The 121126-nt window shown below is 41.9% G+C and overlaps 3 protein-coding genes across 8 annotated transcripts; 1 reads left to right on the plus strand and 2 right to left on the minus strand.

The window, feature by feature from the left end:
- Nucleotides 1–666: 666 nt before the first annotated feature.
- Nucleotides 667–35970, minus strand: TSC2 (TSC complex subunit 2). 6 transcript variants are annotated; one of them, XM_075179324.1, is made up of 42 exons: nt 35863–35970; nt 32764–32923; nt 31086–31172; nt 30783–30893; nt 30066–30210; nt 27744–27861; nt 27158–27206; nt 26324–26449; nt 25830–25903; nt 24432–24558; nt 24012–24155; nt 23171–23308; nt 22928–23031; nt 22639–22720; nt 21429–21584; nt 21173–21277; nt 20961–21083; nt 20193–20299; nt 19932–20088; nt 19690–19812; nt 19401–19535; nt 18508–18697; nt 17935–18028; nt 17341–17443; nt 17161–17255; nt 14428–14550; nt 13186–13350; nt 12875–13033; nt 12503–12567; nt 11524–11706; nt 9599–9814; nt 8979–9047; nt 7708–7847; nt 7099–7598; nt 6700–6778; nt 5609–5695; nt 4208–4394; nt 3981–4120; nt 3806–3884; nt 3325–3416; nt 2424–2522; nt 667–1310 (listed from the first exon to the last, which is right to left on the minus strand). In XM_075179324.1, exons 2-42 carry the CDS (start codon nt 32899–32901, stop codon nt 1146–1148), a joined length of 5379 nt encoding a protein of 1792 aa, XP_075035425.1. In that variant the 5' UTR covers nt 32902–32923; nt 35863–35970; the 3' UTR covers nt 667–1145. The 6 variants fall into 6 exon arrangements, with proteins under 6 accessions (XP_075035425.1, XP_075035424.1, XP_075035427.1 ...); XM_075179323.1 differs by having other exon boundaries at nt 12464–12567; XM_075179326.1 differs by lacking the exon at nt 14428–14550 and adding an exon at nt 16133–16156 and having other exon boundaries at nt 12464–12567.
- A 22-nt stretch (nt 35971–35992) lies between these two features.
- Nucleotides 35993–41696, plus strand: NTHL1 (nth like DNA glycosylase 1). The gene is made up of 6 exons (XM_075179329.1): nt 35993–36165; nt 38359–38552; nt 39179–39349; nt 39711–39870; nt 40888–40993; nt 41369–41696. The coding sequence occupies exons 1-6, from the start codon at nt 36063–36065 to the stop codon at nt 41490–41492; spliced, it is 858 nt and encodes a 285-aa protein (XP_075035430.1). The 5' UTR covers nt 35993–36062; the 3' UTR covers nt 41493–41696.
- A 6517-nt stretch (nt 41697–48213) lies between these two features.
- Nucleotides 48214–117104, minus strand: NHERF2 (NHERF family PDZ scaffold protein 2). Its single transcript, XM_075179330.1, has 7 exons — nt 116645–117104; nt 102949–103185; nt 58264–58443; nt 53274–53430; nt 52858–52901; nt 51996–52061; nt 48214–51620 (listed from the first exon to the last, which is right to left on the minus strand). Exons 1-7 carry the CDS (start codon nt 116852–116854, stop codon nt 51462–51464), a joined length of 1053 nt encoding a protein of 350 aa, XP_075035431.1. The 5' UTR covers nt 116855–117104; the 3' UTR covers nt 48214–51461.
- Nucleotides 117105–121126: the final 4022 nt, after the last annotated feature.

The raw sequence follows: 121126 nt of genomic DNA on the forward strand, positions 1-121126 counted from the left end.
CCCCTTCCCGAAACATGTGCCCCCTCTCCCCTCCCCGCAATCACAGTAAATGTCCCCCTATCCCATCCCTGCATGCACAGTTTATGTCCCCCTCTTCCCCCCTTCACAGTTAAGGTCCCCCAGGCTCTCCCTAAAAAAACTAAAAACAAAAAACATTTTGTATGTACCCATTGATAGTTACAACAGTCTCTTGGTAATTAAATAAGAGGATTATATTGAGATCATTAGGTTTCAGGAAAGGAAGGTCTGATTCAACCAGTAAGTTGGAAGGCTTCTAAATTGAAACATTAATATAGTCACAATTTTGGCCAGACTGTAGGTGTGGTTTCTTGATTTGGGGCAGAGGATCACATTTTAGGTGTATGATCTAAAATGTCAAAATTTTCAAATCAGGAATGTTAGATGTGAAAGGAAAAATGGGAGAGAAGAATGCCATAATTATAAGCCCATCCTTGAGTCAACTGTTGAAGGCTAAACTACTGGAGAACTAGTGACTGAGGAGGCAGCCATTTTGTTATCATACATTAAAATAACTAATTAACTAGTAACTAGTGAACGGATAGGCTGCATTTCTCAGGGTGTGTAGATGGGTATAACCAATGTACCAGGTGGTTATTAGTGCTGAGGTAAATTGTTTAAGAATGTTTACATTTTCCAGCAGCTGTGTAGAATAGCAATGAATATTTTATTTAGCTTCAAGTGCAGACATTGTGGATAGCTTTGGATATGTCCAAAACAACAAATACTAAAAACAGCTTCATCCACTTTGCAGATTAATATACAGAAGTGAAGGTTTTTTTTATTAAGTTTAATTTATAATTGTGCTGAAAACAAGAATTCAAAACCAATAATGGCACCTTCCGTGTCCGACTGAAAGATCCACGTGGTGTGATCAATAGCCACTGACTGTACCAATCACACATCACAGGTGAGGAAGTCTTCAATAAATTAGGATTTAATTCCAGTACTGAAAATAATTTAATTTAGAGTCTCTTAAAAAGATGCTACATATGTCCCGACCACAGAAAGGTATTAGTGTTCAGTATTTTGTAGTCTACTTTCAGCAGACACGATCCGCTCTCTGGTGGGTTCGCATGGCGTACCTATCAGTCCAGCATATCCCAGCCGCTCACTACTTATAAGAGTTACGCAAATTCTGTGAAGTCGTCCACAGACGAGATGAGCCGCGTCCGCTGCCCAGTTTCAAAAGCGCCGCTGGCAGAGGGCGGGTTCTGCTGGGCAGCTCTGTTTGAGAGGTTGTGCATGGGATAAGGCATGTTTGCACTTATTTCCAACAGCTCTTCATGGATCTAGAAGACAAATAATACAATAAACAACTGATTACATGTATAATAACCAAAGTCTGTTACAAGTATTACAGGTCCCAGTATTTCAGCAGAGTGTGCTGGAACCGGTCATTTAACAGTAGGAGCCACAGGGTGCGTACTTCTGATTTTCAAGCATAACCAATCACGTTTTAGGCCATATTTACTATACTTTTGATATTTTACACCCTTTACAAAAATATCCTTTTATTGCACCTTTGCCAATTTTTTTTTTTTTTACTTATTAAATCCTCTTCTCCAAGGCTGGAACAAGACAGATTGTTATTGATTCAAACATAGGCGTTTTAATAAGAAAATACAAAAAGATTGAGGACTTCTACCCTCCTACTACTTGTGGGGTCTCCTTGCAGGGCTAGTCGTGAGCTAAAAAGCAGGGTATAACAGAGTAAGACCTTCAGGGTGAGTTGGTCTGGGACTCCCTACAGATTCAGATTTTGCCCCGATCCAACAGGAGATGGACTGACAGGAGGCTCCACATTCCTTCCTTTGCCCAAACTACTGAACTCTGAGTCCTGGACAGATATCTGCAGACAAAGCACCACACCCAAGTATACGCTAACTCCATGGAGCTCTGAGGGAGAGGACAACAGGATGGAACTAAACTGCTGGTTGATGTGAAAATGGGAGACCAACTTAGGTTGAACGCATGGGACTGTACAGAGGTCGGTTTGTTGTCATTAAAGACGAGGAATGGAAAGCAACGGAGGAGAACTGTCTAGGTGAAACAATAGCCAGGAGAAAGAAGAACTTGTTGGCAAGAAAACAAAAAGGCACCAAATGCAAGGGCTTAAAATGGGTCACCCTGTAGGACATTTAGAGCCAGGTTCATGTCTGCAAAGAAAGTGGATAACAGAAGGAATCCTGAACAATGCATGTCCCTTGTCATCATACTCCTGATGGTGTCATGGTGACCCCTCGTTACTAGGGGACCCCTCAAGCTCCTGAACCGAGACTTATCAGATGACGACTCTGGGAGGAGAAGAGGTGATGGCCGTCTAATGAAAGGTTGTACATGAGGAGAATAATATCTTAAGAAAGTTATAATAGAAATGCAAAAAGCACATCTCCACTTCTTACCTTCGGTCTTATCTTCTTAATGTGCCGCAGTCTGGCAATCCACTTAGAAGGATAAATATCTGTGGGATTTGATCTACTGTGATGAACTTGAGAGGCCATCTAAAAATCGCAAAGAATATACATCTCAGTTTATAAATGGAGACCTCTAAAAATACATAAGCATATTTTTGGGAGACAAAGAAAAAGTGAATTTAATTTAAAGGCCAATGCTACAAAAACCTGAAAAATGTTTGGGTGGAATTAGGTGATCTAAAATACAAAAGTTGTACGTACAGGAGTGGTGTGGAACCAGCAGGTCCCAATATGCTCTTAATGGTCCAAGCGGAAGATCCTACCTCATAATCTGGTGGTTAACAGTTGTGGAAGCCTCTCCCCCGAAAGGTAAGTTCATGGGGCAGGGGCTTCAATATCCCAAACATGGTCAACCTGCGTAGGGAAAATAATCTTCTGCCTGAACCAAGTTCTGGTAGATATAGCTTTTATTTTAGGTCACCCAATTCCCTCCAAAACTTTTCCTAATTTCAGTTATGGATGGAGTTTGTGTTGCATTATTTGCAGTTTGAACAACATGGGGTACAATTTTGAGGCAGCCAGTTCATTCTGAAGATTTTCAGCAACATTCACACAGGGGTAGGGAGGTCACCAGTATATCTTATTGGGCCTCATCATTTAGGAGAAAGGATGGCACAGTGCAGTCCAAAGGGGGAAAAGTTTGGATGCAACAGGGCCAGAGGCCAAGGTGGCTTCTCTTCCAGAAAAGAGAATCAAATCCATATTTAGTGGACATATGCAAACAAATGAAAACAAGACATGGGTGTTTTTATAGTGCAGGAATGTTGAACGCTTGCAGCATAATATGCCAATCACTACCGCATATATCAAACATAACAAGGATCCTCACATTTGAGTGCAGAGCCATCTGACGGGCCAGAAACGGCAGATTTTTATCGGACACAATTTTGGCCAAAGAGATATCAACCAGACCTTCCATATCTACAGGAGAGAGAAATCACATTATGAATCCTTTATCATTTTATATTGTTAGAGCATAAGGAGAACATTAATTATAACTGAGGAATCAGATCTACACCATCCACCTATGGTGGTGGATGTACTTGCTAGAAACATTGGACCTGTGTTATCCAGGCAACAAAGCCTGGAAGAATACAACAGAAACATTGGACCTGTGTTCTCCAGGTAATGAAGCCTGGAAGAATACAACAGAAACATTGGACCTGTGTTATCCAGGCAACAAAGCCTGGAAGAATACAACAGAAACATTGGACCTGTGTTCTCCAGGTAATGAAGCCTGGGGTTATAATGCATATGGCATAAAGAACTGACAGCGCTAGAGGCCATTGAACAGGAAAATCTGATGTTACCTTTTCGGCACTGCAGTGTCACCAAGTTGCTGTCACAGTCCAGGGGCTGAATGTTCACATCCACAAAGTTAAACTGACCCTGGCGAAAAGTACATCAGACATTACATTACATTTATTCCAGCAATTGAACGCAGAGGAGATGGCAGTCTGACAGCGACAAGGGTTAGGGACTGACCTTGAGAGTGCCCAACTTATAGTGCTCTCCTGAATCGTTGTACACCATATTTACAAAGTTGTTGCCAACATGCCTTTTCTTGTTGCAGCGGTACGGGTCAATCTCATTGTTCGGCATTAGAGTAGTGATCTGGAATATGACTTTAAAACAAAATACACAGAAAGTCATTGCACTAAGAAGCAAGGAGTAATTGGGCTAGGATCGATCTCCTACGTATTAAGACCTACCTTGCATGATGTCATCGTGCCAGCAGTAGGTGAACTGGCCATCATCTCCACAGCCACCCAGACCTCCCAAAAATATCTTGTCGGGCTGAGTGTCCTTCAACTCGATCAACTTCCCCAAACCGGTCAGGAACTGTGTGTATCTGTACGAACCATGTTCATTGGACAGGATTGCCCGCTCATCGCCAATCTGTCAAACACATATTTGTGGTGAGAAAGTACATATGGCATGTAAAGAGGTCTATGAAGCCAGCAGACACTGAGGCAGACAGAAGATCTGCAAGTTGGCCAAGGTAAGGCGGATTGTCTGGGAAGCCATTATGAATAAAAAGTGAGGTTTTATAAACATGTTAGTGGGATGCTATGGTATTTGTATTTTTCTTGTTAAACAAAACTATGGAATTTCCATTTGCAAAAGATAATTTTTTTCTTTTTTAAATAACTAATTTATAGCTGGGGACTGAATCACACATTCAAAATTACCCAACCTAACAAAATTCCATGGGTCTCACGTCTAGGATCTCTGCGGGCGAGGAGAAAAACTCACCCACGCCAGCTCTTGCCATCCAGTAACTGTTCAGGACTCACAACCTGAGGTGTGAATTACTAGGGATGGATGTTGTCAGCAGCCTCCATCTGCAGCAGACGGCATTCAAACCCCAGGTTGAGAGCCCTGTAATTTCATGGGACTGCAGGTGCAAGCGACTGCTAGACATTAGACCAGTTTGCATCAACTAAGAATGTAGATTGAGCTATAAGTTTGGAATAAGGTCTGGTGTACAAGTTTGTTGTGTTGCTACTGGGTGCACAGTGATCCTCCAGGACTCCCAAAATATACCATGGAGCTAAAGCCTCGAGTGCCCATACTATCATTTAGAAATGTGATCTCTTGCTTCCAGAAGACTTTGTTTGTAGAATGACCAAGATAAAGGTAGCAGGAGTAACAGCGATGTCTAATATACACTAGCGATATGCGTTCAAGGCACTCAAGTGGTTCTAATTAAGGACCCTCCAAAGTACTCCAGACAGGAACGCCCAATCCCCTTTGCCTTCTCTCCCAGATATCCCTACATACATGCTGTCAATCCATCAAAGGTGGTCCATTTGTTAAGCGCAAAACATCCGCTGCACAGTGCAAATGCTTTGGAACCGCTGCGTGGCTAAATAGCTCCGAGGAGCATGGTACCGAGCGAGAGACAGCTCTTTTGCACAAGCTGAGATTTTTTCCACTTCTACAGACTAGAAATGCACCAATGTGTGTTGGAGGAGTCTTGAGACGAGAGCAGCTATGCATCTTGAAGTAACTATGAGACAGTTAAACAGCGGTTCAAACTCCTCCCTCACGTCAGTGTTTAGGCAACAGATACCCTCTAATGAGCTCAATGTAAAAAGATGAACACTTACCTGCCCTTCTCCAACATACAAAACTCCTATCTTGTGTGTGTCGTAGGACGGGATCTGATCAAGTAGCTTCATCGTTCTTTCAAATGTCTAAAGTTAATAAAATAAGATCCAAAAATACACAAAGATAAGTTTCTCACCATAAATACGCTAAAGGGCACTTCGTAAAAGTTGTTCTCATTGTAAAACCTCACCTTAAATTGCATGTGCAATAATCTGCAAGTAATTTTGACATCCTTAAACCATTCCCTAAGATTTGGAGGCAGCAAATTTGTGACGTAGTCACGTTAACATCAGCATGTGTAGCTCTGCAGAATACTGCATTATGTATTAATATAGTGCACATGGCCAAAATCATATTTCAACCTACAGATGTATTCGTTTGCACACTGTGGCTGAGCACATAATCTATGTGCCCTACATATATTATACCAGTGTGAGTCCCATACATACTAGTCTTGTATACAGACACACAATATACAAGTCTGTCCCTCCATATTCAGGAACTCAAAGTGTGCATGAAAATAATGCTCATCCCAAATCATTGCAGAAACTAGGAACTACTTAGAATAGGTTCTTCTAAGAAATAAAACATTTTCAGAACAGTCTTCTGCAATTAGCTGCAAACTCTCCCACTTCACTTGCAGAATTTGACCTTGGGTGTCCAGCACAGACTTTTTTTCTTTCATCGTCGTGAAATTCCAAGTTGTACCCCAACCACACCTAGTTACATCTACATTCCCCTACTGAATAATAAATCAGATCTATACAATGTAAACAAAAAAACAAATATGCTTCACAACATCATCTGGGTCACTTTTCCTACTTTTGAACATTTGATTTCTTCTATTTGTGTTACAATCTGCACTTGCATTGTATATTTTACTGATATCTACAGACAATTCTAAAGTTTTGTTCTGTACATTTGCAATGTGTGATCTAATAAAATAATCTACCATAAAAGTTGACATACATTACAATTTTACTCTCCTCCCCCCCCACCCCCACTTTTTGTTTTATTTAATATTAATAGATTCAAAGACCCCTTCACCAGCACCTGGCAGTTGTCACAATGGTTCAGTGCCACCACTTACCTGAGTATTCGGGACCAGTATGGGCTTGTTGGACTCATCACCAAAGAACGGAGAGTGATACAACTGTAAGAACACAAAGCTGCAAGACACATAGAATGTTCGTAAAACAACCTGCACTCTAACCACTGACACACACACACACACACACACACTATCAGTCCTAGACACTCGTAAAAAATGGAAATGGCTACGTGGTTAGAACATGTTAGGAGCCACTTATGCTCATTTCTATATAGCATGCGCTACTTTCCTCATCCCTGCTCTATGCGCTAGAAGGACATCTCCATAGAGCAATTTCGCCCGTCCTAGACTGGAATGGAGGCGAGGTGGATACAACAGTGGCTGTGTGTGCGCGCATGAGCTTGGTCTATTTTCAGAGAGATTGAGGGAAACCTGTACCTTGGGTCTATTCCAGGCACTTTATCTGCTTTATTGGCCTTGGTGCTGTTCTTAAATGCATCAACATTAATCCTCCTCCCCCGTCTGGAAGGTTCGGAATCAGAGATGGTATGGCCCCTTGGTCGATGTCCACTTGGGGACTGGAGAGGTGGAGGCGATACCTCTGGCTCCAGCCCGGAAGCTACTTCTGGTTTAGATGCGGTTGTAGCAGAGGCGTCCTCTTCCGGGCCGTCAGTCTGGCTAGCCGGAGGTTCTATGATTATGGCCTGTGGTAGAGGTTTTGGTTCGAGAGGTGGAGCATCGATGTGGTCTTTGGTGTCTGGTTCTCTGGGAAGCTCCTGCAAGGTCTGAAGTTCAGGGGACGAACTGGACTTGCTCAGCGTCTGCGAGGGCTGGAAAGGTATTTCACGTACAGATCCTTCAATAGGTATCCCACCAAGTTCCAGGTCTTCTGAGCGATGTTGGGTTGCAGACTCTTCTTGACTGGAGGTGGAGGAGGACTTCACAAACGAAATAAAAATTAGACGGATTTAGAAAGAAAAAAAAAATAAGTTTTAGGCAAACAAGATGTTCTTTACAGCTTTGAAACAATTCGTAAGAGCAGCTCACCCTGCTGATCCCATCAGTCTTCTTGTGTTCCTGGGTGGTGTCATTAGTCACAGCTTCAAAATCATCCAACTCTTGAGATCCACCTGGAGACGCTACTTCGGCCTCACCCTCTGTGCCCTCCTCCGGCACAACCGATGATTCTGTAAAGTGGAGGCGATAATATGACAAACAGCAGAGTATTATATACTAACCGTGTACTGCCAAAATATAGGCTTCTTGATTGTTCATTGGTTAATGGGGAAGTATCACTTTTTAATACATACCTATATTAGGAGTCCTGGCTAGGTCTAATGAACTGAACCATGATTCTTTTTTTCAAATATATCTAGTTACTGACAATGGAAGGAATGTGTATGCTTTTCCTTAATTGATACAATCCATATTGTATAGACACTTACATCTTAAGTTCACCTACAAAAAGCTGTAAACTAAGCCAGATATCTTCAAAAGGAAGCCATGCAAATTAAAAGATAAATATATACAAGAAAAGACAAACCGTTTGTGGATCTGTAAATGCTCTCATAATATACAGATAGGAAAAAAAAAAAAGCTATGATTCTTGAACATTAAACAACTCGTTAGATAGCGAACTGGTCTCACAAATGGAACAATTAACAATATGAAAGCTGAAGCAAGGCCAAAAAACACAAAGCTCATTACTAACAAGAATACTGGATTTCAAATCTAATCTGGTTTTCTACACCGTTTAAAGCCTGGATATATTTTTATTCTGAAAATCAGTGCTCCAATCTGTAGATGTTCCTTGACTGGCAAAAAAAATAAAGAAATAAAAATAAAATGTAGATTTGAAATCAAACAGCTTCAACAAACCATCAACAGCGGCAAGGCAGGCAGCCGAAACAGGGGTCTTTAAAAAGGACAGGAGCGACAGCATGTTAGTGAGAAGGTCACACAATCTACAATGGTGCACAGTATCCTTATATTGTGAGCAGGGAGATCAGTCTGACTGTTAGACAAGCCGACATGCGCTCTTAGTGGGTTGGGGGGGAATCTACAGAACATAGTGTTCCGTTCCACAGAGAGCCCGATAAGTTAGGACAAACCAGCCAGTCGTGTGCAGAACAAAGATCATGCCACAAATAGGTTTTATTGTTGGTTTTTCAAATTAGCAATGAAGAACACAGTAAACGGATGAGTTTGGTAAAGAGATTGGAAAAAAACAAAACACTACAGGCTAGTTAAGATACAGGCATATGTCAATGGGTCAAACATGATTCTGCAGGGTTCCTTGGAGCTATATATATATATACCTGCCCAGGAAATGCTCCTAAGCAGCTTCCCTTGACCACTGGACTGGGAGGCGATAGAGATAGAAGCCACTGCAATGGGAGAGGAAGAGCAGATTGCAAGATGTTCCGACCACTGGATCATATGGTCAGAGCAGCCATTCAAGACTTCAGTCCCCAAAGCCGCCCACAGAGACCAGTTACATTAACCCTCTAGTTCTGGGATACTCTGACAATGTTGGCCGACAAGAAGTATTGGCCAGCAACTCTTAAAGGAGTGCCGGTCAGTGTGAAGGCAGCCATCTTGTGAGCTGAACCAATATTCATGAGACTTAGGATTACGCTAAGAGCCAGCGACATCTTAGACACATCGTGACCAATAGTCAAGGGACACGGGCAATACTCATGAGGCGTCTGTTCCAAACAGAGCTGATTTAACCCGCAAAATGACTTTTCAATCTGTTTAGGTACAAGGTACTCTTTACAAAACACTGCTTGAGCAATCCTCAATGATGGAGGATAGGAATCACTGGCCAGTTCTAGAACCAGAGGCAAGAAACAGCAGGAGATTCCAGTTTGGATCTTTCTGGTCAAATGGAGAAGAGAACTTCAGAAGTGACATGAAGTGGCGGAGCGGCACTTACCAGTGTTTGCTCTCTGCAGGCGGGTAGGCTTGCTGGTGGCTGAGCTCAGCGTGGAGGCCGGCATGGAGAGAGATTTGTACAGAGCGGTCTCTCGATGCTCTTTAAATCTCTCTGCCGCCATCAGAGCGTTGGACAGTTCCTGAAGAGGCATGTTGTTAATATCCGAAGAAAAGGGACTGAGCGGGTTCTCCAAGCTCATCAGCCAGCTGGTGTTACCTGGGGAACAGAAGGTTGTAGACCAAGATGGAACAGACCACTATTTACATTCTAATCTAAGCGGTCTGTTTAATACAGAGACAACAAGGTCTTAAATAAAAATACAACGGCCACCACATTTGTAGCCAGTGCACTCACCCAGCATACAAATCTCCAAATGACCGTTATAGGGTATGGAGACCACAGTGCATCATGTTGACAAATACTCCCCAAACACAGAAATACAGTGTATCTGAATACATTCGTGCCATTGTGGTGTAGGAAGAGAGGTCTCCATTCACAATATCTGCTTTTGAGATTGATATCTATACTGTCACGGAAAATTAAATTGTAACAAAATAGTCCTTTTTGTTTTTACTTTAATAGAACTGAGACAAAACATTATACATAGAATACTGTACATAAAGCTTAAACTTATTCTGATTACAGGATACAGGAGTTTAGAAAGCCCGTACTGTATAAGAATAGTGCAAATTATATTGTAAAAAATGTTCTGGTGATTCAATCCAATGTTAAAATACATAATGGGGTGGAAATAAAGGGGTCAGTGAGGTGGATTTCTGGAAGACAGTAGAGATGGGGGAAGTAGTAAGATTATGGGGGAGAATCGATTCCCCGCGTTGTTCTTTAGAACTGCCTGCAGTGCACATCATTACCGTTACTACCGTAATTTCAACGCTGTTTGCTCGCAGCTCACCGAGCAGAAATCAGTGTTACTGCTCTAACGGTAATGAGGCGCACCCCACATTTTTCTAAAGAACGCAAGGAATTGAATCTCCCCCTATATGTATCACAATTAAACAGTTTAAGAGAATTTACCATGGAATGAACACCAGGTCTCCTCTCTATCCAAAGCAGTCCCTGAATTGTGTGCTCAGATTCAATGTCATATATGTGCCAAATCAGACTAATCATGGAAGTGAGGGGCGGGATTTCTGTTTTCCCCCCCAGAGTGCTGCTATTTGGCAATTGTCGACATTTAAAATCGGAACAATTAAAAGTTTGTTTTTTTTCCTGGTAAAAAGAACAAATTTTGGGTCGTCAGGAAATTCTATCCAAGTAATACCTTGGAGGTCCGTGGTGGGGGCCAATATAAGTTCTCCTTTTGCTAGAACACCGTACCACCTGTAATACCAGTTAAGGACATTTTCATTCATCATAATACATGAAGCTGTCAGATCATTCATTGGTTAATTTTGTTACTCTCCAATTCCTCTGTCGCTTGGAATTTCCTTAGCCTACATCCCTCTTGAGCTCGTGTGGTCCTTTGGGTGGGGGATTGTGCTTAATCAGCAGATGTTATTGGGTAGAGAGGAGTTACTTAGATCTTTAGTACAAAAGCCTCAGGTATTCTACAACGGTGTGCGGCCTCTCAGAAGAACTTGGTTGGGACGATTGGCAAGTGTTAATTTAGAGGTATTGGAACTAAATAGGTCATCAAAACAGGTTGAGGACCATTGATCTAGAGCAGTGTTGGCTAACCTGTGACACTCCCCTGCATACCCTTTCAGCAATAAGCTGCAATATATTGGCAAAGCATGCTGGGACTTGTAGTTTCACCTGGAGTGTCACAGGTTAGCCAACACTGCTCTAGAGTATAGCTCTAGTGCATAAAAGCAGGTTACATTACATAGTGAAAAAACTAGTAAAACCAATGTAAGGATTTAGCTGCTGATCATCAATATAATCCACCTCATGCGTTTATTTACCTGTAGGTCTCCGTACGAGGACCTCTGCCCAGCCTTGTGTCAGCACAGGCACAAAGTCAGCCAAGGTGGCCTTCTCCTTCTTCACCTGCACCCTACGGGAGGTCTTTTCTCCCCTGCTTCCTGCAGTCCCTCCGGGGGATGACAGGGAACTACCCTCCGAACCAGCTCGTAGCCCATGTCCACCTGGAGAAAGTCAGTATGAATATGCAACCAGTTCTTCATGTAAAGCAAACCTATCCAACCTGCGGCCCTCCAGATGTTGTAAAACTACAAGTCCCAGCATGCCCTTCCAGCTATCAACAGGTTGTCTACTGGCAAAGCATGCTGGGGCTTGTAGTTTCACAACACCTGGAGGGCCGCAGGTTGGACAGGCCTGATGTAAAGCATCAAGTAAGCTCTTGCAGCGCACCTACTTCTGACGCACAGAGGCGGCAGCCATTTTGTGGGCTGAACCAATCATAAGGCTGGAACCTATTAATTCAATGGTAGGCAGTGACCTCACTAAAGGAACGAGGCTTGTTGTGAACTTATAGTCCCCATTTTCATCAGTATTGGTTCGACCCACAAAATGGCTGCCTCCATATACATCTTCGGTCAACAGTGGGGGGGGGGGGGGGGGGGGGGGGCGCAAGTCAATCTGGGTAAAATACCTGGTAGCAGACACAAAAGCAAAAAGTTAAAGGAATCCAACAGCCAAAAAAAAAAAAAAAACCTCCCAGCTACGTGACAGGAAATGTTACTTTTAGTGCATTATTGGTTTGTATGAACCACACGAAAATACGACAGAACTAGCAGAGGCTTTAAGGCTGTTGGATTCGGAGGCACAGATGACAACACCGGTCACGGGAAGAGACTGGCGAGTCCTGGTGTACTATATTCTCAGAAGATGCCCTTTCCCAATACCCCAGAGGGAAGACTAATAAGGGAGAGGGGTCCTCACCAGACATGGAGCGGACTCTGTGACGTGACGATTGCATACCCTGCTTTCTCGCCTGCAGGTCAATCTTAGGAGCTTCTTTGACTTGCTCTGCTTGCATAGGTATCCTTCAAAGGCAAACAAAAAAAAGATGGACACCAAAATTATAAGCCGCAATTTCTAATGGCAACTACAGGGCTCTATATAATAGTGGCTTGGTCAAAGATGAACCTACTTGCTAAAATACACAATGTACAAAAGGACAAAATTTCTTAATGTCAACCAGCTCTTAAGCCAATTACCCTTCTAGATACATAGTCTATCTGGGATACGGTGAGGAATAGGGCGTTAGAACGCAGCAAACCAAAGTACTTTTGTACTACGGATGACCAGCTGCAATTCAAAACAACCCAACTCACTAAAACAGGACATTACCCGAATTCATTATCCCCCTCCTTTGGAGCATCCCCAGTATCCAAGCCAAGGAGGGAGCGTGTTCCCCTCCCCACACTAGTCGTCACAGTCACCAGCTTGTTACCAACGAGCCAGGTCTTCGTTCTTCCCCCATCCAGAAGAAACTCACCAACTGGTGATCTACAGAAGAGAAATTTTTAGCACACAAAACAAAAACAACTCTTCAAACTTTCATCGGAAAAGGCAATCAGCAATTCGAATCACTTTCATTACTTGACCATGAAAAAATAGGAAGTTACCTTCAATAAGATGCAGAGTCTTTGGGAACTCACCTCTTCGGAACCGCTGTGAAGTTGGAGAAGACGTATCTAGCCATCATGTCCAGGCATATCTCCGTCAACTCTAGGTGAAGATTCTTCAGACTGTCGTCAGCCTGGGCCATGGAGCTTTCATCGGCTGAGCTCAGGCTGGAACTGGTAACAGAGGTCTGCATCCGGCTGTACAAAGCAATGAGGTGTTGATGACTGAATCTATTCACGTCAGGTCTGTCGGAGCATGACTAACTAACCCCTTTAAGTCAAGGTATGCCGGTAACACTCCACCTTGATTGCCCTAGAGAGCGTTCTAACAGTGCAGGCCGAGGAATTATCAGTTTTAAAAAGTATAATATAGCTAATCCCCAGGGGGGCAAACTGTCCATATGGTCTAAGGTCACTTAAATATACAAAACGGACTGTCCAGGTGTGCAAGCAATAGATCTGCAGCACTTCGATTATACACTAGACTTTCTATACACCCTTCTGTGTCACTATAGTCTGTCTTTTCTAGGTTTTGGGCCCGTTCATAGACTATGCATTTTTACTTCTAAAATCCCGATATCTTCAGATGTACAGTAACAGTGTCCTTTAGGATGCAAAAACCAAGCGTGTATATCCATTGGGTCATTCTCAACACAGATTTGTTTTCAGAAAGGTTATACATCTCTTGTTAAACACTCCATAAGGGATGTTAGCGACAAGCATTGGTGACAGACGCAACCAGTGTGCCAAGCAAAGACAAGTGGATATTCCCATTAAAGCCTGGCATAATGCAGGAACCCAAAAGTCATGATCCGCAGACCTGTTGCAAGATTTAAAATGTATATCAATCATGCACAAACCAAAAGACATTTTTTATTCTTCTACAATCCCACACCATACAAGAAAAGAACGCAGTCTGAGCTCCATCACTTGAAAAATTAAACACCGGAACTTTTAACAGCTCAGTGGGTCATAAAAGGTTGCAAATAATTCAGTAACAGAGGAGAGGGGGACAGAATGTGAGGGGTCAGATTGCAGTCTTTTCTTTTTAGAATGTGTTAAGTTAAAATCAAAATAAAACTTGCTCCAAGAATTTCAGTAGAAAGAAAACGTGCATCTTGTGGGTTAGGGCCCCACATCTCAGGACCTGCTAGAAGGGTTATGGAATGGGCACTAGTGTTTAAGTTTGCCATGCAAAACTCCCTGGCATGCATCCCATACCACCCCCCCCCCCTTCCGGTGCAGACGACTCGGATTACATCCCCCAGCTTCTACCTGTACGCAGCACGCTCCGACACACTGATGCTGCGAGATCGAAAGGCATTGGAAAGCTCCCTCATCTCTTTCACTGGGGAGGAGTCACTCAAGGCCGGCTTGACGTGTTTAGATAGCTTCAAGCTACCCATTCAAGAAGTGCCCCAGCAGGCCGTGAGGGCAGGGAAGCCCAACGCCCAACCCATAATTCACACAAGTGGGGGAAAAAAAAAAAGAATCACCCCACCCACAGAACGGAGTTGGAAACCAGTGAAAGGTCACGTAGAACGGTTACACCAGAAGGCCCGCGGACATCAGAATTGGGGGGGTACACCATAGGAGAGGAGAAACAGAAAAAAACAAAAAATAAATGCCACAAATGAGAAGGCAAAAAAGCAAAAATAAAGTTTTAAGCAGAAAAAAATAAAAAAAGGAAGCAAACGGCAGCGACATCAGAAGTACCAGTCGTGTAACGGGGGGAGAGCGAGAAAGTGGCCACACATCACAAATTTCAGAATGTAACACCAGGCAACGCCTGTTAAATTTGTGACACGTCTACGGCAGCTTGTACTACAGTTATTTATAACCCAGATTGCTCACAAATGGTTCTTTTGAAGTCGCTAAATATTTTAGACATTTTAGAGAGGAAAAAAAAAAACAAAACAAATCAGAAAAGCAAAAAAGAATAAAAAGATTGATCAGCACCACAATGGAACCAATCTCGCTCCATTGGTAATGTTGGTTCAAAAACAAGAAATCCACCTGTGATTATATTGGGAGACAACATCGAGGCTGTTCTGGGCAACCTTATAAAACCGAATCAAATCTTAAAACTATAGTGCTATAAACATTAACCATGCATAAGCAATAATACACCAACAGGGTGAGGAAACCAAACCAGCAGCAAATCTGCCAACAGATCCATATATACATTAAGCTATTAATTTAAATAACCCACAGACAGATGCTGGTTATTTCTTAGACACGTCTCCTGCCCCTCTTGCAGCTTCCCTAGGGGTAGGTGGACCACAATATTATGGGAATGATGGAGGTTGTAGGGGGAAGAACTATACTAGAAGTAGGCACTGCAGCGTCGTTTTACGCAGACTATGCAAACCAAGAAGGGGAGGAGTCCCCAAAATACTCTGCAATATCACTGCGCTTAGACGAATCACAAAATAAGCCAGCTCACTTTGGTTCTTGGGAAAAGGGGATAAGCGCCCTCTATGAAACCTATGAATTCTGGGAATTCAGAAACTGCAAAAAAAAAAAAAAAACCAGCAAGGATTTCTAGCAATACTAGTTCCATATTTATAAACTGCTGGTAACCCATGAAATATGAGCAGGTTTTAATGTTAAACTTTTTTGTTTGCAGTATTGTCTTTACCGTAATATTCTAGAACAGTGTTTAGGAAAATACCCCACCAAGTACAGGAAACCTGCACTTACATATTCTTAAGAGCGCACAGAGACTAATTCATCTCATCGCTACTTGCTAGTCAAGGAAACTGTGGCATAATTTTCTGAACAAATTGTGGGGCTGAAGATTCAACCAAATTAGTTTAACCATCGTTGATCATGGTCATTACCCAGATACTAAATGATATGCAATTATATCAATTGTGATGATTGGATTGCATCGCGTGGTTAGCTATCCAGTAAACGGTTTGCCACATAGCAGGACCTCGATGTTGTCTCATTGTAGACGGATGACAGCAGAACATACCTGTTTAGAACATAATAGATTTCCCTAAAAGCAGGGAATGCAGTCAGTATTGTTTGAATACAATGAATAGCCATCACAGGTGTAACATATACTAAAATGCTTAAAGATAAAAATAATAATACAATGGATTGCGTTTACAATGACAACATAGAAAGTTAAACCTAATAAAATGGTTCTGAAGAGCGCGGTTGGTCGTTCCTTTATAAATAAGCACATGAAAAAGGACGGACAAGACAGTCTCCTTAAGGGGTTAAATTTAGGCAACAGCCATCCTGTGATTAATGGTTTATACAAAAAAATAAAAATCTTATGGCAATTAACATTTAAATGTCACCAATAGGGAGATATGCAATACATTTCACATTTTTGAAGCTACAAATAAAGTATTAGAAATAAAGTTGAAACAAAATGTTTTTCTTTAATCCGTGAGACTTTCTTGCATTGTCCTAACAGCAATACTCTTACAAGCTATGCACCACGCGTTTCATGGCTGTCTGTAAGGCCAGTCTACGTGGTCAGGTCCAGTTGACCTCTAAGCAAAGTGACTAGTTCCACTTAACGTGAAACCTCAGAGATCAGATTTCTTGTCCTTCATAGACACTGCAGAGAATATTAGAGGCTAAATAGCCAATGACCATAGCTTTCAGTGAGATACTGTAGATAACCAGTTTACGCATAAAGGTCAACGTAAGAAAACTTTTACATATCTTTTTTTAGGGTTACAAGATGCCTTTCAATTTTGACCCAAAATGCCTTTTGGATCCAGCAGTGCTTTATATCAGAGGCCGGTCACAAATACACAATGGGCAACACTGCAGAAAATGCATAAATCTAATAATCCCCTACGACATACTGATAGTCAGCCTCTCCATCTCAATGCAGATGATTTTAAGGCTGAATATTAATTTTATTGCCGAATTTAAATTATGTGAAATTATGATGTCCTCATTCAGGGTTATCCTGAGCAGTTGCAAACCACAGCTCTATCCATGTGTGTTTTAGTAATTGTAGGCTACACTAAGGCATACCTTTTAGGCCTCTCATTTAGGCTGGTACTGCGGGCTCTGAAACTCCCTTTTTCGGGTGTGTCATCGAAGCTCTGCAGGACGTTAGAGCGCAGACCCTGGTAGATAGGAGAGGACAATGGGTAAAGTAGCATTTCATGATTACACCTTAGTGCGGACCAGATAAGTCGCAGCAGTTGTTACCTTCGTGATGTACGGAACAAAGTCTCTCCTCAAAGATAACCGACAGCGGATGAACCACATAGCAATGACATGGTGGGCCAGAAACACAATGTATTGGTTAAACCTGCCGGAAGAACATACATTGAACAAGACCATTTAGATTTGTATGGCATTTAAAAAAAACTCATGTAGTGTATTCAGCTCAGTTTAAAGTAAATACTGTGCACAGACATTAAAGGTGCATATTATTAAAGTGCCTGTGCCTAGGGTCAGAGAACCTATTGCACTCCTACTTCTGAACGATAAGATGAAGGGGTGGGGCTAGAGCAGCCTGCAGCCAATCACAGCACTAGATCAGCCTAGAGTATTTTAGATCACTTCTGCCCAATATACAGGCAACACTGAACTGGGCGGGATCAGGGTAACATTTAGCCTATTGAAGCAGGCAATGGGAGGCCCGTCAGCGATGCAGCGTCATCTTTATCACATGCTCATCTCTCAGGAACACCCCGGCCGCAAACTAAAGTCTTTTTGAACTTCTCAATGTTGTATTTAGCAATTGTTATAGCATTAGTGTTCACAAATTGCTACCCCCAACCCCACAGCGGGACTCACTTTGATGGATTGGTGTAAGGAAGGGAAATGGCAAACACACTGGCATACTGCTCTGCAGCGAAGTTTCCGTACAGATGGGGCAGCCGAACAAGGGCTGAAAGAGAAATATATAACATATAGGAGGTTTAAAGACACAGGCAAACTCAGAAAGTGTCAATTCCAAAAGCTTAAGGAACATATCTGTTTTCTTAGCCTAACAAGATGCTTTCATGTGTAAATGTAACTGCTAACAAAATTGTTGACTGTCATTTAACTACAATATTCATAGCTTTCTACAGAAGTTGCACTAAAGCAGACCTGGCCAACCTGTGGCTTTCAAGGTGTTGTGACACTACTAGTCTCAGCATGGGACTAGTAGCCATCAGCAGACCATCTACTGGCAAAGCATGCTGGGGCCTGTAGTTTCACAACACCTGGAGAGCCACAGATTGGCCAGCCCAGCACTAGAGACTACATGTGTCTATGGTATTCTACACAGTAGCTCCAGGTACAGGTTGTAGCTTCCCATCATGCACTGGGTGTAAAGAGACATTTAAAGCCCACATTAAAGCTTAAATAACCAAAACCACTCACTGGATAGGAACTCGAGCATGGGGATGGCCATGGTGACTGTGGCGGAAATGTGAGTCAGCTTGACGATGAGCACTGGGAGCGATTTGATCAGGATCCCCGGCATCTCTACCATGCACATGGACAAGGCAACCACACACTGCTTGGCACAGCGATAGATGAGGCCGGTTTCCAGACAATGCACCATCTCCCTCTACGAAGAGTCAACATGTTCATCAACCCATCATTACATCACCACTATTACAATCCTCGTCTCTGGCATGATCTACAAAATCAGACTACTGAGGTGCAAAATGTTTCTCGTGGGTGTAGGAAAACGTACAACGCTTCAGTAGTTAAAGATTCCGCCAGTTTTTCTTTGTATGTAACCAGTTGGGTTCTTTCTAAACAGGGCCGAGACAACTCAAGGCTAACAATTCTTTAAAGGTCTTTGATTTTCTATAGATGATCTGGGCTTTGCTGAGGAGAGATGTCCCCAGTACAGTAGTAATAACTAAATCCCAGCGAGTAGAAGTATGTGCATGCGCTGATTTATGTATATATAGAGAAACGACTGCAATGTGGAATAATATCCTGATTGGATAAAACACATTGGGAGCTCACTGTATCTCCGATCCTATGACAGTTCATCTCTAGATCAATTACACTTCTTCGCCTCTCTTAGCAGTTGCTATACAGGCAATTCCGATCTAGGAAGGCTAGTTTTATCTTCGGGATTGTTTCATCAAATTAGCCGTTTTAAGGCATCTCTTTCATACCCTTCCTACAGAATTACATTATATAGTTCTCTATATAACCTGCACTAAATTGTATGGCTGCTGGGATACACCCAAAGAAACGATCCAACTAAGTGGGGTCCGTTTTGGGACTTCAGGGAAAGAGATGTAAAATCAAACCTGTTTACTGATCTCCAAATGAGGGTGGTAGGACGTTAATGCAGTTAACACTGGAACCACCGCGAGCTGTAGGTCAGTACGAGAGAAACCATCGGGGGTATTGTGAAGACGCTCACTCGCACTTCGATCCGAGAGCTGAAAGACAGTACACAGTCAGAGTCTCGAGTTCCATGCTAACACAACGATACACGGGAGTCTAGAATCTCAGCAAATCTGGGTTAATAGCGGAATTCCAAAGTAGTTCAGTTTCCATACAGACTGAACACCGACGCAGTATGTCATTGCTCACCATAGTGCAGAGAGAGGAGGAGAGTTGGTCGATGTTGCAGGGAGACGACAGGATGAGCAGCTTGTAACGCAGACACTCCGGCAGTTTGTTGAGAACCAGTTTAAGAACTTTCCAGTCCGTCTCCTGCAGAGCAAAGGGAGATAGGAATGTAAGTAGGTACCTCAATCTCAGCAGTGGATAAAGCACATTAGATACAGAACCGCAACGAGCCAAAGGATGGCTTGGAGGAAAGAACACTATACCTGCTTTAGACATTGCAGGATGACCCCAAAGGCCAGGGCAAAAGGCATAGAACCCATGCGAGGAAACACAATCTGGGAGGAGAGGCTGGGGCTACCGGTCGGAGGCGATAGAGTACCAGCGGGTTTCCTGTCAGTCGGCCTCTTCTCTGGCTCATTCCTAGTGGAGAATAGTTAAAGGATAACACCACACAGACAAAACGCTACAAATATGTACGGCTCAGACAACAGAAAGAGAATAGAAGAGGCACCACTGGCACTTACACAAATTCACAGAGACAGTATGGACTGAACCTCACAGCTCCGTCTTTGTTGGGAAGACCGATCCGTTTCAGAGAGTCAGCTCGCAGGAGTAAGAAGAAATCAAACACCTTTCATTAAAAGAGGAAAATAGACATAAGACACTAGTTAACTGCTGAAGAAAAGATGGTATTTGAATTAGTGGTGAATGCCAAGTTCTAGTGTCCTTGATTGCTCATATATGGGACCCCATAACCTGCATTTACATATCCAATACACCCCAATAACCAGCATGGCTGAGAGCTACTCAACGGCATAGATCAGTGGTGGGCAACAGGTAGCCAATGAGCAGTCAGTAACCCGCTAAGACTTGAGCCACCACCCCCTCCCTCAAATCCAGCTGCTTCCAATTTTATTCTCTGCCTTGTTAAAGCAAAGAGCAAGGAAGACCAGTGGGGGGATGCACAGACTTCTGCATCACATGACCTCTACACAATGCAGGGATTTCACACAACCTGACGGGGAGTGTTTGGTGGTGATGCTTTATTATGTCCCCTTGTCGGCCCTTTTAAAGCTTTGAAGACCGCACGGGTCACCCTCGAAAAACAAAGTTGCCCGTCACTGGCATATTTCTGTTCTACAGTGCGTCTTCTCCCATATCAGCTTTATCACTACTTACGGGGGAAGACATTGCAGTATAAAGTCTTTCTCCTTAGAATTTTCTGCAGTAATGAAACAGGTGAACTCTGTAGCACAAAGAGAGCAGCTCTGCAGATTTTATATTTGATTCACCTGGAGGCGGATGCTGCTGGCGATGGGGGAATTGTACAGGTTCCTGTAGTGCAACTGGATGTGGTTGACCAGCATCTCGTACACACGCACGGCATGGCTAGCGGGAAGAATATACAGCTTGGTCTGCACACGGGAAGAACAGAGGAGAGGATTAGTTGTATAGAGAGCTGGTTTCCCCACCAGACAACTGGATAAGCAGCGCTGGTTCCCACCTGCAGTATAACCATTAGACCCAGCACGGACGTTTTCACATCTTCCAGAGATGAAGCATCCTGCCCTGCAGAGTCTGGTGCTATGGACAGCGAACGGGTCACAACCTAATACAAAGACAGAGTCAAGGCGATAGGGTATTAGGACCTGCGCCAATTCCTTCAAAACCAAAACCACTAGTACACTTTAGGCAACAAAGGATTTCTCTTCGATACACAACAGCAAGGGCAGCATAGAAACACACAAAACCAATCTCACCCTCTCAATGATGTCCATCAGGCTGTTAAAGTGACAAGAATGGCAACATTCAGCCAAGTCCACCAGGAGTTGGGTGGCAAGTTTTCGAACCTGGTGATCTTTATCCTCCGGGATCTGGGCCAGTTGACATGTAACCACTTTTTCAATCAGCTCCTCCTGAAAACAAAGAGTGATCAGGAACCAACGCCTGTCAGATAGGATTCTAGGCATCTCCCAGACTAAAGCTGCCGATTCACATGCAGATCCGACCACTTAAACCCACAGCCATTCAACGCATGTCAAACAGCCGGGTTCTACGGGGGTAAAGGGGGGATTAGTGCTGTATCAGAATGGATACACACATTGTGGTCAGATACAGACATAGCCACCGTGCTGACCCTTCCCTTGGGTTAAGTGGTTAGCACTTCTGCCTCACAGCACTGGGGTCATGAGTTCAATTCCCGACCATGGCCTTATCTGTGTGGAGTTTGTATGTTCTCCCTGTGTTTGCGTGGGTTTCCTCCGGGTGCTCCGGTTTCCTCCCACTCCAAAAAACATTACTAGTAGGTTAATTGGCTGCTATCAAAAATTGACCCTAATCTCTCTGTGTGTGTGTATGTTAGGAAATTTAGACTGTAAGCTCCAATGGGGCAGGGACTGATGTGAGTGAGTTCTCTGTACAGCGCTGCGGAATCAGTGGCGCTATATAAATAAATGGTGATGATGATGAAGGGTCAGGGCAACAGAGATGGAACCTAGTTAGGGAAAAGTGCATCTATATTGAAGCGGATGTCCACTTTCAGAAATTCCCCATTTCTTAAACAATCTATCCACTCATATCAGTAGGACAACCCAGCCACTTTGCAAAGTATTCGATACTAGTGTGGAACAATCTAGTCTATAATTGGGGAAGGGTATGACAGGACGAGCAGATCTTTAGAAGTGCAGACACCTGACATGATCTAGCACAGTCAGAGCATAATGCAACATATGGTATCAAAACATGGTATCTAGTAGCAAGAACCAAGGAACTGATACTACAAGGACCAAGAAGGTGTCACTATTTTGTTTTGGCAGTGTATGTGTGCCAGGAGGAGACTGTATATAAATATATAGTCCAAGACTGGTATGATTATGAATACATCTTGTTTTCCAAAGTAATGACACATGTTGGAGAAAGAACATTATAATTCACAGTGGTTTTACCCTGAAAGAACTGACAAACACAAACCTCATAGAACTGTCTGTTAATGCTCAGTGCAAAGGACAGGACATCCAAGACTTTCATACGCACGATGCAGCGAGACTGGTTTCTGAAATATAAAGTTGGACACCAGTGTTTGTTTTTTGACTTGTAGACATAATATCAGCTTGTATTTCAGCAAAAGAAATGAGGTTGCAGAGAGACTTCAACAAAATGCATGGAAGAAAGTCTGCTGGACATACAAGTGGTCAGACTGCTTCTACCAGTAACATAGGTCCCTGCTGGACTCAACAGCGTAGGACACAGAGGTTCTGACCTGAAATACTTCTCCATCAGTTTCTGCAGGTCCTGGACCCATCCGTCCTTTCCTGGGTGGATGGACTGAGCTCTGTAGGCTATGAGATTCACAACAGAGCTCACCTATGGAGACAAAATAATTAAGACAATCAGAACGATAACCAATAGTTACGTACAGGTCAGCATGATTACATATTGAGGTTTCAGTACCTTTATGTCCAACTATACAAGATCTATATTTGTTAACGTGGCAGCAACTTACCGGCCGCTCATCGGAGTTCTTCTCTACAAGTTCAAAGAACCTCTCCTCGTCCCCATGGAATTCGCTCTGGTCGTAAAGCTCCTCTGCGGCCGTCAACAGATTGTGCACGGCTGCCTTCAACTCCTGACTGCGCAGTACCTGGAACACACACACATAGCGGATATGGTCTAGGAAGCTAACTTTGGTTCTGTCCTATCATTCATCCTTTATAGGAACCTCCAGACACCCATCCAAAGTGGTTCTACTGGAACGCCTTAATCTGAAAGAAACATTACTAGATCCTCTTTTGCCACCAGCTTTTGTTTGAGGCACTGGAGAGAGACAGACCATATGGAGATGTCCCGTAGCCTCAATAACGCAACAGACAGAATGCCTGGTATAAATGTGTGAAATTGCCACCTAATAATGAATATCTTTTTCAAATATCTTTACTTCTGTTAAAATGAGAAAAACTTGTACTAATCAATTTGTGAATCTCATTAGTCCTTTTATACAAGGCAGCTGGCAACTTAGTCCATCCGTCTTTTAAAGGTATTACATAATACTACAGGTACTGGCCAATGAGGATTCCTCAGGCGGCTGCGTGAAAGTTGCTTCAATAGAGAACAAGAGCACCGCAGCGATACAAAGCTCTTAGCACATAGGCAAGAAAGTGGAAAAGAAAAAATGTAAACTTTTGCAATGCACTATAAATGAATCCTTAAACGTGTAAGACAAGGAACTAGTAGAATACTGCTAAAGTCAATGCAATATTGACAATCTGCAACGTTAGTTGCACATCTTAAATATTGCCCCCAAACAGTAACCAAAAGTTAATCTGGCTGCCTACGATAACCCGTACCTGTAGCTGCTGAAATAACCGTTCAATGACATCCAAGAGCACGTCCCAAGTTACGGCCTGCAGGTCTTTCCCGTACTTCTTAATAAGTCGTGACACGGACAGAACAATCTCATAAGAGACCACGGCGTTGGGGCAATTCATTGCCTGGTCAGATCATGAAACAAAACCCTATGAGCTAGACACTCCACCATTATGTAATATTACAAACACATTAAAGGGTAACTTCAGAAAGACAAAATGACATTTATTCAGGTTTATTTTTTTTGCACTGTCTAGATGTACTCACTAAACAGGCTCAGCCCACATACATAACTTTTAATTAGTTGTTATGATAGAAAGTATTATGCAAAGAACTATTGACCATCACTCCAAGGAGAAACAGGATCCCCCACAATGATAGCCCCTTGCTTGGCAGTTTACCTTTAGAAAGGAGGGAAGCACAGATATCGGGGAGTTCTTCAAACAGAACAGTCTATGTGCTCCCCACAACCCCATTCCAACGAAGAACACCGCTCCTCTTAGCAAGGGGGCGTCCTCCCAGTAGACTCTGAAAATAAAATTAAATGTATGCAGTGGGAAAAGGCTTTTCTTTAGTCTCTAGATCAGTTGAATTCCTCTGCTTCCCCCTCATGACAAACAGGATTACCCAAAAACAAACATCACCTTTTGACGTTTAACTTACGCCATTCACCAGAAATGCACCCTAAACTCATCTCCCAATTCCCTATACTAAAGCTGGTATGCATATGTATGGGCCAGACACCAGAATTACTATTGCATACACCGTACAATAAAGGACATGTATAACGTTGTGCTCTGAAATGTGACTCCGCAAGCTTCGTGCAGAGGATAAACAAAGCAATTTAGTTATACATTTATTCAACACGTGTAAGCCTTATTAAAAAGTAAAGACGTTTTTAAAAAAAAACATTGCAACATTTAAGGCTGGCGTTTAATAGGTTGCGGATATTGTGCACCTTCTACGCTAACCAGGAGGTGGCAGTAATTTTTTTTTCCATAATTCTTTATTTTGTTTGTCTGAAAGGTAATGTTACAAACAAGGCTGCAACAGAACAATGGGTCCAAAACTGTTGGCGTAGACCGATATACAAAGTCAGACATAAGATAAGAGAACAACTAAGAGCCAACAGAGAAGGTGACCAGTTTTATGAAGGGGTGGGGGTGCCAGGTACAGAGCAAAAACCTCTTATTCTACATTAGGGAGACGTTCCTGGCATTCTCAGGTCTAGCAGATGGCATGCTTCTTGGCGATTGCGATCATTTTTTAAACTCCTTGAGCTAGACAATTCTATATATGATTAATATTGCAAAACACATTAAAGTATCTTTAGAAGAAACGTAAGCTGACTTTTTTTTCAGGTCATTTTGTTTTGCACTGACTATATGTACTCACTAAACAGACCTAACCCACATACAAAAAGTTTCAATGGTTGCCCTGATAGAAAGTGATGTGTAAAATAATTTCTGTCCAATTTATAATACGACGTATCAATTGCATTGAAGTCATTGCCACATTTGGCATCACAAGCTCACGCTAGGGAAAAAAAACTAAAAAACTAAGAAAAGACAAATGTTCCAATACAGTTTTGTGGGTTTTTTTTGTCTAAATATAGCACCTGTTAAAAATTGTATATGTCTCAATGTATTTAGGACTTTATTGCTCATTTGCTACCACAAAAAAACAAAACCAAACAAAAAAAAAAAACGTAACTTGCAAAATTCTATTCTACTTTACACAGAACCAAAAAACAAGAGCAGCCTTGTTAGATTAGAGGTCATAGGTCGGCAGATTCTTACTTGTCCTCCATGATTCGGCTCATGGTATAAATAGCACTGTGGCCAAGATGAGTTCCCAGGAGGTTTCGCATAAGCTGAGGAGACAAAACACTTTCTGGTCGGCACACGGTACATAAACCGAATTCAATTAGTGTTCTATAAATACAGATGGAAGAGGACAAGCGTGACCTAATACACCACTATAAAGAGATCTATTGGGAAACCACAATACTCGTCACTAATAGGGGTGAATTAAGTTTATTGCAGCCCGGAAACGGTGCAACGTACCAGCGGTTGCTTGTGTATTCCACACTAATACATCATCATTTTGTGGCTTTATAGTTTATTACAGGAGACGGGACTGCACGGGAAGGGATTCAGTCTGATCTATTTGGGTTAGGACTGGGAACGATTGAGGTCAGACAGACTGACGTGTACAAATTGCACAGGGATAATTCATTGCTAGACATTTAGAACGGCGATACCCTCCACCACAGGAGGTGGACGGTTCTCACCTTCCAACAGGGCTCACACAACTCCTTGACGTTGATTGTTCGACACAGCGTAATAACAAACGTTGGGATGCTCTCTGAGGGCAGGCAGTTATAGCAAACCACCGCGTCCAGGACCTTCAGAGACACCTACAAAAGCCACAAGTCCTCTGTTATCCAGGCATTAGACCATATATTTTGCTCTTCTATTTTTAACAATGAACATAAAATCTTTTTAAAGTTTACAGGGAGAACCCAAACTGAACATCAGATTAGATCTTCTGTGTATTAAGTCTCTTAAATACATTTTCATGATAACCACAAGACGTTAGCCTTGCCATGCAGTGTTCTGCAGTACTAGGATCTGTTTATGTTTGGAGAGCTGATTTGCTTATGAATAAAGAAAAGTAAATCCTAAACAAGTTTACAATTAGGAGAGCGACAGCTTGTGGCTAATCAAATAGCTTTTCACACAATTCGTAATACAACAGAAAAGAACTTGGCTATACAGTTACTGAGCTACTACAAGTTCCAGTATCCTTGTAGATCAACCAGGGCCAATGGCTGAAAGTGGAAAAAATGAATTGTGTGACTACATATATGTATATAGTTTCAAATAATGTTAAAAATATTATACATATACACTATAGGTTCAGGGGGGATTCATGACTTTTTTTTGGTCCAGGACATTTTAATTACATTACGGTTGTCTACAAATCATGATAAACAGGGAACTATACAAGGATTTTTAAACAGTTTATTAAGTGGTAATAAACATGATGATCATGGGAACCCACAAACTGCATAATGGGACCAAACAGATTAAGAACCTCCAAGAAGAATAAAAGAGTGACTAACCTCAATGTCATAGAAAGACGTGGTTCGATTGCATAGCAGACAAATCATTCTGGAAGAGAAAGATTAAAAAATGAATGGAAAACAAAAAAACACAAGGAAGAAGAACCTCCAAATACCAATTAGGACATAAAAAAAACAAAACAAACAAAAAAAAAAAACAACAACCAAAAGCAGACACATGGAGAGAATAAACAGTCGTCCGTTAACCAGACACTCCATTGCAGCTCAGTTACAGACAGCCAAAGCCCATCCCACCGCTTTAAGACAGTGTCCAAATGGAATATGAACCAGGGCAAAAAGCTAAGGCTGCAGTCTGTTGAGCTGCTGTGACATCACTGCTCCTTTGTGCAAATACACCAATCTTTACAGTATTACTACAGAGTCTACAGGCCTGTCACTCAAACCTCTGATGGCTCCCTCCTAACATGGCGACCTAGTATTGAGAAGCGAAAGAATGCTGCACATTGTTAGTTAAATCTAAGTATTTGAAGTGTGTTATTCTATATTAATGCCACACAGCGCCTTTACTTTCTCTATAAATTTACTGCAACATTACGGGGACAAAGAAAACCGCAGAAGTACTCACTGCACCATAGGAGCAATATATCGTTCCAGGTAACAGCTGTGAAACTTCACCAAGTTTACCAGCACCAGTAGGAAATCCGGAGACATGCCGACCTCCATCCACTGCAGGACAAACGCAGCTAAAATGATAGGAAGACATACTGCATAGGTGACCACAGGCCTAACATGTAAGAATGACATTAATGCAGGTCCTCAGCTACCTGTCAGTTCACCAAGTCTGTCTCCTTAAATAATATTTTAACCTTTGAATCCAACATTTTAACTAGTTGGATAAATGAGCTTCAGTTTATAAAATGTCATTGCATCAATGCGAGAGGAGCCTCACATTCCCTTCTCTGTTTTATAAAGGACCCTGCTCCTTCTATTATATCTGTATCTACTACATACTGTATCTTCCCACTTGCCTTCATTCCCCTCCATTCCCCTCCTCACATCATGACACTGCCCACTGTCACATGCAGCCCTGTCCTCCCTAATACATCACTCATCTCTTGATGTACTCTGTGCTGCTGGGGGACCCTGCTCCTCCCACTATATAACTCAGTCTGTGGCTTCCTGCTGCCTCCATTCCCCTCCTCACATGTCACTGCCCCTGTCACATGCAGCCTGTCCTCACTAATATATACACAGGAGTTAACAGGTCACTGCCTCCCACATGATCTCCTGCTGCCATGAGCATTCACATCTGACTGGTTAACAAACAGCATACAGTCCTTTATCCTTAACTAAATTGTGATGGTCCCTACTTGGGAGCACCGTCCTCTGCACTGTTGTGGTCCTTAACAAAAAATGCATAAGAAAATATTTTTTTTTTTATCAAGGCCAGAAAGAGTGCAGTCAGATGATGCTAGATTAGGTCACATATTCGTGAATGGACATGCTTACGGTATAAAAATGCAGCAAGCAAGTCACAAATAAATTGGGTAACAATTTGCAGATGAGTGTGAATACTACTATGCCAAAAAAACACATGACAGAACATACGAGGGACAGTAGACAGACATGGGACAATAGGTAAAGAGGACCCTGCCCGTAAGAGCTTACATTCTAGAGGGAGGGGTGGAGAGGGACAGTAGAACCAACTGGGATAACAGAATGTGGGCGAAGGAAGAGGAGGTGATAGGATAGGTGAAAAGGTGAGTTTTGAGTGAGCATTTGAAGGACTGAAGATTGGGGCAGACTCGAATGAGACGGGGTGGGGAGTTCTAAGGATTAGGAGCAGCACGGTAGAAGTCTTGGAGGCCAGCATGGGAGGAGGTAATGAGAGGTGAAGACTGAGGTCAGAGGTGGAGCGGAGTGGCCGGGTAGGTATGTACCGTGAGACAAGGTCAGATGTAAGGGGGAGATGTGTTGGCAAGGAGCTTGAACTGAGTTGTGACACTGATAGGATACCTACGTGACTAAACCAGTAACGTGATAAAGGGACTCCATGACTATCATTTGAATATATTTTTAAGCAAAACGCCAAAAGGGTGCAGTCAGCCGCACGTCTAACCTGTTGCGCACATGTCGTTTTTATTGTTTGAGCTGCAGCGTTACTTTACCATAGTTTTTCTCCCTCAGTTTGAGCAGCCAATCATTTCACTATTCTGCAAACAAGGGTTCCGATAGGATGATCAATGAACGGACAGTTCAGCCTTGATGGCTGAAAGACGGCTTACAATGGGTTATTGGATACTTTCATTTTTGCATGAGGAGCAAGATACTGCATTGTTTCATTGGAGTCTAGATTAGGCATATATTTGCGCTTCAACAAGGGACAAAATATTTACACATCCACCTATATTTCCCGTAAGAGTCTTATAAGGAATGCGGTCATGAATCTATGAGAATGGTCAAGTGCTAATTGGAAACCAATTCTGACCAAAAATGTAAATAAATGGAGTGAAGAGATGGTTCTATACACCGAGGCTGCTGTGTAGCCAACACCATGTAAGGGCCCAGAAGCAATAAGCTTATTGTGACAGTAATTATTAGTCACGTCTATAGAATCAATTCAAGAACAGCAGGATACATAGACTGATCTGAATCTACTCCGGCAAAGGCGTTCAGAAATATTTACAAATTATACAGCATTGCAAGTGTGTGTACTTCCAGTGTTATATATGGTAGCGAGTGTTACATTTTTAATAGCCCATTCAGCATTTTAATCTTGAAACACACTTAAATCAGCTTTTGCTCGTTTGTGTCTAAAACAAAACAAAAAAATCAATGCAATACAAATATTTTTCAACTAGAACAAAGATTATTCTGGCCACATGAATTATCTGAATAACTGGAAGACAATCTGCAAAGCCAACCACACCGGAGCTCTTCTACCTACCCAACTCCTCTTCAAGATACGTGATGTCTCGGCCATTATCGGTAAGAGATTTGAAAACCTCCAGTCTCTCCACAAGGTCTTCGTTACTGGGGTAATCCTTTATAACGCGGAAAAAATGAGCACGGAGAAACCCAAGCCTTTCACCCTACAGAAAAGGGGGCACAATACTTTAAGAAGAGCTCTTACACATACAAGTTTTCCCCCTTGAGCTGCCCATACACACAGAGATCTGGCCATGCAGACCAAGTGACTGGTCAGATCAGCTGTTCGGGCCAGCCCTCTGATCTGTATAAAAGTTATGGCTTCAGTAACATCTTGCAATTTACAGTATATATCACAGATTAAACAGCAAGTCCACTGGAGAACCACACTGTAGTTTGGGATTGGGCAGCACGGTGGCTAAGTGGTTAGCACTTCTGCCTCACAGTGCTGGGGTCATGAGTTAAATTCCCGACCATGACCTTATCTGTGTGGAGTTTGTATGTTCTCCCCGTGTTTGCGTGGGTTTCCTCCAGTTTCCTCCCACACTCCAAAAACATACTGGTAGGTCTATTGGCTGCTATCAAAATTGACCCTAGTCTCTCTCTCTGTGTGTGCATGATAGGGAATTTAGACTAAGCGCCAATGGGGCAGGGACTGATGTGAATGAGTTCTCTGTACAGCGCTGCGGAATCAGTGGCGCTATATAAATAAATGGTGATGATGGTGATACATTACTTGTCCCATGATGAGATTCTTCAATAAATTCAGCACGTTAAGTCTGCCCTCTGGTGGCTGATCGAGGTCTAGCAGATCTGAGACAGCCGTCCATATTGCTTCCACAGCATGCTGCAATTACAAACATGACAGCAAAACATAACAAAGCGTATTCTACAATAATTAACACAATAAGCGGGGAAAAAAAAAGTTTACCTAGTAGCCACCACCTAACAGTCCACGTGATTTACAGAAACCAAGCCTTGCTATACATATTAAAAGATGAACATTTAATAACCCCATTAGGACCACATGCACACTTACGTCCTCAAATTTCTTGGTTTTTGCCAGCTCGCAGATCTGATTCATAGCTTTTATACGAATGCTCAGCGCGCTCTCTGGCCCCAGCTCCTGGTAGTGAAATAAGAAAGGATGCTGCATATTAAAAAAAGGGATTTCCACCTACTACTGGCTATTAGAACGTACTCTAGGCAATACAATAGAATGTGACAACTCCCGGACAATGCAAACGAAATGCAGGAGCTAAGGAGAGTTGTTGAGCACCAGCAGTATTCAAGTCATTACGACTTTCTGGTCTGCAGGAGCATCCACTAGCCTATTGTATGAATGCTGGGCAATCAGGTATTCTGGGTAGGTTTGTTGTTTTTTTTTGAGGGGGTGTCTATTTTAACTAAGGCTCCTTAATGTATTTTTCCAGTTCAAAGGGGACGTGAATCAAAATTAAACAGCAGTGGGAAACATTTAGCAGCAAAAAAAGAACTAAAAAAAAAAAGGCAAAAAAAGTGTCACTTTATTTTGTTTAGATAAAGATAGTGGACCAAAAAAAACTGAAGACCCCTAAACGAGGTTCACCAAGTATATTGAAAGCAGTCTTCCACATAGGTGTGGCTTATGCGCTATTGAAGAACACATCAGAGTGTGATCATGTTTATGTATAAAAATGGACTGCCCCTATTGCTTGTAATTCTGGCTAGCATGTCCTCCAAGAGCGACTTTGAAAGAGGGGTGAACAGCTGCAGATATAAAACTGTGGCGCAAATGGGCAGTTTCGGCAAGACCGATGCAGTCAGAACGCCACAGAGCAGGACATCAGTCTGGTTACTGTGAATAAACAGCACAGGCAACAGAGTACTGAACGGATGACTGCGATCTGGCCAGAGGAATCATCCTTCACCATTCTCTCACGTCTGGCACATAGCTACAGAATACAGCAATGAGTGCTCATCTCAAACAGTAGGATGTTCTGGAATAACGCTTGAGACAGCGTTTTCCACCACTATAAACTGTAAGTTGGGCGACTTCCTCGCCTATGACTTGTGCTGCATTTGTCCAACACAGGTTCAGACACGGCTAACCCCAACGTTACAGTGCATGCAGGCCATACTAGCCCCATGAGGTAGCCCAAAGTCCTACTAAGAGACTTTATATTGGAGTTTCCATATTGTGTCCACTACCTGTACCCTACCAGAAAGTGTAATCTAAATGACTTTCATGGCCAACGTTTATCTTGCTTTCTAAGGGGAAGTCATATGAACTTCAGAGAACTGTGCATACGACTCATTTGGAGCTTCAAACACCCAGCAAGGAACGTTACAGCTTTATAGGTAATATATAGCGGCAGAGAATTTGTTTACACAGAAAACATGTTCAGCAGGAAAGTCAGGATAAAATACACCAGTATGATTGTACATATGCATGCAAAATTCAATTAGCAAAATGCAACCTATAGTTCATTTTGGTGGCTGAACAAACAAACAGCCATTTCAATCTATACCATGTATCCTGGTCTTTTGGGTGTATCAGCAGATTGAATTATGGGAAAATAAGCATTGTGAGTTAACTATTTCTAGTAGAAAGGGAAAATCAGAACACAGGAGAACTGAAAATAAAGTTTCAGAAGTGCTTTTATTTTGATTGGTTATTCCATTGGAACGGACCACGAGACCAGGTTTATTCTTGTAAAACAGAGTGTGCTACAGACCTTTAATAACTCTGCTGTGATGATGTATTCCGGCTGCCTCCACTCTGAGTGTTTGGATTTTCCGCGCGCAGGTCCAAACCCAAGCAGCATTTTTACCTTTTCTTTCAGACCGGAGTCTCGGCCCATTGGCCTGGCCATGGCTGCAGCGATGTGGAGGTGTCTGTGGGAGCACAAAGCACCCCGACTGTTACATGGTTATAACGTTATTTTTCTGTACACGATAACACATGAAAATGAAAGACGCATAAGAAATTAACATATATCCAATGTTCACCCTCAAATGTATTCTTGGAAGAGCAGTTTCCAAGCAAACATTTATATAGCGCCAACATATAGTGTGGCACTGCTCAAATGGGAAAAGACACAGTGATAAAACCAGACTGTTACCAAACAGAGGAAAGCAGGCTCTGCTCCCAATTTATAGGGAAGTAGGAGTTTGATACAGAAGACTATATGATGACTTGTCAGACTGCAATGGGAAAAAGTGCTTAGGGAGGCTGTATGATCCACGCACAGCAGGGCTAGTTTGGGAGCCAGTAGCGAGAGTTAAAAATAGAAGAAATGTAAGTTTTACATCATCTCTCCTTTTAGTCCACATCCAAATGCATCTATAATACAGCAGACAATAATATACATATAAATCAGCAAGCTCTGACAAATATCGGAGCTTAAGATCCTGTGATAAGATGACTGTGCAAGCCGATCCTAGTTTCCGCCTATATAGGTCTATATCCATCACTGACAGTTGTATATTTAATTTAGAAGTATTCAGAGAGTGGAATCGAGCACAATATATATTAACACACAGTATATATCTCTATATATATCTTACAAGTAACATTTATTAAGGAATCAGTAAACATAGTTTTCCTTTCCTAAGGAAAACAGGAGTTTTGTCTACTTCTCCCTATACAAGAAAGTGTTACTATCAGCAATTTCTGGCATTAGATTTTCCACCATGCTTTTGTATGGGGAGCCTACTTAACATGCATCAATACCAATTCTGTTATCGCCACACCTCAGGATAGAGAGAACAGATTCATGTCAACCAAAAAGATGCTTTATTCTGTGAATAAAACAAAGAGTTAAGTTCCAGGCCAGAATCCAACAGAGTCGAAATCCTACTTAATGACAGAGTTTCTCAAGTCCGAATTAGGTTTAAAAGACCTGCACAATATAGGGATTATAAGGACATTTAAGAAGGGGGGGTGAAAATAAAATTATTTAAAAAGTTAAAGTTTACTGGTACTGTAATAGCAGCAAGTCCAGTGTTCATGCTCTACCAACAGTACACTCGGTACAGACAGTGACTAGGATCCATTACATAAAGCTGTAAAGACTTGACTAATACCACAGCACAAATTGCAGCATAGATCACATTTAGAGTCATGTGACAAGTTTTTCTCTTTATATTACAAAACAGACAAGCGCAGCAAAAAAAGTAAAAAGAAAATAGCATTTATTGAGGCAACAATTAAAACAAATACAGAACTGGTAGTTGCTCAAATCAATTTATAGGCTATAACAGGTGCATGAAAGGGTGGGGTTATCCTAAAAGGAAAAAAACAGTGCTGGAGGAATTGGTCTCTGTTTTTAACAATTAAAACAAATCAGTTTGTCTTCACTGTTGCCTCAATACATTTTATCCTTTTTTTATACTTGTGACACTATAAACCTAGCAGCATATTCTGCCAGCTAGTTAAATGACCAAACTATCTTCCTTTGCAGCTATTGTAGTACTATGACACAGATCACAAGTGGGTCTATTAAGCAATCAGTGATTCTAATAGCAGTGTGCTCTATCAGTCTGTACAGGAGTGTGTCACAATTTCTCACGTTAATGCAATTGTTCTTCAGTCTAACACTGGTCAGTGAATCCTCTTTCAAGCAAATATGCAGATCATCTTCAGTAAAAACTCTCACCCCATGTGTTTTTCCCTACAGTTGTATTCTATCATAGGAGAAAAAAAAAACATAGACCCAGCCAGGAAATAACATTTTTTGCCTACTGTATGCTTTTATAAACATTCAGGTGACTTCCCACTCAAGGAGAAAATGTGAGAGAAAATGTTTTCAGAGACTAATTGCATAACATTAATCTGCATTTAATCTTAACAAAAATATATATACAAAAAGCCTGTGGGTGCGCTGGGGAGATCTCTTCAGCCCAGGCTTGAAAGTGACACCATTTATCAGATTCGAACAAGATTGTGGGGCACAAATAAATGCCCCCACCAAAATGCTACATGAGAGGAGCTGTCCAAAAGTGAGCCATACCCTATAAGATATATAGCTTCCAGGTATACATCACTTCTATAGTCTTACTTATAGTGATAAAATACTGTACCAGGTTAGCTAATGAGAAAGGCATGTGATAGAGAGTTTGTGGCACAAACAAGACAATAAAGAATAATTAAATTTAGAGTGACAAATTATTTCAATATCAGACAGTATGGATTATTATTATATGTCTGTCTCCCACAGTGTTGGCATAAGGATAATGATTCTAAACTTCACATTTAGCAATAAAAAAAATATTCAATTGACAAGTGAAACAAGGTAAGATAACCCCACAGCACAATCTGTACAAAGTGCTGATTATACCCTGGGACAAACACTTCTGCCAGTCTGGTGCCAAGACCCCCAGTCACATGACAAGTGCTTCTCAATCCCTTTAAGCACCAGACCATGAGGCCTCAGCACCCAGAAATCCAGCTATATAATCTCATAGAAAAACCTTCACTTAATAATAATGTATTTTTCTATGAAGTCATTTACATGCATCACTATTGGAGGACCAAGAGCTTGCATTGCATTTTCAACCAATTAAATATTATTTTAGGCGTTTTATAGCATGCAGACATCACCCACCACCAGCTACATATGAGCAGAGTGCAGCCTAGATCCATATAACCCTATTCTGTGCAGCAGAACCCACTTCCTAATAACTGCACCCAACTATACTGCGCAGGAGGTAAACAACAAGCACTTGGACCAGTAACGTGCAATAGAAACTGATGGACACCCATGAAGGAGACAGAAAACCAATAATCACCACCACCGTTATGGCGCACACATAAGCAGGTGCGCAGTACAGACCTGGCGCTACACCGCCCTCCTGTCACCTGCACGCCAACACTCTCTACTTAAGCCCTCGGCTTCAGGGCCTTCAGGCACCGCCCATTCGTCCCAGGCCACGCCCCCTCGCCGTGCTCACAAGCTGCCACCCGGAAGCGCTGGGCGCGGGGGCTGCCGGGAGTTGTAGTTCTGTGGGGACTGGCTGTGCCCTATGGAGTACCATGAGCGGTGCCAGGGTAACCAGAAGCAGGAGGAGGGTGCTGGAGGGTGCAAAGAAGGAGCTGAGCACTAAGAAGAAACGTGAGCGCGATGAGACACATGCAGGTTAGGCTGCAAAATTACAGAGGGTACTAACAGACTAATCTATGGCCCATTTTGTAAGCAGCCCATTAACCAGGGAGGGAGCCCACTCAAACATAATGGGGGAGAATATGCAAAGTTTGCATAAAGGGAATCAAACCTGTGTGCCCAAATTCGTGTCAACCTCCTATGACAAGTTACATGCCAGCCTTGTGGCAGGAGGTTTATATGTAATTATTGCCCCCAGTCCTCATTAAGGATCATCACTATTTTTTTCTATAGCGCCACTAATTGTGCAGCACTGTACAGAGAACTCACTCATATCAGTCCCTGCCCCTTTGGGGCTTACAGTCTAAATTCCCTAACATACACACACACAGATACAGACTAGGGTCCATTTGTTAGCAGCCAATTAACCTACCAGTATGTTTTTGGAGTGTGGGAGGAAACCAGAGCACCCGGAGAAAACCCACACAAACATGGGGAGAACATACACACTCCTCATAGATAAGGCCATGTTTGGGAATTGAACTCATGACCCCAGCACTGTGAGGCAGAAGTGCTAACCACTGAGCCACCATGCTGCCCACTAAGCATGTCCTGCCCTTGTGTTGTGCCTTATGTGCAGTTGTCCAGGGTACCATCAAGATTTGAGCATTTCTGTGCATGGAAGGAAGGTATTTCCAAAGTTCCTAACACTGTATCAGTCCACCGATGTGTTTTGGTGGCTGACAATTTTAGTCCCTGCACCATGTACAATAATCATTTCTGAAATTATGTTTGAGCCAGAGGCAGCTGTTGTCCTGGAAACTGGTCACATATGAGGTTTTGCTCTGTGGTACTATTATAAACAAAGATTTAAAGTGCCATACTGATTTCCATAAGGATTAATTATTATTTATTATTATTATCTTTGACTTATAAGGTGCCACAAAGGGTCTGCAGCACCGTACATTACATATACAGAAAACAGAACCAAGACACAACATGATACAAAAATATATACAAACACAGGTGACAGGGTAAAGCAAATCAGATTATATCTGACAGATAGTGAAAGAGATGGTAGAAATCAGCAAGAAGAAGGCCGAAGCTTAAGAAAACAGGGCTAGGGATGCAGGCCAAGAGGTACAGAGGGTGAAGGAACAGTAGAAGAAGCACACAAGGAAAGAGGGCCCTGCTCATGAGAGCTTACAACCTAAAGGGAAGGGGGAGACACAAATAGGGTGGTACTAATTGGGGGAGAGAGCCGGGACATGGGAGTTAGGAGGAGGACTGATAGACTTGAATAAAGAAATGAGTCTTAAGAACACGCTTGAAGCCTTTGAGAGTAGATGCTAATCTGATGGAACGTGGAAGATCGTTCTACAGCTGGGGAGCAGCCCAGGCAAAGTCCTGAAGACGAGAGTCAGAGGAGGTGATCAGTGAAGTAGTGAGGCAGCGGTCACAGGCAGAGCGGAGGGGGTGGGTAGGAATGTAGGTAGAGATGAGATTGGAGATGTAGGGAATGGAAGATTGACTAAGAGCTTTAAAGGTGAGGGTGAGGAGTTCAAATTTAATTCTGTAGGTTATGGGGAGCCAATGTAGTGACTGTTGGAGGGAGACCGCAGAGATAGAGCGGCGGGAGAGAAAAATGAGGCGGGCAGCAGCATTGAGGATAGACTTAAGAGGATCAAGGCGAGAATCTGGTAGGCCAAAGAGAAGAAGGTTACAGTAGTCAAGGCGAGAGATAACAAGCGAGTGAACAAGGGTTTCCGTGGCTTCCGTGGTGAGAAAGGGGCGTATCTTAGATATATTCCGAAGGTGGAAGTAGCAGGACTTTGAGAGGGACATAATGTGAGGCTTAAAAGAGAGCGAGGAATCAAGGATTAATCATACTATGTTCTTATTTTTCATCTTGTTGCCTGCAGTTTGTCCAATTGGATATGATGGGAAATGAGAAAAGGAACACACTTAAGCCAGTGCCAATAAATAAGATTATGCAATATATAAATACAGCTATACAGGTGCTGATACTAAGGTTGCCAAGAATAATTGTCCTTACTAGGAACAGAGAACCTACAGCAGATTGGTCAACTAGTAACCAATCAGAACATCTATTAACCACAGCACAGAGTTATGATGTGAGGGTCCTGTAAATCCAATGCAGGAAGTGTGGTGTCAGATGCACCTCTATACGAAATAAAGTTCATACATCCAACATTTTTTCTTCTTCAGGTGAGCAGGACAGAACTCCTTCAGGAAGGACAGGGGTGCGGGTGGAATACGAGGACACAGAAAAGAAGCTCAAGTGGGAACCGAAAAACTGGAAGGAAGAGCTGGAGAACATCAGGCAGATGAGAAGGGGTCGGGACGCTCCGGTGGACGAGATGGGCGCTGAGAAATGTTACGATCAGAGTGCACCGCCGGAGGTAACGTTTAGCTCATGGCAAGTATGTTACCAACCACTCAAAAATCACTCAGCGACTGAGTGTGAGTCTGAGTGTATCTCATCTGTAAATGTGTATCTATTTATTATCATTATGGAATTTTTTTTCATTAATTTCTATGTATTGCCGTGGTAGAGTACTTGGTACTTTTGATTTAAAATAAATAAATAAAAAAAAAATAAAAAAAATAGGCTGTATAATTAGGTTTAAAAGAACATGATATATGAAGTGATAGACTGTTGCATTGTGTATGGGGTGCAGATCTACAAGCCATCTTGTGTTATGTCCTTGAGCCTCCATTAAAACTTATGGCTGAAATACCAGTGTATGTGGTTCACCTTTAGAATGCCTAGCAGATTCCAAGGGGTATATTTACTAAACTGCGGGTTTGAAAAGTGTAGATGTTGCCTATAGCAACCAATCAGTTTCTAGCTGTCATTTATTTAGTACATTCTACAAAATGATAACTAGAATCTGATTGGTTGCTATAGGCAACACGAACCTGCAGTGTAGTAAATTTATCCCAAGAGTCTGCAAGACAGTAGGGAAATAACACAGTAACACTGTATAGAGTAAGCCCTAAATATGTGAATTGTTTTGCTCTGTAGGTGATGCGCTACCAGGTCTTGCTGTCCTTGATGCTGTCCAGCCAGACAAAGGACCAGGTGACCTCAGCAGCCATGACTAGACTACGAGAACATGGCCTCACCGTGAGCCAGATTCTGAAGACGGATGAGCAGACTCTGGGGAAGCTTATTTATCCAGTGGGATTCTGGAAAGTGAGCTCTGCAACAATTGATATGTACTAATTTATATTTATTTTTTTAGTGGGTCTTTCCAAAGTCTGCCTGTGTCCTCTACAGAGAAAAGGCAGCCATTCTGTGGCCTGAACCAATATTGAGCCTATCAGTTCACTAGGAACTACTGGCTGGGTCATGTAATTAGTTCTTAGGGAACTCGTAGCTGCATTCTCAAGCGCGTGGGCTGAGCCGACAAAATGGCTGCCGCCACTGTGTCTAAGTGATGTTTTTACATTATGGGCCACATTCACAGAACTGGCAAAGGAAAATTTCTAAACTTGTAAGCTGCGCTAGCATACTATGACTAGAGAATAAGTATTATTTTGTTTTCTTACCGCAGAGCAAAGTTAAGTACATCAAACAGACCACAGAGATCCTACAAGAGAAGTACGCTGGTGACATACCTAATAATGTAGCAGAACTGGTGAAGCTTCCTGGGGTGGGACCCAAAATGGCTCATCTAGTTATGGACATTGCCTGGCACAAGGTGTCTGGGATTGGTAAGACTTACTAACGACGCTCACTGGTTGCTACGCTGCTCACTGGCTTTAGTAACGTGTAGGATATGGTGCAGTGTGCTGTAGCCCATAGCAACCAGTCAGATGCTTGCTTTCATTTTTCTAGCCTGTACTAGTAAAAATTGCACAATCTGATTGGTTGTTATGAGTTACAGCACTATTATCCACACTACACCATGTTATTAAATAAGCCATCTGCCTACACCTTTATGTTTGCATTAGGGGGTCACAAATTGTGGGTTATGCACAATAGAGAGGGCACTGAAATAAAACTGACTCCTCCTTTCCCTATAACCTCCCCTGTCTTGGGGGACCTACGTTCATCAAGCCTGCATTATCTCCCTTTAACAGTGTGGTTCTTGCAGTGATGATTTTGAAAGGGAATGGCTTGACCAAAGAGGGCATTAACTCAATGTTGTGGGCACATCAGCCTTCCTCTTGCTGCGTCTATGACATAGTTTGGAGGTCCGATCTTGGTTGGTGTGAAGGTTAAAGGTTCCTGCTGAAGCTTTTGTGTGTATCCAGTCAGCTATTGCCTTGGTTACAGGCATCTCTGATTTTGCACCTCTCTCCTATCAGCCCCCTTACATTGTGTATCACAAGGGTAAAGTGGTCCTTTGTACATGTCTCTGCCGGTCGGACTCCTCTTTGATGGCCACAGAAGGGATGTGAGGCTTCCTCACAGTCCATCTCCCTCTGACTTAAGCATCCAGCGGATTTATCAATTAATTATTTTCTACAAGTCTGATGGGGGGGGCACGGACCAGCCTACTCAGGAATGATTGGTTATTGCCTTGGCTACAGGTTATTGTTCTCCTCTCCTAGGTGGGCCTTCTAGGAGGAGTGGAATATAAGGCACCAGCTGTCTGAGGGTTTAATGGGAAGTACAAAATAATCCTCTTAATTTTCAGTTGACTTTTAGATGTATCTATAATATGACCTCAGGACAGTGTAAGTTGTATAACTAGGTCTTACCAAGATGACCTGTCTCCTCCTCAGGTGTGGACACTCATGTGCATCGTATTTCTAATAGACTGAAGTGGGTTAAAAAGGAAACCAAGACCCCAGAAGACACTCGAATAGCCCTGGAAGACTGGATGCCCAGGTAAGAGTCTGCAACATCATATGGGTCAACTCACACTAACCTCCCCTTTGAGACTACATAGTGCCTCCATTTTGTTTCACCACGGACAATTGAGTGGGATGGTGAATTACACCCTGCATGGTGGGAAGTAGTCTGTAAAATGCCCATCCTCGCCCATCTAGTTGGACACCGTTGACCATGCTCCCTCCTCGGTGTCATGCAGCAATGGCTGGAGAATGGAAACCTTGCAGGGAGATGGCTTGGTAACGGTTCCATGATTATGAGGCAGACAAAAGCAATACAGGACAAGATGGAAACCTCTATCTCCTAGGCTGCTGTTGGCATTTGTATAGAATGTGTGTCCGTTTTACATTTTACATCTGTTTCTATCTACAGGGATCTTTGGAGCGAGATTAACTGGCTTTTGGTTGGGTTTGGGCAGCAGGTCTGTCTCCCTGTGGCCCCTCGGTGCTCTGAATGTTTAAACAGGGACATCTGTCCTGGAGCAAAGAAGAAGTGATGTACCCCTGGACACTGAAAATGGGAGGGGGAGGGGGGGGTGGGGGTGGCAGAGACTTCTGGGAAGTTTCAAACTGAAATTGTTCCAATTAGTTTCTGAGTTAGATTATTGTAAAAAGGACACATTTCTACAAACAGTCTCATTTCTTTATCTTTAAAATGTATATATTTCTATGTATTCAATAAATATAAAACATATCTCTTTTATAGTCTTATGGCTGGTTTACTTTATATATTGTTTACTTTTGGTGGGAGTGCCTCCCCTGTCATAGTGTGTGGCGGCCATTTTCTTGTAGTACGATGACTGATTATCTGCCAATTAGATACAGTCATAGCCAAAAGTTTCGAGAATGACACAAGTATTATTTTTTACAAAGTTTGTTGCTTCAGTGTTTTTAGACCTTTTTGTTGGATGTTGCTATGGTATACTGAAGTAAAATTACAAGCATTTTATGTGTCAAAGGCTTTTATTGACAATTACATTAAGTTTATGCAAAGAGTCAATATTTGCAGTGTTGACCCTTCTTTTCAAGACCTCTGCATTTCGCCCTGGCATGCTGTCAATCAACTTCTGGGCCACATACTGACTGATGGCCGCCCATTCTTGTCTAATCAATGCTTGGAGTTTGTCCGAATTTGTGGGTTTTTGTTTGTCCATCCGCCTCTTGAGAATTGACCACAAGTTCTCAATGGGATTAAGGTCTGGGGAGTTTCCTGGCCATTGACCTAAAATTTCCATGTTTTGATCCCCAAGTCACTTCGTTATCACTTTTGCCTTATGGCAAGGTGCTCCATCATGCTGGATAAGGCATTGTTCATCACCAAACTGTTCTTGGATGGATGGGAGAAGTTGCTCTTGGAGGATGTTTTGGTACCATTCTTTATTCATGGCTGTGTTCTTAGGCAAAATTGTAAGTGAGTCTATTCCCTTTGCTGAGAAGCAACCCCACATATGAATGGTCTCAGGATGCTTTACTGTTGGCATGACACAGGACTGATTTTTCCAGATGCCCCAAACAATCTGAAAGGGGATTCATCAGATAAAATGACCTTACCCCAGTCCTCAGCAGTCCAATCCCTGTGCAGCATATCAGTCTGTCCCTGATGTTTTTCCTGGAGAGAAGAGGCTTCTTTGCTGGCCTTCTTGACACCAGTCCATCCTTCAAAAGTCTTTGCCTCACTGTGCGTGCAGATGCACTCACACCTGCTTGCTGCCATTCCTGAGCAAGCTCTGCACTGGTGGTGCCCGATCCTGCAGCTGAATCAACTTTAGGAGACGGTCCTGGCGCTCGCTGGACGTTCTTGGGCGCCCTGAGGCCTTCTTCACAGCTATTGAACCTCTCTCCTTGAAGTTTTTGGTGATCCGATAAATGGTTGATTTAGGTGCAATCTTACTAGCAGCAATATCCCTGCCTGTAAAGCCCTTTTTGTGCAAAGCAATAATGACTGCACGTGTTTCCTTGCAGATAACCATGGTAAACAGAGGAAGAAAAATGATTTCAACCACCTCCCTCCTTTTAAAGCTTCCAGTCTGTTATTCTTACTCAATCAGCATGACACAGTGATCTCCAGCCTTGTCCTCATCAACACTCTCACCTGTGTTAATGAGAGAATAACTGACCTGATGCCAGCTGCTCCTTTTGTGGCAGGGTTGAAATCCAGTGGACATGTTTTTGGGATAAAGTTCATTGTCATGGCAAAGAGGGACTTTGAAATTAATTGCAATTCATCTGATCACTCTTCATGACATTCTGGAGTATATGCAAATTGCCATCATAAAATCTGAGGCAGCCGACTTTGTGAAGAACAATACTTGTGTCATTCTCAAAACTTTTGGCCGTGACTGTACTGTACTTTAAGTCTGTAGGCAAATGCAAACTATATTTTGTAAATATCAGCACCTACATCTGACTGGTTAACAGTTTAAAACACCAGAATAAAATAGATATCTATTATTCTTATTACAATTGTCCCCAATGCAGGCCAGTGGCAGCCATTGTCTTGTAGTGCAAATCCCCCCATGCGCAATGTTGGTTTTAAAAATATATATCCAACAACTACATCCTTGTTATGGTGTAATACATGAGCAAGAGTGCAGTGGTAGCGACGACCCTCCATTGTGTACATTACAAACTTTAGTTATGGGGCCCACAAATGTCTAGTTATGACAAAACAATATATTTTGTAATATAACGCACTGTATGGCGGGGGGGGGGGATTAAATTGCCAGCCATTTGGAGTGTGGACATCTCGCCACTCATTGCTTGCAATTACGGTACAAATTTCTGTCAAAATTTCCATCACAGAGTGTCTCCGGAACGTGAGACACTTCGCGGCCAATCGAATTCCCCCTTATATGTTAGGTAAAAAATATGCTTCTTTTTTTTTTGTTTGTTTGTGTGTACAGATATTGCATGTAGAATTCATAATGCGTGTACCTATGATATAAAGAATGCTTTTAGCCATGAGGTTTTTTTTTTTTAAATGTTGTGAATAACTAAGTAGAATTTAATGTATGTCATTAGATCATAAATATTTCCCCTAAGTAAATTCTTGTTAAGGTACACACTACAGAAATTTTATCCTGATGGGATATCGTTAACAATATCACCAACAACTGAAAGTCCCGATCATCATGCCGATTCCTGTGTACACACTGTACACGTTTTACGCGATTTACCTTAAGATCATCTGTCATAACCATCGGCTGAAAAGATCATTACTCTGTACTCTATGGAGATCTCCTACACCGCTGGTCATGAGTGTATACGCACTGCAGGATTTGCCCAACATCTTTCATCGTTTAATATATAAATTTTTATTCCAGTTATAAAATCAAACCAAACAATACGATGTGCTTTGGTACGATAACACATGATCGTTGCAGTGTACACACTAATGCGATATGGGACCCAACAGTCGTTTATCGTGTGATTGGCCCAATGATTGGGTGAAAAGCTTGTAGTGTGTACCTAGCTTAACAGTGAGGGTCAACCACAGACACAAATAGACTAAACAACATCCTAAGGCCATATCTACTGGCAATTTACTTGCTTTCTTAAAGCTTTTAAAAACGCATAACAAGCCAATTTTTTTGCTATACAATTTAAGGATCTCTGTAGGCTTCCACAAAAAAAAACAGTGTTCCTAAACAATGCTATCGCAATGCCAAGGAGAGAAAAATGCTAATGGGTATGGTAACTCTATAAACAGTGGTGTCTAGTGTCGGCCCCGTTTACATGTGTTAAAAATGCACTTAAAAATTGCTGGTGGATATGAGCGCTTAGCGCACTCACGGGTGGTTTAACATCGGCCGCAGTGAATTAACTTGTGCCATATTAACCTTCCAGAAAGATATGTCCTTAGTGCATCCATCAAAAGGTATTTAACTTATTAATTCTGCTGTCAGTATACGGCACATATCAGAGCAAACAGTTGATTGGGTAGCACGGTGGCTCAGTGGTTAGCACTTCTGCCTCACAGCTATGGAGTCATGAGTTTGATTCCTGACCATGGCCTTATCTTTGTGGAGTTTGTATGTTCTCCCCGTGTTTGCGTGGGTTTCCTCCAGGTGCTCCGGTTTCCTCCCACACACTCTAAAAACATACTGATAGGTTAATTGGCTGCTATCTAAATTTACCGTAGTCTCTCTCTCTGTGTATATTAGGGAATTTAGACTGTAAGCTCCAATGGGGCAGGGATTGATGTGAACGAGTTCTCTGTACAGCGCTGCGGAATTAGTGGCGCTATATAAATAACTGATGATGATGATGATTGGATTGCCATTTTGCCTAGTGATCGAAATACGTGAACACAGCTCAGGAAAATGCACCATGGTTGAATGTTCTACTGATCATCATTATTAACTTATAGGAGTGAGACATACCACGGAGGCAGCCATTTTCTGTACTGAACTTATATTCACAAGGATGGAGCCTTGGGATTCGCTAGGAACGATTTCCTGCTCTGTTATAATAGTATATTTTGTATTAAGGAAAGGTGGCCCCTAAGAACTGCACTTTAATTGTATAACTCCTAAGGCAATGAGATCTGCATCATTGAGAACATTATTGGAAGAAATATTTATTTGTGTTGAAAATTATTACAATGTTCCAATATTAAGTTTTTGGGGGAAAACCATTATTTTCTGATAAAGAAAATAATATTTTACATTTTCTATTTCACACAAAATCTTTTACAGGAGAGTTGGTTTCTCTCCTTTGTACAGCAAGATAGACATTTGTCTAGAGAGAGCGAAGAGGATAAATACATTGACCTTTCAAAACAATTGGCTTCTAATCATTGTACATCAGCCCCTCCCACTGAAGTTTTTGTTATCAGCTCTATGAGCCCAAAGGTCTCGTTTTGGGAGAGGACCACATACAGACACCTCCAGGAACTTTTTCTCTCCATTTGGACACAGTGAAAGCGTAACGTATATTGGCCCCTTTCATGGGACTCTGGTAACATTTTGGATAGTAGTAAAATGTTTGCCAAAGTGCTGGAGAGCAGTACAATAATGAGTGTCTGCAGGTAACAGTGATGCATGGTGGTGGATCCTTGCAAGTTTGGGACTGCATTTTAGCAAATGGAGTTGGGGATTCGGTGAGCTGCCCTTAATGCGGAGAAATACAGGCAGGTACGTATCCATCATGCAATACCATCAGGGAGGCGTCCGATTTATTCTGCAGCAGGACAAGGACCCCAAACATACAACCAACGTCATTAAGAACTATCTTCATCGTAAAGAAGAACAAAGAGTCCTTCCTGGAAGTGACGATATGGCCCCCACAGAGCCCTGATCGCAACATCGTCATATCTGGGATTACATGAAGAGACAGAAGGATTTTGAGCAAGCCTACATCCACAGAAGATCTGTGGTTAGTTCTCCAAGATGTCTGAAACATCCTCTCTGCCGAGTTCCTTCAAAAACTGTGTGCAAGTGTACCTAGAAGAATTGATGCTGTTTTGAAGGCAAAGGGTTGTCACACCAAATATTGATTTGATTTAGATTTCTCTTTTCTGTACATTCACTTTGCATTTGGTTAATTAATAAAAAAACAAACATATTTACACTTCTATTTTTGAAAGTATTCTTACTTTGCAGCATTTTTTACACATCTGATTAACATTTTTGCACAGTACTGTATTTGAGGTAGACTTGCTACTACTGGTGGTAATAAATTAAGGGCCTGTTGCTGAAGGTTGCAGTGTTAGGAAAATGGCCACTTCCATGCTTTTAGTGTGTAGTTATAACAAAGCATGGCGTGAAGTCGGCCATTTTGGGTGGTGACTTGTATGAGACGAATATGGAAATTGTAATGAATTGTGACATACATACACACAGGCACATATACATAATTACCAAGAAATTAATAAGATAGTGTACCTACTCCTAGATTGTCATCTATTTTATGTACCATGTATACCATTGTTATTGAAATTAGATTATTACATTACTGTACAAGTAAAGATTCTATTTCGTACATATATCTGAGGTGTGTTTATGAATTTATAATGTCATGTAAATCAGGTTTAAAGGACTGAAGTGGACATGTCATCAGTGGGCAAGTGTAACCGTGTATGGTGATGTCACAAGCGTATCTAGGAGCAGAATAGGATAACGTGCAATTATGGCGTATATACGGGTTCTTTTACATTTTCTTTAATTAAGAACTTCAAATTGAGGGTAATATGAGCAGCAAATTATGAATACCTTTCTACCACCTTGTGGCAGAAGATAAGCCTACATTAATGATTCTAAACTATCTACTTGTGAGCTGCTGAATATAGCTGACAAAGTGAACTACTTTAAACTTAAAGTGTATTTACTGCAACATTTTTTTCTTTCAATATTCAAGAAGGGTCAAGAAATCTAGTGAGACAAAAACTGAAACCTGTTAAAAGTCACGTTAATTAACGAATCTGGACTCAAGCACTGGAGATTTCTTTCTCCCTCTGTAATAAAGGCCAATCTTTATTTCTCTCTGATTTCTGCAATAAAGCCCCCCCCATCCTATGTGATAAAGGCACTCCTCGCTCTTTGTAATAAAGGCCACGCTATCTCTCTACGTCTCTGTAATAAAGACCCCCCTCTCCCTCTCCGTAATAAAGGCCAATCTTTATTTCGCTCTGATTTCTGCAATAAAGGCCCCCCTCCCTATGTGATAAAGGCACTCCTCGCTCTCCCTTCACTGTAATAAAAGCCAATCTCTTGCTTTCTCTTCTCTGTAGTAAAGGTCTCTCTCTTTCTCCCCACTTTCTCATACTCCCATGTCTATAATAAAACTGCCACCCCCCCCTTTATGTCTCTTCCCCCTCTGCAATAAAGGTCCCTTTCACTCTCACCCCTCTCTGTAATAAAAGCTCCTCTCTCTCTCTCCCCTCTATGTAATAAAGGCCCTCCTCTCTGCCCCCTCTGTAATAAAGGCCCCTCTCTCTCTCCCCTCTCTGTAATAAAGACCCCCCTCCCTCTCTGTAATAAATCCCCCCTCTGTAAAATAGGCCCCTCTCTGTAATAGACCCCCCTCTCTCTACCCTCTCTGTAATAAAGACCCCCCTCTCTGTAATAAAGGTCACCCTCTCTCTTCCCTCTGTAATAAAGACCCCTCTCTCTCTCCCTCCCCATAATAAAGACCCCTCTCTGTAATAAAGACCCCTCTCTCTCTCTCCGTAATAAAGACCCTTCTCACCATGTAATTACAGACATTAATGAACACACATACTTGGGAAAGCCTTTATTATGCACATAGCAGTTTACAATGTATATTTTGTGTGTTATAGATTAATGTTGTCAGATATGTGCTTTATATACCTACAGGTTTAAAAGTACAAAAATATGATTCCAAACAGAGCTACATATAGGCAGCTTAATGGCCATGTGCAGTCAGAGGTCTCCGATCTACCTTCTCATCCAAAAGTGCCCACACTATTCCAGACCTCTAATCCTACCACCAGAGGGCAGAGTTTAGGATCCATGAAGTCCTTTGCTCCCTCAATGCTTGTGGTATGGATGGAACGCAGCAGATTATAGTGTCAGTCTTCAGTGACCTTAGATGAAATCAGGCATCGTCCAGCCATAGTGGTCAGTTTTTAGAACACATAAAATAATGTTCTGCCCATTTTTTTATTTTTATTTTTTTTTTTAGCAAAAAAAAAAAAACCCATTTGTTTGTTAAAAATAAAATCAAGGACTATATCTAGGTCTAGTGTAAAGCCTGCTCAGGCAGCATCTTCCTTCATAAATTCAATTTATTTGCATAATATGCCACGACCCAGTTCTATGCCACATATCAACACATTTCCATTGTAATGCCCAGAGGTTACGAAACTCCTGCACTTCAATTTCGTGGACCCAATGTTAAGACAGAGGGAACAAGGGAACGAAACAGGCTTAATCAACCTCTGGCTCTCCAGTTCTTGATGAATTGGGATCTATGGCATGTCCTGCCAGTCTCCTACTTCAACAGCTGGCGTGCTAGGGTTCCTACCTCTGGTGTAAACCAATAGAATGGCTGAGCCTGGTCATCTGACCTATTCAGCCTTAACACATCACTTTCCAAAAACTTTCATTACCATAGAAACGTTTAACTTTATTAAAGCTGCAGCACAGGAAAACACTTATCTCAAACTGTACATTCACGTTACTGTGGGCTCTTCATCCTGGAAGTATTGTAGATGAAATAAGGTCAATGGAGCAGTCTTGCAAATCCAGATATAAATGCTGCTCTGCATTATAGCATATAGGCTTCATGCATGCTTCATAGCTAAACCTGATCGTCATGAAGGACTGATGGGCAGCCGTGTCGCATGTTTAATTCATGTGTCCAGACTGATGTGTGTCTAGACTGCCACAGCCCGTCTGGCTCAGGGTCATTTAATAAATGTTTACATCCACCTCATTGTGCGAATATATATTTTAGGAATTATCATCAGAAAACTTCAATTACATGTTTTCTTCCAACTCCCTGGTTTTGCTTCATATCAGCTGGCCATCAGAGAATCTACCGCTTTGCTGCTTGAAGAAATGTGTCTACTGTGACGAACAATGTATGGATTTCATGTGCTGATTAATCCGACAATTTAAGAGAAATTGCTGACCCTGGCCACGCAAGTTTTCACGATGACCAGCAGGGGGCACCATTGGTTCTAGAAATGTACAATCCAGTCGAAGTTCACAAACTTTTCTTTTTTGGTTTGTTTTCTTGGAGAGGTATTATTGTAAGAAAGATATTTAATTTGGCGAGGATCTACCTAATCTCTCTGATTAAAAAACAAACCAAAAAAAAAAAAAAACATTCTTGGGCCATATTAAGGTCTGTATATTTTTACAAGGGAGGCTTTAAACCTCCTATTGGACAGCGTGATGTCACCCTGCTAGTTTATGTTTATTATTTTTGCAACAGGATAATCCAGTTCATACACTGTATTAACATATGTTGGTGTTAATCTACACTAGTCTAATAAGAGAGACTGTATACGGCCATATATTGAACTGCAGCCTATGCAGAACTGTCTGCTGCCAGACATTACATGGAAAGTGAATCTGAGGTTTTCTGTGTCTGCATTATTCAGCTTTCTGGGTGTCAGCTTCTGGTGTAAAAGGATCTCTGCATATCTCCAGCATCTTAAGGGTTAACGTGAACCCCTCATATATAGAGTTGTGGAACCGTGAAATCCTTCCATGTAATCGTGAAAGTCGAAAGCTTTTTATCCAAGAGCGACCAAATCTTTTGTGGGGTTTCTGATAGCAGAAGAGGCTGTACACAGGGGAATTAACTCCTGGGCTTGGGGTTGGGGGCAGATTGCTAAATGACTTAAGTCTGATTTCTATTACTTTTCGCCTTTAACTCAAACCATCTGTAGATCAGTCGGGTAGCGTGAGCCAGCGGTTCTGGGCTGTGGTGAGGAATGTGTGATCCCCTGGTACTGCTTGACATGCAGATACTTTGCCTATTCCACAGGAGGCCCTAAACCCCCCGTCCCCCTGCACTCTATAAGCGCTGGCGATGCATGATGATTAGAGAGAAGACACCAGAGGAGCGTTTCAGTAAACACAGCAACTTTAAACTGCTGTCAACAACAATTAGATTCTAAGAAATGTCACCCAGAATTCTGGCTACAGCGAGGTTGCAAAATATAACTATCCCTTCCCACTGGCGGACGCATTCAGCAGTACGAGTGTTAACAGAGCCTGTGCTGCATATATTTCTCTTGCAGCCCATTAAACACACAGTGTCAGAAGTAGATTGCGCAATCCTTCCATCGGTAAGTTTGTGGAAACACTACTGCGTTTAAGACTCTCTGGAATGTTTAGCTTCTTAGCGATCTACATGCACTTAACCTATTGGTTTATCTTAATTCGTCTCCTGAGTGCATCCCTAACAGCGCTCACAAGCTTTGGAAATCAAACTTCCTAATCCTTGGTGGAACCGCAGGACAGGATGAGGAAGTAGGTTTATAAACATGGGTGGAAGAGTACAATGCAGCTGTGGGGAGAAAGCAATGGTGTCCTGTTCTTAATTCCCACAGTGCACTGCTCTTTTTCTATACATACAGACACTTCCTGACTTCAAGAACATTCCAATCTTACGTTAGGCTCGCAGGCCCCGAGCACACCCATTGACCCACTAATGCCCACACACTGCTGCTAGTTGATTATTTCCAAATGTTCCTGGGCACTGGCGAAAAATAAAATTGTTTCTCATCTGAGCAAAGTCTGGATCCGTCCTAGGTAAAGCTTCCAGTGCCGGCGTGGCAATACACGGCCGGTGCTCCTGGCACTGAAGAGACAAAGTCAACTTAGCTGAAATGGTTAAACAAAGAATTTGGTGACATCCTCTCGTTAGTTGGTTTTAATCTGCCCCGCCCTCCCACGTTCAGGGTAATACGCAGTGTTTAAGTGGTGGGAGAGGGATTTAAAGTTCTGTTACCGCTCTCGTCCCAACTGTTTGTGTCTTGGGAGGCAAGATCAGAAGTTGCTGAAAATTTCGTGTTTCTTGCTCCAGTCCATCTGCGGAGCTCGTTTATTAGAGCGTTTAGCGCGGGCTTTCTCCTTTGCTTCGGCGGCTGTGGGGCTTAGACGGAGCCCGCTCTCTTCAAAGGGATCCGATCCGCTCACGTCACCTCCCTGTTGGCAAAGACGGGGAAAAAAGCATTAAAGAAAACCAAAAGGTTGCTTAAAAACCTGCCTTCACAATAAATGACACAAACTAATAATGAATAATCTGTAAGCTCCGCCCCTCTATCATTACCGATTGGCAGCTGACATGATGGAAGTCTCTTAGAGTGGGTGGTTCCATTGCTGTAGCTAGAACTGGCCTAATCTTGGTCCTACTCTGCATCTATGGCAGCTAAGCCATTTGTGAATCCATCTTCCCCTTCTGACAACTACTCCAACCAGGCGCTTTATAAATAGCTGACGGCGATGATGATTAAGACGAACCAGTCATTGAAATTGCATGGTGTGATCATCACATCCCACGCTGGACTTAGAAACGGTTACCTGTGAGTCTTTATCAGGACTTTGCAGATCGCTGTGTGATGACGAAGTTGAAGAGCCTCCGTTGACCTGTAAAGCACAAATCTACATTATAACTGCGGTACAGGTCACCAGGCTGGAAGCCATACTAGATCATATTGGACCCAACCAACATTCAGACACAACTCAAAATTTATACTTATTTTAAAGGTTACATAACATGCAATCCGTGAAGAAAGTAGCACTGGATGTTTGAAATCCGTTTTGATTCATGTTTTATTACTCTGTCCAGCAAAATACTTGCAATGTCCATATTATGCTGAATAAATTGTTCTCCAAACCCAAGAAAATGTGTATAGGTAGGGATAGGTGTGATGGATAGATCGTTGAACAATCTCTTTGTGCTTTATACAGGGACACTATAAGTCATGTATTTCTTTTACAGATCAAACCTATTATTGTCTGTGCCCCTTTCTTAATTCTGACTCAGGAACTGCCGTACTGATTTTTACATTTTATCTGTTTAAGTGAGCTTAACATATAAACCAGTTTGTTACTGAACCATTAAGTAACAAACTTGGGAAGTAACGTTGGTAGAACAGGAGCGGCCATCCCTCTCCTCTTCTTGTAGCTTATTAAATACACTTGGGGAATGCTCTAACATTCCATCACAGGTTAATTAATGGCTAAAACAAAGACCTAGGAATTGGGGGTAATAATTCAGATAGATGTAAATGAGCGTAGGGTTAGTATGATACTTGGCAGCACAGTAAATAACATTCTTAGGATTTCTGAAGGAAGCTACTATAGTACAGACACACAGCTACAGTATATGGAATGGTCCTTTAACAGCCACATATCAAAGACCAAATAGCAATATACTGACCTGTGTCTTGGTCATTCCATTAGTCAGCGACTGGGGAACTGAACCTAAAACAAAAATAATTTAATGTTAAGTTTTATGAGGAACTTTCGCTTTACTTAAACAGGAATCTCACTGTTGATTAAAACTAGGGTTCTCCAATAACGGGCGATTGACCTCATTTAAAAGTTATGTACCAAATCGTGCTGGATTTCATTAGGTGCAATGCTGTTTTATAGCCTGCAGAGGTCACTGTTGTGATGGGTAACTGTTATACATTTTTAGTCTATAAAATATACTAAACAGGTGGGGGTAGGTTAAAATGAAATAAAGGATGGCACGGTGAAACTATAGGTTGGAATCAACAACAATTTTACATCAAATCTATCAAACAACAGTTTAGTATAACATGGAATATACCATAGCCAATGGGGAGGTACCTTCTTTTATATTAGTTTCACTTGGGGAGACTCCAGTCTTCTTTAAGTACTCGTCTGTTTCTGGGTCGACCACAAGTAACGTCGTCTCACCCTCCTTGGATTTTATGATGGCCACCACCTCGGAATGCTTCATGTTTTCAACATTCTGTTTATTTACCTGGAAAGAGCAGTATTTGGGTTATACAAAGCGCAGAGCACAGATATATGTGGGGCGGCATGACAAGAAACATCACTCTGAAAATGGCTACCCAATAGAAATAGGTCTGCAAATGGTTACCCAGAAGGCACCACTCTGAAATGGTCTGCCTGGGGTGACAAGACTATCTGTAAGTTCACTGACCAAGGCTAGAAAAGTAACAACTATCCACACTCCATGGCACCCCGATCAGTGTGAGCTCATATATGGGATAATGGGTCACGTCGTATAATTGATGAGGCTATTACAGGTGACTAGGGGTTTTTTGCTAAAAAAAAAAAAAAGTACAAATGTACAAAAACCGGTATCAACCAATCAGACATTTGCTTTCATTGACTAACTTATTCTAGATCAATCAAAGCTAGTTGTTGATTGGTTGGTATGGATTTTGGACTATGTTATTAAATAAATAACCACCAATAAGTAGATCTTAAAAAATTCTGTTTTACTGTTTAATAAAATTGTTTTGCTCCTTTTTTAACTATTGATGACCTGGAGCAGGAGAAGAATGCATGACACATTTGCTTTTGAAATTCTACTGTCTATAGCAGGGTTTGGTAATCTGTGGCGGACTTACAAATGCCAGGATGCCCTACATGTTATGATACAGCAGTTGGCAAGCCACGTGAGCTACATATTAAGAATTGTCAGCCCCTTAAGTAGGCCTTAAGTAGGCCTTGTGCATGCTAAGCAGAGAAGCACAAAGGAATTTTACACAATAAGCCAGTGTGGGACATTCTCATTGTGACTAAAGTTCATAACACTAAATTTAATTCACTTTTTTTTATTTTTCTGTCCGCCGTTGTATTGGCCAAGGAAATCCTCCTGCTGTTGTCTGCTGCATCGTCAAAGATGGAACTAAGTAATGGCGAAAGACACAAGTGGAAAGACACAAGGCAACAAGTGGCACAAGTCTATAATGGAGATTATTCTGGGCACTTACTAGTTATATTACAGCACCTGAGGAGTTATGAAGGAATTTGGCTAGATGAGGTATATTTGCTCTCTATGTGCACAGAGCCAGCATTAGCACAGTACGCACTGCTGTACAGAAACACACAAGTATCAGGCTGCAGGCTTCTGTCTGGGTTATTTTCTGTCAATTAAGTGTGGGAACTACTTGACAATTGTGTGACCACACAAAAGAATGCATTGTGGGGTTGGTAGCTGATGTTTACCATGCATGGTAAATGTCTGGCACGGCAATGGTTAAAGAGACTTTTTTTTTTTTTGTTTTACATTTAAATAGTCTCTTTTCTCCGCTCCCTGCACTCTGCCCTCAGCTCTGGCAATGAAAACAAACACCAAGACCTCTTTCCCTGGTTCCCTAGCAACCGCTTCCTACTTTCTCCTTGCAGAAATAATTACATTGCACCGCTATGGGCCACACGGTTCTGTGTTACCCTGCAGCCCCCCTTCCTTACCCCTCATCTCTAACCCCTCACTGGGACTCATGCTGCACTTTTCTCCTCTCAGGCTCTTTCCAGGCCCCATTATTTCTCTAGTCCTCTGTCTCACAACACACATCCGCCTGATATCACCAGCAGCTCACACTACAGGTGGAGCATGCACAGTGCGACCTGTTTGACTGTGAATTTGACACCAAAATTACTCTGAACTTGTGTGTTTATAAGGTAGTGATTATAGATCTGACGATGCATTTCTTGAATACTTAAAAAGTAAAGGTGGAGGTGTTGCCCATAGCAACCAATCAGGTTCTAGCTTTCATTTATCTAGAACATGACCGCTAGAATCTGATTGGTTGCTATGAGCAACACCTCAGCTTTTCCCTTTTAGAAAGTTTGATAAATATACCCCTTAAACTAGAAAAAATGCAAATGTGATTTTAGAAGTGAACACATGACTGCCGTTAGTAGGAAGGAGGAAATTGTTTTGTCCTGTACACACCAGAATTCCTGTCTAATTAATTTGAAGAAATCTGCCACTCAGAGACTAGGGGCTAGATTTACTAAACTGCGGGTTTTGAAAAAGTGGAGATGTTGCCTATAGCAACCAATCAGATTCTAGTTATCATTTATTTAGTACATTCTGCAAAATAACAGCTAGAATCTGATTGGTTGCTATAGGCAACATCTCCACTTTTTTAAACCCGCAGTTTAGTAAATATACCCCTAAATGAAAAGTGAAATATCTTGAGCTGTGCCGGACTTTGGGAACCCTATACATAAAATAAGTATACAATCTACATTATTCATATTCCATTTGGAATGTAACAGCAGACAATGGAAGTTTCCTTCATTGAAAGGGTTAAAAGAGCCCTATTACTAATATGCGAGCTCCACAAAGATGTCCTCCCATTTATTTTAAGCTGCACTGTAATAAGTTGCAATGTCATCCATCTTTGTCATACAATCAAGCATGATGAGGAAAACAATTCTGCTAGCTCCTGTAACTGAAAAAAACAAACAAAACCCGATCTTGACTGAGATTGCAAATATTTTTAACCATATCACCTCCCAGGAGTAGGGTTACCAGGTCAGCCCATGCAGTATGGCTGCACATGCTTAGCGCATGGCTGTACAGTGACAGCCACCGGCATGCAGCGTGCATGTGAACCGATTGCAAAGGAGCCTTGCAGTACCTGTCTTTTGTTTAGGTCTGGATTTGCACGGCCGACTTAGTAAATGTATCAAGCTGAGAGTTTTCCGGCCGGTTTGAAAAGTGGAGATGTTGCCTATAGCAACCAATCAGATTCTAGCTGTCATTTTGTAGAATGTACTAAATAAACGAGAACTAGTATCTGATTGGTTTTTCAAACTCTCAGCTTGATACATTTACCCCCAGGAGTCCTGACGTGCATCAAGTTATAATCCCCTTTCGCAGATACACATGTTCTGTGTTTGCGTGGGTTTCCTCCGGGTGCTCTGGTTTCCTCCCACACTCCAAAGAACATACTGGTAGGTTAATTGGCTGCTATCAAAATTGACCCTAGTCTGTGTCTCCCTGTCTGTCTGTGTCTGTGTGTGAGTGGGTGTGTATATTAGGGAATTTAGACTGTAAGCTCCAATGGGGCAGGGACTGATGTGAATGAGTTCTTTGCACAACGCTGTGGAATTAATGGCGCTATATAAATAAATGATGATGATGATATTGTGAACTAGCCACAAATGTTTGAATTCTACAAAGTCCTCGACAAGATCAAAAACTTTAAACAGGCTCCTCTCTCCAGGTACAAGCTTATTATAATCAATGGGCTGCTTCTGTGTACACCTCCCCTGGGAATCCTCTCTCTCCTACAATACAACATTAAATATGCATGCAAGACTCTAGTACAGAATGTCTGTGTGGTGCTGGATGAAGATCGGGTTCCCAAATCCCCCAGCTGGTTTGTCACTGGTAGAGAAAAAAACAGAAAGAAAGCAACAAGCCCCCCCCTTCCCCTTCCCCCAGCTGGCACAGCACCCTCTACCACTCGCATGGCTGCGCTGCCCACATTAATTATACAGGACGGCCCAGGAATTGCAGCGCAGGTCTTGCCGGGTGCACAATGGGAGGAGATGACAGATCTAGCGGGCAGAGGGCACCAAAGGTTCAGCAGACTCAGGCAACGTGGGGACGGATCAAATGACCTATGGCACAGTTTACAGTACATATGTTTTGGGAGAACCACCTGTCCAAATTAGCACCAGCACTTGCCCACTTCAACACGGCGCGCTGTGCCAATTGCACTCGAATAATTCTTTCATACGCACCAAGTTATTGGCGAAAAATACACTGAAATGTCCTGTGACGTCTCTACTGTGTTATTAAATTACCCCATTGTTCTGTGCTGCAGAATATGGGCCTGATTAATTTATTAAGCACCAAAGAATCACAATGGTGTTATAATGTGACAATGAAACACATAACTGATACAGACGTCTGTGAGAGACAGGCTTTTGACAGATTCAAACCTTACAGGGAGAGGGATCAGTTCAATTTGTCTTTGGTTGCTTGAATTTTGAAATGAGAGGGGTTACTTGTCTTTAAAGGCCAACCCCAAAATATATAAACAAAATATAAAAAAGTATACGTAAATATATGTGAAAAAGGCCCAAATGCAGAACAGAATGTTGGGAGTTTTTTAAGCACTCTGTCAATAAAGATATTTGTACATACACTCTCTTTTTTTGCAGATTTTCGACCCACCTCTGTACCTCAATCGGAGCGCCAATTCCACTACAGGCTGATGTGTGTGATTAAAATTGTGGCGCTCTATAACTAAACGATAATAATAACTGATATTGCCTATATAGGTATTATACAGAGACATATATTAATATCTAGAACCATCTACTTAGATATACATACACATAGGGCCTTGCAGCTGGATATACCATATATACAAGGGATGCAAATGTATTTTTTTGCATGCAGGGAAATAGTTATTTTCGCGTGTAGCACTCTAATAACTTTATTTTTGCACTGCGAGTTAGAGTTAAGCTATAACACAAATATACAATCAGCTGCATGTATTCCTATGTCTACATAAGGCCAATGATGTATGTAAATAAGTACACGCTGTCTAACCTACCAATAATCATTTGCATACTTGATAACCATCCCAGCACAGAAAACAATTGGTTCCGGGTGTTTAAAAGGGTGTAACGGGATGGAACAAAGTCACGTAAATAGTTACGGGATATAAACTGGGTGAGACGCATGGTTTAACGGAAGGGAATGCAAATTTGAAAGAATTATGACGGTAATGGGACATAATCATCTGTCTTCTCAGGAAGTTAGATAAAATATCCACTCGGACATGTCTATAACACAAGGGTGACGTTACCATACCTCTACCAGGCGGTCCTGCGGTCTCAGACCAGCTTTGGCTGCTGGGGAACCCGGGTCCACTGAGCGGATGAACTGGCCGGGCCGGGATTTCTCACTGTGAAGGTTGAACCCATAACCATTGGGTCCTTTCTTTAACTGACAGAGACGGGGGCACTTGTCCTTCACCTGTCCGTTTATATCCTGTAAGTGAGAGAGAGAGAGATGGTTGTTTTGTGGCTTTGTGGGAAACATTAGGCAGCCTGCACCGTCTCTACAATGGAAACTAAAATACTTATGTTTTAATTTGGACGAGCCACCGCTAAGATCTAAAAAACACATTAGTATATCACAATTATAGATAACAGACTTATAAGTAAAGAAATCTTTTGTAGATACTCCGGATTTCCTGTCAGAACCATTGGCAGGATGTTTGAAGACATGGTTAGATGCCACCAAAGGATATTTATTGAAATGACAGCTGCACACAATCCAAATCAATAAGACGATACCATTTAGAATATCTTACACAGCCGTGGAATAGCCTTATTACCAAATGTGTTGACGATACTGCACCAGAACAATAAGCAATATGACTGAACCCACTTCCCCCACACTGACCCTAATTAGAAGAACGTCAGAAGTCTGGTGTCTAGGATGCCCACCTCTCGCCAGACACCCCACCGATACCTCTTTAATGGTCAATTCTCCTGCGGGACAACCCAGAATATTCAATTCCAGCTCCCCGGTATCTCTTGTGTTGAATGGGGAGCTTCCACAGCATCCAAAATGTAAACCTCTTTTGCCTTTTCCAGAAGGGGAACTGGCCATTAGAGGTGCTGGATCAAGCATCAGAGAATTGCCAGATACCCCAGACATCAGACCACTGTCAAGAGGCGAAAGGGAATTTGACACTAATTTTGGGCTAGAGTTCAATGGTGCAAAATTTATTTTTACTTTTATGAAGCAACCTGTATTTTGCATTCTGTTTCCGTGGAATCACAATGCATGAACTTCGGCACGGCATTAGTAGTGTATATAACCTTTAATCACGTTTATAATAACGAATGTTTTTGTAATGTCTGTCCAGTTTGACAGAGAAAGATATGCTAGAGTTTATTGTGTCCTGTCGACATAAGCACATATATAGTTATAGATAATATATTAATACAATCCTGAATAGTTGTGGGTTAGGGGCATCCCCCTGTCAGTCACTGCCATTGTAGCAGTTTGGAAAGGAGGTCATCCTACATCTGCCTCCCACCTTTACCGGACAGCAGCCTCCCAGACAGGGCGGAATAGTGCCGTGCCGAGCCCCATAGCAAAACAATAAAAGAAAAGAGCAGACAGTGGGCCTTGGGGCTGTTGCTGGGGCCTGGGGTGCATGGGACTCAAAGCGGGAAGTGGCACCCACCATAGGTCCTCCACTGGGAGAGACCACCGAAGGAATGATCCCAGTTCAGCCATCTACAATGGGGAGTGTGAAGAGAATGTGGATTCTGGTTGGATCATGGCAAATGCCACATTCATTCTCTCATCCAGCCCTGGTAACTGAAACTCTACACCAGGCCTGTCCAACCTGCGGCCCTCCAGATGTTTGTGAAACTTCAAGTCCCAGCATGCCCTTCCAGCTATCAACTGGTTGTCTACTGGCAAAGCATGCTGGGGCTTGTAGTTTCACAACACCTGGAGGGCCGCAGGTTGGACAGGCCTGCTCTACACCAACGGGGCACCATTAATGTGGTTGGCCGATGACTGTGTACACGGTCAGACGTGGTTATTGTCCATCCAGATTTATATTCCCAATTAAAATCTGATCCCTAACAAGTCAATTGGGATCGGCGTCCTTTTATCTGCTGCAATTTATAGCCAATTAGGTAAAGTTAAACACACGAAATGGGCATAACAAACTCAGCACAAGACTCTGTTAGTCTTCTAACTAGAGTGCTCAACTGTAATTCCTGCAGCGGTAAACAGAAAAAAAAAAAAGCTTCCAGTCTAAAATAGTCCAATCGTTACATATCTGCTTATACTGCTTTGATGCTGTTTATGTTTGGTTATAGATCTACAATTGTTCACTAGGTTGAGGTTCAATTTAATTATAACCGAGACCCACCCAGGCCAAATATAGTCATTGCTGGAGATTATCTGGTATGACATGTCAAACCCCAAACAGGTCTGTCAGACTTTGTTTGAACACATAATATTATGTAGGAGTACGAAATAGATCCATAGATCTTAAAATGTCATAGGGTTCAAGTTCTTCATTAACGTGCCAACATATGTAAGAGAACAGGGGCCGTAAAGTCACAATTTATTTAGTGAATGTGCTAAAAGCCATGCGGCATAGCTGCCAATAATATAGACTTTATTTTCACGGGCACAGTGTGAGGACAATACCATACCCATCATGTCATGTTTTCTGAATTTAATTGTTTATGCTCCTCTTCAATAAATAATACCTTATAAAGGCTAGAGAATAAGACGGTAAGATGGTAAGAACATATTTGCCAACTTTTCCTTGTTGGCTTCAGGGAGATCCGGGGGAAGGTGGGTGTGCAGGGGCGGGGCTTGACAATTCGCATCATTGTGGTGCCGCCCCCTAAACGGTTGTCACAATTTTGGCCAATTATAGCAGAGAGCAGAGCTAAGAGGTTGCCCTGCTCTCCAGGGAGGTGTCCCAGAAATGCTCGAGTCTCCCGGACATTCCAGGAGAGTAGGAAACTATGCGTTAAAGAAAAGCAGTTAATGAATCTCTAGAGACTGAAGTGTCTTTTACATTTCTGTCTCCATTACTGTAGTCATGTTGCCTTACCTGTCAGTCTTTGATTAAATCTTGGTCTCCATGAAAATGGCCACCTCCATAGGCATCAATACATGGACAAAGGACACAATTTCTAAACAGTGTCATCATGCCACAGATGGCGAAGCCAACCAGGTCTTGTACTGGCTCAGCATCAGGGAGAATGCCAGACTCTTCAGGGAGTGAGGGAGATCACCCCTATTTTTGGGAGTCTCCCTCAGTAATGGAGACAGAAATGTAAAAGACACTTCAGTCTCTAGAGATTCATTAGCTGCTTTTCTTTCTTTAACGCATACTTGCCTACTCCCCCGGAATGTTCGGGAGGCTCCCACATTTCTGGGAGATCTCCCAGGAGAGCAGGGCAACCTCCCTTGTTCTCGCCTCCGCAATAGATAAGTGGCGGGGGCGGGGCTTAATGACACAAATATTGTGTCATCGTAGCCCCGTTTAGGGGGCAGGGCCAACATGATGCGATTCATCAAAGCCAAACCCCCGCACACCCACCTCCCCCAGGATCTCCCTGAAGCCAACGAGGAAAAGTTGTCAAGTATGCCTAAACTGTGCTAGGGAAATAACAGTTATAATATAATTTCTTGCTATGCATTCCAGCAAATATGTACACGTTGTACCCTGGTATTAAATCACTCAGAAAGACTGCATTGTAGAACACAATTGCCAGATTCTATGCTGTGACACAACGTGATAATACCATTGGGGTGTGTAAAATAAATTCCCCATGTCCAAATCTTTGACAGATTTCCTAACATAAGCACAGGTGTGTAATAATCATATATAATCCCTTTTAACGGCACCGATCTACACACTGGAGACTGGCCAGGGCTGTGTGTGCCAATCAATCGCTGTTTTGCATTTCAAATGATCATCTTTGCATTGTCAACACAAGGCTGAGCTCAGTGCGGGACTCCTGTGTGCTAAGTGACTGGTTCCTACATCACTGTCACATCACATTAACCATTTCATGCAGCCCTAAGCAGTGTCGGACTGGGGCATGAAGGGCCCACCGGGGGCTGCAACACCAGGGGCCCACCAGAAGCGGTGTGGCCAGCCATCAAAGAGGCAAGACCAGACACTAGAGGGGGAGTGATCAGCCCACAAAGGACAGATGGCACCCTAGTGTAGTATAAAAAGAATGCAGTGTGTATATATAAAGAGTACACAGTCTTGATCTGCCCCATAGATTGGGCAGAACAGTCACCAAAAAAAATAAATCAGGATTTTCCCACTAGACTCAGAACATTTGACAGACTGTCCTACCTGTTCGTGTCACCATCTGTGGCTGCTGGTTTCTTTAGTTGCGGATTATCTGGATCCTGGAATTTTGGGGGCCCTATCTGGAAAAAAATGGGCACATTTAGAAAATTCCAACCAGTCCCAATCTTAAATCAATAGGACCCACAATTAATACTTAAGCCTTCCTAAAGCCCCAACATGTAATAGTATTCCCATTTAATAAATTAACCTATTTCCCTCCTTTCAGACAACCCCAGCAATAAATTAATAGCATTTATGTATAATAAATATACCTATTTTCCAACAACCATCACTGCCATTAAATAATTCATATTCACATTTAATAAATAGACCTCATGCTCCTCAAACTCAGCCCCACATTTAATTAATAGTCCCCAAACCACCTCATCTTAAATTAATAGTCCCCACTATAAAATTAAATTGCTCCATCACTCCACAAACTAAATAGCACCCATTAGTTAGCCACCACCTACCACACACACATTACATTGCCACAAGCCCGCTGTGCTATCATACACACATTACTGTGCCCCTTCATCACCATGCTCTGCCTCCTTATGATCAAATTGAGCCCTCCATGCTGATTTTGCTCCCCCCTTCTCCTGGCCCCCCCATCATCACCCTGTGCCATGCTGCTTTGGCTTTGGCACCCCATTCACCCTGTGCCATGCTGCTTTGGCCCCCACCCCCTTCACACTCTGCCATGCTGTGCTCTGTCTCTCTCCCCTTCACACTCTGCCATGCTGTGTTCTGCCCCCACTTCACACTCTGCCATGCTGCTCTGCCCCCCTTCACACTCTGCCATGCTGCTTTGCCCCTCCCCCCTTCACACTCTGCCATGCTGCCATGGCAGTTCACATGGCCTTATTGCCCTTCATCTTTCATGCCACTTTTTTCTCTCCCCTCTTCCTCAAAATAACAGGCTGTGCGCTTTAATGACCTTATCAGAAATGGCTTCTGTTGCTCCTGCATTGTTCATGTAGCTCCACTGGGCGGCAGGAGTTAGGACCTCTCCAACGTGAGCGGTTCTTCTTTCCAGATGAGTCATGTGACATGACTCATCTACCAATGTCTGTGTCTGTACAGCGCATGTGCAGAGAGCCACAGTCGCGTCTGGGCTCTCTGCACTTCAATCACCTGTCACCTATTCGGAACAACGGACCCAGCGGGGGAATTTAGAGAACGGACCCAGCGGGGGGGAGGGGGCGTGGCTAACCAGTGTCGGGGCCTACCGGTGGATCGCCCGGCTCCTCAGCAGGCCAGTCCGACGCTGGCCCTAAGCCTCAGACATACACACTTTCACTTTCTCTTTACTGCCAGAACACAGGCATCAAGCGTTAGAGAAACTATGGGAATCTGCGTCATGCAAGATGCTTCCCATTATCGTTCTCTAAGGTCAATACAAAACAACTATTTAATAAATAGATAATAGTAATGTATACTGAGGGGCACGTCAAGGGTGGGGTAAGGAACCACATACCCAGTCTGCACCACTTTTAAGACTTTGCTACAAGTCACAGAACTATACCAGTCTGCTTCTGATTCTCCCTCTCTCCCCAACTGCAATACCTTCAGCTGAATTCATTGGTTTATTAAAAGTATTCTTAAACATCAATGAACTAATTCACTCAGGTTATTGCAACTGGAGAACAAGCAGGGAAATCAGAAGTAGACTATTTATCAAACTGCTAAAAAGTTGTCAAATAACCTCCAAAAAAAGTGTTTTTATATATCGAGGAACTATAGTTTGATTTTAAAAGAAGTTTAGTAATTAATTATTTACGTGTTATGAGGTCCCACTGGGGCTGCATTGCAGTCTGCTGGGCTCAATCACATTTAGCTGTAACATTTGCACTGAACTACAGCAACCAATCAGAAATTATTTTATTTTATCTATCTGGTGCAATATAGACAATGAAAGCAAATCTGATTGGTTGCAGGGCTCATTGCAACTTTTGCATCTAAATGCTATGGTAGGAGCACGGCACTATCATACCACCCGGCTGTCCCCAATTAGTGGCACTATATAAATAGCTGCTGCTGATAATAATGATAGGTGGGACAGTCCGGATGGAGGTGACTATATTGCGAATAAAGACTTTTGTCTAGATTACAAGACAACGGATGCCCTTTCAAAGCTGCGTGGACCAACGCAAGGTGCGTGCCGCATTCTAGGGGTGTTTTACAGCAGGGGGAAGGGCTGGGCACTTCCTTTGGGGACGTCTTCTGCGCCAAAGTGACGTGGACACACCCCAAAGAGTATGTGGCTGCACCCAGCATACAGTGCGCATGGTGGCTCAGTGGTCAACACTTCTGCCTCACTGCACTGGGGTCATGAGTTCAATTCCCAACCATGGCCTTATCTGTGTGTAATTTGTATGTTCTCCCCGTGTTTGCGTGGGTTTCCTCCGGGTGCTCTGGTTTCCTCCCACACTCCAAAAACATACTAGTAGGTTAATTGGCTGCTATCAAATTGACCTTGGTCTCTCTCGGTCTGTGTGTGTGTGTGTGTGTGTTAGGGAACTTGGACTGTAAGCTCCAATGGGGCAGGGACTGATGTGAATGAGTTCTCTGTACAGCGCTGCGGAATCAGTGGCGCTATATAAATACCTGATGATGATGACCCCTTCTCGTGCGTACAATGGCGCTTTTTGCTGTGTCACACTCACATGTCCCTGATTGCAGAAGACTAAAACTTAGGAGATAGCTCTTATGACAGAACAAAGACTGTAACAGCTCCCAATAGGTTACTAAATGTAAATAATGTATAGTGAAATGAGTTTTGTTTTAACTTGTAAATACATTCCATGTTTCATAAAATAGGCATACAGTCTAGGTCATAATCTTGTAAATAACAAAGCTATGATCAAGTTACAACCTATTACTTACAGTATAACATGTAAGTGTGATAATCGTGATATCTCATGTTTGCCCAGTCAGAGTAAATTGAATGTTTAAACCTATTGACGTCAGTCCAGTCACACTAGTTTAACCCGTTAAGCCCGTCAGTCGGCACAGTGTACCTTGTGACTTGCTATACTGGCTGTCGATACAGGGATTGGCACCACCATCCTGGTTATCAGTATTAACAGGGGCCTTCAGGTGATTGACCAGGCGGCTCCAAGACACTGGTTATCTTTAAAAGCAGAGCTGGTGAAAGTGAAAGCCTCAAGCCCAGCTTTAAAAGAAACGTCCTCCAATAATGGCTCACGGAATACGGTCTTCATTTGTGAGGGTGGTAAACAGCAACTGAGTGATAAGACATCATGTCAGGAGAAAGCCAGTGGATGGTCTGAGCGACAGGAATGTGCAAAGTACAAGAGAACGCATTGTTTTATATGCAAACAAAGACGTATCAATGAAATCTGGAAAAGCGTGGCCCGCTGATTGCCACCCAGTATCGTTTGTTTGACCTAATAAGGCAGAAGCTCCATCCATGACTTCAAGAGAATTGCCATTATATACTACTCCATAAACCTAACAGATTTATGAAGTCAGGTAGTTAATCACTAATTGTTTTATCACACTAGAGATAAAAAAAAGGAGACTACTGTGTAGAAAGATGCCCGTCTTAGCCTCTGTGTCCAGTCTGACCACACATGCCAATTCTAACAGGTCTTGCGGTTCAGCATTCAGGACACAGTGATAACACACATACATGAGTGCGGCCCATTTAACCTTCAAAACAGCCGCACGTTACCCTTAGGGGTATATTTACTAAACTGCTGGTTTGGAAAAGTGGAGATGTTGCCTATAGCAACCAATCAGATTCTAGCTGTCATTTATTTAGTGCATTCTAAAAAATGACAGCTAGAATCCGATTGGTTGCTATAGGCAACATCTCCACTTTTCCAAACCCGCAGTTTAGTAAATCTAGCCCTTGATCTCAATAAGTTAAATCAATACATTTATTTGAATAAAGAGACACCTAGCTGTAATAACGCATCAGGACACATTTTAAACATGTGTTACAGGCCCTAAGAAACACATCTGCAGCTGGGGGCTGCAAATGAAGGCTCGGGGGGACGCTGTGTAGCCGAACCCTAAATCGGTCAACGGTTGTCAGATGACTTTTAAATAGAAGGGTGTAGTGTGTAGCCAACTTCTATTACAATCTGACTGGCTAGTTGCACCTATGTCCATTTAAATGCCAATTTTAATGTTTTCAGCAAGGCTGGACAAAAATGACATGTGTGTGGTTCCCAAATGACTGTTCATAATCCACAATCTGAGAAGTGGGCTGTTCAGGATACACTTTTTGCCCATACCAAGCAGTTATGCTGTCTTTTTCATGCTATTTTAGCCACCAGGTGACACTGTTCTGTTGCAGTCTATGGATAATATTGAAGTTTACCTCAGGAACAAAGTCCATACTGTATCACTCATTCATATCAATAAATCCAAATATGCAGTAGAATAACATTCCATGTACTTTGAAAGGTCAGTTGATGTTTTACTAAACATTGAGAGAGAGAAAAAAAAAAGTTGAATAAACATATAAAGGATGGAAATTGCTTTCTAGTGAGGTGTTAAGTTTCACTTGAATCGATTTGGAAACTGTATAATTGAACACAGAATCATGCAGAATGCTGAGCACATAATGGACGTTTTCTGGAATGCAGAACCCATCAGGGAAAGATTCCCAGTACCGCAACTCCCACAGAATATCTAAACAGACCCTTGGCACACACTCTGCCCGTGAGCTGCGCCTGCAGCTTGTCAGAGCTTTCTGTTCTGGGGGTGTGAGGAAAATCAGCAAATCTCTTTATCACAGCCACCCAGAGTCAGGTGCTGCAAGAGAGACCCTTTCAATGTGTGCACCCATTTGTCATTGTACGAACGATATACACAAACAGGGAAATACACACATGAAAATGGTGTCAGCGGAGAAATATTTCCTACACCATGGCACAGTGGCTTAGTGGTTAGCACTTTTGCCTCACAGCACTGGGGTCACAAGTTTAATTCCCGACCATGGCCTTATCTGTGTGGAGTTTGTATGTTCTCCCTGTGTTTGTCTGGGTTTCCTCCGGGTGCTCCGGTTTCCTCCCACACTCCAAATAAAGCATACTAGTAGGTTTATTGACTGCTATCAAAATTGACCCTAGTCTCTCCCTGTCTGTCTGTGAGTGTGTGTCTATATTAGGGAATTTAGACTGTAAGCCCCAATGGGGCAGGGACTTATGTGAGTGAGTTCTCTGTACAACGCTGCGGAATTAGTGGCGCTATATAAAGAAATGATGATGATGTACGGGCAGCGTCAGGCGCACGTGTAAGAATGCCGACCAGGAAAACACATCAGCCTTAAGTGAGGATAGGCTCCGTTAATGTAACATTACGCAGAATGGGAACGGTCTTACGCGTTTTGAAAGCAGAATCGATATGGCGTGACAGGGGAACAGCGTTCTCCATCAACTTAAATGTTACACATCCTCGCTTTAGAACGCTGTGGTCTCCTGGAAAAAAAACAGCGGCCTTCTGAATAGTCTGACAGAGTCCTACAGAGAGCACGTATAGCAAAATAATAAATCCTTCATGCCAACACTGATGGCAAGAAAACCATGACAACATTTGGCCATGTCCCAGTCCAGCCATATTTTGCACAATGACATGAATGGACAGGTCACCGTCTCCCACGGGATCAGCACACTCCCCTCCTGAAACACTTTGGGCTGCTGTGAACATTCCGCTGATGCCATTGGCTACAGGTTGGTCTATCCCTGCCCACTTAAAAAACTGGAGTGGACACAAGTAAACAGGACATGATGAATGTTAACCGAAAACAGATCTAACCATAGTCAAAAGCACCTTTAATACAAGTTGTCGTAGAGAATAGATCTAAACAATTACCAACAGAGAACATTTTCAGGAGCAGATCAGAAGTACATGGGAGTTTATATGTTCTCACCATGTTTGCATTGGTTTGTTCCAGTGTCCATTCACAGACCAAATACACATGAATTGCCTTATGACTAAATTTATTATTTAAAAAATAAAATAAAAAAAGAATGTGTTCACATGAAATCTAAGCTCATGTTACAGCATGATAATACTGTCCCATGAGATGTCAGTGTTACAGCATGTAAAGTCATCCTGACAGGTTGCCCCATACAATGAAGGATACTTAGCACAGTTAGTTAATCTGTGGCTGTCATGACCTTTATTTTTGTATTATGTACATTGTACTTGTGGAGAACACTCTCACCGCAATGTCATCATTGGGGTTTCCCTGTCACAAGACTCAACATGACCCGTTGTCGGTACTTGAGCACTGGAATTGGGAACCGCTGCTTTACAGCATTCTAGAATCTTGATTCTTGTCCCAGTGCTGGGAATGCCAACATCGTCGCTTCCTGTGTTGTTTGGTGACATTATGTGGCATTCTTATCAGCTGCCTCCGGTCCGAGCTATGAATGAATAGACTCACTGAAACTAGCGTTTAAACCAGATCCACTTCAAAGTTTTGAATCCCCAGCAATTGTGGGGTTAATCATTATGCTGCAGACAAAGATTGGGAAAGTGTAATTGGATCACACCATCCCAGATGACCTTGTTCAGCCCTTCCCTCCGCCACACAGCGCCCCTCTCTCTGAGAGAGTAATTTCTGATGTGTACAATCATTTCTATTCATCCTCTCAACCTTGTAATTTGGGCCAATGTACAGTAATCCCCACTTCCAGTTAACCCCACACGTGACACGCTGTGCTCTGGCTGTCACAGCGGAGGGCAGGAGGAATTAAGTATCACACACACAATAATCTGAAAAGCCCTAAATCAGCGATTCCTGTTTGTTAAAGTGCAAGCTCTGCAGTCTAATTTTTCTTAACAACATAAACAGATGCAGAGGGAGTATTAGTAACTAACAAAGAGCAAAAGGGCAGTAAAACATCAAAAATAAGCATAAATCTAAGACTCAAAGCGCCAGGTCCATACTTGTCACTAAGGCTAGTATATTGCAGAGTGCAAAGAAAGATAGTGCAAGGGGCCATGCAAATTAGTGGGTGTGGCTATTCTAAATGGTGGATTAATTATATTGAATTGTCCCATATCCAAATGCAGAACAATACACCAACACTAAATAACAGGGTCAGGGTGCCAAATTACAGTGCTGCCGGTCAGTTCAATACAAGTTATGTATGCCGCACGCTGCCATATTAGAAGTCTGATTAGTAGCTACGGGGTTACTGCACTTTTCACCCCAGCGTAGGCTCTCAAGATCGAGATTCTTAATACCGATTGGACAACAAATGATATAACGGCATCTTCCGTTTCCTTTCCATTACCATTGCCTATCCTAGCTCGTACAGATGCTTTTGAATTTGTTTCACGGATTGTGAAAGGAGATAAAGGCATTATTAGTTTGGCTTTTTTTTTTTTCACCACAATGAGAATAAATTAGGGCACTTCAGTCTGACGCACGGAGAAGAAAGGGTTTGTAACAGGTGTATCTGTAAGGAACCACTTGCTGTGGGAAAACGTACCTGTGTGTAAATGATGTGCTGTAATGGAGCCAAGATATACATGGCAGCTTGTGTTTCTGGTAAATCATTCGCTAAGAGGTTAGGATCAGTTGTGAAAACAGACCAGGCTCTGTGTAAAAGACATTAGCGGCTGTAGAGTGCTTCGCAGACCCTCTCAATAGCTGCATATAATGTCATCCACTTGAGAGCGACAATGGCTATGACAGGGTCCCATTCACTGTCGCCGAAACAGCTTGTTCCTCTTCAATCCCATCTGCCTCATAGTTTTTCAGACTGTTATTCATAGATTGATCAATCCAGGTTAATGTTATACATCTTGCTCCGAGTCCGTGATTCACATCCAACGGAGACAAATTGTCCCCCAGAGGCAGCTTAACGTCAGGATGTGCAAATCAAACCAGAATCAATATTTAAAGACCTTAAACAGATTAATTACTGCGGTCTGCAGCAATGATGGTTCTCAGAGGGAAGGAGCAATACATAATTATCAACAAAAAAAAGAAAACCACAATCAATGACGACATTATGTCTGTGGCACTGCCAGTGCTAAAAAATAGTGATGTTTGTTCCCCCATAATAGGGTTTATTCAATAACAAGGGGCAGTGTACGCAAATGTGCTGTAAGCCATATCAACCAATCAGAATGTTCGCATACATTTGTTCCAAGTGGAGCCATCACCTACACAGAGAAGGCGGCCATTTTGTGGGTTGTGTGAATATTCAGCCTATCAATGCACTGGGAATTAGTGACATCGTGGAGGCATGAGACACTCTTATCACTACTTACTTTGTGTATAGGGGACGGGCCCACTCTGCAAGAAAAATAACGGCAATTTGTGCACATAACATATTTTATAACTGGCTTTGAATTCCTTTGTCCTATATATAGATGTGATGTGCTGTCCACAGAGCTGACCCTCAGGTGTATGACAACTCGATGTATATCATCTTATTCTTCCATTTAATCTATAGAAGACTAGGGGGTACCTATATCAGGCTGAGAGTTTCCTGCGAGTTTGAAAAGTGGAGATGGTGCCTATAGCAACCAATCAGATTCTAGTTCTCATTTATATAGTACAATCTACAAAATGACAGCTAGAATCTGATTGGGAGTGAGAGGTGGCCCAATATTCGGCGGAAAAACCTGCCGTGTGTAACCAGCCCTAAGTTTATCATTTGCCTGAAGTCCTTTCAAAGGATAAGCATTAGTTATGATATGAGTGATAAGGAGAAGTATCAATAAATACTATTTCTCTTGCCCAAGTGTGTATCCAAGTTTAATTTTAGTTATCTTTTGCAACTAATACAGGGTTAAGAGTTGTGTACTTTCCCCTCCCATGTATGTTTCTGTACCCAACATTGATAATGAAAGTAAAAAAAAAGCTGAGTTTCTCTGTCTTCTGACCAGCACTGAAAGGGTTTGAAGAAAAACCTGTTTTCTCAGCTCTGCAAGGAGTTTACGAGAAAATGTTTTTCTTAAAATTAGTCCTTTCATTTACAGCATTGCAAAATCATTGCTGTCAATCAACCAAACTGCTCTTAAAAGCATCAACAAATTCAGAGATACTACCAAATGACACAGTAGTACAAGTGAACAGGTACAGGGGGAGAGCTCACCTCACCTACTCACATTGGTGGCAGCAATTTTGTGACCTCATGAAAATGTAGTATAGGAACTTTTGGCATCACTGAGGCACGGTGGAGGCGGCCTATCAATTCACTGGAAACTAGTTTAAAGAGGACCTGTCATATTTCGGATAAAGTTAAGTTTTGCATAGTGCCTCGTACAGTAAACTATGGGGGGAAATTCAATTGCCGGCGGATATCGCACCGCGCACATTGTCTGCAAATACAGTACAAAATCTCTGCTCATTTTTCCCTAACACCTCTATAGGGTGTGAGGAAAAATGAGCAGAGATTTCTGTCAAAATCGAAGTGTCTCCCAGACATTACGGAGACACTTTGCGGCTAATTGTATTGCCCCCATAGTCCTAAAAAAAAAAATACAGATTCCTCCTGCAGCTCCTCTGTGCTATTAAGGCACAGAGCCCAGAAGATGACATTTGCATAAAGTGCAGGGAAGCATTTCATTGTCTCTCCCGGCCAAAGGAAACGCAGATGGGCTTTCTTCTTTTTCCTATAAGCAAAGAAGACTTTTATTTCTTTATGACAGGACCTCTGCAATATAAATTTGCAGACAAGCAAACTTCTCACTGCATCATAAATATGCACCTATGTTTTAAAACCTTGTACATAGTTTCTATTTACATATTTCCTAATAAATAACTGTGTGCGTGCTGAAACACTTGTATAATGTTATCCTCCATCCCGGGTGTACTGTGACAGTCTTTCCCCTCGCTTCCCGTTGTTATGCAAAAGAAATTGTTATCCAGCTGGCTGCTGGGAGCCTGGATGCTAATCCGGAGATAATGTTGCAAAAGATTAGTGGAAAGCAGAAAACTAAATCTTGCTGGTTCTTGTGCAACCGTCCGACATTAAAAAAAAATGTAAACTGAACCGTTGTTTACTTCTTTAGTGGGCTAAAAGACGCCATGAAGAGTTGTTTTTTTTAACATTAGAAATAAAATATAGAAGTTACCACACAGCCTTATATGAAAAACAAACTGTATTTATACTTTATATCAAGCTAAGCAGAACATAAAATTCAGCCAGACAACGGGGTCAATTTATTAAACATTCTAAAAGGTAAAAGTGGAGGTGTTGCCCATAGCAACCAGTCACATTCTAGCTATCATGTTCTAGAATGTACTAGATAAACGATAGTTAGAACCTGACTGGTTGCTACGGGCAACACCTCCACTTTTACATTTTAGAAGGTTTTATAAATATGCTCCAACGTTTCTTGTGTGGCTCAAAAAGCACCACCCAAACAGGTTTTAATCCAGCTGGCTGGTAGATGTGGTTTGCAAGAGATCCAAGTGCAAGGACAACTTGTGAACCGACCAAGTGCCAACCAATCAGCTGGTCGTCTGGCCATCATCTGACTGAACTATCAGATCAAACGGTTTGATCTGACTGAACTATCAGATCAACGGGTTTGCCCAGCTTAACGGACAGGAAGGTTTGGTGTGCAAACAATTTTCTTCCCCCCATACATTTTATACCAACAAGTTGATAAATGTGTATGTATATTTGTGATTATGTTTAGACAGTTGTTATTATTATTATTATTAATTTTTATTTATAGGGCGCCACTAGGTGTCCGCGGCGCCGTACAGGGACAGACAAGATTACAATACGAGGTGAGACCGCACAGAACAGTAAACAATAATCACAGTAACTCAGTGAGCTCAAGGCACAGCTAGAGGGGAGGGGAGAGGGGAGAGGGGAAGGTCAGCCAGCAACGGCACCTAGGAGGGAGGGCACAGATGAGAGGGAGACCCCCAGGGGGAAGAGAAGGGAGCGAGAGGGGACGCGGGAAGAGGGTCCTCGAGGAGGAAGGCAGGGGAGCTGGCGAGCAGAGTTAAAAGTGGTGAAGACAGGAGGAGAGAAAGCCCTGCTCAAAGGAGCGTACAATCTAAGTCATCTAGAGCAACTTATCTTTATTTTAGTTACAGTGACTTTCTTTTTCTCTTTCTTGAATATAAACACCTAGTACCAACTGTTTGTTGTGCCCAAAAGTACATGTATATTTTCCAATGCACATTTTAAGGGCTCTGGGGAAAATGGGTAAAAATACATAACACCCAACAAGCTCTTTAGAGCAGTTTATATGCGATCTTCATTAGCTTTTTATCAATACAATCTTGTTTTTAAAAAGTGTGAGAAATAGGGCGTACGGCGTTAACATGTTAGAATGGAATGGTAGGAACGGCGCCACTGACTCGGTCCTAATTTTATAATGCATTTATTAACACGTCAAAACCGCAGAAAGTGTAGCTATGCGGTGTGAATGGACTGCAGCTAGGTCTCCTGACACCGCACACACCCTCAACTCTTCCTCAGATTGTTCAGCACACCGGATGGGAAGGATATAGAAGGAAACAATATAGACATTTTCATGATCTACAAACTGAAAAATGTCACCATGAATAGCAAGAGTTGTTGTTGATTCCCCCCTCCCCCCCCCCCCAAGTTGAGACAATGCAACATAGCGGACATAGTTTACAATTCCTCTGCTATGTCAGATCCATACTTAATGATTGGTCAATGACAACTTTCTCCATTAGAAACAGGTTTCATATACTGGTTTCTCGCAGTGACTGATATCTTGTGCAATTAATCCTCCCGTCCTTGGAAAATCACCTGTTCCAGGCAGTAACCTTGTCAGCTAGTGCAGCGTACGCAGTCACATTCCTCATCTTTATTAGATTCTTAAGATTAAGTTGCCAGCTGAACACCATGAAGACCTGCGCTATTAACTCTTTGCCGGACCCAAAGAATAGCAAACAAAATCTGTCAGCGCTGCATTTCATAACAAGTGTGGATAGGACAGATTTCTATAGATAATGGTGTGCTGGGACTTGTAGTTCCACAATAGCTGGCGATCCAGACTGCCTAACATCTGTTTTAATGACTATAGCCAGGGCCGCCAAGAAGAATTTCGGGCCTCGGTACACTAGGTTGGTGGCACCTCACACTACACAGGCAGTCCAGGGCTCCGGTACTTTGTACCTGTCCCCCTGACTATAGCCATGTATATCCCATACCAGTGTTGGCTAACCTGTGACACTGCAGGTGTTTGTGAAACTACAAGTCCCAGCATGCTTTGCCAATTTATAGCAACTTATTGCTGGAAGGGTATGCTGGGACTTATAGTTTCACAATACCTGGAGTGTCACAGGTTAGCCAACACTGTCCTATACACTAAATATGGGCGTGCAAAGACAAAGAGATACTTCTTGCCTGTAGGGAACACTCATGACTTCCTGAGTCACGCTAAAGTGTAGTAAGGAAGTACTTATTTTGAAAACAAAGGATGACATTTCTGACAACTGGCGCAAAGAAAAAGGTAGTATTGCCCATAGCAACCAATCACATAACTGTTATGGGAGTTAACTCATTTAGACAATACTAGCAGACTCTCAAACATGACCCATTGAAACCAAGTACAAAATGCTCTGGTGTGGAACTGACCAATTAGTTCAGGCGGACCTTTCTTCTCACAGACAACGGGTTGTCAATGCCCCTCCCACTTAAATTTACCATTAGCGCAAAAACAGGCAAGCAACTGAGGACGAAGCCTGGAGAGACACGGGATCTGGATGCACGTCCATCCATAATAAATATTCAGTATTATTTAACTTGAATGAATTCCACCGAAAACTGAATGTTTGGTTTTGGGTGGTTATACTTTAAAAATATTTAATATTACTTTGGCCCTCAAGCACGGGAAGCTGTTATTCATTTGAGCAGATAGAAATATGCAGACAAAATTGATTCTCGCTGCTGAAAAACCTATTCCTAAGCATTTAGAGAAATATTAAACACATACTCTTCTTAAAATAGGATTAGTATTCTCTTTGAATGGCCACTAAACCTAATATATACATTGATCCAGTATGAAATATATATATATGTTTAAGTTTATCATAATATAGTTCATGTGTCCTCTTATCAGCTGTGGAACACAATTTCTCAAAGCTTCATGTTTGCCAAGATTCTCGAAAGTCCTGAACATCACACCCATATGTCTGTGTTGAACAACTCATTCCTATGCCATTGGCATTAATATAGAGTTGGTTCCCTGTTCACTGCTAGAACAGCCTCCATTCTTCTGGTAAAGCTTTTCACTCGATTTATTCACATCCATTCAGTCACAAGAGCATTAGTGAGGTCAGGAACGGATGTTAGGTGATCAGGCTTGGCTCGCAGTAGGCATTCCAATTCATCCCAACTCTGCGCAGGCCGGTCAAGCTCTTCCAAAGCAAATTTGGGAAACCATTTTTTCAGGGACCCCGCTTTGTGCATTGTTATGCTTTTTGCAGGAGACGGCCTTCCCCAACCTGTTGCCATAAAGTTGGAAGCCCACACTTCTCTAGAATGTCACTGCACGGTGTAGCATTGAGCTTTCCCTTCACTGGAGTTAAGGAGCCCCGGCCAAACCATGAGAAACAGCCCCAGTCCATTATTCCACCGCCATCAAACTTTACAGTTGGCAGTATGCATTTAGGTAAGAAACGTTCTCCTGTCATCCACTAAATCCAAATGACACTGCCAGTCGGTGAAGTATGAGTCATCACGACGCCAGAAGAAGTTTCCACAGCTCCAGAGTCCAATGGCGGTGTGCTTTACTCTACTTCAGTTGAAGTTTGGCATTGCGCATGGTGATCTAAGGATTGTGTGGGGCTGCTCAGCCATAGAAACCCAATTTGTGAAGCTCCCTTATGAAGAGTTCTTATGCTGACGTTACTACCAGAAATCTTACTGACTCTATATCCACAAAGTTAAGGATCCTCTGGCAAATTAAGTCTGATGATCAGTATATACAAATATTTATATCGCAATTGAAATCTAGGTGTATCAACTAATTTAATTTAACTATATGTGATACATTTCTCATGTGAATGAAATTTTTTAGCTTAAGTTGAAAACGATTCACATGTGTTTTCCGCGTGTTTATAATTCATTTTATTTTTCACCTTGCAGCAAAGTTTTGTGTGTGTGTGTGTGTGTGTGTGTGTGTGTGTAGATGATTGTTACACGCTACGTGCTTCAGCACACGGCTGTGCCATTCTGTGGCCTTCTAGACATATCTACTACACAACAACAGCACTTACAGGTGTCTGGGGCAGAAATCTGACGAACTGACTTTCTGGAAAGGCCTCCTACGACAGCGCCGCGCTGATAGTCACTGGGCTACGACAGCACCGCGCTGATAGTCACTGCGCTACGACAGCGCCGCGCTGATAGTCACTGCGCTAAGACAGCGCCGCGCTGATAGTCACTGCGCTAAGACAGCGCCGCGCTGATAGTCACTGCGCTAAGACAGCGCCGCGCTGATAGTCACTGCGCTAAGACAGCGCCACGCTGATAGTCACTGCGCTACGACAGCGCCACGCTGATAGTCACTGCGCTACGACAGCGCCGCGCTGATAGTCACTGGGCTACGACACTACCACGCTGATAGTCACTGCGCTACGACAGCGCCACGCTGATAGTCACTGTGCTATTTAGTAAGACCCACTGTACTGGGAATGTTGGACTACGGAGATTGCATGACAGTGAACTTGATTTTATGCACTGGTTAGCAATGGGTGAGGCTGAAATTGCCAAACACACTAATAAGAAAGGGCAGCCACATTGTTTTGGCCATTTAGTGTATTTGAGAATCTAGGATATAATGGCCTTTTAGATTTTAACGGATTATGGAATAAAGACTATTAGAAAAAGCATTTGATGTGAAAATATCTCCACTTAACAGGTGACAACCAGTCAGAGGCTCCAAAGTTTCAATGATCATACACTCCTCTCTCTTACTATCCCTAGTCGGTTTGACAGAGGCAATGGTGCTGTTGTCGTCTCTATATGGAACGCTGGCCATTCAGAAGATACGAGAACCTCAATGGACCACTGAAACCCTAAGAAGAACTCCTGGATCAGTATATGAATTGTGTCCACTAACTAAAGCTCTCTAAGACCAATGACAACATTACCAAACCTACGATCGACCAGAAAAATGGGGACCACTTAGCAAGAGCCGCATTGTCTGTATGTATGTTGTAAAGACAGACTGCACCAACTTGTACCACATCACTCATTTTAACAGGGTTCCATAATAGAATATTGAAGATCAACAGAAGTAAAAACATGCACTGATATAATAAACACTTTATAATGATCGTTTTAAATACACACTTGTGCTATTTGTACAAGTTGTGTAGCTCTAACACATTCACATTTATCGCTAGAGCAAACATCTCCTAACTTTTCAGAGAAACGACACATAAGGTAATGATAACGTATAGGGATTGAGAGCTACACAAAGGATTATTACAGGTGGTTGGGGCGTCCTTTATATTTCTCAGATGTGTCAGTAAATGCCTCTGTGGCACCTGGCAATCACCGTGACAAACCTATTCTTCGCTTGACTGTTCAATGTATGTGATCAAACAGAGGCCACATAAAGACCCAACGTTTCTTATTACAGAAATTGCAACTTGTCACACAATGTTTCCCAAAAACACAGTTTATCTGATTGAAACGTAACATTGCAAATCCTGGGGACTGCATTCAGGCGGATCGCGCAGAAGGCTAAAAGGAAGGGCTGTCAGAGAGGGAGGATTACTGCTCGGTACACTGTAATTACCACTTACAGCTCGGCAGACATGGAGGATCAGACCAGAAAGCAGGGGCTGGCTGGGATGGAGGACATCTGACCCCAGGGCCGGCCCCACAGTGGGATACCTTGAGCTGAGTCACTAGACTGCCCCGTCGAGTCTTGTTCCCCGGGCTAAAATTTACCAGCCCACCCCTGTCAGAAAGTACTCTTTCATAATCACCAAAACTCCGCAGAGGGCATCTGTTATGACAAAATGCACACAAAATGTAAAAAAATTAAAAGCTTTCTAAAGAAGAAGTTTTGCAAAAAGTTTACATGTGCGGAACTCAAGGGGTGTGTATCACGCTCTGAATACCCACTGGGTATGGCCCAAATTTCTGCCATGTAACTGGCATTTTTAAGGAGTCATTTATCCTGAAGACAAAAAAAAATTTATGACTAAAACAGTACAAGGTTGTAGCGTTACATCTAACACAATGTAAATTTGTTTAAACGTACATGTATAGGGGTAGAATTAGCAAACCTTCGAATAAAGCAAAAGTGGAGGTGTTGCCCACAGCAACCAATCAGAATCTTGCTATCATTTTATCTAGCACATGTTAGGAACTGGCAGCTAGAATCTGATTGGTCGCTATGAGTAACACCTACAATTTTCCTGCTTAGAAGGTTTGATAAATAAAATATGCAGTAAGCTGGGTCTTATCACTACAGCTATGAAAGCCAGTTAAGATTTAGTGCTTTCCAAGCTTATTAAAATTAGATGCATTAACCGGAGGTACCAGATACCTACAGGCACAGAATACGGAGCCAATAAACATTCTTTCATTCTAACTTCAGACAGATGGGTTTTTTTTTTCTCTTTAAAAGCAAACATATAAAAATATGTTTCCATTAAGCATAAAAATATGCAAGTTGTCTTCAAATATATTATATACATAAAAAGGCAAAGGTTCCAAAAAACTCCAAGTCGTGATATTTGCAAGTGGGTTATATTAAGAAGATTTAAAAAAAGTTACAATGTTTTTTAAAAAGTTCTGTACATACCAAACTGGCGCAGTTCTAGGGCGTGACCACCTTTTATTTTTTTTAATCACACCAAAGAGCATTTTTGGCTACGCAACAAATTAGCGGCCTCGCTGATCAGTTGTGAGACATGTTTCGTTGGATACTCCTGACATTTGCCAGCATACGTTAATGACTTGACTGCAAAGCTCTCAATATTATTTTCAGAACGTTGCATTAAAAATGTAAAAGTGAGTACAGGTGAGCGAGTGGTACACTTTAAAGACCTCTTAACCAGATTATCCCCCTGTACCTCTCCGTTCTACTTTCCCTTTCCTGATCATATGCTGTAAATCACCCCCCCCACCACCCCCCGATCTATGTAGTTGTTTTTAATCCGGTCACAACTATTCAATGCATTATTGTAGTCTGAGCTGCTCCATCTCAACAACTCTCAGTACAAGAACTGCATCCAGACTAAATATAGAAGATACTGTGACAATGGCCAATCTGTCTACGGCAGGAAAATGCATTTTCACATTTCTAAGTGTCTCCGGGGTAGGACACTTTCCATCCTCTCATTTACTGATGCATGACAAAAAAATATGGAAATCTCAAACCACATGACATGCCCCAAAAATGTTATACTGGAAATAGCGACACAAGCAGCTTCTACATGGTTCATTTGGGAAGCATCAGATAGGACAGCTGCAGTCTGTACAACACTTCTATTAATTGCCGACCTTTCCACAAGAGATCCTTTCAGTTCTGGCATTTAGGAGACATGAATATGCCCCTAATGCTAAAGATATCTGACATGCAAAGTTAAGACATTACTTTTCTTTATTGCATGAAAGAATGATAATACCCCCAAAACTAGTAGACCACGGAGCACTCTGCTAATGGTCAGCTCTTCAGCAGAGGAAGCTGAACAGGTTTCCAATTCAAGCACTCAGACACCTCTTGTGCGGAGAGCTCTGATTGGCTGGATGTATAAACTCGGTTTCATGTACATATTACACAAGTTACAGAGCTGCCAATGGAAAACATGTTTTCACCACGTGATTCATGGGTAAAACTTGTTGGCGTATTTAGCAAGCATAGCCTAAAGCAGGACTAGCCAACCTGTGGCTCTCCAGATGTTGTGAAAGCATACTTTGACGCCTGTCGACTTTGAATCTACTGGCAAAGAATGCTGGAGGTTTGTAGAGGAATACATATAAGTGTATTAATTATGTTATAGAAGTGAGAGAGCATGTGTGGCATGGTAAAGAGGGCATCATTTATGTGGCGTACATGACATGGTATGGGGAAAAAGTAACTGTGACTCAATAGTACATGACATTATATAGCCCTGAGCCCTTCAGTCCAAAAGACCCCACAAATAAATTAATAGCCACAGCTCCATAACATAATGATTTCACCGCGATATAGAGCCTTTTACTACCATACACAGCCAACTAGGCACCTTGGTCTGTACCAATCACCTACTTTTCCAGTAAAAATAATTGAGAGGTTGTTGGATGAACCAGAATGGTGGGTGATTAATAGTTTTGGTCAACCGAGTCCCGCCGAACGCATGAAAAGTTCATTTAAAACCCCAATGTGTTGACCCTAGAAAGGCTAGACCGAGCATTTATATAGATATAACTTATAATGTACTCCGTGACCCCTCACGCAGTAGAGTTGATGGAACTAGTTCAGCACAGTATTCCTGCTTCAAAGCTTTTTGGCTTTTTTTATTTTATTTTTGTGTTCGGCTTGTTTTTCTCACAGTCGATGTTACGGACGATCCAGACAAAGTGACCCAACCCTTTCTTATCAGACCTCAGCACCAGGGAGAAGAATGTGAGACATGCAGCTGATAGCAGAGGCTAGGTGTGCCAGAGAAAGAGCTAATTTAACAACATTTAAGACACTAAATCCAGGCAAAAATACAACATTGTATAGATAGTACCCATAACAGCCAATCAGATATTAGCTGTCGTCCGATTAGTACACTAATGGAAGCTAATATCAGTTTGCTAGGAGCTCCATAACATTTGTCTGTTTCCTTCTGTATGTGTTCCCTAATTTGCTAGTACTACCCTCTGCATCAACATGAACAAAAATGATGGAGCCCTATAGTAAATGCTGAGGATATTAGCGTTTTACATTGTTAAAGGTTTTCATAGAATTTCTACTTGTTTTTATACAGCCCCTTGAGGGGGAAAAAAAAAAAAAAAAAGAGTCAAAATTATTTGCAAACAGCTAGTTCGTACTAAGAGTTTGAAAAAGAAACATTCCTGTTGGCTATGTACTGTATTCTGTAACGAGATGGACGATGACAGCTATCAATCTGTGTAACCCAGCGTAAGCCGGGAGGTAATCTAGCCACTGGCCTCAAGCGCTGAACGTCTAACCGATATCGTCTAATCTGGCCACCAACAAGCAGAGCAGCAGGATCGGCCCCGTGTGTTGCCAGCTTAAGATGAGCAAAGTAAGATTCAATTTGACAATATTGATCAACCATTGTACAATTGTGTGGCCTCATCCTAGACAATCACAATCGGATTTGGTCCAGTAGGATGGAAAGACAGGTTGTTCGATAACCTCCATCGGCTGACACTTACGTAGAAGCATAATGCCCTATGTACTTGTTGAGTCACAACATGAACACCATCAACATGTGTGCGCCTTCATCTTCCATCCGTGTTACTAGGCCAAAATTTATTGTACTTTTTACTTAATCAATTGCTGGAAATTACAAATAAATGAACCTATTGTATTTTACAACAGTTTGAAGGGTGAGGGGAGCAGTTTGTAAAACAAATGGAAAAATCAATTGCTAATATTTACCCTGAGCAGCTAGCAACTTTTGTGTTCAAACAGGCAAAACACACTAATCCTCCAGACAGATGGTTCATAACACAGTGATGTTTCCGTGCAGTTATCAGTGTTTACACAATGCTGGAAGATGTGGGGGGGGAATGAGTCAAATGCTTCAGGTCTCGCCCCCTTGTCCAGATTCCTGACCCCTCTGCACGCACATTCATTTAGGACATGCACACGGGTAAATAAACTGTAGTACCTTCACTCATTGTCATGACTCCCAGTGACAACAGGAACATTAGGTTAGAGCCTCTTAACTGTTGACTATAGTGTGGGAAACGTAACATTCTGAATTCCGACTGTTCTTAAGATACAACGATCTAGTAATAATGCAAAGTGCAGTACAACAAAACCAGGGCTTGTATTCACAGGCAGTTACATATCCACCTGCCCTTTGTTCACTCGCTGTGAGAATACAGAGCGCTCTTCATAGCGATCAACAGAGATTTGTCTGAACTGCATTCACTCTCAGATAAACACAGTGCTTGCCAACACATGGATGTATATCATACTTCCCAACTGTCCCGAGTTTGCCAAGGACAGTGCCGATGTCAAGAGACTGTTCTGCCGTCCCATGGATCAGGACTTTGTCAGAAGACTAAAATGCTAATTGCAAATAAAAATAATATATGGGCGTATGGGTTGATATTAGAGATTTTAAATTATTAAGTGTGGGTTTGTTAAAGTTAAGAAACCGAACAACCTACACTCAGGCCCGGCGCTCCCATTAGGCAAGGTTAGGCACTTGCCTAGGGCGCCGGGCTCTGGAGGGCGCCACAAGAATGTAAATTACTTTAAAACTGTGCGGCGACCGCTGACCATACCTGTCACGGCCGCCGCACAGCATTCAGATGCACGGGGGAGGGGGGAGAGGCTATTGCTCACCACCGCTGCCCTTTCCGTCTCGGAGCAGAGAGGCGGCGGTGGTGTGACAAGGTAAGGAAAGCCGATTTTTGCGGGTGGGGGGCGGTTGGGCGCCGATTTTTTCAAAATGCCTAGGGCGCCATGGACCCTAGCACCGGCCCTGCCTACACTTTATCCATCTGGCTGTATGTACTCAAGAAACATGTCCCATTCATTTGCAGCATTACATTATTAAAATACCCATTACCTGCACAAAGTCGGAGGCAGCCATGTTGAACCAGTATTCAACCAATCAAATCGCTAGTAACCAGTGACATCACTGAAGCATAAGATCCAGAACACCAAACTGACTTTCAATATCCTTATATGCCAAACCCAGCAGTATAGTGACAATTACATAACTGATGATATGACTACACATCATTTTTACATGGCCAAGTATATGATCACATTTAATTACACACATATATTATCTCAGGAAAAAAATATGTAGCAAGTCAATGACATTTTGCCTAAAAATACAATGTTGGTCTGTTACAGGGCCTTTGAGCAATTGCTGTCCAAGATTCTCAACTTGTCTGTGAACCAGCTTTGCAAAATGATTGCTCAGCTTTTCATTAATAAATGACTTCCTTTAATAATTTTATTTTTGTATACAAATTAATGTTTTGTTAATAATAATAACAACCAAATATGATTAGTAATTTGTATATTAATTGGCAGCACTGTGCTTGTAAAGAGAAGGATAAAGATTTTAAGGGCATGGTGGCTAATTATTTTAGTACGGAGCTATAGGTTAAAGCTGGATACACATCAATGCAATTATCGTGCAGATCACAGGATTCACGGTCGTTTGGTCAAATACTGTAAAAGTCTGTACGCTCCCAAGATCATGTTTTACCATACCAAAAGACGTCACATCTGTTGATTTGCTTTTCTAAACTTCCTAAAAAATCACAATCAACGTTGGAACAAGGGGCCTGATTCATTAGTGATCTTATCTGCCATTTTTTGCTTATCCACTCTGTGTATGCTCAGAAAAGGGAGATAAGAAGCAAAATCCACTGCGTAAGTGAATAATTTCTTAAGTTAAGATGAAAATACATCTTAACTTCACTCTTATCTCCCTGTTTCTTCTTAAAAATAAGCATCTTAACGTTTGCACAAGAAAAGGTCACTAATGAATCAGGCCCAATGTCTCTTCAGCAGATGGTTATGAGGGATGAAGATTACAGATCTGAAGGTAAATCGTATAGGTGTGTACACATGAATCGGTATGCTCATCAGGACTTTCAGTCGTTGGTGAAATCGCATCTGAAGTGAGATTGTATAGGTGTGTACCCGGCTTAAGAACCTCTGCTCTATTCACTGAAATTAAACTATTAATACTTAGGATTCTCACAATTGGGGGAACATGTCAAACAGAAACCCTCCGAGTGAGTCACGCTGTCACAGTAAGCAGTGACTGTCTGACACGGTTGTATACATATGCATTCCAATACAAATATTCAGTGAAAGGACATGGAAAACAAACACTTGTACTCGGAAGATGCTTTAATCCGTGTGTGAGTAACCACCGGAAAATGTGATGTGTTTACGTGGATTTATTCACAAGCATGTGGAACCACTTGAGGTTTAATATCACATAAGGAAGAGAATTGTATCCACCTGGGGTGTAAGCAGGATATAAGACAGTAGACGACATACGTTATGCTGGCTGTAATGTTCTCAGGATGCCTATGCCCCCACCACCCAAACCCAACAGATATAAAATGTTACATGTGTAGCTGCAGTATTTTACACATCCAGCTAAGGCAAAACCATTATACCCAGCACTTTATATTTAGCAATACCGAGCTCTTATATAAAGCCTCATGACCACAGAGCTGTGTTATAAGCCGGGCAGCACGGTGGCTAAGTGGTTAGCACTTCTGTCTCACAGCACTGGGGTCATGAGTTCGATTCCCGACCATGGCCTTCTCTGTGTGGAGTTTGTATGTTCTCCCCGTGTTTGCGTGGGTTTCCTCCGGGTGCTCCGGTTTCCTCCCACACTCCAAAAACATACTGGTAGGTTATTTGGCTGCTATCAAATTGACCCTAGTCTCTCTCTTTCTGTCTGTGTGTATGTTAGGGAATTTAGATTGTAAGCTCCTATGGGGCAGGGACTGATGTGAGTGAGTTCTCTGTAAAGCACTGCGGAATTAGTGGTGCTATATAAATAACGGATGATGATGATGAAAGAATATCTGATATGATGTATAACCTGAAGTCAGTGTAACAGTCAGGGAAAAAGTGTTGTCTTTAAACAAAAATAAAAAACAGACAAATCTAAAAATCACATCTGGCTCCCAGGTTTGTCTTAGCAAATCCTGGGGCTGTTGGACAGATGAGAACCCTTATCAAGCAGAAAGGAGGTCTACAGCACCTTCATGTAATACAATGCAATCTGTATATTGTTAACGTATATTACTTTTATGGTCTCTGTTGGATTACTACACACCAGCAGCTAGTTGGGGATGCCGGAGGCTCCAGTTTAGAAACAGGGATCATTCTAAAGCTTCCTATTGGAACACTCAGAGCTCCATTTAGACTAATGAGCAAATCCAGCAGGGATTTTTCTTAATCTGGACAAACCATGCGGCCATGCAAGGGATGCCTATGCATTTATTTTTTTGGATGCAGGGAAAATACTGGCTGCAATTGTATGTACAAACACTGGGCGGCTTTGGGACTCGTTTAAAACTGGGACTAAATCCAGTTATAATCTACGATTTAGAGTTGAGCTAGGATGCACTCCTGTCCAACTCTAAATCTGCTCATTTTACTCTAAACGAGCCAATTCCAGGTCAGAAACCAGGAGCAGAGGAAATGAGTGAGCTATTAAACAGGTTTATTGCTCATTTATATACCAGTAATTCCGAACATGTAACATTAATGTTAGCAGCTTAAATGGAGTTACGGATTGTGTTAACCCCCTCCCTTTACTTATTTTTCTTGTTCTAAAATTATAAACGTGATTTTTATTTTATATATCTAAAACAATTTTACTTTAGGGTAATATTTATCTAACACAAGTCCCTAGCTTGTTGCTTGCATTTAGAATTGTGGTGGGCAACAGGCGGCCCACTCAGCCTTCTCTTGCAGCCCACCAGGTGGCTGCACATAATATCAGAGCCGAGGCAGCCGACGGTCGCGTCATGTGACCTGCGCTGCACAGTGCAGGGAGGTGACGCGGCATACCCGGAGATGAGGGAGTGCGCTGTACGCTCCCTCCTTCCTCTGTGCGGCCAGTTTGAAGGCTGGAAGGCTACCAGTGTAATGGATGGCTGCGAATTAAGAAAGGTTCCACCTGGTAACCAGTGGGATCCTTAAATACAGGTGCTAACCTTTACATAAATCCAGTGGACATGTATCTTCTAAGGATAAAATGTTCTTAAGGGGTCTATGTATTTTATTTTATTATATAATGATAATCAAAAGTGGAATCTTTATTGAACTTTGCCTCTGTACATGAAAACTGGTCAATTTTGCGACCCGACTCAAAATTGTCGCGGTTTACTCCGAAGATTGTCTGAGACGTGATGAGACTATGGGGTCTCTGTAGATAACAAAGAACCACTGACAAGGTAGCTTATTATAGAAACGAACTGCTATAAGCCATATCAACCAATCACAAGTTACACCGATAAAAGCAAATGTCTGATTGGTTGGTATAGGTGTGGCAGCACAGAGCACACGACCACTGCAAAATAGAGTGAACCGATAGGCTGCTGCACCCCAATGGATTTTGGTACAGCCCACAAAATGGCCACCACATTTAGGGAACAAGTCCATCTCAAACAACGCTCCCTGTCCCCACATTTTACAATGTTTTGTCGCCTTAGTGGACGGTAAAAATATTAACAGTGTACAAAGAATGTGTCTTGTAAAAGTCCTGCAGACATCATTTACCTCTACCTAACCCCTGGGTGTGACCCTTCTATTTTACAAGAGTTCAAATCCCCCAGTGTCAGACAACTGTTGACTCCACAACTCAACAGATAATATGCTCACAAACCAGAATTACAAACCAAGTATAGCCCTAAAAGCACTATACATTCATTTTTCTAACATAAACGTTAAGGGGTGCATGTATAAATATATTCTTGTTATAGGACTTTACTGTCCTGTCATCAAGCAGCGGGGTTATAATGACTATACTCCCTGTGTGCCCACTTTGTAACAAGACCAGGCAGGAAAAGTGGCCTTCTAGGAGGACAGCCCGAAATTTGGGATTCTCCCAATCATCCCAGGAGAGTGGGCAAATAAAAAAAATAAAACAAAATATATAGATATATAGATATATATATATATATATATATATATATATACACACACACACACACACACACATACATATATACACATATATACACACACACAGTAGCTCATACAGGCTACTCGTTTCCTGTTTTGAATTGTGTTCATACTATTATGTTCTGCCTCATCCACTATTAACCATAAAAGCTGCTTCTCAAGGGAGGGCAGCCAATCACAACATTGTAAAAAAGGGGGCAGGCTGCCCACCATGTAGATTATTGCTACGGATTGGATGGGAATAGAAAGAGTGAAATCTTCAGAAGGAGAATAAGCGTAGGATTGCCACATTATCCTTTTACCTGTTGGGTTAAAGTTGGACGTTTAAATGCTCATATAAATGGGCCAACACTTTTCCAAAATTGGCTGCGAGACCATAGTGACCTGTAATTGTAAGGTTCCCTAATACCAAAGCGTGATTCACCAATGCCATCAACACAACCATCCCTCTGTCCGAGATGATCTTTAATAGACACTAACATAAACTTCGTTGCATATTGGGCAGAGCTGCACGTGTAAGCAACCTCTTATTTTTGCTGTAATTTAAGATATCATCATTTCTGTGGCAAGTCAGCGATTGTCCTTTTCGGACACTGACCCCTAATGACACCGCTTGCCCTCTCTTCCCCTCATGCACATGTCTTCATGGGGCCCAACAGCCGCCACAGTCATAGCACAGTCCAAACTAGTTAATCAATGACTCAAATGTTCAAAAATCAAAATGCTGTAAGTTACTGTGACCAGCGGACAACACCGATCACACGTACTGAGATCTGCACACATGTGAAAAGCAACTTACAGCAAGCAGCCTGCTCAGACACTCACTGCTAGCACAGGCTAACACAGAAAAGAGCATTTCTTAGTTTAGAGTCCCTTTAAAACAAGATTAGGAGATCAAAGTCAAATACCAGCAACAAATCCCAGAAAAGTATACTGTTTACCTAGCTAATGCACTCAATTAAAGACAAACCAAATTGTGTGTTCAAGAGCCAAAGCTGAGGCAATGGAAGGCATGAAATCTCTTTTAATCTCTGCAGCAAACTCCTATCTCCGATCACTGCGTCACTACCTGCAGAATTGGCAGCTTTGTTGCGTCGTCATCACTGGTCAAATCAACGGATTTGATTTCGATTCTGTTTTACTGACAAAATGTTTCCCTACACAGCGCAGTTTAATATCTTTTACTACTGTGATTGCCAACTGCTACGTCAGGACGCTGGACAAGGATTTCTGTGCAACAGAAGAAATCTGGTAAAATAAATTGAACATTTACAACAACTGTTGTATGTGAACTATAGTTTAGATGTGCTAGAATGAATAAGTTGTCATTGTATTTCTCATTTGCATAAAATGCCTTTGGCATTAAGGAGGAGGCACCATCCCCTCCACAACCTCAGCTGTCATTCTACACAAATGAGAATAGATAGAAAAACAAATCGTATAAAAAGTAAGCAGTTCATCAACAACCGGCTACAGCATGATTTACAGAAGATGTGTGTACACTCGATTCCGAAAATACTATGTCACGTTACACCATCTGTGCAATTAATCTGTCAATGACACCAACCTTATTTTAATTTGTCCTCAAACACTATAATGCTGACAGACACATTAGTGACAAGTGGGGGAATAAAAACATTTCTACAAGTCAAAAAATATAGCATGGACCTTCCTACATCCTTAATTAACATTTCCACACAAAAAAACCCCAAAAATGACAAGAGCCCAATTCTAGCGAGTTCTCTGCAAACTGACATATTGCCCAATCACCTCATCTGCGCTGTATATAAATGTAGCCAAACTGTTTATATTACGCATAACAAAATATATTAAAACGGTCTTATCTGGGACATTTAAGACTACAAGGGAACATTATGCAAGTACATTCTATCACACCTAATGAAACAACCACGTATTGCAACACTGAACTGAAATACCTTACAAAGAAGTAGTTTATTTTTAAAAAAAATGTTTTCAGAAAGACAAAATACAGCACAGAGACAGGTGAGTCACTTTTGCAGTGACTCATGGGCCAAAATGGTGCCTGACGTTTGAGGTGCGGCTTAAAGGTGATGCACCTTTTTTTTTTTTTTTTAATAATGCATCTTCAGAAGTTTAACCCTCTTAATTGCTAAGCAATACAGTGCTGTTTTGTTTTAACTTTGTCCAATCTTGCGCTGTATGAAGTATCGCAAATAAGTTTAAGAGGTCGACATCTAGTGAAAGTGAGGGTATCAATTTGGTGGACTAAAACAATATTCATGAAAATGCACCTTATCAATCCACTAGTAACAAAGTACCCTAAAGGTTCTAGAACAACATTATTAGGAATGATAATGAAAGTGAATACAAATGTTTGTTTAGTAGTACTTTACATATTAGCTATTATGTCTACAGGTTTTGCATATATGCACACGACTATAATATATATATATATCTATATTAGACACGCAATGGTTTTACATAACTGCTAATTATGGGTGACATCATTTTTTTCCGAGGCAAAAAGTGTTTAAAATCACCGTGGGTCAAAATCCTGATCCGACAATGGATGGAAAAAAAAAAAAAAAACACCCCCCATTGTTGAGTATTTTGGTAGCCATCTAAAAATAAGCACAGTGAAAGGAAATTTTACTCCTGGGGTGTGGATTCTTCCTCAGCGGGAGGCACGTCCTGTTACTCCACCAACAGAAAATAAATTTGGTCCCATCCATTGTCTCTACAAAGAAACACGGCCTCTACAAGAGTGATTTTCCAAGAGCAAAACTGTACAATGAGGGAGAACACTATGCCGGCAAGGGGTGTAAGTAGATGGACTGATATAATCATAATAATGACACGGACAGCAAAATGGCATTTTAGTGGTTGTGGAACATGAATGAAACGAAAAAGAAGAAATGAATAACTGAGCCACAATATAGTAAATTAAATTAATAATCGTAAACAATTGAATTTCATTAAAAGAAAACTCCAATTCAAAGCCAAACAGCTAAAGTCTATACCCTTAGCTGACCAATACCAAATCAACTGATTGGAGGAAATGGCAATTTAGGTTTCTTTTATACAGGTTACGACCAATCACCCGACTGTGTCAGCGTGAAGCTATATAAAAGATGACCCTTCGCTCCAATGCTCCACTAGACAGCTGTCCGCCAAGCTCGACCTGACAATGTCCCTGAAAGATAGCACAAACCAGTAAGTAACAACAGGGGGATTGGTATGCAGCGAATCCCATGGGAGTATTCCTTGCCATCCATCTTCATTATTCTCGCCAAGCAGTAATAAGGAATGTCAGAAATTCTACAGGGAAAGAATGTTTACACCAGAATTTGATTTATTTTACTGTGGCATAATTTCCAACAATACACTCATTTTGTCATGGATTTCCTCAATTTAAAGCCATATACATAATCTGGCCACTTCATATGTGATTCCCTCATGGTTACAGATTGCCCATACCACAATAATGAGTATATGACTGGAAAGTCAAATCTATTCTGTCACATAATTGCAGTAGAGCATTAATTTTGGGCGCTATCTCCGCAAATGTAGGGAAGACTAAAGTATTCTGAGTCTCTAGGCCAAACTGACAAACGTCCCTCTCCATGTCACCTTCATTCGATGGGGGAAATAGTAAAGTTAAACAACCCGAATGCCCACAAATAAATGTTATAGGACACCGAATAGATGAGTTTAGCCTTATTCACACTGCCTCCACTGCACTGAGCAGGATTTCTGAACTTCTCTTCATAGAAAGTGGAAAAATAAAGCAACAACGACAAATATGTTGCTTAATAATTACACACATGTTGTTTATACTACCTCTACACTGTATCTATGTTTACATATATTTTTTTATTCTCTGCACATGAAGCCTTAAAGTTGCCTCATCACCTACACACAGTGGAGGCAGCCATTCTGTACGCAGAACCAGTATTCATGAGAATCAGTAATGTCACCAGTTCCTGCATTCTCATGAACACTGTGGTTCAACCCACAAAATGGCCGCCTCCACGCTAACCATCTACATTTTCACTCCTTTGAAAAATACATCACAGTTTTTAACGCCCACATATCACCATATTGACAACCGATGGGGTTTTTTGTTGTCTTCTTTTTTTGCTAGGTCATGGTAAATCTTATATAATACATTTCCCAGCTCACAGCCTTGCCTTGAAGGGCAAACACTAAAGTCAGCTGTGTAACGCACATGTACAAATCCTGTCACATAAGTGATTGCATAAGGTGAAAGGTCCAGATTAAGCTTGCACCCACCCTCCACAATCCGGCTGCAGGAACATGCGCTAACAAAGGCTTCTCTGTGTGCGTGCCTGCCAATTGAAAATAACACAGTCTTAGAAAATAAAGCCAGATTGTACATTCTCCTCTTTCTTTCTTTTTTTTTTTTAAAAAAAACAATGAAATGCAGTTTCTAGCTTAAGTTTTCCGGGCCATTTGCATTAGTCTATAACATAGGGAATTCAGCGTTTAATTCCTTCTTGTGTTTCGGAAATCTGCGATAACTTAATATAAACTCTGCATCCATTTCACATGATGAGTTTAAGCAGCAAATTATTACTGTGCCAAAAGTGTATCTAAATCTAAAGTGTATAGAAAAGAGAACAAATGGGAACACCATTCCCATGAGAAATTTTCTGCAGGAACAGAACTCCCTCCTGTATCTCTGCAGCAATAGATCACTCTGCAGCAATAGTCATGTAATGTTAGCGGATATGAAGCCAATTCTAGAAGAAAGTGGCACAAAGGCTAAATAATGATCAGGCTATATACATATATATTTTCCGTGTCTTTATAAGGGTTAAAAATATCAATGGGAATCAACTTAATACATATCATCTCCTTATATCACACATGCCAGGAAAAATACACAGTATACAAGGCTGGGCTTTACTAATTAATAGCTTTGAATAACTATGGCGTAGCTTAACTTAAGTGGGTTTTGACGCTGTTTTTATATAAGTAATTGCACCCGTCCAATTTATTGGTTTTTGTACTCAATTATCACAGCTGGCCATATCCTTGCCAAAAAAAGTTAAATTTAGGGGGGACAGTGGACAGAAAAAACAGCAATGCGTGTTGACATTTCTTACCATGTTTATATTAAACAGTTAAATAAAAAGTGGTAGAAAGGATCTGTAAAAAATAAAAAAATAAAAAAAACACAACAAAAAAAGTATTGTAATGATAGTCAACCCCAATTCAACAAGTAGTGTCGGAATTTCTTTTGTGGCAACTGGGAAACGGTCTAATCCGACACATCAGGAATCCCAAGTAGACGCTCTTCAGTTCGGCTCAGCCATGCTCTGGCTCTTCAGCCGCTGAAGAACAACAAGTTCCAGCATGACAACGGCTCTCTTTGGTCTACCTTGCACTGAACCGATGAAGCCTGGTACAATATTGATCTTGCTATTAAATAAGTGGAGTACAATTAAAATATAAGAGCTTAAATAGTTAAAATCTGCTATCTTTTAAAAAAAAACACACACCAGACATTACATAAATCTCTTTCATTGAAACAAATTTTTAAAGCCAAGAAAAAAAAAATTGCCGACAACACCACGAGCCAATCAGAACCTGCTCGCTAAACATTGCCGCCAGGGCATTTACTAATCTCCATTTACACTGTAAACAAATTTACTGTACACAAGGAGTAGTACATTGCGCCACAGGGATATAACACAAGCATACAATACCACAAAAGCTACCTTGTGGGAGAAAAACCAAAGTGAAACGCAGGCGAGAATGACGTAATAAGCGGTGTTTGTGCGACAGCAGATGACCTTAGGCCCTTGCCTTGCATCAAGCACGAGAACGCCAGATAGTCACGGTGGCCCAATATGGATGAAGAGAATTTAGTATTAATATGTTAACAACAAACCACAAATTCCTAAGACAGGAAAAATGAAGATGCTCTGGTGTGCAGTGTCAAAACTGGAGTTAACTCAATACTACACCTAAAACATAGACCCCTTAACATACTGTACTGCTTTGTAATATATATAGGTGCTAGACAAATAACTTAATAAATGAAAGAGCTATTAGTAACATTCAGGAACATATCAGCCAAAATTTCATATTATTTGAGGTAAAAAAAATACTTAATTTGGAATAAAGCATTGGTCCTAAGGAAAGTATTCTCCTTTGCACTCCAGACTTCCTGTAATTAAGTTTATTGAATGATAATCGGCCCTAGAATAGCAGTAATAACACAGGACAGTAGCGTGCAGCAAGGTAAATAACAAGGTTACATATGATGTTCAATATATTACTCCTGTAATGGTATTATACTAATATATACACACTTACTAAATGAAAACGCTGTGCAGATCATCCACTGTAAAACAAGTCCCACAGTCAGAGCCTGTATATAAAAGGCAAAGTGATTTTGCACCACGGAAATGCCCTCTTTTTAAGTTAGCTTTCTTCATTTTGGGACCTATATCAACCACATGTGGTAAATTGGTTCCATATGGATGGAAAAGAAAAAGGTGTCCTAACACACAGCAGCAATTTACTCTAATTCCCCAATTTCCCTTCACAGCCAGCAAACAGGAAACTGTTCTCTTCAAAATGAATCCGTTCCCAGCTCTATGCCCTTCCACACGCTCCCTGTTGCCCTCTGACACGCAGCTGTAATAAGATGAGCCGCAGCACAGTAAGGGAACGCGTCACTTTATAATATATGGATTCTTTACATCCTGAGGGAATTCTGTACATTCCATGCAGAGAGAACCACAGAGAAAACAAACAGCCCTAATAAAAAAAAAAAAAAAAAAAAAATGGCATAAGTTGCACAAAATGCTGTAACCCACAGCGACCAATCAAAAATTTGCTTTCTAACTTGCACTAAGCGACTCAAAACCAATGACTGACTGGATTACGTCACAGTATATCTGTGCTACTTAACAGGCATCTACATAAAAAGTAGGCACTCTGCATAGCTCAGCCCATTATAAAGTTTATAGTTACTTCAGCAATATCACCTTTCTCTGGCCTTAGGTCGCATAATCTGTGTTAAATGTCTTTTATACCACTTGCACCATCAACAGACCCATGTTTTTTATTTTGCAAAATGTGGATGGTGCTAGTTCATGTAAGGGGGGGGGGGGGGGAAAGCTCACATCCCTTGAGAACGCTGTTGTTCAGAAAGAATATAAAGGAATAAATACATTTCTGAAAGTCCAAAGTACAATGCTATTTTTTGAAAGTGCATCGGTCACCTTCACACAGAAGGGGAAGCCAATTTTTGGTCTGGAGCAGTGTTACAGTAGCCAATCAATTCACTAGAAACCAGTGACATCACTCAGTCACTTCATGATGAATACCCATGAGGCACTGCTTCTCAAAAACATTATTAGGCAAAATTCTAATGAACTCAGCACCTGTCTATGTGTAGACAACAGGTGCATTTTTTGGGATTATTGTTATTTATCTGCCGACCTTGAATGAAGCAAGCCATTCCGCACCAGCGAATTATATCTTTACGCTGTATCTCATCCCTAGTGTTAGGACAAGGTGCACGTGTGCAGCTATAAAAGGCTGCAGGGTGTAGATCTGTTTTACAGCATCTGTCATAAAATAGTGCCATATTTAAAACGCCATTTAAATGTGTTCTTTTCTCCCTGGCCCTTGCTTCAGACAAAGAAGAGGACTGCCCTCTTGACTTTTTCTACAAGTTACACTATTTAAAAACGTAAAAACACAAAGAAATGTATTCCCACTTCATAGAGAATATATACATACACACACACACACATACTATATACACATATACTCTAAGTCTATAAACCTCCAATAATGTTAAATATCTTTATAACCCAGGAGGAAACTCCTCGATACCTAATTAATCTAAAGCACATGCATTTGAAATAAGCATGCTGAAATTGGGAGGTGTGCGCAACCGGTGTTTAGGTCCCCTGATCATCAGACAAAATGGTGTACCACTACTTTTGGGGTCAAAGGGCACACCATAGGTCTTAGCTAAAAAAAAAAAAAAAAGTTTGAGTGCCACTGCTACAGAGTACTCATTAAGGATAATATTTAAAGATGTTAAACATCATTTAAGTAGATTTCGGTCACGTCTAAATCAAAGTTTATTATAATTCAGCCTGGCTTATACAAAACCAAGTGCTAGATTTCCTAAGCAGCTTGTTTGAAAAAGTGGAGATGTTGCCTATAGCAACCAGATTGCAGTTCTTATTTATTTAGAACATTCTACAAAATGACAGCTAGAATCTGATTGGTTGTTATAGGCAACATCTCCACTTTTTCAAACCCGCAGCTTAGTAAATATACCCCCAAGTCATTTTGACATGTATGACTATAGATAATTATCTGATTGTAATCAGGGATAGTCGAGGGGGATAACTGGTGTATGAAAGGCACTATAAGCTATCTACACAACTTAGCTTTGGTGGGAACGCAGAAAAGCCTATTTAAAAATCCAGGTTCCGACACATACAATGACTAGCTAGGGCTTGATAAGATCTGTGGTCTGGATAATGGCCAGTTTTGTGCTGATCTGGGCGATAGCCAATAAGGATGTAGTTTCACCACAGTCGATTATCAGGGCATAGACTAGGCGCACCACCCAATCCTGGGCGGGGCGGAGGCCACTTCTCCTTGATCAAATCTTTCCCCAAAGACAGAAAAAAAAAAAATATACAATGAAAACACGACTGGCTTTGAGCTTTATGAAGCCATTCCCAGGGTGAGCACAAGGTTAAAATACATATTTCCGAACTACACAGAAACAGTCAGTGGCTTAGACAAAGTCACCGACACTTTTGAACATGAGGAGCTCAACGGTAATCAACCAATACTGCGCATGGGTGATCGACGTGTCTGTTTTTCAGGTCAACACAGACCAAAGTAAATAAATACATGTTTAATCAGTTACTGAGAACCTTGGAAATTCAGTCACAAAGAGTCATATGTTCTGGGAAAAGGATGTTCTCAGGTATAGGATTAAGAGAAACAGTTGTGAGAAGAAAAGAAGAAAATAGACTTATATTTTAAAACAAGTTGGATGTATAAGTCCGCATTAGTTTTATAGGAGTCTCACATCACTACTCTGTGCTGCTGGGGGATCCTGCTCCATGCACTATATAATACTTAGCCTGTGACTTCCCCTCCTCACATCATGTCACTGCCCCTGTCACATGCAGCCCTGTCCTCACTAACACATCACTCATCTCCTGATATACTCTGGGCTGCTGAGGGACCCTGCTCCATACACTATATAATTCTCAGTCTGTGACTTCCCCTCCTCACATCATGTCACTGCCCCTGTCACATGCAGCCCTGTCCTCACTAACACATCACTTATATCCTGATATAGTCTGTGCTGCTGGGGACCCTGCGCCCTCCCCTATCCAATTCTCAGTCTGTGGCTCCCTCCCCTCATATCATGATGCTGTCCCTCCCAGGCAACCCTTTCCTCAATTACATAATAATACAGGTGGACAGACACTACCTCTAATAGAAAAAAAACCAAAAAACACATTCGCTCTGTATACAAAGCGAATCCCACCATGTCTATATAAGTCTTTCAAGAATCATTTTTATAGCGATATTTTCATCCACAGAAGGGTTAGTGGCCACCGTTTGCTGACTTCATTGCTCAGACTTGTGAGGATTATTCTGCTATTGACACACCTGAAGGGTGAACTGTTCTCCCTGCTGGCTGTGTTGACACCAGCAACATTCGCTTCACCACACATTGCCTGTGGTATGGAATCTCCCTAGGACACGTGTGAGGAAAAGAAAAGGCACAATCGTGATGGAAATCAGGTGGAGTCACATTGTGCATTACAGCCAGAGCCCTATCTGTGCGGCGTATTTGTGTGTGATATAACAGAGGCAATTATATATATTTATTTTTTAGATCACTGATCCACTTTCTAGCAGAATATTGTTTTTCATGCTTCAGTCTCAGGCAACAACTGTGGTTGGCGGTCAAACAGCAGATAATCCACCAGTCCATCTCAGGTTCCCTCTACCATTTCCCTGCACGGACGTTATCCATCATTTCTGCTCCAGTTTTACTGAACCATTGCACTCAGAAGTTAAGTAAGTGCAGAATTCCTCACATTTATCACCAGAAAAGACAAATTATTAACAAACTACACTATATCCCCCCCCCCCCCCCCACGATATCAAATTACTGAAATCATGTCATCAGCGACTACATCCTTAAACGGATAGAAAGAAAATTGGTTAAAGAATAAAAAAATGGCGGAGGGTCAAGATTTGGAACATGCTAGAGAATGGCACTCAAAAAAAATCTTTAGATTGTAAGCTCTCAAGAGCAGGACCCACTCTACCCTCTGTCTCATGTCAGCGCTTATTCAACCTTTGTGTCTATGTATGATTCGCATTTTGTACGTTTGCTTTGTTTTACGGACTGTCCAAGGTTGTAAAGTTTTGTGGCGCCTCCTAAATAAGTTTCATGTTGGTGATGACAAAATTGTTAGTTATACCCGTGATATAGCCATAGCAGACATGTGGTGAATTCAACTAGCCGCAAGTAAGTCTGTGTTTTCAGACGATTATCGGCTCGATATCACATTACCGTGTACGCTCCAAAGATGAACGATTATTGTTCCAAAGCTCATCACATCGTTTCATTTGATTTTTTAAACCAAATCAAAAAATCTTGTTAAAAATCGATGGACTGACATTGTTCCAATCCTGCAGTGTGTACGCACTCACAACCAGATCTCTATAGAGTTTATAGAGTCACTCTTTTCAGCCGATGGTTATGACAGATGACGAGCACAGGTCTGATAGTAAATCTTGTAAAACGTGTATGGTGTGTACACAGGAATCAGCGGCTGATCGGGACGTTCAGTCGTTGGTAAAATCGTTATAGATAGGGGCAGCACGGTGGCTCAGTGGTTAGCACTTCTGCCTCACAGCGCTGGGGTCATGAGTTCAATTCCCGACCATGGCCTTATCTGTGAGGAGTTTGTATGTTCTCCCTGTGTTTGCGTGGGTTTCCTCCAGGTGCTCCGGTTTCCTCCCACACTACAAAAACATACTAGTAGGTTAATTGGCTGCTATCAAATTGACCCTAGTCTCTCTCTTTCTCTGTCTGTCTGTGTGTGTGTGTGTGTGTGTGTTAGGGAATTTAGACTGTAAGCTCCAACGGGGCAGCAACTGATGTGAGTGAGTTCTCTGTACAGCGCTGCGGAATCAGTGGCGCTATATAAATAAATGGTGATGATGATGATAGATAACTTATTGGGAGAAAATTTTCTGCAGTGTGTAGCCAGCCTAAGACAATGCAACGGTCTTACACTACGATATAGGTTGAGATTATCCTCATTAACAGACACTGATTGTAATCACTGTTCAAACAATAGACTTCCTTTTACTAGTCATCCAATAATCTTCATCTGCTTTCTATTAGAACTTATTGGTGTTAACTACACTGGAAGTGTGATGCAAGATATATATCCATCTATACTGTTCAATAACCACCGTGCTCCTGTACTAATGACAATCATGCACTAATAGTAATTATCCATAGTTGTATACAGTGGCTGCATTTCTATTGTGAGCAGGGGGTATATACTCCAGTTCAAAACTCAGATACGGTTAAATTAAGGAGGAGAGAAAGCGCCACCAATGGTTGGATGACCCCAGGTCACAGCAGGAAACAGCAGATGGATTACAGGTCCTCAGATTGCAGGAGGTCACTGCCCATATACATCCCAAGCAACTGACTGACAGACTTTGCAACAGGAGTATCAACCTTCCTATTAGCCAATCTCCTGATTAGGCTTGGGAGGGTAGGGGAGATATCCATGATCCTTCCACAATTTCCTAGTGTGACCTGACATTAGGTCACATTTTCTCCCTCTACCACAAATTCAAAACAGATATTCCCACTTTAATAATCCATAAAAGGTGCACCCTGGTAGATTTATTTTTACCAAGGCAACACCAATGCTTCAAACAGTTAAAAACAAAACAAAACATTAGTTCAGGTTATAATTGCAATTAACCGAAGAACAAGATCCGGTGGTTTCAGTGTTCCTGGATAATTAGTTTGATTTGTACCAGGAACGTAGTACAATTTAGCTTTGGACAGCAGAGCCGGCCTTGGCAAGGAGACATGGAACTTTACAAGCATATTAATTAAGCAGAGAAGAAGGGGATTCTGTAGAGGAAAGATAATAACGCCAATTGTGTGTGGTCCTTTGCCAGCATTTCACAACTAGAACCGCCAGAGATAATAACGCGACAAAGGGACAATCTGAAACACCTATGGAAACATTCTACAACTAATTACCTCTTCCGCACATGATCTAACCCTTTAAAGAACACCCATCATTTGCAGACAGTGTAAGCTGCCTTTTCCTGAGCTGAACCCAATATTCATGAGCATTCTGCCTATCAATTCACTGAGAGCCAGGGACATCACGGAGGAGGGGAGTGTCAGTGATTTCATTTCATAGTTATTATTATTATTATCATTCCACTAAAACAAAGTTGTTGTGAACACACTGACCCATTTTCTTTCTCCGACGTCTTTCGTATCCTTGCTGTACGGACTACTGAACAGTTTAAGTATGCAACCATTCTTTGCTTGTAGCATTTTAACCAATACCCCGTTTGACATCACAATGAACTGCCTTGGTATCTGTATACCTGAATGGGTTAGAATTTTACAACAATTTTGGCCCAATTGGTGTTTTCATGTTATAACGGATGCACAGGAACCCAAAGTCACGGGATGTCAGGAAACAGTGTCCAGGCTGCCTCAGCGGTCATGAAATTTACTCTATAAAAACATACTATAAGTTTTTAGACTCTGATTTTAGTTTATGGTGCGTGGATAATGTGAACATTATCCAGATTTCCTCATTATCTCCCCCCCCCCCTCCCCCCAATACTATTATCGTCACCTTCTCATTATCCCATATTAAGTAAAAGCTGTTAATTAATAAGGGAGATCCGTTGGATACAAGTGCAACGGCTGCAATTATTCCCGGATGAATTTACTTAATGAAGAATAGTTCCAGAGGAGCCAACCCAACGACAGAAACACGACGTAAGCAGAGTGTGAAGCGAGTGGGAACGTGCAGAGGTGTCCTGGGGAGCTGTCTGTATGGTGGAAGATGGAAGTAGGCTGCCAGGCAGCTGTGTGTATGGGATAAAGTTTTATATATATTAGGCATTGGGTGTAACCTGTGGCTCCACAGCTGTTGTGGACCTACAAGTCCCATCAAAACCTGACATTCACCTCTTTAAAATTATATAGAGTTCACCTACATTACAGCGTGGCTTCCACGTCTTATCACACTTATCATCCTTCTGATGAGCAGTGTGATTGACAGGCAGGCAGCTACAATTAGTAAACCCCAGAAAACTACACGAAGCTTCCACTGTTCGGGTGAGAACACGGCACTATGGGTTTGATGCAAATGTGGGGAAATCACATTGAATTGTACTCAGACCCGGACACTGCTTTCTATCACTTTCCCCGTCTTGCGCTCCTGACTAACTGTGATGTAATAAGCAACGCCTGGGCCGACTCTGGTTTTCTATGCTCCTTACTGAGCAGAGGACCAGAGAATGAACACTGCATTAGGAATGACGCAAATGTCACGCACAGTGTGGAAGGAGAGTAATGGTGAAAATACCATCGGTCTTTGTGTTGTATCCTTTCATAAAGACACTTACCCTTGAGTATCAAACTCCCATTGTCCCATAGATTGTAAGCTTACGAGCAGGACCCCTCTTACCTCACTGTAAGTATTACCCAGTATTGTTTTATTAATGTTTGTTCACAATTGTCAAGCGCTACGGAATCTGTTGGCGCTATATAAACGATGATGATGATGATGATTTATGTGTAAGATAGCGAGCTTCCGTACACACAGCAAGAAGCCATAAGTGGTTCTCTGTTGTCCTTTCTGCCCCCTCCCAATCTAAACAAATGTCTGATAAGAAAGTAAAGTAATTCTACCTGCAGTACAGCAGGGAGAGGTGCAGGTAGAGGTGGAGGGGGGTATAATTTAGAACACACGAAAATTAGATCCAAAAGGAGAGCTAGTAATGACTCCCCAAATGGGCTGGTCACATACACTGTCACAGAATGTACAGACACAAACACATTTTTATTTATTTCTAAGCATAAATAATAGCATTAATAGTAGTAATAATAATAGCATGCCTTTAAGATTTACTGAAGGTGAATATTTAAAATTCAATAATTTATGGAGATAGGTGCCAATTATAATTAAAACAGATTATGCAAGGAAGAAGTTTCATCCAGGAGCAGTGTGAATTATTCATCCAGCGTCTGCCAGCCTTATAGCACAGCTGTCTGCACTCATTCCCTGTAGGAAGCCAATACGGTTACCTGGCATACTACAGAGACATAAGCACATGGATAGAGAACGGCAGGAATGTGTGATCCTAAGAGATTCTAAACTCTGCTTCTACTAACGCAATTAAGCCGGCAGTCCCCAGGCTCCTGCCACTTCCACTGTAGGGATCTAATTGAGTTATGACTTTAATGTCCTCAGCAGCGGCTGGGCCATGGAACTTACACGACCATTCTGCAAACACGACCCAGAGGTTTTAATGTTTGCAGCCAGAGCACGAAGAAGTGCTCTCTGGGACAATGTACACAGCCGGGCAAACTGCCTAGCACACAGCAGTCAATGACCGTAGCTGATGACCTGTAGTCCACTGTCATGTAACTCTTCATGCATTATTACATAGGAAACTTTGCTAAACCAAGTAAGTCTGCAAATCGCATATATGAGTGTGCGTGCTTTGCAATCATATTTGTCCATTTGCATATACCAATGGAGCAGAGTTTATTACAGTCAACAAGGCATCAGGGCAAGATGGTAGAGTATTAGGTGGAGAATCTATGCTATTTTAGGGCAATTGAATTTGGTTATGAGTGGGATAGACTAGCAAAAGTGATTCTGTAACGTTTCTAACAATACAATCTACTCCATCTGCGTGGCTACATATGACCCCTGGAATGAGATTTCATGAATTAGGGCACTGATCTAAAAGTACAGACTATGCAGAAAAACATTGTGTTCTTCTCGTACTTATTCTTGATCACAGTGTCCCAGAATAATATCTCTTACGGGTCACTTTAGTTCCTCCATTGAGATGAAGCCAACAGCTCCCCTCCGCTTGTACTCTGCTTTATGTCACTGTAACATTTTCACGGCCCCGCACTAGTGTTTTTTCAATGCCTGTACAAAATCCCTAACAAGTCTGTAGCGTGAGCCTGTGAATCAGGAAGTGGGGGCTGGGCAGCGGAAACAGACCCCAACAGAAAGCTCTAGGCCCCTGGGATATTGTAAACACATCTCAAGGAGTGGTGGGGCTTGCAGCGTGCACAACAATTTAAAGCCTAAAAATGCTTGCATCATCACAGTACACAGCCACCAATCAGATATGTGCTGTGTTCAAATTAGTCTTGAAAGGTGATCTCTGATTGGTTTATTAAGTATTAATGCAGTTCTAAAAGTATATTTTTCTAAGAATTTCACGGTTTTATTTTAACGGGGAAGAAAATCCTTAATACGATAAAAAAACAGGATCATCTACAGTTGAAATCTTGATTTTAAGTCCAATTATTTGATTTGCCTCCACAATTATGTGATTTACCCTCTAGTAACTCACACGTGAAGGATAAGAATACACAACAGTAGCATAAATGGTGCAAAAACAGCAAAACCAACATAAAACAAACAGATAAAATATCAACAAACATAAGCACAACTTTTGGAGGTCCCCGTCCCACTGCTTTATACCTGTTTGCCGTTTTCTGTGCTGTGGTTATTCTGTAGCTGATCTTCCTGGCTAGTATCCTCCTTCGATTTCCAAACCTCACCGTTGTTGTTCCCCACGGATGGAGAGGAAGGGGCACTTGAGTTAGGCTGAGATTCGGGAGGCGAGCTGGATTGCGAAAGGCGCCGATACTCATCTGCTTTTCTGTCAACGACGAGCAACCGTGTCTCATTCTCTATGGCTTTAATACGTTGAACCACCTGAATAAAGAAAAGGGGGGGGGTTGTTCATTAAATGTTACACTTTGTAGTGCAGTGCTTTTATAAACCGTAACGGTAACAATTCATTAACCACATGAGCTGATTCAACACAAACTAAATAATATAACTATATATTGTGCCAGACATTTCTTCCAGAAACACTTCCATTTTTAACTATTTTCGCCTGACTCCATCGTTCTCCTTGTGGGAAGCACCTCCAGCAATAAACCAGTTTGTATATTTAGAGCAAGCCTTCACAGATCACTGCACGTTTTATTATGTTTTATTTGTTTTAGATTATATCATAGTCAAACACCTCCTTAGGTGCGTATTGTCAAAGGAAAAGACAATCACAATGTCTGCTAATGTAGTACATAACAAAACAGGCCAGGTATGGGAACATTCTATGATGGAATGTTGGGCACCAGTCTGAAGAGGGAACACTCCGGTCTTAGAACCATGTTAAAATGTGGGTACAAATTTATAGTTGAGGTAGAGAATGTCCTAGATCCAACTTTAAAGTCCTATGCAAAAATTAAGCTATCAAGGATTTGTGTGCTACTTGAAAAAAGAGTCAATATTTAATGTATGTGCAAAATAATAAACTAATTTGCACCCCTTGCATTGTAACCTGGTTTGTCCAGGAGAAAACCTACTCCTTTTATTGCCTTACTATCCTTAATGAATCAGGCTTATTGTCAGTAATTTACACAGTCCATTGTCCTAACTGGTCTGGAACATAAAGTGGGGTTTGTGAAGTACACACCAACCTTCTGCCAATCTCTGCATGTCTCTTAAATGATATGAAACATAAACAGTAATGTCAAATGCCAAGTGATTTGGTAATAACATTTAGCTGTTCTTATCCGAAATGGTAAGTCAAAGTAATGTGGAAACTGCAGAGGGGGGGGTAATGTTTTACAATAGCAACTTTATATTCAAAAAGTATTGAGGTCCTTAACTAAATATTCATGACAGTTATACGAGCAGCAATTATGTGGATAAGAGTACATTTGGCTTAGTTATCATCTTGATGCTTCCTTAGCCTAAGTCTTTGTTTACACAAGTAGTATATCCCCTAGAGGATCCTTAACATTTAATACACCCATATTTATTTTTAGAAAATCTGTACTTAGGGACAATGATCATTGTTCTCCATCCTTGGGCAGCCCGCCAACGTTACAGGTTCCCACTGGTCGATTCTCTTAAAAATAGGATGAAAATTCAGGTGGAAAAAAACCCAAAAACAATAAAACAAACTCAATTATCACCGGCCCAGTAATACAGTGAATGTTCATCCAGATACAATCCAACGCAACAGCGTGAACTTACTTGTCCCTGTCACAAGTGTTGAGCTTTTATTTTTAAACACACCTCTCACTGCTCACAGCATAGCTATGTCCCAATTCCTTTCTGTGGCTGATTATGTCTATACAATGAGGATTAGACATCTGAGAATGTCAGGTGGATTGTGCCAGCTGGGCAACTTGTCAACGATGCCAGTATTCGGCCAACTGTGAAACTGGGCATCACAAATCCTATAATTGTAGCCAGTAACTATTGTTGTGCCTTGACACGTGGCATCAAGAGGGCAGAAGGTAGAGTGTATTATGTAAGATCTTAGCGCCAGAAGAAGGGGACGCTTTCATACAGCGCTCCCCACTATTTTACCGGTGTACCACCTTATGTCTCTAAAGTTTCACCAAGTACTTCTTACATGGGTACAAAAAAAAAAAAATCAATATATGAAATGACATTTTTAAATAATACAGTTAACCATTAGTTTTAGTTCAGCTCAGAACTTAACCCTTTTCTAAATAACACATTCATTGTCACTCAGAACTGGCGGAAAAATAGATCCGATGTGGAGTCATCATCAGACCAACTCACTGGTCCACATAGGAACCAGCCATTCTACTCTAGTGATGACCACCCAGACCTATGGTTATCTTAGCCGAAAAGGTGGAAAACTGGATAAAGATTGGGCCACGTGTCCCCTCTGAAGTAGTCGCTGCGGTGAAGAAACGCGTTCGGAGCAAACTTTCTACCCACTGCATTCCGGCATGTACTTCACATTCCTCTGACAGACGCTCCCCTGCAATTTGAGTTGGGAATGATTTGTTACTAATTTAGAGGTTATCAATATATTTTATTATTGGTGCTTTGGAATATCTATAAGACGACTTTGCACCCATATATTTTCTCTCTCCTCATTTGGCGTTTCAATTGAATGAATGTAATAATTTTTAACCAGTTCTATGTGTATGCATAATAACTCTGCCTAATTAAAGGAGTGGTATTATAGTATTTTGGATAAGGAACTACTTGTAGCACTGCTTAATGTTTTTTAGGGGCTTGAATTGAGTTGCTGGATATGTATGGGTAACTTTAGCTATATAGAAAGCATTCATAAGACACGCAGATTTGGGTCCCATCTAGGCCCTGGACCCTCTAGTTACGTGAATAGATATGTATAACTTAAGGACAGTGCGCTTCGGCTATCAATGACACAACCTTGTATTTCTGTTTTTGTCATTAAAGTCCCATTTTGAACTACCGCTGTCATACAAGGAAGGTTTTGATCCGAGGAACCAATAAAATCACTACATTTATCACACTCTTTCAGCTCTTCAGACTTAACCGGAGTCGCGCTAAGAACACAGAGAACAGCCCGATTCTATAAATATGTAGGGATTGGACTCAAAATGTTCAAAGCTTCAAGGTTGCTTGCTATAAACAACACTCTGTGTCAGACCAAAGCAAAGTGACCTCTCCACTTTGCACCGCAAAATAAAGGCTGCCAAAAATAGGAGAGGATTAAAAAAAAAAAAAAAAAAAGGTTAAGAAAACAAAATTCATTTCTACAGCCCAGGATGTGAAGCCACAATGACAAAAACCGAACACAATGTTACACAGAGCTCGGTGACAATGAAGGAAAGCAAACACAATGCCACAGTGATCTCGGCAACAATGACAGAACCAGACACAATTTGATACGGCCTCCTTAACCCTTTCACTGACATTGTTTACAAACACACAGCAGGCATGACATCAGCGAGATGGTTCCTTTTTATAGCACCCTCGCTCTGCATTATCAGAACCAATTTATTTCAATTAAAAGGGCTATGATACTCCAACGCTATTTACTTTAAACATAACTGGCGAATAAAGAGTTGGAGACATTTGTGCTCCGCAACGTACATAGAAGAAGACGCGGACAAGAATAATGACGTGTTTAGGTGGAGATTGCAAATTTCTGGTATTGTGCTTGTTCCTGTGGATGGAGTTGAACAAAACGAAGAGATTTCTTGAAAAGTCTGAAGTAGACGCACTAGTGTAACACACTCATTTCCATTATGCGGAACAAAACTATTTTAAATCTCCGCGTAAGGACTTGAATCTAGCTCCAGCTGAGACCGAGAGGAGATTGGGGGCTAGATTTACTAAGCTGCAGGTTTGAAAAAGTGGGGATGTTGCCTAAAGCAACCAATCAGATTCTAGCTATCATTTTGTAGAAGGTACTAAATACATGAAAGCTAGAATCTGATTGGTTGCTATAGACAACATCCCCACTTTTTCAAACCCGCAGCTTAGTAAATCTAGCCCCGGGTCTCGTCCTAAATTTCGGTGAAGATCATTAGTGCCTACAATGCCACAGTACAACGGAACCTATGTATAATTAGGGTACATTTTCCCTTTAACGTTAACTGACAACGTAATCTGACTGGCACGGACTTGGTCGTGTTCTGTGAGACATTTTATTTATGCAAAGTTTAGAGCATGATCGTAAATGACCACACGCTATCTCAGACATGAAAGGAGGCTTCCTGGGAATGCTATGCGTGCATGCCAATGTTTACAGTCCTGCATGCTTATGCTAATAGCACTGTATAGCTTAGGCAGACTATACACTGCAGCAAAACAATATCACCGATTGTGCGTAGGGATCTTGTAACCAGATATGGTGAATTAAAGGCACAGTCACAAGGGACAAGGAAGGCAAACATAAGAAAATAATACAGAATGTTTTACCGTATGGGCCCCTGAGGGGGGCAGAAAGGGAGCCCTGACATCCGCCGAACAGCATATGGTGTTGGGCAATGCAAACATTAAGTCAGTGGTTTATTAGAGCTTAAGAGGCTGCATGCTCAGTCGTAGACAAGATGTTTTATATTAGTAAACCACCTGCAAGGATAAGATCACTAGTAACCATCTGGTTTACGAACAGGTCTCTAATCCAACAATACTGCTAACAGCATCAGCATGGGTCTAATGCTCTGCCAGTAAAAGTAGACGGTTATTCGACTCCAAAATAGAACACAGAACTGGTTAGTCAGACGGAATGCAGGGTGGCAGTTACTGTAGCCAGCCTGGGGCACAAGAAGGCTTAACAAACTGAAATTATGAAAATTTGAAACACTATATTAAATGTCCCTTTTCCCCAAAACTTACAACCCTCCAGGAGAGCAGTGGACAAAGACAATCTCAAGAGAGGACAACAGCCAACTGGATGAGTGATGTGGTCTGCAAACAGCCGTGGCCGCTATCAAATTCACGTGCCACCATGTGCCTTCTCAAAATGCCAGGAGAATTTAAAAAAAAATCAGGGGTCTCAGTGAAAATCCAAGGGCAGGACCCTGACCATTCTGGTATGCAGGGTGTAGAAAAGAAATGGTAAAAACTAGATTAGGAAAGACTCCTTTATGAACAAGAAATGAATACATAGCGGTTGTTAATAACTACCAGATCCAAAGAGCCTCATGTAAGAGCCCTTATGTAAAGCAGAATATGGGCTGCCCAGTCATATACCTTTCTCAGGTAGCACTCCTTGTTTAATTTCACAGACACAAGCAGAAAAAGTGGTCATATAGACTAGATTACTAAATTTACCTATTATCTCCTAGGTGTAAGAAAATACCCTGCCTTGCCCAAAGTCCCCACAAGCGGAGTAAGCAGATGGGCGAGAGCTGGCAATGTTTGAGCTATGGGTTGTCTATTCAGAACCCTAAACATTACCAGCCTGTTAGTGGATAAAGCATAAAGAGTCTATAGCCATGTCTTCTTGTAGGATATACCTGGCTGTACCCAATGCCTCTTGCATTCTGTTATTCAGCCTCAAAATAAAACCAATGTTGCTGGTGTATAGTGAATGTAGCACGGCATTGGATAGGGGGTCACAGGTTTGGCAGCTACTATCATTCAACTCCGGTTTGAAGGGTTTCCAGGTATGGAGCCCTCCACAGCATTACATAGTTACACCTCTAGCACTCTACAGACACCCTGCCAAGGCTGGATCCAGATACACAGTTGGGTTCTATAAGAACCACCTTAAGCGGACAACCTCTTTGCTTAATTTTTAAAGTCTTATTCAGGCTTCATATTGTCCGCTCCAAATCTTGCGCAATTCTAGTCGCTAGAGCACATAGACTCACAAGCCTTAAAAACTTACAGCGCATGTACAGGTACAGTTATATCTTCTGCTTCTTGTCCTGGGTGCTACTGTTTATTAGATTACGGTTGTTGACCTTTGCTTTGCTCTTGACCGTCGTTCTTTGCTGCCTGTCCTGACCATAATGTCTCCAATACTTTTCTTGCTGATTTTATACAACTTCTGTCTATTCGTGTACAGCTCACCCTGCCTCACCACGCAGCCCTTTGGTTTTCCACTGGTTGGTGAAGTGCACAAGACCGGAGGGAACCAAGTACCAGTATAGACATTAAGTTCTGTGGGGAAGGAGGCTGCTGAAGGTGAAGACCACGACTAGTCTGGCTATAGTGTCTTCTGGTGTCAGTGGTGACCATTACAGAGACTATAAGGAAATAATGACTATTCAAACCAGTTCTCGACTAAATCTGGACTCCCCCGTATCTCTCCTGTGCCAGCCGGAGACACTGCATGCCCGGGCTCGCTCTGTCATTGGTGGAGTCACTGATAAGACACTGGCGAATCAGAATGAAGCAGCTGCCCTCTGATTCGTAGCTAAAAAGTCTCTTGCATACAGCGCTGCACAACTGTCAGTCTGGCAAGTGGTATATAAGAGTCTCGCATGGCGGGACTAAGCTTAGCACCACAGCAGATGACCGCGTGCTGGCCTGTTCTGTCTAAAGCTGGTCCTCTTCCTTGCTGCTGTCTGACCAGCTCTGGGAGGCACCATATGTGGGTCTTTTTTCTCTTACAAATTGTTCTCTCCTAAGTTTTCGCCTTGGCTCCTAACTCTTAAGCGAAATGTGTAGAACAAACAGTCCCATCCTAATTATCATCTCCAGACTCACAAATCAGGTTCAAGGCTCAAGTGGTTAATGAGTGTTCCAAGTCCGCCCTATGGGAACCATGGTCGGATGGTCTAATGAAAAACCCAGTAACGTAATTATATTGCACAAAGCTTTACTATTGGTAAACAGCTGCGGCTCCCAGCAGGTAAGAGCCTGAATTAAAAACCCGAATTGTGTGCATCCCTTCTGCTCTGAAAATGCACATTGCAAAACTATAAAGTACTATTCTGCAGGTCATAGGGCTACGATTTAATGAGGAAATCTGCAGCTACAATGTGTGTGTGTGTGTGTGTGTGTGTGTGTGTGTGTGTGTGTGTGTGTGTGTGTGTGTGTGTGTAACTGGCGAGTTGGAAAACAGCAGAGAGGTCTGCTGACAATGCTACACTAGATGTTTTCATGCCTCTAGAGGGATACTCAAGATGTATCATCTCGGGATTAGACTACTTCATTAAGACCTGAATTTAATTTGGTACCTGGCAAACAACAAATCCAGTAGTTGGAGAGACAAATAATTGACATATAATTTACTATGAACGTGGATATAGAAGGAAATGAAAAACCACATTACGGTTGAAATAGAGATATCAGTATCTGGAATCAACGGTCATAAGATCTGCACATGTTCAAAAAAAATAAATGTAATGCTGTCTGCACGTGGTTGTCAGTTGTGTGCTCTGACATTCCTGTGTAATTAACACATCTTCAGAGCAATAATAATAAAATGCACTAAATCATCATCGTCATTTATTTATATAACGCCACTGATTCCGCAGCGCTGTACAGAGAACTCACTCACTTCAGTCCCTGCCCCATTGGGGCTTACAGTCTAAATTCCCTAATACACACACATAGACAGACAGACTAGGGTCAATTTGTTAGCAGCCAATTAACCTACCAGTATGTTTTTGGAGTGTTTGAGGAAACCGGAGCACCCGGAGGAAACCCAAGCAAACACAGGGAGAACATACAAACTCCTCACAGATAAGGCCATGGTCGGGATTTGAACTCATGACCAAAGCGCTGTGAGGCAGAAGTGCTAACCACTTAGCCACCGTGCTGCCCACTAAATTAGTACATCCGTTCTCCTGTGTAGTATATGAGGGGGGGTTCCATTGACATACGCCAGTTGTCAAACTGTACCTGTTGGCTGCAGGAATTTTTTCTAGAATGGACCAATATTAATGACCATGCCGGATATTCTCTCACTAGGAACTTTTGACAGTACATGTGCCTCATGACTCAGTGGTTCCTAGTGAAGTGATCGGCTCATGAATATTGGTTTTAAAACACACTGGGCCTGATTCATTAAGGAAAGTAATGCAAAAAAAAAAAAAAAGTGACTTTGCACCTGGGCAAAAGCATGTTGCATTGGAGGGGAAGCTAAATTTAAAATGTGGGGACAGATTTATTGTTGGGGTAGGGCATGTCCTAGATCAACTTTGAATTTCCGTGTAAAAATAAAGTTATCAAGTATTTGTGCAGCACGGTGGCTTAGTGGTTAGCACTTCTGCCTCACAGCGCTGGGGTCATGAGTTTGCTTCCCAACAATGGCCTTATCTGTGAGGAGTTTGTATGTTCTCCCTGTGTTTGCGTGGGTTTCCTCCAGGTGCTCCAGTTTTCTCCCACACCCCAAAAACATACTAGTAGGTTTATTGGTTGCTATCAAAATTGACCCTAGTCTGTCTGTCTGTCTGTCTATGTTAAGGAACTTAGACTGTAAGCTCCAACGGGGCAGGGACTGATGTGAATGAGTTCTCTGTACAGTGCTGCGGAATCAGTGGCGCTATATAAATAAATGGTGATGATGATTTGTGCGCTACATGAAAAAAGAGACAGTATTTAACTTATGTGCAAAATAATAAGCAAATTTGCACCTCTTGCATTGTAACATGTTTTGTCCAGGAGAAAACTTACTCGCTTTTTGTCTTAATTTCTTTAATGAATCAGGCCCACTGCGTAGTGTGTTTTAGGTGGAGGGATAAAGCTCCCTAGACATTAAGGGAGGATTTCAATTAGCAGCGGCAGTGCTGAGAGCCTATGCTGGTGTAACGGACAGACATATTTTGCAACTTCCAGAGATATTTTGTAAAGGAGATAATTTTTTATAGCTGTCCTGCAACAAATTATGTATGCTTAAAAGGTTCTTAACTTGCTATTTAAAGTTGTAAACCTTTATGCTTTTCTCCTAAATAGTGCTCAGTTTAGGTGCCCTTGACGTGGGGATGCAGGCTTAAATGTTTTGATCAAAATATGAACAAATACCTCATGTTTTCATTTTGCTAGACACACACAGATATGCAGTGTAAAGGATAAGTGCTGACAACTGTCTTTTTGTTTTGTATACATATATGGGCATTTATATTGCAACGCAGCTGGTACCACATACAATATGGGATATACCGGGCGCAGGCTTGTTTTTTCTCTGGTTTTGTTTCAAAATATTGCCTTATTGTCATAGAAGCTGTCCATCAAGCCTATCTAAGGCACATTTGGGTGTGGCTCACAAGCCTGCCCTTGCTAGATGTAAACCCCTATACCTGGGAGGTGAGTGCATCTGATTTTAACTGCATTTTAATGGTGTTTAAAGCATATATGAAAGCGTAGGACCTGCATATAATGAGGTGCCCTTGACGCTGGGATGCAGACTTAAATGTTTTGATCAAAATATGAACAAATACCTCATGTTTTCATTTTGCTAGACACACACAGATATGCAGATTAAAGGATAAGCGCTGACAACTGTCTTTTTGTTTTGCATAAATAGTGCTCAGTTTAGCCACATTTATGGCTTGGATTACTTCTGTGTGTTTGAATGTGCTCGCTCTTTGCTCAATATGAGCCTAGAAAAGTACTTTACTGCAGGAGTGTAATTGGAAGGTGAAAAATCCCATTACAAGTATAGAAATAAGGTTGGGATTTCAGTACCTCTGACCAGTCAGAAAATCCTGTCCTTCTGCAGAGGGGAAATGGATGGGTGCCTATCCAATAAAGGGGTACTCTTGCCGTAATGTGCTTCTCTCCACCCTGCTCGCTCATTTGAATAATTCAATTTGCAAATCGAAATCTATGCATTTATGCAAATCTGGGCTTGTGACTGTCACTAAGCACTTTACTTTCAAAGATGACCCTTATTGACCACAGCAGGAGGAAAGTGATATCACATAACATTTATCTGCAAGTTTCCAAGCCTGACTTTTAACCAAACTTGCCCCTTTGGCTACACATACAACATTAACACAGCGAAGTAACAGCTCACATGACCATCAATGTCACAGGCACTTGGGTAATATCATTCATTTCACATGCCTGTGGTATAACAGTAATCCTATGATTAATATCTGTATTCTACTTGTGTGTGTACTCAAATGAACCGTATCAATCTCGATGTTGTCTAATCACGGGCTTAAACTGTCAGTTGAAAAATTGTATCACTTTAAACCTAAGAAAATGTAAACAGAATACATGCTGGAATAATCACACTGTTAAACTAGACTGTGTTTGAGGCCATGTTAGTCAAAGAATTTTTTTGTTGATATAAAAAGCCAACATATGCCACAAAAGAAAAAAAAAATTGGCATGTGGCGTATTATATGATGTTCTATATACACAGAAGTTGGGAGAAAATATTCACTCTCATGTGTGTACTAGTTATCCTAGAACTGTTGCTTGCTGCACGTATGAGGCACATTTAATAACAAGGTGCCATGTGCGCAAGTGAGTTGTAACCATATCAACCAATCAGACGTTTGTATTCATTATCTAAACTGCGCTCTGAAAATGCCAGAATCTGATTGGTTGCCATGGGATACATCACATGTACACATAGCACCAGGTTACTAAGTAAACCTCTTAGAACCTTTCCTTTCCTGAATGATCAGTGACAATCCAGAGAGGAGACCTCGTCTTCTTATTAAAGAATTCCTTCCGAACCGGTCTCCTGTACCTCTGCTGGCATGACACGATGGCCTGTCAGCACACAAGAAGCCAAATACTACTTTTAGAAACATTTGTTACATATATTTGTCTAGTTTTTATGGCTATTGGATCAGAAAATTTTAATTCATGGAGTTTGCTTCATGGTAAAAAGGGATTTACTGAGCATGCAAGGTTAAATAAAGTGGAATTTAGAGTAATGTAACTTGCACTTGCGTACCCTCCTATGTCTCAAAGGCAGATCGGGGGAGGGCAACAGTATGGTTGATAACATCACCATGAATATGGTCAGTGTGCTCCTCAATGACCAGGATTTTTAACTCCATTTAAGCTATGTTGGACATCCGTACCATGATCAGGGCAGACGTTAGATCACCTTTGTGTCAGTACCCTAAGTCAGGCATATCTGTCTTCAAGTGTTGATGAACTACAGCTCCCATAATACACTGCGAGTTGGATGCTTGCAGATCACCTTTGGCGCATGCAGGGAAGGGCAACTTTGGTACTGTCAACACATACAGAATAGGAGCCTGCTCTATATTTACTTGTGTTCAAAGTTGTGAATTGAAAACACAATTGAAAAACTAGCACGTCAATGACAGCAGCCACTACATGTGTCCTCTGGTGACGTGAACATCAGAAAACAGGTAACCTCTTACTTACAGTTCATCTGTAAGCGAAAATGATTCAGTCTTAGCCACCACCTAAAGTATACTCTCCTTTTTACTTCCTTAACGCACATACCAAGGCTTCCTAATTATGTTGACGGCTGTGGTTAGCACATTGCCAAGCTTAATTGACAGATGACTCAGAGGAGAAATGTCATTGCAAATTAAAAACACATCACTTACAAATGGAGCAATACATTATAAGGTGCAAATGCTGATACACATTCTGCAAAACTTCTTTTTTTTTTTTTACTACAGAAGACGAAATGTAGACACAAAGCTAGGAGCATTTTTGACAAAATAAGGCCAAAATTAAGATTTATTGACAATATTAGATACATTTTACACTTGCTCTCTTAACTTACTGTGATATTGACTTTGGGAGCATGCATTTATTACTGATTAAATAGTAGTATTGAGGTTTTAGCACTACAAACCCAGTTGTAAGGATGTTAAAACAAGTAGCCACTATTTTTAAATAAACAAATAAATAAATAATATATATATATATATATATATATATATATATATATATATATATATATATATATATATATATATTTATTTTTTTTATATTACAGGTGATTTTCTGAAGGCAAGCATGTCCCCATATTTTCACAACCCCTGTCCTTAAACACCACAACCTGTTTAAAAAAAAATAATTCACATTTACCAAACAATTATGTAAAGCCAGTCATGAATAGTGGTGATCTGGTTGATCGGACTGATTGCCAATCAACCAATTCTATACCCAACTGGCCACATCCATAACTTTCCGATTGGTGGTAGGTATAACGGACCATACCTACATTAAAACCACTGACAAGTGAACTGAAAGACAGTGATTATTTTGTTACAATGACACCTGCCAAGGGCATTGAATAGTCAGTTCTTGAAGTTTATGTGTTGGAAGCAGGGGCAAGTGAGTGCCAGAACTGGACCATAATCACCATTTATTTATGCATCTAGCGCCACTAATTCCGCAGCGCTGTACAAAGAATTCGCTCACATTAGTCCCTGCCCCGATAAAGCTTACAGTCTAAATTCCCTAACACACATACAGACAGACCGAGAGAGACTAATGTCAATTTGAGTGTGGGAAACCCGGAGGAAACCCACGCAAACACGGGGAGAACATACAAACGCCACACAGATAAGGCCATGGTCGGGACTCGAACTCATGACCCCAGTGCTGTGAGGCGGAAGTGAGAACCACTGAGCCACCGTGGAGCAATGGAAGAAGGTAGCCTGGTCTGATGAATCACACTGACCCCCGACACGAGGGGGACTTACACAATATTAGGCAGGTGGTATTAATGTTGTAGCTGATCGGTATATACACTATATATCAGTATAGATGGTCTATAGCACTAGTTCTCAGGACCCCTAACTGCAGGATATCCAGGTCACAGGTGAAATAATTATATCTTCTGTGGTATCTTTTACAATGTGTCAGTCAGTAATAATTACACCTGTGCTCCAGCAGGGAGATATGGAAAACCTGCACTGTTAGGGCTCCCAGAGGACTGGGTTTGGGAAACCCTGAGTGTATAAGGACAGTACATAGTACTATATATAAGTACAGATGGTCAGTATATATAGTATTTACATTACACAGCTCTAACAGTAGTGTATAAGGACAGTACATAGTACTATATATAAGTACAGATGGTCAGTATATATAGTATTTACATTACACAGCTCTAGCAGCAGTGTATAAGGATAGTACATAGTACTATATATAACTACAGATGGTCAGAATATATAGTATATACAGTACACAGCTCTAGCAGTAGTGTATAAGGACAGTACATAGTACTATATATAAGTACAGATGGTCAGTATATATAGTATTTACATTACACAGCTCTAGCAGCAGTGTATAAGGAGAGTACATAGTACTATATATAACTACAGATGGTCAGAATATATAGTATATACAGTACACAGCTCTACCAGTAGTGTATAAGGACAGTACATAGTACTATATATAAGTACAGATGGTCAGAATATATAGTATATACAGTACACAGCTCTACCAGTAGTGTATAAGGACAGTATATAGTACTATATAAGTACAGATGGTCAGTATATATAGAATTTACATTACACAGCTCTAGCAGTAGTGTATAAGGACAGTACATACTATATATATGTACAGATGGTCAGTATATATATTATTTACATTACACAGCTCTAGCAGCAGTGTATAAGGACAGTACAGAGTACTATATATAACTACAGATGGTCAGTATATACATTACACAGCTCTAGCAGCAGTGTATAAGGACAGTACAGAGTACTATATATAACTACAGATGGTCAGTATATACATTACACAGCTCTAGCAGCAGTGTATAAGGACAGTACAGAGTACTATATATAACTACAGATGGTCAGTATATACATTACACAGCTCTAGCAGTATTGCATAAGGACAGTACATAGTACTATATATAAGTACAGATGGTCAGTATATATATTATTTACATTACACAGCTCTAGTAGTAGTGTATAAGGACAGTACATAGTACTATATATAACTACAGATGGTCAGTATATATAGTATTACATTACACAGTTACCTGGTGATGAGTCTCCTTCTCCACGTTCTCCCCGTTGACCTCCAGCACCCGGTCTCCAGCCCTCAGTCCGGCCACCTCTGCCGGGGACCCGGCCTCCACCTTACGGATGTACTGACCGACCTTGTTCTTCTCTCCGTGCAGGTGGAAGCCGTATCCCTGGTCCCCCTTCTGTATGTGACACAGCCGCGGCTGGAGCCCCTCCTGGGCCATGGTACAGCGGGTGAGAGGCAGCGGGTGAGAGGCAGTGACTGGCAGAGCTCAGTGGAGCACGGGGGGCATAGTGACCCGGGGAGGGCTGTGCAGAGCGGGGTACAGCTGTGGGTATGCCCGGGGAGGGCTGTGCAGAGCGGGGTACAGCTGTGGGTATGCCCGGGGAGGGCTGTGCAGAGCGGGGTACAGCTGTGGGTATGGCCGGTGCTGCGCTGAGCTCTGTATCCCGCCTGCTCCTCCTCCCTCTCTGGCTGGTGTTACACACAGGACACCGAGATGTGCTCCGGCTCCTCCCTCTCATCAACCTGGAATCTTCCAGACCGGGGGGTCAGGGGGCTGGATGGGGAACAGATGAGGGCACAGCAGGCAGGAGGTGAAGGGGGCACAGCAGGCAGGAGCAGATGTGGGGGCACAGCAGGCAGGAGCAGATGTGGGGGGCACAGCAGGCAGGAGTTGATGTGGGGGCACAGCAGGCAGGAGGTGATGTGGGGGCACAGCAGGCAGGAGGTGATGAGGGGGCACAGCAGGCAGGAGCTGATGAGGGCACAGCAGGCAGAAGCTGATGAGGGGGCACAGCAGGCAGGAGCAGATGTGGGGCCACAGCAGGCAGGAGCAGATGTGGGGGCAGAGCAGGCTGGAGCTGATGTGGGGGCACAGCAGGCAGGATCAGATGTGGGGCCACAGCAGGCGGGAGCTGGTATGGGGGCACAGCAGGCGGGAGCAGATGTGGGGGCACAGCAGCCGGGAGCAGATGTGGAGGCACAGCAGGCGGGAGCAGAAGTGGGGGCACAGCAGGCGGGAGCAGATGTGGGAGCACAGCAGGCAGGAGTTGATGTGGGAGCACAGCAGGCAGGAGTTGATGTGGGGACAGGGAATATGGGGCTCAAGAAGCAGGACAGAGAATTAGGGGACAACAGAAGGGACAGTATAGAGAATTAGGGGACAACAGAAGGGACAGTACAGAGAATTAGGGGACAACAGGAGGGACGTGTTAGGGGACAACAGGCGGACAGTGCATAGAATTAGGGGACAACAGGTGGGACAATGCAGAGACCTAGGGGTACAATAGTAGATAATCAGGGCACAACAGGCAGGTTAGAGAGAGAGAAGAAAATGGGGTATAGCTTGCAAGATAGTGCAAACAACTGTGGTCACAATAGGTAGAACAGCACAAAGAATTGAGACACAGCTTACAGAACAGCACAGAGAACTAGGGGTACAAAAAGATGATAAGAAAATAGAAGAGACGGTATAAAGCAGAGAATTAAGGGCACCACCGACATGATACAATAGAGGAGTAGGGGCACCACAAGCCGGATAGATCAGAGAATTAGGGCACAACGGTGAGGACAGTGTAGAAAATTTGGGGCTGGACAGTGCAGATAATTATGAACACAGCAGGTAATACAGTGGAGAGAACTGGGGTACAACAGGCAAGACGTTTGGAGGTACAATAGTCAGCATCTGATCACTTATCCATTCTTTGTAGATCACTGGCACATGCAAATGAGAGGCAGCCCACTGAAGAAGCATGCCATACCTGTCATAGGACCTGTACTTCCACAGCAAGTTAAGAGCCATAGGATGCTTAAGCCTTACTAACTTTGGTAGGGTTTTTACTGCAAATGATCAATTTTGAAAAGCTTTAGTCTAATTTTAATATGGCACTAAATAAAATGATGCAGAATGACAGTTTAAGTAACGTATGGCCATGTCTGCACTTTTCTTCCTGTTTCTTTGGTTGAATTAAAATATTATAACTATCTTACCAGTAAAGTGCCAAGAAAAGTGGAGATGTTGCCTATAGCCAGAGCCGTAACTTAGAATTCTAGTGCCCTGGGCGAGAAAGACAAATGCCGCCCCCCTAGCCCTCAATTTTAACCAAATTAACATAAAATATTCCTAAATTGCGCCCCCCTTCAGCGTTGCGCCCTGGGCGGTCGCCCCTATTGCACAGCCCTAGTTACGGCCCTGCCTATAGCAACCAATCAGATTCTAGTTATCATTTATGTACTACATTCTACAAAATGACAGCTAGAATCTGCTTGGTTGCTATAGACAACATTTCCACTTTTTCAAACCCACAGTTTAGTAAATATACCCCCTTGTATCTACCTTGAGAAAGAAAAATACTAAAAGCAATGGCATGGTACACATAGGGGTTGTGAAACTAGGGTAAATAGCAATGCTTCAACTGACTGCACTGACCTTAAATATTTACAGAACACCACTAAAGTACAGTGCAACAGTACAAATATGCAGTAACCCATATTGACCTATCAGATACTGGTCAGTCTATGGTGATTCTTAGTATTAAATAGACCCTTTCTTAAGTGGGAGAGGCAGACTCATGTTCAGTATTATATAAGGAACTGGAATCATCATCAGCTATTTATATAGCGCCACTAATTCCACAGCGCTGTACAGAGAACTCACTCACATCAGACCTTACAGTCTAAATTCCCTAATAAACACAGACAATTTAATAGCAGCCAATTAACCTACTAGTATGTTTTTGGAGTGTGGGAGGAAACTGGAGCACCCGGAGGAAGCCTATGAAACACAGGGAGGAACTCTTGACCCCAGGGCTGTGAGGCAGAAGTGCTAACCACTAAGCCACCATGCTGCCCGTTATTCTAGATCCCTGTTCCGTGCATGTAGTTAGTTCCAGATTTATTTATTTTTACAAAAAAAAAAATTATTGTGTTTAATTCAAAATATAAATACCAGTAAAACATATAGTAAATGAGTCTGAATGTACATTATCTTATTATATTTTGAATACTTTGGTCCTTTATTTTTCTATTGCTAGAAAGGACCATGGAATATTTAATAAGCTTAACTATGTAATGTTTCAAACACAATTAACATAAACTATATAAGTTAGAAATTTAAAATAAGCACCACCCACTTTGTGATCAAACTCCGCCTATGTTCTGTGTTAGCCCCACCCCTTTTGAAGTTCGTTCTTCAAAACTGTCCCGCCAAAATCCGGACATTTGTTACGTATGGAACAGGATATATTGTTGTGCACTCTAAATCATGTTCCCGGGGTCTACTGACAGGGTCCAATGTCCTCTTATTGCTGAGCAATCTAGATGGAACCTATGTATCCCTCTGTCTCCCACCATCAGCCTTAATATCACCTGAAATAACTTAGACGACACCAAGCAGTAGAGAGAACATGGCCATAGCCTTAAGTAGAGAGGCGTAACCAGGTAACCAAGTGCCACCAAAAGTACCACGGCTTGTCCGTTGATCCATTATTCAGTGGCATGTAAACAGTGTCCACCCACACTGGACACCGTACCCACTATCCCTGTGACAAGCATAAAACCCGGGTGCTATAACCCCATTTTTATACAGTGGGATGGGAACCCTTCAGGATCGCCGCCCAGTTCCCGGAATTCACCCCAAATTAACCATACAGCCGCGCCTTTTCCTAGGACATACAGTAAGCCCCTCCCCTGAGCCACATCATTGCCTGTAACAATCACCAAAACAAATCAAATCAGTCACATCTCCATTTCTTTCAAATAAACGTTTCCCTTGTTTTTTCAGATCACATCTCATTCCATTATTTTAGTTTTCTCTCGTTTTTTTTTTATAAAGAATCAAATTCACAATACATGGTAAATATCAGCATTTGCACAATTCACAACATCTCCACCCGTTTCCTACCCCACTAACTTTGATGGGGTGGGCTGGGTGGGGTTACTTAAACTTCCCTTACTGGAAGAAGGGAGAGACAAGCACGCCTTTTACTTTTACGGGTTACAAACCTATGACAGACTGCCACACACAAATTTTCCACTTATTCCCCCTACAGGGGAAATCTCACCTTCCTCCACCAGACAACTGTTGAGATTTCCTATGCCCATTGAATCCACAAAAAGGGCGGGACTGTGAAAGGCTCCTCATTTAATGGTTAGGTCGCATGTCTAAATGGAAGCCCAGTTGTTCTACAAGGCAGTAATGTGCAAAAAATAAAATGGATTAAAGCGCAATTAGTTCTTTAAGGAACCAGCTGTGATTTGTGGACAATCTGTGGCATATCCTAAAGTCACCTCTATTAAAAGCACTGGCTTTATGAATTGGCTGTGTTATGAAGAACAGTTGTTTAGCTGGGGAAAAAAATGTCCCCACAGGCATATGAACTGACAGCAGGGACAATAAAACGTGTCAACTCAGAGTATACCCACCTGTAAAAATATCTCCGGATCGTTTTAAAATTCTAATCCATGCACTGCATAGACATGTCCAATTGCCACA

Source organism: Mixophyes fleayi, chromosome 7 (genome assembly GCF_038048845.1).
Source record: "Mixophyes fleayi isolate aMixFle1 chromosome 7, aMixFle1.hap1, whole genome shotgun sequence".
In the NCBI taxonomy this organism is placed as follows: domain Eukaryota; kingdom Metazoa; phylum Chordata; class Amphibia; order Anura; family Limnodynastidae; genus Mixophyes; species Mixophyes fleayi.

What these genes read in the sequence shown, in the direction of transcription:
- TSC2 (XM_075179323.1), bottom strand. Translation starts at nt 32,901, where the DNA reads ATGGCCAGGCCAATGGGCCGAGACTCCGGTCTGAAAGAAAAGGTAAAA. An exon ending in AGAATCTCATCATGGGACAA is followed by an intron (nt 30,211 to 30,782) that starts GTAATGTATCAC and finishes CCTTTTCTGTAG; the next exon opens with GGTGAAAGGCTTGGGTTTCT. An exon ending in CAGAGTCCGCTCCATGTCTG is followed by an intron (nt 11,707 to 12,463) that starts GTGAGGACCCCT and finishes GACTTTCTCCAG; the next exon opens with GTGGACATGGGCTACGAGCT.
- NTHL1 (XM_075179329.1), top strand. Translation starts at nt 36,063, where the DNA reads ATGAGCGGTGCCAGGGTAACCAGAAGCAGGAGGAGGGTGCTGGAGGGT. An exon ending in GCGCGATGAGACACATGCAG is followed by an intron (nt 36,166 to 38,358) that starts GTTAGGCTGCAA and finishes TTTCTTCTTCAG; the next exon opens with GTGAGCAGGACAGAACTCCT. An exon ending in CTGGAAGACTGGATGCCCAG is followed by an intron (nt 40,994 to 41,368) that starts GTAAGAGTCTGC and finishes TTCTATCTACAG; the next exon opens with GGATCTTTGGAGCGAGATTA.
- NHERF2 (XM_075179330.1), bottom strand. Translation starts at nt 116,854, where the DNA reads ATGGCCCAGGAGGGGCTCCAGCCGCGGCTGTGTCACATACAGAAGGGG. An exon ending in CGCAGGACCGCCTGGTAGAG is followed by an intron (nt 53,431 to 58,263) that starts GTATGGTAACGT and finishes TGCTCTTTCCAG; the next exon opens with GTAAATAAACAGAATGTTGA. An exon ending in ATGGAATGACCAAGACACAG is followed by an intron (nt 52,062 to 52,857) that starts GTCAGTATATTG and finishes TGTGCTTTACAG; the next exon opens with GTCAACGGAGGCTCTTCAAC.